This window comes from Rattus norvegicus, chromosome 1 (assembly GCF_036323735.1).
Source record: "Rattus norvegicus strain BN/NHsdMcwi chromosome 1, GRCr8, whole genome shotgun sequence".
Lineage (NCBI taxonomy): Eukaryota > Metazoa > Chordata > Mammalia > Rodentia > Muridae > Rattus > Rattus norvegicus.
This window is the reverse complement of record NC_086019.1, coordinates 80958534-81102712: the sequence shown is the minus strand read 5'-3', so window position 1 is coordinate 81102712 and position 144179 is coordinate 80958534. Positions and strand designations below refer to the sequence as shown.

At 38.9% G+C, this 144179-nt stretch overlaps 1 protein-coding gene and 1 pseudogene across 3 annotated transcripts; both read left to right on the top strand.

The window, feature by feature from the left end:
• The first annotated feature begins 8078 nt into the window (after positions 1–8078).
• Positions 8079–10556, top strand: Rps21-ps8 (ribosomal protein S21, pseudogene 8; annotated as a pseudogene).
• Positions 10557–75884: 65328 nt separating this feature from the next.
• Vom2r78 (vomeronasal 2 receptor, 78) lies at positions 75885–122758 on the top strand. 3 transcript variants are annotated; one of them, NM_001099659.2, is made up of 6 exons: positions 75885–76373; positions 80345–80627; positions 103212–104024; positions 116536–116763; positions 119180–119303; positions 121720–122758. In NM_001099659.2, the coding sequence occupies exons 1-6, from the start codon at positions 76177–76179 to the stop codon at positions 122622–122624; spliced, it is 2550 nt and encodes an 849-aa protein (NP_001093129.2). In that variant the 5' UTR covers positions 75885–76176; the 3' UTR covers positions 122625–122758. The 3 variants fall into 3 exon arrangements, with proteins under 3 accessions (NP_001093129.2, XP_063126091.1, XP_038941769.1); XM_063270021.1 differs by having other exon boundaries at positions 80345–80575; positions 103208–104024; positions 121720–122624; XM_039085841.1 differs by having other exon boundaries at positions 121870–122624.
• The last annotated feature ends 21421 nt before the right edge of the window (positions 122759–144179 follow it).

Here is a 144179-nt window from a genome sequence, read left to right as displayed (position 1 = left end):
TGGGCCACATGTGGGGCAGGCTCTGAATGGGCGCTCCTTCAGCCTCTGTTCTAAACTTTGCCTCCCTATTCCCTCCCAAGGATATTCTTGTTCCCCTTTTATTTTTTTCAGAGTTATTTTTATTTTTGTCTTTGACTGACATTATACCACATGTATTTACATATATATATATATATATATATATATATATATATATATATATATATATATCTCCACAGAGGCAAGAAAGAACTGTTGGAGCCCTTGGAACAGGAAGTACAGGCACTTATAAGCTACTTAACAAGGGTATTGGGAACCGAACTCAGGTCCCCCCAAGAGGAGCAAACTGTTTCAGGCTTAACTGTCTAATCTTTTCCCATATATCTATATCAAGAGTGGGAGGACCTATCATAAGAACACAGAGGATACAGAAAATGTGGTTCAGTTACACAATGAAATACTACTCAGCTATGAGAACAAGAACATCCTGAGTTTTGCGGCAAATGGATGGAACTAGAAAACGTCTTCCTGAGTGAGATAACTCAGACCCAAAAGGACATGAATGGTATGTTCTCACTAATAAGGAGATATTAGCCAAAATAAAAAGTACAGAATACCCAAGATACAGTCCACAGAACCCAAAAAGTTCAACAAGCTGAAAGGCCCATGTCAGGATGCCTCAGTTCCACTTGAGTGGGAGAATAAAGCAACCACAAGGGAGAGGGGGAGGGACAGGGGAGGGAAAGGGAAAGGGAAGGGGGTGTGGGAGAGGGGAACATGATCTGGTTATTGGGTGGGGAAAAAGGATTGAATTGCTGAGGGACAGCAGAAAAAAAAATGGAAACAGGTGACCATGGGAGGCAGGAGATTGGGAGGACCCTCTAGAATGTACCAGCGATCTGGGAAGTAACAGATTCTCAGGACACAAAGGGGGGGGGGGCGTCTAGATGACATGCTCTATAGAGGGGAGAGGAAACTTACTGAGCCCACCTCCAGTAGAGAGAGGGCATCAAGTGAGGGATGGGTGTCCTATCACACAGTCAAAACTCTGTCCCATAATTCTTCCTGTCTGAAAGAAATGCAAGGATGTAAATGGAGAAGAGTCTGAGGAAAAGAAGGTACAGAACAGGACATAGTGGGATCCAGCTCAAGGGGAGGTCCGAAGACCTGACATTACTGAGGCTGTGGGGTGCTCACAAAAGGAAATCTATCACGACTACCCTCCAAAACACCCAAAAGGCGGCTAAAATATTCGGATGCAGATATGTACACCCAACCAATGAGCAGAAGCTGCTTATCCCTCTGCTTAAATTAGGGAAAAGCTGGAGGATGCTGAGGAGGAGAAAAACCCTGCAGGAGGACCAGCAGTTTCAATTCACCTGGACCCTTGATATCTCTCAGACTCTGGATCACCAACCAAGTAGCATGCACCAGCTGAGATGAAGTGTCCAACACATATACATCAGAGGACTCTAGGGTCTGGGTTCAGTCAGAGAAGATGTACCTAACCCTAAAGAGACTGTAGGTCCCAGGGAGTTGGGAGGTTTAGTGGGGTAGGTGGGGTGGAAGGGGTGCAAACATTCTGGTGGAGATGGATCAGTTGCAGGTAGGAGGTATGGGATGTGGAACAGTGGACCAGGAGGGGAATAAATTCTGGAGTGTTAAAATAAATAAATAAATAAATAAATAAATAAATAAATAAATAAACAAACAAACAAACAAACAAACAAACAAAATGTTCAATGGGTACAACTCAATCTTTGAGATCTCCCCATAATTGTGATGAATATTTCCCAAGCCCACGAATACACACACACACACACACACACACACACACACACACACACACAACTTCCATGCTCAAACACATAAAGGAGGGTAGTCTACTTATTCTCCAACCTTACTTCTTTTTTCAGTGAATTTCAAGAGTGTTTCCAGTAAGCACTGCCAGCTGGTTTGTGTCTGATCCTTTGCTCTGCTTCATCTGAGGTTCTGTTTGAATTGCCTTTCTCATAGAGTGCCTAGCTTCAATGAGTCAGTTACAGATGATAATGTGTTTCAGAATGTGATTGTTTCAGATCTACTGTGCCTGGGTAGGAGAGCTTTCCCTATTACTCTTGGCAGGAGAGTCTTCATTTCCAACACAGCTTGGTAGCCTAGGAAGACCAAGGTCAGCCTGCCTTGTACAAACAGATATTGCCCAATTAGAATAGCAAATGTAAGCAAGCAAGGAAAACGAGAAAGACACCTTTTCATGCTGATTGAATTTCCCATGAAAAACTAAATCAGCCCCAGTTCTGTTTCTGTAATGCAATGCTTTCTGCTTCCCTGGAAGGAAAACACATCCTGAGCAAGTATTGAAATTCATTGTAGTGAAAGGGAACAGGAGTACATAGAAAAGAATAGAAGATTAACATTTATCTCCCATGACTCCTGATCCTGTCTTCTCCCAAATGGCTCTTGCCAAATGTGTTGAAATTTTCTGGTTTCCAGAGAGATGTAGCTCATAATTGCTTCAGTAAACACTGTTAAAACCTTTGCAGTGGAATCAGACAGAGGTCAGGGAGCAACAAGGATGTGTTAGGAGCAGTGTACAGAAAAGATAGTTGCTGAAGAAAGCTTATCTCTAGGAGCAATGAGAAGTATATATTTCATTTTCAGAAAACAGGATATGTGATGGACATGTTTTGAGGAATGTAGTACTGAAAGAGCCAGAGTTGGGGTCAATCTAAGGCCAGTGGTAAAATTCTACCACAAACTTCTGAGCACACACCACTCGGGCACACACACACACACACACAAACACACACACACAAATAGAACAAAACAAAACAAAACAAAAAGAAAAACAACAACAACAACAACAACAAAACCCCTCCCTTCCAGGAGGATTAGAGCCAGCTTAGTTACTGGAACAACTGCAAGCCAAGTATCAGAAAAAGCCACCTGTGACTCCCCAACCAACACCTATGAAAAGTCTTGGACAGTCCACTGACCAGGAGTTTGTTTGAAGGATGCTTCACCTTACCAATAGTACCCTCCCTAGTTACCATTGTTCAAATTTTTCCCTTATTGTTTGAAATCTGCTTCAATCAAAGGTATATAACTCCCTGTTTCTTGGAGTTGTCTCTCTCCTGAAGTGTAGCATCCCCATTGCATTGAAACAATAAAGCTTCTCTTGCTTTCGCATCAATCACTTTCTCCATAAATCTCATTAATCAGTTCTGGAAAAGGTTCTATTTGGACTTCACAGTATGGCTAAAAAGTAAGGTGGGCTTCGTTCTCTCTTTTTCTTTACTTACCTTTTATTTGGTGTTTGCTTGTATTAATCAGGGCTCTTTGGAGTTACAGAACTTATAGAATGGCTCTATCTAATAAGGGAATGTATTGTAATGGCTTATAGTTACAGTATGTAGTCCAACTAATCCAACCACAGTTAGATATGAAATTAGAAGTCCAAAAATTTAATAGGCTCTCATTCCAACGAGGCTAGTTATTTCACCTGGTCTTCCACACAAGCAGGAATGCTGACAAAGTAGGTTTCAACAGATGTGCTGGTAAGTAAGTACAAGCAGCCAAAGAACAGTGAGTCTTACTTCTTCCAATGTCCTTATGTAGTCTTTCAGCAGAAAAGTTAATATGAGATGGCTCAGATTAAAGGTGTGTACCACTGTGCCAGGATCTAGAACTTGCATTGTCCCAGGCTGACCTTGAACTCAAAGATCTGCTTACCTCAGAATCCTGGTATTCAAGGTGTGTATGACTTTGTCTGGGCCTAAGATTTTCATGGTCACTATGCCCCAAAATTTCCATGCCAAGATCCAGATCAGTAGCCTGTGTTTGCCAGCTTGAACATCTGGTTCACAGGTATGTCCTCTGTTTCCAGATTATAGCTCATTCAAGTTGAAGTCGAGTTGACAACAAGGACTAGCCATCACATTTGATTTTTCAAATTGCTGTCTTATAACCTAGTCTGCTCACAACCTCACTAATTTGTTCAGAATTATCTTGCACTACAATCCATAGCTTCCAATCCCTCAGTGCTAAGGTCCCAGTGCTGCCATACTACTTCAAGCATCCTTTTTATTTGTCTTTGTCTTTGTTTTTTTTTTTTTTTTTTAATTTTAGGGGGTGGTGAACAATATGTCCTAACCTTGCAGTAAAAGAACCTATATGTGGACCAGGTTGACCTGAAACTCACAGGCATTTACATTTAATTCCTGCATACTGTAAATAAAGATGTTTTTCATTTTGAATGGCTTTCTCCAGGCCTGCTAACTTTTAGATTCAATCATGTCCACATAAAACATGTTCAGCACAAAACACAGAAGCCTAAATGATTTTATCCCAGAAAAGGCTGGAAGATCAGTGATAAAAATTTCTTTAGTCTAAATTCTTCTAAAATAACACCATCAAAACTATTAAATGCTGAAATCTCAAGCTCCAGTTCACCCAGGGGGAATAAAAAATGCCACAGGGTAGGAAAACATTCCAAATTCTTACAATGAATTAGTCAAAAGTTATAACAATGATTAAACTGTCAGTGTAAGAATGGGTGATTTGTCTGCCTAGGCATTCTTTCCATTTAATGATTTTCTGTATTTAATGAAGTTAAATCCCCATTGGTCAGGAAAGTATTAAGATGACAGTAATTGTAAGAAAATAAAAAAAAGTGTCACTATGTCACTATATTCTTTCTTAATGTGAATTTCAAGGTATATAATTCAACATAATAATAAAATGCTTGAAGAATCTCAGCTGACTTTAATCTTTGCTCATGCCTTTATTCATAGGACTCATAAAAGATAGGCAAGTAGACCTCTATGCGTTTGATTCCAGGCTGGACTACAAATTAATTTCCAGGCCATCCAAACTACACAAACAGAAGGTCTCTTTAAATGAATCAATACAAAAAGAATGCTTGAAGTAGTGAAGCTGCCCTGAAACCCAAGCACTGATGATCTAGAAGCCATGGAACTGGAGTACGAAGTCATCCTCAGGTTGTTTGTGAATTTGTGAGGACAGTAGTATACAGAATAAATTGTTGGAAAAACTATAAAAAAAGGAATAAATAAAAATATATTACTAAAGTGTAGAATAAAGAAACAACTGAAAAAGGAAAAAGAAAGATGAAAGAATAGAGAAATATTAATAAATAAATAAATAAATAAATAACAAAAAAGCTCTTTTGGGAATACAATGTTAATAATGTTAATTCCTCCCCGGACCACAGTTTTCACAAGTCTTTTAAATATATTTTCACAAAATAGGATACCAGTTCCTTTCTCTGTCAACAGAGATGATGCCCCCATAGCCTATTCCTTGTCTTTGTTGGTTTTCAAATACCTCCTGGGTTTCCCCTGCTAACAGTTTTATACCATTTCAGGGGTTTGGTTATGTTCACTGCAGAATTTGTTATCCAAATATCTCTGTAAAATAGGAAATTTTTACAACTATGGAATGATCCATACGTGAGACCATAGGATTAGAATTTCAGGAGATAAATGCCAATTCTTAGACTACTCTTCTGTAGTACTCCATCTATGGTAATTGTCACTAATTCCCAGGCCCTGTGTGTCTGCACCTCCACTTCACATTCCATGTTGTTTGCTGACAGGAGTCTTTTTCAACCCAAACATAGATCAACTACATCACTTACATAAAATGAGAGAATGTTTAAAATGAACTTTTACCAATTACGTGCCAGTGCAAATGTTTCTATATATCAAGAGCAAATGCAATGACCAATTAGGAGCAATTAGGAATAAGCCATCTCTGAATTCTCAGTGTCACAAGGAGGGATGCAGAAGGACAATGAACTAATGCTAACAGCAAGAATTTGCTTCATGTCCATGATGAATGAGGGGTGCCTGAGAGCCTTTCCAATATCCAGAGTTTTCTTTAAACTCTGAAGAACAGCTGAATTGAGAGTCATGAAGGACAGAAGTAAATAATCTTTGTCTCCCTTTCTTCAAGCCACATTTTCTAACAAATTATATATTACCATATAGTTGTCCTTCAGTCTTTAAGAACAATATGTATATAGTCCACTTCATATTAGTTTATGAACTAATTTATGCAAGTAGTCAAATTTTATGTCATCATATTTGGGGATATTTTGCTCTAAACTTCTTTTTTTTTATTAACTTGAGTATTTCTTATTTACATTTCGAGTGTTATTCCCTTTCCCGGTTTCCAGGCCAACATCCCCCTCCCCCCTCCCCTTCCTTATGGGTGTTCCCCTCCCCATGCTCCCCCCCATTGCCGCCCTCTCCCCAACAGTCTAGTTCACTGGGGGTTCAGTCTTAGCAGGACCCAGGGCTTCCCCTTCCACTGGTGCTCTTACTAGGCTATTCATTGCTACCTATGAGGTCAGAGTCCAGGGTCAGTCCATGTATAGTCTTTAGGTAGTGGCTTAGTCCCTGGAAGTTCTGGTTGCTTGGCATTGTTGTTCACATGGGGTCTCGACCCCCTTCAAGCTTTCCAGTTCTTTCTCTGTTTCCTTCAACGGGGGTTCTATTCTCAGTTCAGTGGTTTGCTGCTGACATTCACCTCTGTATTTGCTGTATTCTGCCTGTGTCTCTCAGGAGAGATCTACATCTGGCTCCTGTCGGCCTGCACTTCTTTGCTTCATCCATCTTGTCTAATTGGGTGGCTGTATATGTATGGGCCACATGTGGGGCAGGCTCTGAATGGGTGTTCCTTCTGTCTCTGTTTTAATCTTTGCCTCTCTATTCCCTGCCAAGGGTATTCTTGTTCCCCTTTTAGAGAAGGAGTGTAGCATTCACATTTTGATCATCTGTCTTGAGTTTCATGTGTTCTAGGCATCTAGGATAATTCAAGCATTTGGGCTAATATCCACTTATCAATGAGTGCATACCATGTGTGTTTTTCTGTGATTGGGTTACCTCACTCAGCATAATATTTTCCAGTTCCAACTATTTCCCTATGAATTTCATAAAGGCATTGTTTTTGATAGCTGAGTAATATTCCATTGTGTAGATGTGCCACATTTTCTGAATCCCTTCCTCTGTTGAAGGGCATCTGGGTTCTTTCCAGCTTCTGGCTATTATAAATAAGGCTGCTATGAACATAGTGGAGTACGTGTCTTTTTTATGTGTTGGGGCATCTTTTGGGTATATCCCCAAGAAAGGTATAGCTGGATCCTCAGGCAGTTCAATGTCCAATTTTCTGAGGAACCTCCCGACTGATTTCCAGAATGGTTGTACCAGTCTGCAATCCCACCAACAATGGAGGAGTGTTCCTCTTTCTCCACATCCTCGCCAGCATTTGCTGTCACCTGAGTTTTTAATCTTAGCCATTCTCACTGGTGTGAGGTGAAATCTCAGGGTTGTTTTGATTTGCATTTCCCTTATGACTAAAGATCTCTTTACAGATGGTTGTGAGCCACCATGTGGTTGCTGGGAATTGAACTCAGGACCTCTGGACGAGTAGTCGGGTGCTCTTAACCACTGAGGCATCTCTCCAGCCCAGAAAAAACATTTTTAAATACTAATACCTACTTTTTTTATTTTGGAAAAATCCATGAAAGCAATATATTTTAAATATCAAAGTATAAAATTTGAAAGAGACAGACATTGCTAAGTTATTGGAAAATTTTTAGAAAATTATAAAAATAGAAATATTATTGAAGTGAGTTTTAAATAATCAGCATAATGTTATCTTTAGATACTAAGAAAAAGTATTTTCAATTCATGAGTCTCAGTGGTCAAAACTGCTTTTTAGAAAGTAAAAATGTTCAGTAAAATGATAGTAGATAGAGATAGTTCCCCTTTAAGAGCCACGACATCACTAGTCCTGAGAATTTGGATAAGGTGCCAGATCCGATTCCACTCCTGCTGAGCAGACTTTAAGTCCAATTAGACAGCTGTTGGTAACTACCAAAATATTAGTGCCACGATTGCATTCTTAGAGCTGTCCTACCACCCCTGTCTTCACTGTACATTATAGGTGTCCCTGTGAGGTAGAATTACTTGTCACTTCCCTCCTTTGGATGCTTGCATAGAAACTTCAACACAACTATCCCAAAGGTTCAGGGAACATCTCAAGTGAGGAAATCTGCAGAAAGATTGTTTCTCTTAGAAAAGGGAAGCTACACCAATGGTAGCTCAACAGTCTGACTGAGAGCAGGAATGGCCTCAGCATGCAGAATGACACCTGCGAGTTTGTGGACCTGTATGTGCTTCGGAAATGATCCATGAGAAAGTGCATCATTGCTGCCAAGGACAATGCATACATCCAGATAAATGTGGCCGAGGTTGACTGGGGTACAGGGCAATTTAATGGCCAGTTTAAGATCTACAGAACCTGTTGGGCCATTCGCAGGATGGGCGAGTCAGGTGATTGTATTCTCCGATTGGCTAAGGCTGACAGATTTGCCTCAAGATCTTTTGTACAGAAGACATCGGGTATAATTTTTATAAATAAAAGTAATAAATAACTGTGGGAAAAAAACAAAAAACAAAACAACAAAAACAACAGCAGCAGCAACAACAACAACAACAAAAACAACAAAAACGGTGTGAATGACTAAACTAGACCTGAACAAGTACAACACCAATAAGTGTGCTACCCTGGAAAGGTAAAATTTCATAGGGCTCCACTACAATGCAACCTTGAGATCATATAGAAGTAACACTAAACATGTGAACAAATTGTGTTTATATATTTGTTCATATATATGTATAAATAATAAGTAACGAAAAAGCAGGACATGAATCCGAGGGGGGGTGGCAGAGAGAATATGGGAAGGGATATGTTGTAATCAGAGTGTTACCAAAACAAAAACAACAAACATAAAAGGATGTGAAGGTGAGAAAGATTAAAGTATCAGAGACAAAGTTTGGGGAAGTTGCACTTAAGGAATCAGGGTTTGACATTATCAATATGGACTGTGTTAGTTAGTATGGAATTTTCATGAATTTTTAAAAATGATTAGTTTAGGAAACAAAAGGAGAAATGCACTGAAAACTGTAAATGGAGGGGGCAATACTGCTAACTACAATCAAGAATATAATATTCCCTTGACTCTATGTAACATTCAGAGTTAGGGAAATGTGTTTATCCTACTCCTGTTTGTCAGGAATAAAGTTGAAAATTAATATACTGATTTTTGCTTATTATTGATTGTTGATTTTCCATTTTAAAGATGATGCTTTCTTTCCTTTTACTTTTAATTTCGAGACAGGTTTTTTTGTTTTTTGCTTTTCTTTTTCTTTTCTTTTTTAATGTAGCACAGTCTGTCCTGAAATTCAGAACTCAGAGATCCACCTGGCTCTGCTTTCCAAGTGCTAGAATTAAAGATATTATGATGTAGAAATAGGAAAAAGATTTTAACTACTTCAGATCAACAATGAGCATCTCACTGACAAACAATGAAAAGAGAATTAATAAAGTATTCTTCTTTATATGTTTATATACTATAATCATTCACACATGCCTCAGCCTTTGACATGGGGAGAGTCCCAAGGAAATTACTCTAAAACTACTTTATCTCAGCAACGTGCAGATGGATTTGATGACCATAAGGACAGTAGAGATGAAGGAGGGACACATTGAAAGAGGGAAGCAGATCTCCTATTGGTACTTATCTTTAGTCAGAAATTAAAATCAGGACAGCAACATTAAGAACTAGGAAGCTACAACTTTGTACCCTACTACTCTCTTGTGAGTATCCCCAGACTCCTGCCTAGATTCCTTCTCTTCTTTGATTGGTATCATCTATAGGTTCACAGTTAATGACAGTCCCAATCATTTAGTGAGTTGAGGACAGAATAGGGAAGAAGTTTGTAAAAAAGTGCTCCAATGTCTCCTACAAAGGTTTCTGCAGTGCTCTTCCTCACTGTGTGAACATGGAATTCTCTCTTTAGTGAAAATAAATCATCTTCCAGAGAATTTGCAGAATATGTGATGTGCTTTTATCCACATTCCTTCATGGACAGTGTAGAAAGCAACTAATATAAATTATAAATATTGAGGGACAGTGAGCCTGAAGATGGACCTTTTACTTCAACCTTTTAAGGAAGCCAAAACCGTTGATCCTGTTGATAGTGTAACTGACCAAGAGAGTTTAAAAGATTTTACTAAGGTAAAAGAAATGGAGAGAGGATTCAGTTAATGCATGTGATGTTTGATCCCAATTCATCAAATTAAACCTTTATCATTTTGTTGGATCAGGAGAGCATGGACAACAATGTGCAGGTGCACATCATGGCAGAGGCCACAAAGTATACCATATGTCTTCCTCTATTGCTTCTTGCCTCATCAGCTTGAGAAATAGAATCGCCATGAAGAAGAATCTCTACATAGCCTTCTATATTCACCTGACCCCAACCCCAATTCTAAGGTTATAGATATCATACACACACGTCTGGCTTTTTATGTAAGTGCTCGGAATTAATTTTGGGTTCTAATGTTTGAACAGCAGGTTGTCTTATCCAGTGAGTAAGCAGAAGATGAAGTCAACCAGGAGCAGATTGTGGAAAAGAATTGGACTTTTCTAATGGAACAGATGGGTAAACATGTCCTGTCTGTCACCACCTTTGAAAACATTTGCTTCTCAGGTACCTACAATCTATTGATTTCTGGCTAGTTTTTCTGTTTTTATTAAAATACACTTGACTTTCAAAGATCTCAATGATTTCTTATTTCATGTAAAAAAAGAAAATAAAAAGTATTTTTAAAAAAGAGTCAAACATTTCAATCTATTTAGCTTAAGATAAGGATGTAGATAAGAGCCTTGAAGGTACCTACCTGGGTCTGAAACAAAATGCCATTATTAAAGAAAAATGAAAAATCCAAAAATATCTTTCTTTGAAAAACCAAAAGAAAGAAGACACATGCAAAAGAGTATAGACGTGGTGAGAAAAAAAAGATAAAGAAAACAATGCAGAAAAGAAACAAAGAGAGAGGCTAAGTAAAGACAAGAAAGAAGAAAATGAGGTGATATCAATAAGAGAAACTCAGCAGCAGCTTACTGGAGGAACATGGGTCACTCAGCTGAAGGAGGATTTGAAGCAGTCTACTCTGACCTGAGATGGAAATAGGTGTGGTTTCACTCAAAAGTTCATTTAAGTCCCCACTTCCTAAACAGTACCTGAGTGACTTTCCCTTAACCTATATATGTCTTGAGATTTGCTCTCTCCCTCTCTGTCTCCCTTCATCCCTCCCTCTGTCCCTTTTTCCTTTCCTTCCTTAACTCTCCCTTTTTACTTATTTCCTTCATTTCTTCCTTCCATTCTTCATTCCTTCCCTTCTTTTTCTATCTTTTTAAGAATTTCTTTCTTCTTCCCTTCCTACCTCACTCCATCATTCTTGTTTGTAGCATGGTTTTGAAATATATTCTTCGTACCTATTTTAAGTACAACTGAGATTAATAGAGACACTCAGGAAGAAGATAAGAGCACATGCCTGCCTTCTTCAGAGATTATTTTCTAATGTCTTTCATGTTTACTACTCTTGTGCTGTGTTCATTTACCTTAGTGATTGATGACACCATAATTATGCCTGTAACCTTGAGAAGTGAAATTCTCTGCTGAAACCGTGGCGAGGTATCCCTGTCACTTAAAGAGGTAATGTTCTCCTGGTGTTCTTTCCCAGAGGATTGATGATTTTTAACTGGCCCAATTTTGGACCTCTGATGACAGCATCTCCACAAGGATCTTCAGTAACATTTAATCACCTTGCTCTCAGAAAACAATACAAAACTAAACAAACCAAGAAGTGCAAACTACATGAGCTTCTTCTCCAAGGAATCAGTTAGTAATCGGAACAGAAACTTTTTTGTCAATCCTTGGAGCACAAAACTTATAGCAAAATTTCCATGCAGACTGAACTTCAAAGCAAGTAAAGTTTAAGAAAGTTGCATGAACTTTTACCCTATCACCCAGCCTCTTAGGCAGTTTTCACATTAAAAAAGAAAAAGAAAAAAAGTTACATAGACACACAGGGCAAATTGCTAAATGAGGTGCCTATTAACATACCAAAGCAGATGCCAGATGCCATAATCTCAGACACTTGCAAGAACCTCTCCAGAGTCTTGACTCCTGTCTATGTTTCTCACCCCAGCCTTTAAAATGAATCCTATCTAGCCCCTTATCTCCCAGAGACTAAGCCAAAAACCAAAGAGCATATATGGCCTAGTTTGTGGCTTCAGGCACATATGTAGCAAGAGGACTGCTTTGTAGGGCATCAGGGAATTGGGATGCATTTAATCAGGTGTAAAGTCCATGCCCCAAGGAAGAGGGATGCTGGTAGGGTTGAGGTATAGATGGTGGGCACTTGTGTGCCCTCTCAGAGGCAGAGAGTTGCGGGGAGAGGGTATCTATGGGAATGGGGACCAGAAAATGGAGCAATTTTTGGAATGTAAATAAATAGAATAATTTACTAAAAAAGAAATAAAATGGTTCCAAAAATGAAAAAAAGGAAGGAAAAAATCATATCCAGTATTAAATATGGAATTTAGGAAGCCTCTTAATTTGGAGGATGTTCAAGTGTAAATTGTGTTTTGTAAGAAAAAGAATCCTTAACAACACATGAGAAGCTTCTGGTCAGAATAAGTATAGAATGAGTAAAAATTTCTCACATATTTTGGAGCTGGTCATGAAGAGATAATTTCTGTAATATGTAGAGAAAGCTCACAAATACTTTATTAGACAATAGGCTAAATTTAAATCAGAGATGATTTAAAACAGTGTTAAGTTTCATAAAAAGAAAAATAAAGATAATTGTCCTTTTATGAATTGGGCAAATGAAAGTAAAAGAAAATGAGATCTTAAAAGTGTGTATGCAGGTCTAAAAAACAGTTGAAACTTGTGCTCATAGTTTAACAGTTTCACAGAAATTTAGCAAGCAAAATTAAGAATGGTAATCTGGGGTGATGATGGCACATGCCTTTAATCCTGGTACTTTGGAGACAGAGGTAGGTAAACCTCTGTGAGTTCAAAGCTAGCCTAGTCTACAGAATGACTTGCAGGAATATCAGAATACAGAGACAGCCTCTATCTCAAATAAATAAATAAATAAATAAATAAATAAATAAATAAATAAAAATAAAAAATAAAAAGAAATATAAAGAAAGAAAGGAAAACAATGGCTAGTGTACTACAGAGCTATGGTAATAAAAACTGCATGGCATTGACATAAATGCCGAAATGTTGATCAAGGGAATTGGATTAAAGACCAAACATTAAATTCACCATCCTAATGGTGACTGAATTTCTAGGAAGATTCAATAAATACATAATGGGGGGGGTGGCATCTTTAACAAATGTTGCTGTTCTAACTAAATGCCAGTATGTAGAAGATTGCAAATAGGCCTACATTTACAACCCTGGGTAAAACTCAAGTCCAAGTAAATCAAAGGCCCCAATATAAACCAGATATACTGAATCTGGTAGAAGAGATGTGGGGAACAATCTTGAATTATTGGCAATTGAAACATTTTCTTAAACAGAAGACAAAAGGATGGGCACTAATGCCATCAACTAATAAATTGGAGCTCATGGGACCAAAACATCTTTAAGGCAAAGGACACCATCAATAGGAACAAATGGCTGTACATCTAATTAGAAAAGGCTTTTCCCAACCCTACATCTAACAGTGAGCTAATATACAAAACATACAAAGAACTCAAGTAATTACATATGAATAAAACAGATAACCCAATTAAAAAATGGGGTAAAAATTTAAAAAAGAAACTCTTAACAAAGGTATTTCATAAGAACCATTTAAAGAAATGTTCAATATTGTTAGATTCTTAGCCATAGCCACCTGGAAAATGCAAATAACAAGGGCTTTGCAATTTTATCTTACTTCTGTCAGAATGGCTATAATTAAAAACACAATTGATAGCTAATGCTGGCAAGGATATCCCACAATAGAAACATTACTCCCATTTTGGTTATAGTGCATTCCTGTACAGTTACTTGTAAATCAATATGATAACTTCCCAGAAAACTTGGAGTACGTCTACCTCAAGAATCAGCTATAACAGATTTGGACACACACCCAGAATATGCCCTATGACATCAAAAAGCACTTACAAATCTAGGTTAATAGCCACTTAACTCATTATAGAAAGAAACTAGAAACAGCCTAGACGTTCCTCAACAGGAGAACGAAGAATGGATAAAAATATGTGGTTCATTTCTTTCTTTTTGTTTATTGGATATTTATTATTTACATATTAAATGTTATTCCCTTTCCTGGTTTTCCATCCATAAGCCCCCTATCCCATCCCCCTTCCTTTTTTTTCCTCCGTCTAAATTAAATTCGGTATTTCTTACCGAATAACATTTCAATTGTTATTACCATTCCCGATTTCCAGGCAAACATCCCCCTAACCCCTCCAACTCCCCTTCTATATGGGTGTTCCCCTCCCCATCCTCCTCCCATTACCGCCCTCCAACCAAAAATCCCATTCACTGGGGGTTCAGTCTTGACAGGACCAAGGGCTTCCCCTTCCACTACTGCCCTTACTAGGCTATTCATTGCTACCTATGCAGATGCAGCCCAGGGTCAGTCCACATATAGTCTTTGGGTAGTGGCTTAGTCCCTGGAAACTCTGGTTGGTTCGCATTGTTGTTCATATGGGGTCTCAGACCCCTTCAAGCTCTTTCAGTCCTTTCTCTGGTTCCTTCAACGGGGTCCCGTTCTCAGTTCCCTGCTTTGCTGCTGGCGTTTGCCTATGTATTTGGTGGGTTCTGGCTGTGACTCTCAGAAGATATCTACATCCGGTTTCTGTCAGCCTGCACTTCTTTGCTCCATCCATCTTATCTAGTTTGGTGGCTGTATATGTATGGGCCACATGTGGGGCAGGCTCTGAATGGGTGTTCCTTCAGCCTGTGTTCTAAACTTTGGCTCCCTATTCCCTCCCAATGGTATTCTTGTTCCCCTTTAAAAGAAGGACTGAAGCATTTGCATTTTGGTCATCCTTGAGTTTCATGTTCTGTGCATCTAGGGTAATTCGATCATTTGAGCTAATACCCACTTATCAATGAGTGCATACCATGTGTGTTTTTCTGTGATTGGGTTACCTCACTCAGGATCATATTTACCAGTTCAATACATTTGCTTATGAATTTCATAAAGTCATTGGTTTCGATAGCAGAGTAGTATTCCATTGTGTAGATGTACCACATTTTCTGAATCTATTCCTCTATTGAAGGGCATCTGGGTTCTTTCCAGCTTCTGCTATTATAAATAAGGCTGCTATAAACATAGTGGAGCATGTGTCTTTGTTATTTGTTGGAGCATCTTTTGGGTACATGCCCAAGAGAGGTATAACTGGATCCTCAGGTAGTGCAATGTCCAATTTTCTGAGGAACCTCCAGACTAATTTTAAGAATGGTTAAACTAGTCTGCAATTCCACCAACAATGGAGGAGTGTTCCTCTTTCTCCACATCCTCACCAGCATCTGCTGTTGCTGGAGTTTTTGATTTTAGCCATTCTGACTGGTATGAGGTGGAATCTCAGGGTTGTTTTGATTTGCATTTCCCTTATGGCTAAAGATGTTGAACATTTCTTTAGGTGCTTCTCAGCCATTTGGCATTCCACAGCTGTGAATTCTTTATTTAACTCTGAACCCATTTTTTAAATAGGGTTATTTGTCTCTCTGCAGTCTAACTTCATGAGTTCTTTGTACATTTTGGATATGAGCCCTCTATCAGTTGTAGGATTGATAAAGATTTTTTCCCATTCTTTTTTTTATATTTTTTTTATTAACTTGAGTATTTCTTATATACATTTCAAATGTTATTCCCTTTCCCGGTATCCGGGCAAACATCCCCCTCCCCACTCCCCTTCCTTATGGGGGTTCCCCTCCCAACCCTCCCCCCATTGCCGCCCTCCCCCCAACAGTCTAGTTCACTGGGGGTTCAGTCTTAGAAGGACCCAGGGCTTCCCCTTCCACTGGTGCTCTTACTAGGATATGCATTGCTACCTATGAGGTCAGAGTCCAGGGTCAGTCCATGTATAGTCTTTGGGTAGGGGCTTAGTCCCTGGAAGCTCTGGTTGCTTGGCATTGTTGTACATATGGAGTCTCGAGCCCCTTCAAGCTCTTCCAGTTCTTTCTCTGATTCCTTCAACGGGGGTCCTATTCTCAGTTCAGTGGTTTGCTGCTGGCATTCGCCTCTGTATTTGCTGTATTCTGGCTGTGTCTCTTAGGAGCGATCTACATCCGGCTCCTGTCGGTCTGCACTTCTTTGCTTCATCCATCTTGTGTAATTGGGTGGCTATATATGTATGGGCCACATGTGGGGCAGACTCTGAATGGGTGTTCCTTCAGTCTCTGTTTTAATCTTTGCCACTCTCTTCCCTGCCAAGGGTATTCTTGTTCCCCTTTTAAAGAAGGAGTGAAGCATTCACATTTTGATCATCCGTCTTGAGTTTCATTTGCTCTAGGCATCTAGGGTAATTCAAACATTTGGGCTAATAGTCACTTATCAATGAGTGCATACCATGTATGTCTTTCTGTGATTGGGTTAGCTCACTCAGGATGATGTTTTCCAATTCCAACCATTTGCCTACGAATTTCATAAAGTCGTTGTTTTTGATAGCTGAGTAATATTTCATTGTGTAGATGTACCACATTTTCTGTATCCATTCCTCTGTTGAAGGGCATCTGGGTTCTTTCCAGCTTCTGGCTATTATAAATAAGGCTGCAATGAACATAGTGGAGCACGTGTCTTTTTTATATGTTGGGGCATCTTTTGGGTATATGCCCAAGAGAGGTATAGCTGGATCCTCAGGCAGTTCAATGTCCAATTTTCTGAGGATTCTCCAGACTGATTTCCAGAATGGTTGTACCAGTTTGCAATCCCACCAACAATGGAGGAGTGTTCCTCTTCCTCCACATCCTCGCCAGCATCTGTTGTCCCCTGAGTTTTTGATCTTAGCCATTCTCACTGGTGTGAGGTGAAATCTCAGGGTTGTTTTGATTTGCATTTCCCTTATGACTAAAGATGTTGAACATTTCTTTAGGTGTTTCTCAGCCATTCGGCATTCCTCAGCTGTGAATTCTTTGTTTAGCTCTGAACCCCATTTTTTAATAGGGTTATTTGTTTCCCTGCGGTCTAACTTCTTGAGTTCTTTGCATATTTTGGATATAAGGCCTCTATCTGTTGTAGGATTGGTAAAGAACTTTTCCCAATCTGTTGGTTGCCGTTTTGTCCTAACCACCGTGTCCTTTGCCTTACAGAAGCTTTGTAGTTTTATGAGATCCCATTTGTCGATTCTTGATCTTAGAGCGTAAGCCATTGGTGTTTTGTTTAGGAAATTTTTTCCAGTGCCCATGTGTTCCAGATGCTTCCCTAGTTTTTCTTCTATTAGTTTGAGTGTGTCTGGTTTGATGTGGAGGTCCTTGATCCACTTGGACTTAAGGTTTGTACAGGGTGATAAGCATGAATCGATCTGCATTCTTCTACATGTTGACCTCCAGTTGAACCAGCACCATTTGCTGAAAATGCTATCTTTTTTCCATTGGATGGTTTTGGCTCCTTTGTCAAAAATCAAGTGACCATAGGTGTGTGGGTTCATTTCTGCGTCTTCAATTCTATTCCATTGGTCTATCTGTCTGTCTCTGTACAAATACCATGCAGTTTTTATCACTATTGCTCTGTAATACTGCTTGAGTTCAGGGATAGTGATTCCCCCTGAAGTCCTTTTATTGTTGAGGATAGCTTTAGCTATCCTGGGTTTTTTGTTATTCCAGATGTATTTGCAAATTGTTCTGTCTAACTCTTTGAAGAATTGGATTGGTATTTTGATGGGGATTGCATTGAATCTGTAGATTGCTTTTGGTAAAATGGCCATTTTTACTATATTAATCCTGCCAATCCATGAGCATGGGAGATCTTTCCATCTTCTGAGGTCTTCTTCAATTTCCTTCTTCAGTGTCTTGTAGTTCTTATTGTACAGATCTTTTAGTTGCTTGGTTAAAGTCACACCGAGGTACTTTATATTATTTGGGTCTATTATGAAGGGTGTCGTTTCCCTAATTTCTTTCTCGGCTTGTTTCTCTTTTGTGTAGAGGAAGGCTACTGATTTATTTGAGTTAATTTTATACCCAGCCACTTTGCTGAAGTTGTTTATCAGCTTTAGTAGTTCTCTGGTGGAACTTTTGGGATCACTTAAATACACTATCATATCATCTGCAAACAGTGATACTTTGACTTCTTCTTTTCCGATCTGTATCCCCTTGACCTCCTTTTGTTGTCTGATTGCTCTGGCTAGAACTTCAAGAACTATATTGAATAAGTAGGGAGAGAGTGGGCAGCCTTGTCTAGTCCCTGATTTTAGTGGGATTGCTTCGAGTTTCTGTCCATTTAGTTTAATGTTAGCAACTGGTTTGCTGTATATGGCTTTTACTATGTTCAGGTATGGGCCTTGAATTCCTATTCTCTCCAGGACTTTTATCATGAAGGGGTGTTGAATTTTGTCAAATGCTTTCTCAGTGTCTAATGAAATGATCATGTGGTTTTGTTCTTTCAGTTTGTTTATATAATGGATCACGTTGATGGTTTTCCGTATATTAAACCATCCCTGTATGCCTGGGATGAAGCCTACTTGGTCATGGTGGATGATTGTTTTGATGTGCTCTTGGATTCGGTTTGCCAGAATTTTGTTGAGTATTTTTGCATCGATATTCATAAGGGAAATTGGTCTGAAGTTCTCTTTCTTTGTTGTGTCTTTGTGTGGTTTAGGTATAATAGTAATTGTGGCTTCGTAGAAGGTATTCGGTAGTGATCCATCTGTTTCAATTTTGTGGAATAGTTTGGATAATATTGGTATGAGGTCTTCTATGAAGGTTTGGTAGAATTCTGCACTAAACCCGTCTGGACCTGGGCTCTTTTTGGTTGGGAGACCTTTAATGACTGCTTCTATTTCCTTAGGAGTTATGGGGTTGTTTAACTGGTTTATCTGTTCCTGATTTAACTTCGGTACCTGGTATCTGTCTAGGAAATTATCCATTTCCTGAAGATTTTCAAGTTTTGTTGAATATAGGTTTTTATAGTAACATCTGATGATTTTTTGAATTTCCTCTGAATCTGTTGTTATGTCTCCCTTTTCATTTCTGATTTTGTTAATTTGGAGCACTCTCTGTGTCCTCTCGTTAGTCTGGCTAAGGGTTTATCTGTCTTGTTGATTTTCTCAAAGAACCAACGTTTGGTTCTGTTGATTCTTTCTATGGTCCTTTTTGTTTCTACTTGGTTGATTTCCGCTCTGAGTTTGATTATTTCCTGCCTTCTACTCCTCCTGGGTGTATTTGCTTCTTTTTGTTCTAGAGATTTTAGGTGTGCTGTCAAGCTGCTGACATATGCTCTTTCCTGTTTCTTTCTGCAGGCACTCAGCGCTATGAGTTTTCCTCTTAGCACAGCTTTCATTGTGTCCCATAAGTTTGGGTATGTTGTACCTTCATTTTCATTAAATTCTAAAAAGTTTTTAATTTCTTTCTTTATTTCTTCCTTGACCAGGTTATCATTGAGTAGAGCATTGTTCAATTTCCAAGTATATGTGGGCATTCTTCCTTGATTGTTATTGAAGACCAGTTTTAGGCCGTGGTGGTCCGATAGCACGCATGGGATTATTTCTATCTTTCTGTACCTGTTGAGACCCGTTTTTTGACCAATTATATGGTCAATTTTGGAGAAAGTACCATGAGGATCTGAGAAGAAGGTATATCCTTTTGCTTTAGGATAGAATGTTCTATAAATATCCGTTAAGTCCATTTTGCTCATGACTTCTCTTAGTCTGTCTACATCTCTGTTCAATTTCTGTTTCCATGATCTGTCCATTGATGAGAGTGGGGTGTTGAAATCTCCCCCTATTATTGTGTGAGGTGCAATGTGTGTTTTGAGCTTTAGTAAGGTTTCTTTTATGTATTTAGGTGCCCTTGTATTTGGGGCATAGATATTTAGGATTGAGAGTTCATCTTGGTGGATTTTTCCTTTGATGAATATGAAGTGTCCTTCCTTATCTTTTTATGACTTTTAATTGAAAATTGATTTTATTTGATATTAGAATGGCTACTCCAGCTTGCTTCTTCTGACCATTTGCTTGTAAAATTGTTTTCCAGCCTTTCACTCTGAGGTAATGTCTGTCTTTGTCTCTGAGGTGTGTTTCCTGTAGGCAGCAGAATGCAGGGTCCTCGTTGCGTATCCAGTTTGCTAATCTATGTCTTTTTATTGGGGAGCTGAGGCCATTGATGTTGAGAGATATTAAGGAATAGTGATTATTGCTTCCCGTTACATTCATATTTGGATGTGAGGTTATGTTTGTGTGCTTTCATTCTCTTTGTTTTGTTGCCAAGACGATTAGTTTCTTGCTTCTTCTAGGTTATAGCTTGCCTCCTTATGTTGGGCTTTACCATTTATTATCCTTTGTAGTGCTGGATTTGTAGAAAGATATTGTGTAAATTTGGTTTTGTCATGGAATATCTTGGTTTCTCCATTATGTTAATTGAGAGTTTTGCAGGATACAGTAACCTGGGCTGGCATTTGTGTTCTCTTAGGGTCTGTATGACATCAGTCCAGGATCTTCTGGCCTTCATAGTTTCTGGCGAGAAGTCGGGTGTGATTCTGATAGGTCTGCCTTTATATGTTACTTGACCTTTTTCCCTTACTGCTTTTAATATTCTTTCTTTATTTTGTGCGTTTGGTGTTTTGACTATTATGTGACGGGAGGTGTTTCTTTTCTGGTCCAATCTATTTGGAGTTCTGTAGGCTTCTTGTCTGCCTATGAGTATCTCTTTTTTTAGATTAGGGAAGTTTTCTTCTATGATTTTGTTGAAGATATTTACTGGTCCTTTGAGCTGGGAGTCTTCACTCTCTTCTATACCTATTATCCTTAGGTTTGCTCTTCTCATTGAGTCCTGGATTTCCTGTATGTTTTGGACCAGTAGCTTTTTCCGCTTTACATTATCTTTGACAGTTGAGTCAATGATTTTTATGGAATCTTCTGTTCCTGATATTCTCTCTTCCATCTCTTGTATTCTGTTGGTGAAGCTCGTATCTACAGCTCCTTGTCTCTTCTTTTGGTTTTCTATATCCAGGGTTGTTTCCATGTGTTCTTTCTTGATTGCTTCTAGTTCCATTTTTAATTCCTTCAACTGTTTGATTGTGTTTTCCTGGAATTCTTTCAGGGATTTTTGCGATTCCTCTCTGTAGGCTTCTACTTGTTTATTAATGTTTTCCTGTGTTTCCCTAAGTGAGTTCTTCACATCTTTCTTGAAGTCCTCCAGCATCATGATCAAATATGATTTCGAAACTAGATCTTGCTTTTCTGGTGTGTTTGGATATGCCATGTTTGTTTTGGTGGGAGAATTGGGCTCCAATGATGCCAAGTAGTCTTGGTTTCTGTTGCTTGGGTTCCTGCGCTTGCCTCTCGCCATCAGATTATCTCTAGTGTTACTTTGTTCTGCTATTTCTGACAGTGGCTAGACTGTCCTATAAGCCTGTGTGTCAGGAGTGCTGTAGACCTGTTTTCCTGTTTTCTTTCAGCCAGTTATGGGAACAGAGTGTTCTGCTTTTGGGTGTGTAGTTTTTCCTCTCTACAGGTCTTCAGCTGTTCCTGTGGGCCTGTGTCTTGAGTTCACCAGGCAGCTTTCTTGCAGCAGAAAAGTTGGTCTTACCTGTGGTCCCGAGGCTCAAGTTCGCTCGTGGGGTGGTGCCTATGGGGTCTCTGCGGCGGCAGCAACCAGGAATACCTGTGCCGCCTCTTCCAGGAGCTTCAGTGCACCAGGGTTCCAGATGGCCTTTGGTGTTTTCCTCTGGCGTCCGAGATGTATGTACAGAGATCAGTCTCCTCTGGTTTCCCAGGCTTGTCTGCCTCTGTGAAGGTTTAGCTCTCCCTCCCACGGGATTTGGGTGCAGAGAACTGTTTATCCGGTCTGTTTCCTTCAGGGTCCGGCGGTGTCTCTGGCAGGGGTCCTGCCGCTCCTGGGCCCTCCCCCACGGGAGCCCAGAGGCCTTATACAGTTTCCTCTTGGGCCAGGGATGTGGGCAGGGGTGAGCAGTGTTGGTGGTCTCTTCCGCTCTGCAGCCTCAGGAGTGCCCACCTGACCAGGCGGTTGGGTCTCTCTCTCACAGGGTCTGGGAGCAGAGAGCTGCTGCGGGCCGGGATCCGAGGGTGTGGGACTTCCGGTAAACACAGAACGTGCCCGGTCCTAGAGGAATTCTGCTTCCGTGTGTCCCAAGCTCACCAGGCAGCTTTCTTGCAGCAGAAAAGTTGGTCTTACCTGTGGTCCTGAGGCTCCAGTTCGCTCGTGGGGTGCTGCCCACGGGCTCTCTGCAGCGGCAGCAACCAGGAAGCTTTTTTTCCCATTCTTTTGGTGGCCATTTTGTCCTAACAACAGTGTCCTTTGCCTTCCAGAAGCTTTGTAGTTTTATGAGGTCCCATTTGTTGATTCTTGATCTTAGAGCATAAGCCATTGGTGTTTTGTTCAGGAAATTTTCTCCAGTGCCCATGTGTTCGAGACTCTTCCCCACTTTCTTCTATTAGTTTGAGTGTGTCTGGTTTGATGAGGAGGTTCATGATCCACTTGGACTTAAACTTTGTATAGAGTGACAAAAACTGATCAATTTGAATTATTCTATACGATAACCTCCAGTTGAACCAGCACCATTTGTTGAAAATGCTATCTTTTTTTTCCATTGGATTTTTTTTAGCTCCTTTGTCAAACATCAAGTGACCAAATGTGTGGTGGATTCATTTCGGGGTCTTCAATTCTATTCCACTGGTCTATGTGCCTGTCTCTGTACCAGTACCATACAGTTTTTACCACTATTGCTCTGTAATACTGCTTAAGTTCAGGGATAGTGATTCCCCTGAATGTCCTTTAATTGTTGAGTATAGTTTAAGCTATCCTGGGTTTTTTGTTATTCTAGATGAACTTGCAAATTGTTCTAACTCTCTGAAGAATTGAATTGGTGTTTTGATAAGGATTGCACTAGACCTGTAGATCGCTTTTGGTAAAATGGCCATTTTTGCTATATTAATCCTGCCAATCCGTGAGCATGGGAGATCTTTCCATCTTCTGAGATTTTCTTCAATTTCTTTCTTCAGAGGCTTGAAGTTCTTATCATACAGATCGTTCACTTGCTTCCTTAAAGTCACACCAAGGTATTTTATATTATTTGGGACTATTATGAAGGGTGTAATTTCCCTAATTTCTATCTTGGCTTGTTTATCTTTTGTGTAGAGGAAGGCTACTGATTTATTTGAGTTATTTTTATATCCAACCGCATTGCTGAAGGTGTTTATCAGGTTTAGTAGTTCTCTGGTGGAACTTTTGGGGTCACTTAAATATACTATCATATCATCTGCAAATAGTGATATTTTGACTTCTTCCTTTCCAATCAGAATCACTTTGATCTCCTTTTGTTGTCTGATTGCTCTGGCTAGGACTTCGAGAACTATATTGAATAAGTTGGGAGAGAGTGGGCAACCGTGTCTAGTCACTGATTTTAGTGAGATGGCTTTAAGTTTCTCTACATTTAGTCTAATATTAGCTAATGGTTGGCTGTACATGGCTTTTTCCATGTTATGTATAGGACTTGAATTCCTGTTCTTTCCAGGATTTTTATCATGAGGGGGTGTTGAATTTTTCAAATGCTTTCTCAATGTCTAATGAAATGATCATGTGGTGTTTATTTTTCATTTTGTTTTTATAATGTATTACATTGATGGTTTTCCATATATTAAACCATCCCTGCATGCCTGGGATGAAGCCTACTTGATCATGATGGATGATTGTTTTGATGTTTTTTTGGATTCGGTTTGCAAGAATTATATTGAGTATTTTTGCATCAATATTCTTAAGGGAAATTGGTCTGAAGTTCTCTTTCTTTGTTGGGTCTTAGTGTGGTTTAGGTATAAGAGTAATTGTGGCTTCGTAGAAGGAATTCTGTAGTGCTCCATCTGTTTCAATTTTGTGGAATATTTTGGATAATATTCGTATGAGGTCTTCTATGAAGGTCAGATAGAATGGCAATTGTTCATTTCCTGTTGATTTTCAAGTTTCGTTGAACATAGACTATTTTAGTAGGATCTGATGATTTTTTAATTTCCTATGATTCTGCCGCTTTGTCTCTCTTTTCATTTCTGATTTTTTTTAATTTGGACACACTCTCTGTATCCTCTGGTTAGTCTGGCTAAGGGTTTATCTATCTTGACAATTTTCTCAAAGAACCAGCTTTTGGTTCTGTTGCTTTTTTGTATAGTCCTTTTTGTTTCTACTTGGTTGATTTCAGCTCTGTGTTTGATTATTTCCTGCCTTGTACTCCTCCTGGGTGTATTTGGTTCTTTTTCTTCTAGAGCTTTTAGGTGTGCTGTCAAGCTGCTGACATATGCTCTCTCTTGTTTCTTTCTGCAGGCACTCAGAGCTACGAGTTTTCCTCTTAGCACAGCTTTCATTTTGTCCCATAAGTTTGGGTATGTTGTACCTTCATTTTCATTAAATTCTAAAAAGTCTTTAGTTTCTTTCTTTATTTCTTCCTTGACCAGGTTATTATTGAGTAGAGCATTGTTCAACTTCCATGTATATGTGGGTGTTCTTTCCTTATTTTTACTGAAGACCAGCTTTAGCCAGTGGTAGTGTGATAGGATGCATGGGATTATTTCTATCTTTCTGTATATTTTAATACCTGTTTTATGACTGATTATATGGTCAATTTTGGAGAAAATACACGAGTTGGTGAGAAGAAGGTATATCCTTTTGTTTTAGGATAAACTGTTTTATAAATATTTGTTAAGTCCATTTGGTTCATGACTTCTGTTAGTGTGTCTACATCTCTTTAATTTCTGTTTCCATGATCTGTCCATTGATGAGAGTGTGGTGTTGAAATCTCCTACTATTATTGTGTGAGGTACAGTATGTGCTTTGAGCTTTAGTAAGGTTTCTTTTATGTATGTAGGTGCCTTTGTATTAGTAGCATAGATATTTTGGATTGAGAGTTAATCTTGGTGGATTTTTCCTTTGATGAATATGAAGTGTCCTTCCTTATCTTTTTTGATGACTTTTAGTTGAAAATCGATTTTATTCCATATTAGAATGGCTACTCCAGCTTCCTTCTTCAGACCATTTGCTTGGAAAGTTGTTTTCCAGCCTTTCACTCTGAGGTAGTGTCTGTCTTTGTCTCTGAGGTGTGTTTCCTGTAGGCAGTAGAATGCAGGGTCCTCATTGCGTGTCCAGTTTGTTAATCTGTGTCTTTTTATTGGGGAATTGAGTCCGTTGATGTTGAGAGTTATTAAAGAATACTGATTGTTGCTCCCTGTTATATGCATATTTGGATGTGATATGTTTGTGTGCTTATCTTCTCTTTGTTTTGTTGCAAAACGATTAGTTTCTTGCCTTTTCTAGGGTGAAGCTTGACTCATTGTGTTCAGCTTTGCCATTTAGTATCTTTGTAGGGCTGGATTTGAAGAAAGATGTTGTCTAAATTTTGTTTTGTCATGCAATATCTTGGTTTCTCCATCTATTTCAATTGAGAATTTTGCTGGATACAGGAGCCTGGGCTGGTATTTGTATTCTCTTAGGGTCTGTATAACATCTGTCCAGGATCTTCTGGCTTTCATAGTCTCTGGTGGGAAGTCTGGTATAATTCTGATAGGTCTGCCTTTATTTGTTACTTGACATTTTTCCCTCACTTCTTTTATTATTCTTTCTTTTTTTCATGCATTTGGTTTTTTTCCCTACTATGTGACTGGGAGGAGTTTCTTTCTGGTCAAATCTATTTCGAGTTCTGTAGGTTTCTTATATGTTTATGCACATGTCTTTTTTTAGGTTAGGGAAGTTTTCTTCTATGATTTTGTTTAAGATATTTACTGGGCATTTGAGTTGGGAGTCTTTACTCTCTTCTATACCTATTATCCTTAGGTTTGATTTTCTCATTGTGTCCTGGATTTCCTTTCCATTTTTCATTATCTTTGACAGTTGTGTCGATGATTTTTATGGAATCTTCTGCTCCTGAGATTCTCTCTTCTATCTCTTGCATTCTGTTGCTGATGCTTGTATGTACGGCTCCTTGTCTCTTCCTTTGGTTTTCTATATCCAGGGTTTTCTCCCTTTGTGCTTTCTTTATTGCTTCTATTTCCATTTTTAATTCCTTCACATGTTTGATTGTGTTTTCCTGTCATTCTTTCTGGGATTTTTGCATTTCCTCTCTATAGGCTTCTACTTGTTTATTGGTGTATTCCTGCATTTCTCTAAGGGAGTTCTTTATGTCTTTCTTGAAGTCCTCCATCATCATGATCAAATGTAATCTTAAATCTAGATCTTGCTTTTCTGGTGTGTTTGGATATTCAGTGTTTGCTTTGGTGGGAGAATTGGGCTCCACTGATGCCATGTAGTCTTGATTTCTTGGGTTCTTATGCTTGCCTCTCACCATCCAGTTGTCTCTGGTGTTACCTTGTTCTGCTATTTCTGACAGTGGCTAGACTGTCCTATAGGCCTGTGTGTCGGGAGTGCTGTAGACCTGTTTTCCTGTTTTCTTTCAGCCAGTTATGGGAACAGAGTGTTCTGCTTTCAGGTGTGTAGTCTTTCCTGTCTACTGGTATTCAGCTGTTACTGTGGGTGTGTGTCCTGAGTCCACCAGGCAGGTCACTTGGAGCAGAAAAGTTGATCTTACCTCTGGTCTCATGTCTGAAGTTGCTCCTCAGATGCTGTGTTTCAGCTCTTTGTGAGGGCAGCAACCAGAAGGTCCTTCTCCTTCTCTTGTGTCCCTGTGCACAGGGGGCCCAGGTGGCACTAGGCGTTTTCCTCTAGAGTCAGAAATGTGAGCAGAGAGTAGTCCCCTCTAGCTTCCCAGGCGTGTATGCCCCTCTGAGGGTTTAGCTCTCCCTCCTATGTGATTTGCAGGAAGCTGTTTGACTGTGTCCCTTCAGGTCTGGGTGCAGTCTGGACTGCAGGGGACTTGCAGCCTGACTGCCCCTATCTTCCTATTCCCAGAGGCCCTATACAATTTCCTCTTTAGCCAGGGATGTGGGCAAGGGTGGGCAGTACTGGTGGTCTCTCCTGCCCTGCAGTCACAGGAGTGCCCACCTGTCTGGGAGATGAGTTCTCTCTCCCATGGGGTTTGGTAGCAGGGAGCTGGGGCTAGGATCAGATAGGTTCGGGCTCCAGCTAGAAACCGGAAATGTCTGGTCTCAGAGGAATTTTGCCTTTGTGTGTGCTGAGTCCAACAGGAAGGTCACTTGGAGCAGAAAAGTTGGTCTTACCTCTGGTCTTGGTCCTGAAGTCACTCTTCAGGGGCAGGTTTCAGCTCTTCATGAGGGCAGCAACCAGAGGGGTCTGCCCCACATCTTCTTGGGTCCCCGTGCACAAGGGGCCCATATGGCGCTAGGCGTTTTCCTCGAGAGTTAGAAATGTTGGCAGAGAGTATTATCCTCTGACTTCCCAGGCATGTCTGCCCCTCTGAAGGTCTAGCTCTCCCTCCCACAGGACTTGGTTGCAGGAAGTTGTTTGACCAGGTCCCTTCAGACCTGTGCCAGTCCAGACTGCAGGGGACCTGCAGCTTGAGGGCCCCTATATTCCTCTTCCCAGAGGAATTCCCTATACAGTTTCTTCTTGGGCCAGGGATGTAAGCAAGTGTGGGCAGTACTGGTGGTCTCTCCTGCCCTGTAGTCTCAGGAGTGCCCACCTGTCTGAGCGATGAGCTCTCTCTCCCATGGGGCTTGTGAGCAGGGAGCTCCCCCTTCCCTTTTATATAAGGCTAATCCCTATCCCAAACAGCTCCTCTTCCTGCCTCTCCATCAAAACATTCCCCTACACTGGACAGTCCAGCCTTGGAAGGACCAAGGGCTTCTCCCATTGGTGCCCAACAGGGCCTTCCTCAGCGATATATGAAGCTGGAGCCATGGGTCTGTCCATTTGTAGTCTTTGGGTAGTGGTTTAGTCCCTGGGAGCTCTGGACGGTTAGTATTGTTGTTCTTATGGGGATGCAAGCCACTTCAGCTCCTTCAGTCCTTTCTCTAATTCCTCCAATGGGGGCCCATTCACAGTTCAATGGTTCACTGCTAGCATTTGCCTATGTATTTTTTACACTCTGGCTGAGCCTCTCAGGAGACAGTTATATCAGGCTCCTGTCAGTATGCACTTCTTGGCTTCATCAATATTGTCTAGTTTTGGTGGATTTGTATAGATGAGCTGTATATCCAGGTGGGGCAAGGTCTGAAATGGCCATTCCTTCAGTCTCTGCTCCAAACTTTATCTCCATATCTCCTCTTATGAAAATTTTTGTTCCCCCTTTTAAGGAGAACTGAAGCATCCACTCTTTGGTGGTCCTTCTTCTTGAACTTCATGTGGTCTGTTTATTGTATCAGCTTTTGGGCTAATATCCACTTATCAATGAGTGCAGACCATGTGTATTTTTTTTTTTTTTTTGTGATTGGGTTACCACATTCAGGATGATATTTTCTTGTTCCATCCATTTGGCTATGAATTTCATGAAGTCATTGTTTATGATAACTGAGTAGTACTCCATTGTTTAGATGTACCACAGTTTCTGTATCAATTCTTCTGTTGAAGGGCATTTGGGTTCTTTCCAGCTTCTGACTATTATAAATAAGGCTTCTATGAACATAGTGGAGCATGTGTCTCTGTTGTATGTTGGAGGATCATTTGGGTATATGCCAGCAGTGGTATAGCTGGATCCTCAGGTAAAGCAATGCTCATTTTTCTGAGGAACCTCCCAACTGATTTCCAGACCGGTTGTACCATCTTGCAATGCCACCAACAATGCAGATGTGTTCCTCTTTCTCCATATCCTCACCAGCATCTGTCTCTTACCTGAGTTTCTGTTCTTAGCCATTCTGACAAGCTTGAGATGTAATCTCAGGGTTGTTTTGATTTGCATTTCCCTGATGACTAAGGATATTCAACATTTCTTTAGGTATTTCTCAGCTGAGATTTCTTTATTTAGCTCTGTAACCCATTTTTAATAGGGTTATGGCTCCCCGGAGTTGACCTTCTTGAGTTTTTGTATATATTGGATATTAGCCCCCTATCCAATATAGGGTTGGTACAGAATTTTACCAGTGTGTTCATTATTGTTTTGTCCTTAAGACATTGTCCTTTGCCTTACAGAAGCTTTGCAGTATTATCAGCTTCCATTTGTCTATTTTTGACCTTAGAGCTTAAGCCATTGGTATTTGGTTCAGGAAATTTTCCCCAGTGCCTATTTGTTCTAAGATCTTCTCCACTTTTTCTTCTATGAGTTTGTATGTATATGGTTTTTGTGGAGGTCCTTGATTCACTTGGACTTATGCTTTGCACAAGTCAATTTGCATTCTTCTACATGCCTAGCTACAGTTGAACCAGCACCACTTGCTGAAAACACTACCTTTTTTCCATTGAATGATTTTAGCTCCTTTGTCAAAGATCAAGTGACTTCTGGTGTGTGGCTTCACTCCTGGGTCTTCCATTTTATTCCATTGCTTTACCTGCCTGTCTCTGTACTAATACTATGCAGTTTTTTATCACTATTGCTTTGTAATACTGCATGAGATCAGGGATGCTAATTCCCCCAGAAGTTCCTTTATTGTTAAGAATATTTTTTTCTATCCTGGGGTTTTTATTATTCCAAATGAATTTCCAAATTGCACTTTCTAACTATATGAAGAATTGAATTAGAATTTTGATGGTGGGCTGCCGCCGCGGAGAGCTCGTAGGCAGCACCCCACAAGCAAACTTGAGCCTGGGACCACAGGTAAGACCAACTTTTCTGCTGCAAGAGACCTGCCTGGTGAACTCAGGACACACAGAGGCAAAATTCCTCTAGGACCGGGCACTTCCAGGGTTTACCTGGACTCCCAAACCCACGGATGCCAGCCCACAGCAGCTCTCTGCTCCCAAACCCTGTGGGAGAGAGACCTCACCACATGGTCAGGTGGGCACTCCTGAGGCTGCAGAGCGGAAGAGACCACCAACAATGTCCACCCCTGCCCACATCTCTGGCCCAAGAGGAAACTGTATACAGCTTCTGGGTACTTGTGGGGGAGGGCCCAGGAGCGGCAGGACCTCCTCGCCTGAGACACCGCTGGAACCTGAAGGGACCGAAGTGATAAACAGTTCTCTGCACCCAAATCCCGTGGGAGGGGGAGCTAAACCTTCAGAGAGGCAGACACGCCTGGGAAACCAGATGAGACTGCACTCTGCACACATCTCTGACGCCAGAGGAAAACACCATCTGGAACCCTGGTGCACGGAGGCTCCCGGAAAGGGCAGTGCAGATCTTCCTGGTTGCTGCCACCACGGAGAGCTCGTAGACAGCACTCCAGGAGCAAACTTGAGCCTCGGGACCACAGGTAAGACCAACTTTTCTGCTGCAAGAGACCTGCCTGGTGAACACCAGACACAGGCCCACAGGAACAGCTGAAGACCTGTAGATAGGAAAAACTACACACCCGAAAGCAGAACACTCTGTCCCCATAACTGGCTGAAAGAAAACAGGAAAACAGGTCTACAACACTCCTGACACACAGGCATATAGGACAGTCTAACCACTGTCAGAAATAGCAGAACAAAGTAACACTAGAGATAATCTGATGGCGAGAGGCAAGCGCAGGAACCCAAGCAACAGAAACCAAGACTACATGGCATCATCGGAGCCCAATTCTCCCACCAAAGTAAACACGGAATATCCAAACACACCAGAAAAGCAAGATCTAGTTTCAAAATCATATTTGATCATGATGCTAGAGGACTTCAAGAAAGACGTGAAGAACTCCCTTAGAGAAAAAAGTAGAAGCCTACAGAGAGGATTCGCAAAAATCCCTGAAAGAATTCCAGGAAATCATAAATAAACAAGTAGAAGCCCATAGAGAGGAGTCACAAAAATCCCTGAAAGAATTCCAGGAAATCATAAATAAACAAGTAGAAGCACATAGAGAGGAGACACAAAAATCCCTGAAAGAATTCCAGGAAAACAGAATCAAACAGTTGAAAGAATTAAAAATGGAAATAGAAGCAATCAAGAAAGAACACATGGAAACAACCCTGGATATAGAAAACCAAAAGAACAGACAAGGAGCTGTAGATATGAGTTTCACCAACAGAATACAAGAGATGGAAGAGAGAATCTCAGGAGCAGAAGATTCCATAGAAATCATTGACTCAACTGTCAAAGATAATGTAAAGCGGAAAAAACTACTGGTCCAAAACATACAGGAAATCCAGGACTCAATGAGAAGAGCAAACCTAAGGATAATAGGTATAGAAGAGAGTGAAGACTCCCAGCTCAAAGGACCAGTAAATATCTTCAACAAAATCATAGAAGAAAACTTCCCTAACCAAAAAAAAGAGATACCCATAGGCATACAAGGAGCCTACAGAACTCCAAATAGATTGGACCAGAAAAGAAACACCTCCCGTCACATAATAGTCAAAACACCAAACGAACAAAATAAAGAAAGAATATTAAAAGCAGTAAGGGAAAAAGGTCAAGTAACATATAAAGTCAGACCTATCAGAATTACACCAGACTTATCACCAGAAACTATGAAAGCCAGAAGATCCTGGACAGATATCATACAGACCCTAAGAGAACACAAATGCCATCCCAGGTTACTGTATCCTGCAGAACTCTCAATTAACATAGATGGAGAAACCAAAATATTCCATTTTTACCAAATTTACACAATATCTTTTTACAAATCCAGCACTACAAAGGATAATAAATGGTAAAGCCCAACATAAGGAGGCAAGCTATATCCTAGAAGAAGCAAGAAACTAATCATCTTGGCAACAAAACAAAGAGAAGAAAAGCACACAAACATAACCTCACATCCAAATATGACTATAACAGGAAGCAATAATCACTATTCCTTAATATCTCTCAACATCAATGGCCTCAACTCCCCAATAAAAAGACATAGATTAACAAACTGGATACGCAACGAGGACCCTGCATTCTGCTGCCTACAGGAAACACACCTCAGAGACAAAGACAGACACTACCTCAGAGTGAAAGGCTGGAAAACAACTTTCCAAGCAAATGGTCAGAAGAAGCAAGCTGGAGTAGCCATTCTAATATGGAATAAAATCAATTTTCAACTAAAAGTCATCGAAAAAGATAAGGAAGGACACTTCATATTCATCAAAGGAAAAATCCACCAAGATGAACTCTCAATCCTAAATATCTATTCCCCAAATACAAGGGCACCTACATACGTAAAAGAAACCTTACTAAAGCTCAAAACACATATTGCACCTCACACAATAATAGTAGGAGACTTCAACACCCCACTCTCATCAATGGACAGATCATGGAAACAGAAATTAAACAGAGACATAGACAGACTAAGAGAAGTCATGAGCCAAATGGTCTTAACGGATATTTATAGAACATTCTATCCTAAAGCAAAAGGATATACCTTCTTCTCAGCTCCTCTTGGTACTTTCTCCAAAACTGACCATATAATTGGTCAAAAAACGGGCCTCAACAGGTACAGAAAGATAGAAATAATCCCATGCGTGCTATCGGACCACCACGGCCTAAAACTGGTCTTCAATAACAATAAGGGAAGAATGCCCACATATACGTGGAAATTGAACAATGCTCTACTCAATGATAACCTGGTCAAGGAAGAAATAAAGAAAGAAATTAAAAACTTTTTAGAATTTAATGAAAATGAAGATACAACATACTCAAACTTATGGGACACAATGAAAGCTGTGCTAAGAGGAAAACTCATAGCGCTGAGTGCCTGCAGAAAGAAACAGGAAAGAGCATATGTCAGCAGCTTGACAGCACACCTAAAATCTCTAGAACAAAAAGAAGCAAATACACCCAGGAGGAGTAGAAGGCAGGAAATAATCAAACTCAGAGCTGAAATCAACCAAGTAGAAACAAAAAGGACCATAGAAAGAATCAACAGAACCAAAAGTTGGTTCTTTGAGAAAATCAACAAGATAGATAAACCCTTAGGCAGACTAACGAGAGGACCCAGAGAGTGTGTCCAAATTAACAAAATCAGAAATGAAAAGGGAGACATAACTACAGATTCAGAGGAAATTCAAAAAATCATCAGATCTTACTATATAAGCATATATTCAACAAAACTTGAAAATCTGCAGGAAATGGACAATTTCCTAGACAGAACCAGGTACCGAAGTTAAATCAGGAACAGATAAACCAGCTAAACAACCCCATAACTCCTAAGGAAATAGAAGTAGTCATTAAAGGTCTCCCAACCAAAAAGAGCCCAGGTCCAGACAGGTTTAGTGCAGAATTCTATCAGACCTTCATAGAAGACCTCGTACCAATATTATCCAAACTATTCCACAAAATTGAAACAGATGGAGCATTACCGAATTCCTTTATGCATGCTAAACTTGAATAGCTGGGTTTCAGGTAGATTGATTCTCAATTTTCTGTGAAAACACCATATTTATTTCAGTTATGGCTGTACTGGTTTGCACTCTCACCAGCAATGGAGCAGTGTTCCCTTACTCAATATTCTCACCAGCATGAACTATCACTCCATTTCAGAGTCCTTATGATTTGCATTTCCTTGATGTCTAAGAATGCTGTACATTTCTTTAAGAGTTTCTTACCCATTTGAAAATTCTGTTTAGATCTGGACTACATTTTAAATTAGATTATTTGTTTTATTGGTTATCTGCTTTCTTGAGTTCTCTATGTATTTTGTTTTTGAGTTCTCTGTTAGATGTGCAGTTAGTGAAGATATTTTTCCCATTTTCTAGGCGGCAGTTTGGCCCTTTGACTGTGTTCTTTACCTTAAAGAAGCATTTCAGTTCTGTGAGGTTCCAATAATTAATAGATTTAATGTCTGTGCTACTGGTTTTTTTTTCAGGAGTTTGTCTTTAATGACAATACGATCAAAGCCATTCATTTCTTTCTCTTCTATAAGGTTTAGTGTATCTGGCTTTATGCTAACATCTTTCATCCGTGTGGACTTGAGTTTTGTGCATTGTAGTTTGTATGTACATCATATTTGCATTCTTTTATAGGGAGACCTCCAGTTAGAACATTACATTTGTTGAAGGCCCTGTTTTTTCCTTTTTCTCTTTCTTTCTTTCTTTCCTTCTTTCTTTCTTTCTTTCTTTCTTTCTTTCTTTCTTTCTTTCTTCCTTCCTTCCTTCCTTTCTCTCTTTCTTTCTCTCTCTTTCTCTTTCTCTCTTTCTCTCTCTCTTTCTTTCTTTCTTTCTTTCTTTCTTTCTTTCTTTCTTTCTTTCTTTCTTTCTTTTACATTAAGTAATTTTGGAATCTTTGTCAAAAAACCACATGTTTCCTTAGGTATATGCATTTACTTCTGGGTGTTATTTTGACCTCATTAATCAATCCCACTATTTTTATGTCAATGCCATCCAGTTTGTATTTACTTTTCTTTAATTTTATTTTCTTGGATATTTTATGTATTTCTATTTAAAATGTTATTCTTTTAACCTCCTCTCCCTTACCTCCTCCCACTTCCCACTGTTTCAATGAGGATGCTCCAACTTCAACAAAACCACTCATAGCTCAACAGCCTGGAAAGGACCTTTCACAGGACTAAGGGATTTTCCTCCCATTGATGCTGGACAATGTCATACTCTGCTACATATGTGGCTGTAGTCATGGGTTCCTCCATGTGTACTAATTGGTTGACAGATTAGTCCCTGGGAGCTCTGGTGGGATCTGTTGGGTTGATACTGTTGTTCTTCCTATAGAGCACCTTTTCAGGTCCTTCAATCTTTTCTCTAAGTCTGCCATTGGCGTCCCCTTGTTCAGTCCAATAGTTAGCTGCAAGCATCATCATCTGTATCAGTAGGACTCTGGCAGAGGCCCTCAGGGGACACCCATATCAGACTCCTGTCAGAAGCACTTCTCAGCATCAGTAGTAGTGACTGGTTTTCTTGGTTGCATATGGGATGGATCCTGAGGTGGGGCAGTCTCTGGATGACCTTTGCTTAAGGCCCTACACTGCTCTTTTTCCCTGTATATCTTCCCATGAATATTTTGTTCTCCTTCCTAAGAAGGAATGAAGCATCCATATTTTGGTCTTTCTTCTTCTTGAGCTTCATATGATCTGTAAATTTTTTTCTTAGGTATTCTAAGATTTGTGTTAATATCCAGCTATCAGAGAGTACATACCATGTGTGTTTTTTTTGTGTCTGAGTTACCTCACTCAGGATGTTATTTGCTAGTTCCAAACATTTGCCTAAGAATTTCATGTGATCACTGAATTTAATAGCTGAGTATTACTCCATTTTGTAAATGTACCACATTTTCTGTATCAATTTTTCTGTTGAAAGACATTTTGTTTTTTGGTTTTTTTTCTATCTTCTGTCTATTATAAATAAGACTGCTATAAACATAGTGGAGCATGTATCCCTGTTATATGTTGTAGCATCTTTTGGGTGTATTTCCAGGAGTATAGTTGGGTCCACATGTAGCAATATGCTCGATTTAATGAGGAACCACCAGACTGATTGGTAGAGTAGTTGTTCCAGTTTGCAATCCCACCAAGAATGGAGGATTATTCCTGTTTCTCCGTACCCTTGCTTGAATCTACTTTCACCTCAGTTTTTGATCTTAGCCATTTTGCTGGAGTGAAATGGAATGTCAGGGTCATTTTGATATGTATTCCCTTGATGACTAAGGATGTTGAAAATTTCTTTAGGTGCTTCTCTGCTAATCCATATTTCTCAGTTAAGAACTCTTTGTCAGCTCCACACCCCATTTTTAATAGTATTATTTGATCCTCTGGATTCTTTTTTTTTTTTTTTTTTTTTTTTTTTTTTTTTTTTTTTGCTTATATTAGATACTAGTCCTCTATAGGACGTAGGGTTGGTAAAGGACTTTTCCAATATGTTAGTTGCCATTTTGCCCTTTGACAGTGTCATTTGCCTTTCAGAAACTTTGCAATTTTATGAGATCCCATTTATCAATTCTTGATCTTAGAGCAAAAGAAATTGGTATTCTGGTCAGGAAAATTTCCCCTGTGCCTATGTGTTCAACATTCTTACCCACTTTTTTTTATATCCAGCCTCTCCATTTGGAGCATAGATATTTGGAGTTGAGAGCTCATTTTGTTCGTTTTTCCTTTAATATATATGAAGTGCACTTTTCTTTCTTGGTAACTTTTGGCCAAAAGTCAATATTATTTGTTATGAGAATGACTACTTCCATATGTTTCTTGGGACCATTTGCTCAGAAAATTTTTTCCAGCCTTGGATTCTGAAAAAGTATCTGTTTTTGTCACTGAGGTGTGTTTGCTGTATGCAGCAAAATGCTGGATCCTGTTTATGTATTCATTCTTTTAATCTATGTCTCTTTATTAGGGGATCAAGTCCATTCATGTTAAGAGATATTAAGGAATAGTGATTGTTTTCTCTTACTTTTGTTGTTAGAGTTGGAATTACGTTTGTGTTGCTTCTTTTTTTGGGTTTGTAGCAGAAAGATTACTTTCTTGCTTTTTCCAATGTTCAGTTTACCTCCTGGTGTTGGAGTTTTCCATCTATTATCCTTCATAGGGCTAGATTTGTGGAAAGATACTGTGTAAATTTGGTTTTGTCATGGGATATCTTGGTTTCTCCATGTACGTTGAGAGTTTTGCTGGATATAGTTGCCTCATCTGGCATTTATGTTCTCTTAGTGTCTGTACGACATTTGTCCAGTATATTCTAGCTTTCATATTCACTACTGAGAAGTCTGGTGTGATTCTCATAGTTCTGCCTTTTCATGTTACTTGACATTTTTCCTTTAATGTGTTTAATATTCTTTTGTTTTGTTTTGTTTTGTTTTGTGCATTTGGTGTTTTGACTATCATATGAAGGGAGGAATTATTTTTCTGGTTGAATCTGTTTAGAGTTCTGTAGGCTTCTTTTATTTTCATGCACATTTCTTTCTTTAGGTTAGAGAAGTTTTCTTCAATAATTTTGTTTAAGATATTTATTGGCCCTTATGTTGGGAAACTTTTTCTCTTCTGTACCTATTATTGTTAGGTTAGTTCTTCTCATGTCCTGAATTTCCTGTTGTTTTTTCTTTTGTGGGGGGAGGTTAGGAGCTTTTTGGTTTTTGCATTTTCTTTGACTACTGTGTCAATGCTTTCTATGGTAGAGCCTCATATTCTCTCTTCAATCTTATATTCTGTTGGTAATGCCAGGGCTGTCTCCCTTTGTGTTTCCTTTAATGTTTCTATTTCCATCTTTAGATTCTGGATGGTTTTCAATTGCTTTGCCTGTTTGATTATGTTCTTCTGTATTTCTTTAAGGTATTTATGTTTCCTCTTTAAGGACTTCTATTTTGTTTGCTTGTGTTCTGTGTTTCTTTCAGGAAATTATTTATGTTTTTGTTAAAGTCCTCTATCATCATCATGGAATGTGAATTTAGGCCTGTATTTTGCTATACAGGTGTGTAAGGCTATTCAGGATTTTCTGTGGTGAGAGAACTGGTATCTGATATTGCTAAGACAAATTGTTTTCTGTTGCTTCTGTTTTTATGCTTGCCTCTTGCCATCTTGTTACCTCTGGTGTTATCTTGCCTCTATGTCTCTGACTGGAGCATGTGATCCTCTATTGCTGGGTGTGTCAGAATCCTTATGGGGTTTAACTGCAATTGGTTTGTGACTTCTCTTCTGAAGACCAAACAGTCTGAAAGCCTCCAGGAAGATTTACTGAAGCCAGAGCAACAAAGCAGCAACTTCTGTCCCCACCGAAGACCCTCAAATTGAAAGGCACAACAAGAGATCTGCTACAGCTAGTGAAGCAGGCCTATGAGGAGACTTGTAGCAACTCAGGGACCAAAGAGGCAGACTCCAGATGGAGTCACACAGACCAGTAAAGACCAGGTACAACCATATGGGAAGAGGCAGGCACAAGGCCATGAGCAACAGAAGACAATATACTTTGCCTTAATGAGAATCCCATTCTACCACCACAGCAAGTTCTGAATACAATAACAAACTTGAAAAGATGGAAGCTGACCTAAAATTCTATCACATAAAGATAATAGAGTCATCTAAGGAGGATATAAATAACTCACTGAAAAAACATAGGAAATGATAGATACCTAGATACCTAGAGAAATACATACATAGCTACAGAGATACAGAGCAAAACATCATCAAATTTACCTTTGAAACTTCTAGTAGAAACTGACAAGGGAAATCTCTTCATGGCAAACAACTGTAGTTCCCATGAAGAGCAAAGAGTATCCTGGCAAGTGATATTGTCAGTTGGAAATAAAATGGTAGGAAGGTTATATTGACAAATCAGGCTCTCATTACATCCAACAGAAACCATATTGGGAAGAAGGAGTTATTTGCAGTTATATAGTTATTTGAATTGAGCTGTCTCTCCATGGTTGATTTTTCCCATTTTTCTAGTGCCTCCTGCTTTTCCCATTGCAGCCATGTTTATATTATGGGGTAATCCATCATAAAATCTACTTGAAATGGTTCATGATTTGTGTGATCTCAAAGGTGTGCAACTTTTATGCTTGAGCTGTTTTAGTCCCTTCCCTTCCTGTTGCAGATTTATGGCTCAGCCTATTCCTCGCCAAGAACACAAGAGGGTACTGGGATCAGACATGCTTGAGTCTAAAATGGGGAAAAATGACAAGCTCATTTTAAGTGCCAGCTTCTGACACGGGACATGAAATTAAACTGTATAACATTCATCACACTCAGAGAAGTGCCAGTGCTCCAGTGCCAGTGAAAATCTTCTCACATTTGTTCTAGGTGCACAGACTTCTAAAAATAGACATCATAAGGAGGGTGAAAAATGATTCTGTGGCTAGGAGCATGTCTCACTTTTGCAAAGAACCTGAGTTAAATTCCCAGCACCCATGTGGGGCTGCTCATGGACAGCTCCAATTCAGTTCTGTATGTATAGAACACCTGTGAGCTGCAGACAAACCCAGAAACACATAATTAAAAAAAATTAAGGGTACTTTCTGTAAATTTAAATAATCAGTTCAGACTATATATGGGTAAATGTTTAACTTACTTCTGATATACTGTGGATCCAGATTCCCTTCAACAGAGTAATGGATACAGAAAATGTGGTACATCTACACAATGGAGTACTACTCATCTATCGAAAACAATGATTTCATGAAATGCATAGGCAAATAGATGGAACTACGAAATATCATCCTCAGTGAGTTAACAAACAATACACATGTTATGCACTCACTGATAAGTGGCCCAAAAGCTCAAATTACCCAAGATACAATTCAGAGACCATATGAAGGTCAAGAAAAAAGAGGAAAGTATGGATGATTCAGTCCTTCTAAAAGGGGGAACAGACATATTCATAGGAGGAGGATGGAGGCAGTTTGGAGCAGAGCCTGAAGGAATGGACATTCAGAGCCTGTGTCACCTAGGAAAAGAGCCCACATATTTACAGCCACTAAAACTAGATAATATGGATTAACCCAAGAATTGCATGCTGACATGATCCTGATATAGCTGTCCCCTGAAAGGTTCAGCGACATCATGTCAAATATAGAGGTGAATGCTAGCAGTAAACCATTGAAGTGAAATTGGGTCCCCATTTGAGGAATTAGAGTTAAGATTGAAGGAGCAGAATGGCTTGCAACCCCATAAGAACAAAAATAGCAACCAACTAGAGCTCCCAGCTACTAAACCACCCTAAGAGTACACTTGGACAGATCCATGGCTCTGGCTGCATATGTAACAGAGGTTGGGCTTGTTGGGCAACACTGGGAGAAGAAGCCGTTGGTCCTGCCAAGGCTGGAGCCCCAGTCTAGGGGATTGTCATGGCAGGAAGTCAGGAATGGGTCAGTCATTTTGTGAGGGAACACCCTCATACAAGAAGGAAGAGGCAGAATAGGATGGGAGCTTTTGGACAGGAAACTGGGAAAGGATAATATCTGAAATATAAAGTAAAAATAGAAAAGAAGGTAGCTAACAGCATGAACATTTAGCTAAACAATAATAGTAGATTTCTTTACAATGCCTATCAAATACCTGCCATAGCTTTTGACAAAATTTTCAATATTTTCTAATTATCCAATTAGTAATCAAATGGTTATCCTTGTCCTACCCCCATCATGCTCAGAGAACAATGAGCAAAAGAACAGCAATCTAAGTGCTAGAGCAGGTGGGGCGCTGTTGAAGACTGGTTTCTAGACATAATTTGGCTATTTTATTCATGAATTAATTGTAGCGGTAGTCACTTGCATTAGACCTAGACAAGATGAGGTGAGTCAAACTTCCAGAAGAGATGTAGGAAGATATCATGAGGCTTCACTTCTAGCTGAGAAGCTATTGCAAGTTTGATGGCTTGTGGGGAATGTTAGGTCATTTTTCTTTGGGGTTGTGGCCACTGTTAGTGGATGGTCCTACACTCATTAACATATGCACAGCACTAATTTGTTTTGGTGTATTTAGATTGTATATATATGTACCAAGTCTAATATATATAAGTACTTGTACTCACTCTGTCTCACACACATAAGAACACACACACTGGAAGACATGAATATGGAAAGATATAATGTTCTCTAATGGGGAGGATGAAAAATAGATATGATCAAAATATATTGAATATGTGTATAAAATACTCAATGAATAAATAAATATACTATAAAACAACTATTAAAATAAAAGAGAAATAAAAGTATTTAAAGTATATTTCCGTACAGTATATTGGCTAAGCAGTTAAATCCATTAACACTAAATATAAACTGAATCCATCTGTAGGACTTTTTAGTAACATCAGATAGCCTAATCCTAGAAGCTGTCTTCTGAGCACCATACATTCTCACACAAAACTTATGTTATAAAATAAAGTATTATGGGAATTATTTATTCTAAAACAGAAAAGAATGAAGCCTTTTAGAACAATGAATACAATAAAATTTTAACAAAAATTGTATTTATTATTTACTTATATGTATTTTTTTCAGTAAAAGTGCTTGTATACCTATACAAGTGAAGATGCAAGTCAGAGGCATCCACTTACCCTGCAGTAAAACATAGAGATTGCTGTGTAACACCTGACGTGGTTAGAGAAATAGATCTCAGATATTCAGCATGGGCAGCACATTCTCTGAACAGTTGATGCAAATACCTAGTCCCATAAAAACAATAATTAAAAATTGTTTCCCATGAATACATTTTATAATCAAAATAAATAAATGAATTCCTGGAAGGACAACAATATCTCTGCATATATTTCAAGATTTAGTACAATTGCAATCACATTTCTTAGACTTGTTAAAGTGCAGATTATATCTAATAAATGGGGTAAGGTTGTTCAACATGAACATTATATTTTACCATTCTCACTTGATAGTTGTTGTTTTTCCTTGACATTATAATTTATCAATAGGATCTTCACTACATGACACTAAAGTGTAGGTCTCTTAGACATGACAATTAAGGAATGAGAAAACCTATCCTAAAGACTACCCTGAAGCCAATAGTATCAGGATGTAGGGATTTCCAAAGATAAAAAGGAACAAAGGTTTCTCCATATATTGGTAGGGTTATTGCTACTTATGAAAAAGACTCAAGAGATTACAGTGATCCTACCAACAGAAGACCCAATTGATGACAAATCATTTTAATTTTTTTAGTTATTAAACATTAATATTATAATTTTACAACACTCACCTCTCACACTTATACAGCCCCAGGACACATATAGAACAGAATAACTCTAACTTATTTTTATATGCACACACACACACACACACACACATACACACACACACTACATATTACCTTTAGTATTGCTTGGAAAGTCACTGTTTGTGTAGGTGAATTTAAGCTATGAAGCACTTTGATGTGTTGCTCCACTAGAAGACAGAGGTTCCATCTCATATAGGGACTGCTTTCATGAAATAGTGAGTAAGACATTGGGAGGCACTGAATCCCTATCAACTATAACCTGAAAATGCACTCAGTTTAAACTTAGCTCCTGTGAATTACCAATATATGTCAATTCACAATAGTTTTGATAATGTACTGAAATCTGTGATTTCTGGAACATAATAAAAAGATATTTGATTCAAAATATAGTGGAGCAGACAAAGAAATGATGGATTCATTTTACTCTCTGTAAAGCTAATGAGCACTATGAAACCAAATCCTTGCTGTGAAACAACATCCTTCTATTACATACTTGGATGACAGATGAGTATCTGTATATATCTATGATATACATATGCATATATGTTAAATATGTATATATATATATATATATATATGAGTGCTTATTCTATAAGGATCAAAATGAGTCTTAACTACCAGGAGAACCCCCAATGAGAAGGGAGAACGAAGTTCAATGCAAATTTAAGAGGTTTATTTTCAGGCCTGTCAGGTCAACCTTCAATCAGTCACCCCTGGTGAGTGATGAGAAAGTGACCTGAATATCTATAACAAGCAGTTTTTATACTTTCTAGGGGTACAGGTTACATCAGCAAAGTTATAGTTTAAAGTTATTGGCTAAGCATATTGACCTTTGAATCTATTGGTTAGCAAGCATATGACATGCGTTCAAACTCTATCTGGGACGACAGGGTCAGTTGTCTATAAGTCAGTACATTCTGCAGTTTTTCAAGAATGTAGCTTCTCTTCCTGAGAACAGTGGGTGTAAATGGAACTTGGCCTAGACTTGATCTGAGGCGGGAAGCTGGTACTTGGCCTAATTTTGACCTGAGGCAGTGGGTGTAAAGCTGGTGAAAGTCCTGAGGGTCCTTCACAGGAACTCCATCCATAACCTAACTACTTTCTACCAGGCCAAGCCTCTTAATAGCTTACAATTCAGTAAGAACTAGGGTGTTTCACTTCAACACACTTAAGGAGCATGTATTGTCTATAAAACTGCTGAACCTGCATGAACAATATGTTCTTTTTCCGTCAGATATGAATTTTTGTGTGAAGTACCCAGGGGATAAGTAAGCTAACATAGAGCATAAATATGCATTCATGAAACTGTGATCATTCTCAATTATGAAGATCCTTTTTGAGAGGGATAAGCTTTGATTGCTTCAGTTTTTCTACATTCACAACATGAGTCTTGAAGCCTTTTTGAGCACTAAAGCAAGGCAGTTGTTAATTTCAGTAACTAAACCTTACTCTATGTCTTCCTCACATAACTAATTTTTTTCTGTGCTCCATGTTCTTAGTTGGAAATGCAGGTCACTGGAACATGCAGTTAATCTAATTTTAGTCATAGTTTCTGTTGTTTCTTATATTGTGCTCATCAAAACTATTACTATGTATATTTCAAATCATAGCTACTGGAAGAAATATGAAGTACACATTGATTTTATTTTTGGTTCTTTTTTTTTGGTTCTTTTTTTTTTTGGAGCTGGGGATCGAACCCAGGGCCTTGCACTTCCTAGGCAAGTGCTCTACCACTGAGCTAAATCCCCAACCCCGATTTTATTAGAGAGGAGACTCAACAGTAATAGAAGATGGACAGAAGTTACAATGGTTATCATGGTAAATCCACAAAGCTCCAGAAATAAAACAAGAAAATTAAGGAAGGGGTATAAACATGACTAAAGACAAGTTACAAGGTGAAATTCAATTAGCTTACTGAAGAGAATGTATATAATATGATAATGTTATTATGAAACATTATCTTGTTGTGGATTAATAGTGTGGGACATGATTGAGAAGGCTGGACAAAATCTACCTCATATATTAAGATAATGCAGGATTTAACATAAGCCTGTACAAACTTTATACAGACATTGGGTTAATTTGTGAATAGAGCCAAATCATACCCTAAAACCAGATAGCCATTGATAGAAACATTGGCATTTGAAAATGCAAACACTGAATGTAAAAGAACAATTAGACCACTGAAAGTAAAATGAGCCCTAATAGATAAAAAGATAAGGAGGAAAACTGGTCTTGGTTCTCAGGAGCATATTGTCAACCTCATAGGTAGAATTATATCTAGAAATTTCAGGAATCAAAATGTCCAAAGCTTTAATTGTGGTGAAAGTTGTCATTACCAAAAGAAATTGTAAGGATATAAATTTAAGAAGCCAAAATAGAAGGTATATTGATTCTAGAGAATATGATGTTCATAGCAAAGTGCAAGCAGGTTCTGGTTCCTATAAGCCAAAAGGGCACAGAGTGTATCTAAAGCTTCTGTGGAAAGGGTCAACACTGGTCTAAAGATAGTCAGTCCAAGAAAAACATACAAGGTTACATCTTGCCATTGGGAAAAAAATAGAGGTTCTTGTCAACTCAAGGCCCAGCCAAAACAGTATGAGCAATTTTCCTTCAGTAAACCAGACAGTCCCATATGTCAAGAAAATACAAACCAAGTATTATTTATTCATGATTCAGTAGGAAACACAGTTTGGATCTGGCAACAGACACTCATTGAACACTATTTCAAAAAGTTTTATGATAAAAATTAATTATTGGTTTTATAGTCTTTTGCCCTCAATGGCAGTGGGAATAGTCTTGGGAAGATGTGGTTCAGCTTCCCAAGAATTTGTTGTGCATGCAGGTATAGTATATGTAGATAGGAAAGAAGAAATAAAAATCATGGTATATGTTTCAAAAGAGATGCAAGAGATATAATTTTTCAACTATTTATGGAGTGCTTTTGGGGATGATTGTCAAGAAGTCTACATTGGACCAGAACAAAACCAGTCTACAGCAGGCAGAAAATTGACATTGGGCCAGGACAGGGAAGTAAGCTCTGAGAAGAATCACATTTTATGCTAAAACAAAGATGTAGGTTTCAGGCAAGATTATGACTTTGGAATAGGACAGGGAAGTAGGCTAAGATATCTTGGTTATGGTGATAAGCCCTTAGAAACAGTTATTATGGGACTTTGTTTATTGCCATGCTGTTTTTTGAGTATTTGTGATTATTGCCTTGCTGGTTCCCTTAACGAGAACTGACTTTATTACTTGCATGTAATTAAAATGGTTTAAAAGCAGACTGGAAAAAAAACACCTCAGCCTCAGAACTGGCTGGGGTCATGCTAGAATGTAGTCCACTTGCCTTTCTTTCTTTCTTTCTTTCTTTCTTTCTTTCTTTCTTTCTTTCTTTCTTTCTTTCTTTCTTCCTATCTACCTTTCTTTCGCTCTCTCTTTCTCTCTCTCTCTCTCACTCTCTCTCTCTCTGTCTCTCTCTGTCTCTGTCTCTGTCTCTCTGTCTCTGTCTCTCTGTCTCTCTCTCTTCCTTCCTTTCTTTCTTTCTCTCTTTCTTCTTTTAAATTCTTGCTCCTGTGATGGAGAATCTCTTGACTGACTGATCTGGCTTGGTCAGCTATTGTTTCCTAACATCAGGAGCAAAGATGCTCCAGTAGAAATAACAGAGGATTTCAGAATTCTGGAAAAATGTGTGTTCTGGCAATTAGTGCTCAATAATCAGAGATCCAAATTAATGGTACAATGTATGGTGTTGACATAAAGGGTTTGTTGACTACAAGAATTGATTCTATTATCTTTTTCATATAATATTGAAATTCATTCTTGGCATTTCAGAATGATTACACACAGTTTATATAAATTAGTAAATTATCAACAATAAGACAAAGTGTCTGATGGATAACATGTGCTGAAATAGATGTCCAAACAGGAAATTTGAGACTCATATGGCTATATACACATAAATATTTTGGAAAGGATTTTTTTACAACAATGGGGAAATCAAATTAATATTCCTACTACTACAGGTACAGAAAAGGAGGAAATTAGTGGTGATAAGGTAGATACTTCTGGGAAAGTATTGATATAGGAGATTGAGTGCAACAACTATATATGCCAGTTGTCTGAAAAGGACATCACAAGGATTGAGTTTCCAAATTTATAAAAGCAGCCATGGCTGAAATACTAATAGCCATCCCACTAAAATGGCTATCAAACAGACATGTGTGGATAAAACAGTGGGTCATAACAAAAGAAAAACTGCAGGCATTTGAGCAACTGGACAAGAGCAGCTAAAGGATAAACATATAGAACAGTCCAACAGCCGATGGAATCCTCCCTTTTGTTGCAAAAAGAAATAAGGAAAATAATGTATTTAAGGCCAGTTAACAAAGTAATTCAACCAATAAGTCCTTAACAGCCAAGACTTACCTTAGCATTTTTACTACTGTGATCATGGCCTATAATAGAATTTGACTTCACAGTTTGCATTTCACAATAATCTACCATGAGCAAGATAGGAAAATGTGTGCTTTCTTTGACCTACTCTCTTTCACAGAGACTGTTAAATTGTCCAACTCTATTTCAATATTTCATCCAGCAACCATTAAAAAACAATTTAAAAGAAATTCTCTATCAATCAGTTATACTGATGACATTTTGTTGGCAGATAATGACAACAATGTTTTAGAGAACATTTTTAAGGCAACCAATTAAAGAATTGGGGTACAAATCTAAACAGAGAATTCTCAATAGAGAAATCTCAAATGGCCATGAAGTACCTACATATATATTCAACATCCGTAGTCATCAGTGACATGCATATCAACATATTCTGAGATTCTACCTTACACTAATCAGAATGCCTAGGATCAAAAATTCTAGTGACAGCAAGTACTGATGTGGATGTGAAGGAAAAGGAAAACTCCTCCATTGCTGGTGTGATAGAATACTTGTACAACCACTTTGGAAACCAAAGTAGTGCTTACTCAAAATACTGGAAATAATGTTACCTGAAGATCCAACTATTCTGCCACTAGGCATGTAACCAGAAGATGCTTTAACATATCACAAGGAAATGTGCTCCACTATGTTCTTAGCAGCTTTATTTGTAAAAGCCTATAGCTGGAAACAAGTCAAATGCCCTAAACCTAAGAATGGACACAGAAAACATTCATTTACAGATTAGAATACTATTCAGCTATTTAAAATTAGGACATCATCAAATATGCAAGTAAATGGATAGAAATAAAAAATAACTGAGTGAGTTACCTCAGACCCAAAAAATGATGTGTATGGTATGAACTCACTAAGAATTTGATATTAGCCAAAATATACAGACTACCCAAGACCCAACCCATATACCGTAAGAAGTTTTATAACAACTAAGACTCAAGTGAGGCTGCCTCAATCACATGTAAAAGAGGGAAGAAAATAATAATGGGAAGCAGAGGGAGAGAGGGGCCTGGGTGGTAGAGGAGAGGGCAACACAAAGAAGAGGCAGGATCAGGTATGGCACCAGACAGGTGCAAAACTGAAAAAGCTTAGAAAAATTAACCAACATATGCAGCTGAATGGGAATGGGATCTGGGGAAACTTCTAGAAAATCCCATAGAACTGGAATGTAAAAGGCTCCTAGGACTCAATAGGGATTACTTATTAGAAATGACCAACAGTGGGGGAATAGAACCTTAAGGGAACACCTGAGTAGAAAGATAGGGCATCAAGTGGAGCGACGGGTTCACCAAGCTACCTTAAATAATTTGGACCCAGAAATGCTGCTGACTAAAAGAAGGCACTAACAGAGTTTGAAGAAAAGCCATTAAGTGACAAGCCCAACGTCACATTTTTTTCTTGGGTGGACACCAATCCCTGATAATTTTACTGATTCCATGTGTTACTTGCAGACAGGAGCCTAGCATGGCTGTCCTCTGAGAAACTCTACCGGTGGCCCACTAAGACCAATGAAAATGAGAACACTTAAAGCCAACCATTGGAATGATATCCAGTACACTATTAGAACAGTTAGGGAAAGGACTGAGGGAAATGATTGGGATTGCAACCACAGAGGAAGACCTACACGATCAAATAGTCTGTACCCCTGGAGGGTCTCAGATACCAAGCCAACTCACAAATAATATACATGAGCTGGTCTGTGGCCTCTGGCATAGTTGTAGCAGAGGACTGCCTTTATCTGGCCTCAGTGGGAAAATTTTTGCCTAATGGTATACAAACTTAATGTCCCAGGGAACAGAGTTGTTCATGGTAGTGAGGTATGTGTAGGTGGGTGGGAGAGCAAACTATCAGAAGCAAAGGGATGGTGGGATGGGGTGAACAACTCAGGAAGGAAAGCAATATTTGGAATGTACATAATTTTAAAACAGCTGTATTATTTCTAAATGCTCTTTTAAAGTCTTCTTCTTGTGGGTTATCTGAGTTAGCATATAAGGGGATGACTCTAATGGAGATTCTGCACTCGACAAGAGTAATGTTGTCCTTTCTGTTTTCAATTGTGTTATTTTGCTTGTGTCTAGAAATAGGTGATTGGAAAGATTACAGTTCTAGATTCTAACATCTGTTTTGTTTTGTATTGAATGTATGTTATGTATCTTGGTTTCTGTTTTTCCCTGATTTTGGAGAGTTTGATGGATGAGTTTTGCTGAACAAAAATTTTCTATTGGTATGATGGTTTTTGATAATGTAACCTCCACTTAAAACATGTTTTGAGGAATTATGATGTAACACTTAGGAATGAGGATAGACTAGGTTTCTGAACTGGGTCCTAGGCAGGGGAAGAGAATCCTATTCCATTAGGATATGCTTATTTTGTTAGTATCTTTGAAAGAAGGGTAGAAAGTAAAGAGAATTCACAAATGAATATCTGTTATTGCAGTAGGTAAAAAAATTGGGAGTGTAGATGTGGAGAATAAGAGGGTGATGCAAAAATCGCCATTCATCCTATCATTTTCACTGTAGTGGCTTTTTTGTAGCAAGATGTAACTGGAATATGGGAGATGAAAAAAAATGAAAAGAGAAAGGAGACTGGTTAGGATGAGAAGAACCCCAGCTTTTTCAGATGTGTTGTAGTCAAGTGTCAGAAAAGGCTGCAGCAGAAATTATTTGTAAATCCTAGGTTATTTGCTATGGTAGCACAAACAAAAACTTGCCATCACATTACCTCATATATTTGCATGAAATTTCTGTGGTTATATCTTAGGTTCACTTTAGAATATGCCTGTACATTGATAATTGTACTGATGAGGTTGGGCATAGGAATCTCCTAGGTTGTTATGGCCTACATAGAGTTTAAGGTAAATACAGACCAATTATGTTGTGTGGGAGCTAATAGATGTTCTTCATTATTGGATTTGAGCCAAAAAGCATTGGTGTTTTTCTCTAATTCTTGTTAATCATTTAAAATAAAATTTTAACATGTTTATGATCACTGATTCTGTGATGAACTGTACTACTTTGTCTAATTATTAGATACATAGGACATAACCAAAGTAATTATTCACAGACCATAGAAAAAATTCTTTTTTAAAGATGGCATTTCAGATTTCCAGTGGTCTTCATTGTACTTGGAACACAGTATTAAAATTTGTTCATCACGATTATGACATTCTGTTGTAGAATATAGTGTAATGAAATTCATCGTACCAATTTCATATACATGCTGTAACGTATTTTACTGGTTCTTGTTTCTTCATTATCCTCTTCTATAGGCCAGAAGTTACTGAGTAGGCCCCTCTATCCCAGTAACCCTCCTCTTTTTATGTTTGTAAGCCATTTTCTTATTCTTCTCTGGGTAAAAAATCCTCTATGTATATGTAAATCATACATACCTCTCTTTTGGAAATCTAAGGTCTAAGGGTCAATTGGTAACATGTTTAATTTTATCTCCAATTTCTATTATTTATGGATTCTTAAAAACTCAATAATGTAAAATTTAATAAAATTGCAGTACACTGTGTCAAGCCCCTAGGGTCAACACAATGAATTGAAATGGGTAACTTTGACAACTGGAATGTAGGGTGACCCCCTAGAATATATCTGAGACCTGGAAGGAGAGAGAATTTCAGGATTCAAAGATAGGGGCCTTTGATAAAATCTTATATGGTGGGGAGAGGGAACTTGAAGGATCTATCCCCAGTAGACAGACAGGGAATCAAGTGGAGGGATGGGGTTGCAATTCCACAGTCAAAATTTCTGATTCAAGATTGTTACTTTCTTTTTTGTTCCCCTCCCAACCCTCCCCCCATTGCCGCCCTCCCCCCACCAGTCTAGTTCACTGGGGGTTCAGTCTTAGCAGGACCCAGGGCTTCCCCTTCCACTGATGCTCTTACTAGGATATTCATTGCTACCTATGAGGTCAGAGTCCAGGGTCAGTCCATGTATAGTCTTTAGTAAGTGGCTTAGTCCCTGGAAGCTCTGGTTGCTTGGCATTGTTGTACATATGGGGTCTCGAGCCCCTTCAAGCTCTTCCAGTTCTTTCTCTGATTCCTTCAACGGGGGTCCTATTCTCAGTTCAGTGGTTTGCTGCTGGCATTCGCCTCTGTATTTTCTGTATTCTGGCTGTGTCTCTCAGGAGCGATCTACATCCGGCTCCTGTCGGTCTGCACTTCTTTGCTTCATCCATCTTGTGTAATTGGGTGGTTGTATATGTATGGGCCACATGTGGGGCTGGCTCTGAATGGGTGTTCCTTCAGTCTCTGTTTTAATCTTTGCCTCTCTCTTCCCTGCCAAGGGTATTCTTGTTCCCCTTTTAGAGAAGGAGTGAAGCATTCACATTTTTTTTTGAAAAATAATACATTTTAATGGAAAGGAACATAAAACAAACTTCACAAAGGTGCCCTTTAAATGCATTCTTAGCTGTTCATTTTGAAAAGGTAAAGTGGACTGTTCATAACATGCAGAAGTAGAAAATGGTAAGAGGGACTATTTTTGGAAACCAGAAAGTGTGGTACTAAATCTTAAAGTCACGGCTACTTAAAATCTTGCCTTCTTCCAATTTTAGTTCCGTGACCTAAAAAACATTAGCAACTCGGCACCCATGAGAAGTCGTCTGACAGATGAAGTCAGTAGCTGCACATTTGGACTTTTTTTTTTTTCCAAGAATAGCAAACATATATGTAAATCACCTCACAGACCAGACCCTCTCCTGGAATTTCCTTTTGCTGAAATTTGAGACTTCTGTACAGATTTCTCTGTATTTCTCTCATCTTCACTGCCCTACCCTTCTCTCTCTCTTTTTTTTTTTTTTATTAACTTGAGTATTTCTTATATACATTTCGAGTGTTACTCCCTTTCCCGGTTTCCGGGCAAACATCCCCCTCCTCCCTCCCCTTCCTTATGGGTGTTCCCCTCCCAACCCTCCCCCCTTGCCGCCCTCCCCCCATAGACTAGTTCACTGGGGGTTCAGTCTTAGCAGGACCCAGGGCTTCCCCTTCCACTGGTGCTCTTACTAGGATATTCATTGCTACCTATGGGGTCAGAGTCCAGGGTCAGTCCATGTATAGTCTTTAGGTAGTGGCTTAGTCCCTGGAAGCTCTGGTTGCTTGGCATTGTTGTACTTTTGGGGTCTCGAGCCCCTTCAAGCTCTTCCAGTTCTTTCTCTGATTCCTTCCACAGGGGACCTATTCTCAGTTCAGTGGTTTGCTGCTGGCATTCGCCTCTGTACTTGCTGTATTCTGGCTGTGTCTCTCAGGAGCGATCTACATCCGGCTCCTGTCGGTCTGCACTTCTTTGCTTCATCCATCTTGTGTAATTGGGTGGCTGTATATGTATGGGCCACATGTGGGGCAGGCTCTGAATGGGTGTTCCTTCAGTCTCTGTTTTAATCTTTGCCTCTCCCTTCCCTGCCAAGGGTATTCTTTTTCCTCATTTAAAGAAGGAGTGAAGCATTCACATTTTGATCATCCGTCTTGAGTTTCATTTGTTCTAGGCATCTAGGGTAATTCAAGCATTTGGGCTAATAGCCACTTATCAATGAGTGCATACCATGTATGTCTTTCTGTGATTGGGTTAGCTCACTCAGGATGATATTTTCCAGTTCCAACCATTTGCCTACGAATTTCATAAACTCGTTGTTTTTGATAGCTGAGTAATATTCCATTGTGTAGATGTACCACATTTTCTGTATCCATTCCTCTGTTGAAGGGCATCTGGGTTCTTTCCAGCTTCTGGCTATTATATATAAGGCTGCGATGAACATAGTGGAGCACGTGTCTCTTTTATATGTTGAGGCATCTTTTGGGTATATGCCCAAGAGAGGTATAGCTGGATCCTCAGGCAGTTCAATGTCCAATTTTCTGAGGAACCTCCAGACTGATTTCCAGAATGGTTTTACCAGTCTGCAATCCCACCAACAATGGAGGAGTGTTCCTCTTTCTCCACATCCTCGCCAGCATCTGCTGTCACCTGAGTTTTTGATCTTAGCCATTCTCCCTGGTGTGAGGTGAAATCTCAGGGTTGTTTTGATTTGCATTTCCCTTATGACTAAAGATGTTGAATATTTCTTTAGGTGTTTCTCAGCCATTCTGCATTCCTCAGCTGTGAATTCTTTGTTTAGCTCTGAACCCCATTTTTTAATAGGGTTATTTGTTTCCCTGCGGTCTAACTTCTTGAGTTCTTTGTATATTTTGGATATAAGGCCTCTATCTGTTGTAGGATTGGTAAAGATCTTTTCCCAATCTGTTGGTTGCCGTTTTGTCCTAACCACCGTGTCCTTTGCCTTACAGAAGCTTTGCAGTTTTATGAGATCCCATTTGTTGATTCTTTTTTTTTTTTTTTTTTTTTTTTTTTTTTTTTTTTTTTTTTTAACTTGAGTATTTCTTATATACATTTCGAGTGTTATTCCCTTTCCCGGTTTCCGGGCAAACATCCCCCTCCCCCCTCCCCTTCCTTATGGGTGTTCCCCTCCAACCCTCCCCCCTTGCCGCCCTCCCCCCATAGACTAGTTCACTGGGGGTTCAGTCTTAGCAGGACACAGGGCTTCCCCTTCCACTGGTGCTCTTACTAGGATATTCATTGCTACCTATGGGGTCAGAGTCCAGGGTCAGTCCATGTATAGTCTTTAGGTAGTGGCTTAGTCCCTGGAAGCTCTGGTTGCTTGGCTTTGTACTTTTGGGGTCTCGAGTCCCTTCAAGCTCTTCCAGTTGTTTCTCTGATTCCTTCAATAGGGGACCTATTCTCAGTTCAGTGGTTTGCTGCTGGCATTCGCCTCTATATTTGCTGTATTCTGGCTGTGTCTCTCAGGAGCGATCTACATCCGGCTCCTGTCGGTCTGCACTTCTTTGCTTCATCCATCTTGTCTAATTAGGTGGCAGTATATGTATGGGCCACATGTGGGGCAGGCTCTGAATGGGTGTTCCTTCAGTCTCTGTTTTAATCTTTGCCTCTCCCTTCCCTGCCAAGGGTATTCTTTTTCCTCATTTAAAGAAGGAGTGAAGCATTCACATTTTGATCATCCGTCTTGAGTTTCGTTTGTTCTAGGGATCTAGGGTAATTCAAGCATTTGGGCTAATAGCCACTTATCAATGAGTGCATACCATGTATGTCTTTCTGTGATTGGGTTAGCTCACTCAGGATGATATTTTCCAGTTCCAACCATTTGCCTACGAATTTCATAAACTCGTTGTTTTTGATAGCTGAGTAATATTCCATTGTGTAGATGTACCACATTTTCTGTATCCATTCCTCTGTTGAAGGGCATCTGGGTTCTTTCCATTTTCTGGCTATTATAAATAAGGCTGCGATGAACATAGTGGAGCACGTGTCTCTTTTATATGTTGAGGCATCTTTTGGGTATATGCCCAAGAGAGGTATAGCTGGATCCTCAGGCAGTTCAATGTCCAATTTTCTGAGGAACCTCCAGACTGATTTCCAGAATGGTTTTACCAGTCTGCAATCCCACCAACAATGGAGGAGTGTTCCTCTTTCTCCACATCCTCGCAAGCATCTGCTGTCACCTGAGTTTTTGATCTTAGCCAATCGCACTGGTGTGAGGTGAAATCTCAGGGTTGTTTTGATTTGCATTTCCCTTATGACTAAAGATGTTGAACATTTCTTTAGGTGTTTCTCCGCCATTCGGCATTCCTCAGCTGTGAATTCTTTGTTTAGCTCTGAACCCCATTTTTTAATAGGGTTATTTGTTTCCCTGCGGTCTAACTTCTTGAGTTCTTTGTATATTTTGGATATAAGGCCTCTATCTGTTGTAGGATTGGTAAAGATCTTTTCCCAATCTGTTGGTTGCCGTTTTGTCCTAACCACAGTGTCCTTTGCCTTACAGAAGCTTTGCAGTTTTATGAGATCCCATTTGTCGATTCTTGATCTTAGAGCATAAGCCATTGGTGTTTTGTTCAGGAAATTTTTTCCAGTGCCCATGTGTTCCAGATGCTTCCCTAGTTTTTCTTCTATTAGTTTGAGTGTGTCTGGTTTGATGTGGAGGTCCTTGATCCACTTGGACTTAAGATTTGTACAGGGTGATAAGCATGGATCGATCTGCATTCTTCTACATGTTGCCCTCCAGTTGAACCAGCACCATTTGCTGAAAATGCTGTCTTTTTTCCATTGGATGGTTTTGGCTCCTTTGTCAAAAATCAAGTGACCATAGGTGTGTGGGTTCATTTCTGGGTCTTCAATTCTATTCCATTGGTCTATCTGTCTGTCTCTGTACCAATACCATGCAGTTTTTATCACTATTGCTCTGTAATACTGCTTGAGTTCAGGGATAGTGATTCCCCCTGAAGTCCTTTTATTGTTGAGGATAGCTTTAGCTAACCTGGGTTTTTTGTTATTCCAGATGTATTTGCAAATTGTTCTGTCTAACTCTTTGAAGAATTGGATTGGTATTTTGATGGGGATTGCATTGAATCTGTAGATTGCTTTTGGTAAAATGGCCATTTTTACTATATTAATCCTGCCAATCCATGAGCATGGGAGATCTTTCCATCTTCTGAGGTCTTCTTCAATTTCTTTCCTCAGTGTCTTGAAGTTCTTATTGTACAGATCTTTTACTTGCTTGGTTAAAGTCACACCGAGAGACTTTATATTATTTGGGTCTATTATGAAGGGTGTCGTTTCCCTAATTTCTTTCTCGGCTTGTTTCTCTTTTGTATAGAGGAAGGAACTGATTTATTTGAGTTAATTTTATACCCAGCCACTTTGCTGAATTTGTTTATCAGCTTTAGTAGTTCTCTGGTGGAACTTTTGGGATCACTTAAATATACTATCATGTCATCTGCAAATAGTGATATTTTGACCTCTTCTTTTCCGATCTGTATCCCCTTGATCTCCTTTTGTTGTCTGATTGCTCTGGCTAGAACTTCAAGAACTATATTGAATAAGTAGGGAGAGAGTGGGCAGCCTTGTCTAGTCCCTGATTTTAGTGGGATTGCTTCAAGTTTCTCTCCATTTAGTTTAATGTTAGCAACTGGTTTGCTGTATATGGCTTTTACTGTGTTTAGGTATGGGCCTTGAATTCCTATTCTTTCCAGGACTTTTATCATGAAGGGGTGTTGAATTTTGGCAAATGCTTTCTCAGCATCTAATGAAATGATCATGTGGTTCTGTTCTTTCAGTTTGTTTATATAATGGATCACGTTGATGGTTTTCCGTATATTAAACCATCCCTGCATGCCTGGGATGAAGCCTACTTGATCATGGTGGATGATTGTTTTGATGTGCTCTTGAATTCGGTTTGCCAGAATTTTATTGAGTATTTTTGCGTCGATATTCATAAGGGAAATTGGTCTGAAGTTCTCTTTCTTTGTTGTGTCTTTGTGTGGTTTAGGTATAAGAGTAATTGTGGCTTCGTAGAAGGAATTCGGTAGGGCTCCATCTGTTTCAATTTTGTGGAATAGTTTGGATAATATTGGTATGAGGTCTTCTATGAAGGTTTGATAGAATTCTGCACTAAACCCGTCTGGACCTGGGCTCTTTTTGGTTGGGAGACCTTTAATGACTGCTTCTATTTCCTTAGGAGTTATGGGGTTGTTTAACTGGTTTATCTGTTCCTGATTTAACTTCGATACCTGGTATCTGTCTAGGAAATTGTCCATTTCCTGAAGATTTTCAAATTTTTTGAATATAGGTTTTTATAGTAAGATCTGATGATTTTTTGAATTTCCTCCGAATCTGTAGTTATGTCTCCCTTTTCATTTCTGATTTTGTTAATTTGGACGCACTCTCTGTGTCCTCTCGTTAGTCTGGCTAAGGGTTTATCTATCTTGTTGATTTTCTCAAAGAACCAACTTTTGGTTCTGTTGATTCTTTCTATGGTCCTTTTTGTTTCTACTTGGTTGATTTCAGCTCTGAGTTTGATTATTTCCTGCCTTCTACTCCTCCTGGGTGTATTTGCTTCTTTTTGTTCTAGAGCTTTTAGGTGTGCTGTCAAGCTGCTGACATATGCTCTTTCCTGTTTCTTTCTGCAGGCACTCAGCGCTATGAGTTTTCCTCTTAGCACAGCTTTCATTGTGTCCCATAAGTTTGAGTATGTTGTATCTTCATTTTCATTAAATTCTAAAAAGTTTTTAATTTCTTTCTTTATTTCTTCCTTGACCAGGTTATCATTGAGTAGAGCATTGTTCAATTTCCACGTATATGTGGGCATTCTTCCCTTATTATTATTGAAGACCAGTTTTAGGCCGTGGTGGTCCGATAACACGCATGGGATTATTTCTATCTTTCTGTACCTGTTGAGGCCCGTTTTTTGACCAATTATATGGTCAATTATGGAGAAAGTACCATGAGGAGCTGAGAAGAAGGTATATCCTTTTGCTTTAGGATAGAATGTTCTATAAATATCCGTTAAGTCCATTTGGCTCATGACTTCTCTTAGTCTGTCTACATCACTGTTTAATTTCTGTTTCCATGATCTGTCCATTGATGAGAGTGGGGTGTTGAAATCTCCCACTATTATTGTGTGAGGTGCAATATGTGTTTTGAGCTTTAGTAAGGTTTCTTTTACGTATGTAGGTGCCCTTGTATTTGGGGCATAGATATTTAGGATTGAGAGTTCATCTTGGTTGATTTTTCCTTTGATGAATATGAAGTGTCCTTCCTTATCTTTTTTGATGACTTTTAGTTGGAAATTGATTTTATTTGATATTATAATGGCTACTCCAGCTTGCTTCTTCTGACCATTTGCTTGGAAAGTTGTTTTCCAGCCTTTCACTCTGAGGTAGTGTCTGTCTTTGTCTCTGAGGTGTGTTTCCTGTAGGCAGCAGAATGCAGGGTCCTCGTTGCGTATCCAGTTTGTTAATCTATGTCTTTTTATTGGGGAGTTGAGGCCATTGATATTGAGAGATATTAAGGAATAGTGATTATTGCTTCCCGTTATATTCATATTTGGATGTGAGGTTATGTTTGTGTGCTTTCATTCTCTTTGTTTTGTTGCCAAGACGATTAGTTTCTTGCTTCTTCTAGGGTATAGCTTGCCTCCTTATGTTGGGCTTTACCATTTATTATCCTTTGTAGTGCTGGATTTGTAGAAAGATATTGTGTAAATTTGGTTTTGTCATGGAATATCTTGGTTTCTCCATCAATGTTAATTGAGAGTTTTGCTGGATACAGTAACCTGGGCTGGCATTTGTGTTCTCTTAGTGTCTGTATGACATCAGTCCAGGATCTTCTGGCCTTCATAGTTTCTGGCGAGAAGTCTGGTGTGATTCTGATAGGTCTGCCTTTATATTTTACTTGACCTTTTTCCCTTACTGCTTTTAATATTCTTTCTTTGTTTTGTGCGTTTGGTGTTTTGACAATTATGTGACGGGAGGTGTTTCTTTTCTGGTCCAATCTATTTGGAGTTCTGTAGGCTTCTTGTATGTCTATGGGTATCTCTTTTATTAGGTTAGGGAAGTTTTCTTCTATGATTTTGTTGAAGATATTTACTGGTCCTTTGAGCTGGGAGTCTTCACTCTCTTCTATACCTATTATCCTTAGGTTTGCTCTTCTCATTGAGTCCTGGATTTCCTGTATATTTTGGACCAGTAGCTTTTTCCACTTTACATTATCTTTGACAGTTGAGTCAATGATTTTTATGGAATCTTCTGCTCCTGAGATCCTCTCTTCCATCTCTTGTATTCTGTTGGTGAAGCTTGTATCTACAGCTCCTTGTCTCTTCTTTTGGTTTTCTATATCCAGGGTTGTTTCCATGTGTTCTTTCTTGATTGCTTCTATTTCCATTTTTAATTCCTTCAACTGTTTGATTGTGTTTTCCTGGAATTCTTTCAGGGATTTTTGCGATTCCTCTCTGTAGGCTTTTACTTGTTTATTAATGTTTTCCTGTGCTTCCCTAAGTGTGTTCATGTCTTTCTTGAAGTCCTCCAGCATCATGATCAAATATGATTTTGAAACTAGATCTTGCTTTTCTGGTGTGTTTGGATATTCCATGTTTGTTTTGGTGGGAGAATTGGGCTCCGATGATGGCATGTAGTCTTGGTTTCTGTTGCTTGGGTTCCTGCGCTTGCCTCTCGCCATCAGATTATCTCTAGTGTTACTTTGTTCTGCTGTTTCTGACAGTGGCTAGACTGTCCTATAAGCCTGTGTGTCAGGAGTGCTGTAGACCTGTTTTCCTTTCTTTCAGTCAGTTATGGGGACAGAGTGTTCTGCTTTCGGGCGTGTAGTTTTTCCTCTCTACAGGTCTTCAGCTGTTCCTGTGGGCCTGTGTCTTGAGGTCACCAGGCAGCTTTCTTGCAGCAGAAAATTTGGTCTTACCTGTGGTCCCGAGGCTCAGGTTTGCTCGTGGGGTGCTGCCCAGGGGCTCTCTGCAGGGGCAGCAACCAGGAAGACCTGTGCCGCCCCTTCCGGGTGCTTCAGTGCACCAGGGTTCCAGATGGTCTTTGGCTTTTTCCTCTGGCGTCCGAGATGTGTGTGCAGGGAGCAGTCTCTTCTGGTTTCCCAGGCTTGTCCGCCTCTCTGAAGGTTTAGCTCTCCCTCCCACGGGATTTGGGTGCAGAGAACTGTTTATCTGGTCTGTTTCCTTCAGGGTCCTGCGGGGTACTGCCGCTCCTGGGCCCTCCCCCACGGGAGCCCAGAGGCCTTATACAGTTTCCTCTTGGGCCAGGGATGTGGGCAGGGGTGAGCAGTGTTGGTGGTCTCTTCCGCTCTGCAGCCTCAGGAGTGCCCACCTGACCAGGCGGTTGGGTTTCTCTCTCACCGGGTCTGGGAGCAGAGAGCTGCTGCGGGCCATTTGTTGATTCTTGATCTTAGAGCATAAGCCATTGGTGTTTTGTTCAGGAAATTTTTTCCAGTGCCTATGTGTTCCAGATGCTTCCCTAGTTTTTCTTTTATTAGTTTGAGTGTGTCTGGTTTGATGTGGAGGTCCTTGATCCACTTGGACTTAAGCTTTGTACAGGGTGATAAGCATGGATCGATCTGCATTCTTCTACATGTTGCCCTCCAGTTGAACCAGCACCATTTGCTGAAAATGCTATCTTTTTTTCCCATTGGATGGTTTTGGCTCCTTTGTCAAAAATCAAGTGACCATAGGTGTGTGGGTTCATTTCTGGGTCTTCAATTCTATTCCATTGGTCTATATGTCTGTCTCTGTACCAATACCATGCAGTTTTTATCACTATTGCTCTGTAATACTGCTTGAGTTCAGGGATAGTGATTCCCCCTGAAGTCCTTTTATTGTTGAGGATAGCTTTAGCTATCCTGGGTTTTTTGTTATTCCAGATGAATTTGCAAATTGTTCTGTCTAACTCTTTGAAGAATTGGATTGGTATTTTGATGGGGATTGCATTGAATCTGTAGATTGCTTTTGGTAAAATGGCCATTTTTACTATATTAATCCTGCCAATCCATGAGCATGGGAGATCTTTCCATCTTCTGAGGTCTTCTTCAATTTCTTTCCTCAGTGTCTTGAAGTTCTTATTGTACAGATCTTTTACTTGCTTGGTTAAAGTCACACCGAGGTACTTTATATTATTTGGGTCTATTATGAAGGGTGTCATTTCCCTAATTTCTTTCTCGGCTTGTTTCTCTTTTGTATAGAGGAAGGCAACTGATTTATTTGAGTTAATTTTATACCCAGCCACTTTGCTGAAGTTGTTTATCAGCTTTAGTAGTTCTCTGGTGGAACTTTTGGGATCACTTAAATATACTATCATGTCATCTGCAAATAGTGATATTTTGACCTCTTCTTTTCCGATCTGTATCCCCTTGATCTCCTTTTGTTGTCTGATTGCTCTGGCTAGAACTTCAAGAACTATATTGAATAAGTAGGGAGAGAGTGGGCAGCCTTGTCTAGTCCCTGATTTTAGTGGGATTGCTTCAAGTTTCTCTCCATTTAGTTTAATGTTAGCAACTGGTTTGCTGTATATGGCTTTTACTATGTTTAGGTATGGGCCTTGAATTCCTATTCTTTCCAGGACTTTTATCATGAAGGGGTGTTGAATTTTGTCAAATGCTTTCTCAGCATCTAATGAAATGATCATGTGGTTCTGTTCTTTCAGTTTGTTTATATAATGGATCACGTTGATGGTTTTCCGTATGTTAAACCATCCCTGCATGCCTGGGATGAAGCCTACTTGATCATGGTGGATGATTGTTTTGATGTGCTCTTGAATTCGGTTTGCCAGAATTTTATTGAGTATTTTTGCGTCGATATTCATAAGGGAAATTGGTCTGAAGTTCTCTTTCTTTGTTGTGTCTTTGTGTGGTTTAGGTATAAGAGTAATTGTGGCTTCGTAGAAGGAATTCGGTAGGGCTCCATCTGTTTCAATTTTGTGGAATAGTTTGGATAATATTGGTATGAGGTCTTCTATGAAGGTTTGATAGAATTCTGCACTAAACCCGTCTGGACCTGGGCTCTTTTTGGTTGGGAGACCTTTAATGACTGCTTCTATTTCCTTAGGAGTTATGGGGTTGTTTAACTGGTTTATCTGTTCCTGATTTAACTTCGATACCTGGTATCTGTCTAGGAAATTGTCCATTTCCTGAAGATTTTCAAATTTTGTTGAATATAGGTTTTTATAGTAAGATCTGATGATTTTTTTAATTTCCTCTGAATCTGTAGTTATGTCTCCCTTTTCATTTCTGATTTTGTTAATTTGGACGCACTCTCTGTGTCCTCTCGTTAGTCTGGCTAAGGGTTTATCTATCTTGTTGATTTTCTCAAAGAACCAACTTTTGGTTCTGTTGATTCTTTCTATGGTCCTTTTTGTTTCTACGTGGTTGATTTCAGCTCTGAGTTTGATTATTTCCTGCCTTCTACTCCTCCTGGGTGTATTTGCTTCTTTTTGTTCTAGAGCTTTTAGGTGTGCTGTCAAGCTGCTGACATATGCTCTTTCCTGTTTCTTTCTGCAGGCACTCAGCGCTATGAGTTTTCCTCTTAGCACAGCTTTCATTGTGTCCCATAAGTTTGGGTATGCTGTACCTTCATTTTCATTAGATTCTAAAAAGTTTTTAATTTCTTTCTTTATTTCTTCCTTGACTGGGTTACCATTGAGTAGAGCATTGTTCAATTTCCACGTATATGTGGGCATTCTTCCCTTATTGTTATTGAAGACCAGTTTTAGGCCCTGGTGGTCCGATAGCACGCATGGGATTATTTCTATCTTTCTGTACCTGTTGAGGCCCGTTTTTTGACCAATTATATGGTCAGTTTTGGAGAAAGTACCATGAGGAGCTGAGAAGAAGGTATATCCTTTTGCTTTAGGATAGAATGTTCTATAAATATGTTAAGTCCATTTGGCTCATGACTTCTCTTAGTCTGTCTACGTCTCTGTTAAATTTCTGTTAAATGTCGACATCACTGTTTAATTTCTGTTTCCATGATCTGTCCATTGATGAGAGTGGGGTGTTGAAATCTCCCACTATTATTGTGTGAGGTGCAATGTGTGTTTTGAGCTTTAGTAAGGTTTGTTTTACGTATGTAGGTGCCCTTGTATTTGGGGCATAGATATTTAGGATTGACAGTTCATCTTGGTGGATTTTTCTTTTGATGAATATGAAGTGTCCTTCCTTATCTTTTCTGATGACTTTTAATTGAAAATTGATTTAATTTGATATTAGAATGGCTACTCCAGCTTGCTTCTTCTGACCATTTGCTTGGAAAGTTGTTTTCCAGCCTTTCACTCTGAGGTAGTGTCTGTCTTTGTCTCTGAGGTGTGTTTCCTGTAGGCAGCAGAATGCAGGGTCCTCGTTGTGTATCCAGTTTGTTAATCTATGTCTTTTTATTGGGGAGTTGAGGCCATTGATGTTGAGAGATATTAAGGAATCGTGATTATTGCTTCCTGTTATATTCATATTTGGATGTGAGGTTATGTTTGTGTGCTTTTCTTCTCTTTGTTTTGTTGCCAAGACGATTAGTTTCTTGCTTCTTCTCGGATATAGCTTGCCTCCTTATGTTGGGCTTTACCCTTTATTATCCTTTGTAGTGCTGGATTTGTAGAAAGATATTGTGTAAATTTGGTTTTGTCATGGAATATCTTGGTTTCTCCATCTATGTTAATTGAGAGTTCTGCAGGATACAGTAACCTGGGCTGGCATTTGTGTTCTCTTAGGGTCTGTATGACATCTGTCCAGGATCTTCTGGCCTTCATAGTTTCTGGCGAAAGTCTGGTGTGATTCTGATAGGTCTGCCTTTATATGTTACTTGTCCTTTTTCCCTTACTGCTTTTAATATTCTTTCTTTATTTTGTGCGTTTGGTGTTTTGACTGTTATGTGACGGGAGGTGTTTCTTTTCTGGTCCAATCTATTTGGAGTTCTGTAGGCTTCTTGTATGCCTATGGGTATCTCTTTTTTTAGGTTAGGGAAGTTTTCTTCTATGATTTTGTTGAAGATATTTACTGGTCCTTTGAGCTGGGAGTCTTCACTCTCTTCTATACCTATTATCCTTAGGTTTGCTCTTCTCATTGAGTCCTGGATTTCCTGTATGTTTTGTACCAGTAGTTTTTTCTGCTTTATATTATCTTTGACAGTTGAGTCGATGATTTCTATGGAATCATCTGCTCCCGAGATTCTCTCTCCCATCTCTTGTATTCTGTTGGTGAAGCTTGTATCTACAGCTCCTTGTCTCTTCTTTTGATTTTCTATATCCAGGGTTGTTTCCATGTGTTCTTTCTTGATTGCTTCTATTTCCATTTTTAATTCCTTCAACTGTTTGATTGTGTTTTCCTGGAATTCTTTCAGGGATTTTTGTGTCTCCTCTCTATGGGTTTCTACTTGTTTATTTATGTTTTCCTGGAATTCTTTCAGGCATTTTTGCGATTCCTCTCTGTAGGCTTCTACTTGTTCTCTAAGGGAGTTCTTCTCATCTTTCTTGAAGTCCTCCAGCATCATGATCAAATATGATTTTGAAACTAGATCTTGCTTTTCTGGTGTGTTTGGATATTCCATGTTTATTTTGGTGGGAGAATGGGGCTCTGATGATGCCATGTAGTCTTGGTTTCTGTTGCTTGGGTTCTTGCGCTTGCCTCTGGCCATCAGATTATCTCTAGTGTTACTTTGTTCTGCTATTTCTGACAGTGGCTAGACTGTCCTATAAGCCTGTGTGTCAGGAGTGTTGTAGACCTGTTTTCCTGTTTTCTTTCAGCCAGTTATGGGGACAGAGTGTTCTGCTTTTGGGCGTGTAGTTTTTCCTCTCTACAGATCTTCAGCTGTTCATGTGGGCCTGTGTCTTGAGTTCACCAGGCAGGTCACTTGTAGCAGAAAAGTTGGTCTTACCTGTGGTCCCGAGGGTCAAGTTTGCTCAAGGGGTGCTGCCTAGGAGCTCTCTGTGGCGGCAGCAACCAGGAAGATATGTGCCGCCCTTTCCGGGAGCTTCCATGCACCAGGGTTCCAGATGGCGTTTGGTGTTTTCCTCTGGCGTCAGAGATGTGTGTGCAGAGTGCAGTCTCTTCTGGTTCCCAGGCGTGTCTGCCTCTCTGAAGGTTTAGCTCTCCCTCCCACGGGATTTGGGTGCAGAGAACTGTTTATCCCGTCTGTTTCCTTCAGGTTCAGGTGGTGTCTCAGGCGCAATGGTCCTGCCGCTCCTGGGCCCTCCCCTACATGAAGGGGATGGGCCAGGGATGTGGGCAGGGGTGGGCAGTGTTGGTGGTCTCCTCTGCTCTGCAGCCTCGGGAGTGCCCACCTGACCAGGCGGTGAGGTCTCTCTCCCACGGGGTTTGGGAGGAGAGAGCTGCCGCGGGCCAGGATGCACGGATGTGGGACTTCCGGTAAACACAGGAAGTGCCCGGTCCTAGAGTAATTTTGCCTCTGTCTGTCCTGAGTTCACCAGGCAGGTTTCTTGCAGCAGAAAAGTTGGTGTTACCTGTGGTTCCGAGGCTCAAGTTTGCTCGTGGGGTACTGCCTAAGTCCTCTCTGCAGCGGCAGCAACCAGGAAGATATGCGCCGCTCTTTCTGGGAGCCTCCGTGCACCAGGGTTCCAGATGGCATTTGGTGTTTTCCTCTGGTGTCTGGATGTGTGCAGGGTGCAGTCTCTTCTGGTTTCCCAGGCATGTCTGCCTCTCTGTAGGTTTAGCTCTCCCTCCCACGGGATTTGGGTGCAGAGAACTGTTTATCCTGTCTGTTTCCTTCAGGTTCCAGCGGTGTCTTAGGCGCAGGGGTCCTGCCGCTCCTGGGCCCTCCCCTATGGGAACGCAGAGGCCTTATACAGTTTCCTCTTGGGCCAGGGATGTGGGCAGGGGTGGGCAGTGTTGGAGGTCTACTCCGCTCTGCAGCCTCAGGAGTGCCCACCTGACCAGGTGGTGAGGTCTCTCTCCCACGGGGTTTGGGAGCAGAGAGCTGGTGCGGGCCGGGATCCCGATTGTTCCTTTCTAAAAGTACTGCGGGGACAAGATCAAGCAGAAACTGAGGGAAATGTGATCCAGTGACCATCTCATATTGCTTCACATCTTAAGGGGAGGTTCTAAGGTCTGATACTATAACTGATGGTAAGGTCTACTTACAGACTGATGCCTTGCATGACTGTCTTCCAAGAGACTCAACAATTACCTGAATGAGTCAGACACACATACTTATATACATCTAATGGATGGAAGTCAGGAATCCCTGTGGGTGAATTAGGAAAAGACTGTAAGTAGGTGAGGTTGAGGGCAACCCCTTATCAAGACCAAAAAACCTGGAACCCAGAGATCTCACAGACACTGAGTTGCCAAGCAGGCACCATGTACCAGCTGGTCTGAAGCCAAGGACCTATATACAGCAGAGGACTGCCTGGTCTGGCCTCTTCGAGAGAAGGTGCACTTCACCCTTGAGAGACTTGAAACCCCAGAAAATAGGGAGACCAGTTAAGGTATGGGGGTATGGGGAGATGAGGATATTCTCTTGCTGATGGGAAAAAAGAATGGGGTGAGGAACTGGTGAAATGCAGAATGGCAGAGAGATAAAAGCCTTATAAAAGAAGATTAAATATAATAATAAAAATAATTTTCATTACATTATTTAGTTAAATAGTTTGTGTACTGTTCTGAGCAGGTAGGTTAGTGGTAAACAACATTGTCTGTTCCTCTAGAAGAATAGGATACTGCTCTCAGGACTTGCAGTACAGCTTATATCATATTGTATCATTATCCCAGGATATGGCAACTTTTTCCAACATCTAAAGTTAATGGATTGAAATATGTGTAGCAAGATTTACACAGACACAGACACACACACACACACACACACACACACACACACACACAGAGTTGACCACATTTTTGTTTTAAATGGTATATTTTTTATTTTTTATTATATATATATTCTTTACTTAAATTTCAAATGTTATTCTCCTTCCCTGTTTTCTTTCTATAAGGACCTATCCCCTCTCTTCCCCGTCCCCCCCTATGGGTATTCCCCCCATATATTCCCTTTATTGACCGCCCCATATGCCCCTGCACTGGGGGCGGGGTCCAACCTTGGCAGGACCCAGGGCTTTCCCTCTACTGGTGCCCCAACAAGGCTATTTATTCTCTACTTCATATGCAGTTGGAGCCCTGGGTCAGTCCATGTATAGTCTTTCTGTAGTGGTTTAGTCCCTGGAAGCTCTGGTTGGTTGGCATTGCTGTTTTTATGAGGTAGCAAGCTCCTTCATCTCTTTCAATACTCCCTCTAATTCCCTTCAAGGGGTCCTGTTCTCAGTTCAGTGGTATGCCGCTAGCATTGACCTCTGTATTGGACAAGCTCTGGATGTGTCTCTCAGGAGAGATCTATATCTGGTCCCTTTCAGCATGCATTATATTTATTTATTTTTTTATTAACTTGAATATTTCTTATTTACATTTCGAGTGTTATTCCCTTTCCCGGTTTCCGGGCAAACATCCCCCTAATCCCTCCCCCTCCCCTTTTTTGTGGGTGTTCCCCTCCCCATCCTTCCCTCATTGCCGCCCTCCCCCAACAATCACATTCACTGGGCGTTCAGTCTTAGCAGGACCAAGGGCTTCCCCTTCCACTGGTGATCTTACTAGGATATTCATTGCTACCTATGAGGTCAGAGTCCAGGGTCAGTCCATGTATAGTCTTTAGGTAGTGGCTTAGTCCCTGGAAGCTCTGGTTGCTTGGCATTGTTGTTCACAAGGGGTTTCGAGCCCCTTCAATCTCTTCCAGTTCTTTCTCTGATTCCTTCAACAGGGGTCCAGTTCTCAGTTCAGTGGTTTGCTGCTAGCATTTGCCTATGTATTTGCTGTATTCTGGCTGTGTATCTCAGGAGAGACCTATATCCGGTTCCTGTCAGCCTGCACTTCTTTGCTTCATCCATGTTGTCTAATAGGGTGGCTGTATATGTATGGGCCACATGTGGGGCTGGCCTTGAATGGGTGTTCCTTCTGTGTCTGTTTTAATCTTTGCTTCTCTATTCCTTGCCAAGGGTATTCTTGTTCCCCTTTCAAAGAAGGAGTGAAGCATTCACATTTTGATCATCTGCCTTGAGTTTCATGTGCTCTATGCATCTAGGGTAATTCAAGCATTTGGGTTAATAGCCACTTATCAATGAGTGCATACCATGTGTGTTTTTCTGTGATTGGGTTACCTCACTCAGGATGATATTTTCCAGTTCCAAACATTTGTCTATGAATTTCATAAAGGAATTGTTTTTGATAGCTGAGTAATATTAAAACAAGAAACAAATGGCCAATTAGATTCTCCTCCCCCTCCTCTTCCACATCCTCTCCCTTTTCCTTTTCTTTTCCTCCTTCTTTGTGCTTCTTTTTCCTTCCTTCCTTCCTTCCTTCCTTCCTTCCTTCCTTCCTTCCTTTCCTTCCATCCTCCCTTCCTTCCTTCCTTTCTTCCTCCCTCCTTTCTTTCTTTCTTTCTTTCTTTCTTTCTCTCTCTCTCTCTCTCTCTTTCTTTCTTTCTTTCCTTCCCTTTTCCCCCTTACTTATTCACTGTACATTCTGCATGCTGCATAGCTTATCATCACCGAAACCACTATCCTTCCATCATTACCAATCTTCTTCTGCTCTGAACAGTTAGGGACAACCTGTTCTACACACATGCACTGCAAATCTCTGCAAATAGGTGTTTCTTCTCCAACTTAGGTCATAGAAGGCAGCCCAGCTATAGAACATTACCCTCATATAAACAACTGTTCTTAGGGACATCCCTTGTTCCAGTGTTCAGCAACCAAGATGCACATCTGTTACATATATGCAGAGAAGCTTAGGTCCAGTCAGTGTATGCTATGTGGTTAGTGGTTCAGTACCTGAGAACCTGAAAAGTCCAGGTTGGTTGATTTTATTGGTATTTCTGTGGAGGTACTATCTTTTTAGGGACAATAATCTTTCCTCATATACCTGTACAAGAATTCCCAAGCTCCACGCACTATTTGGCTGTGAATGTTGTATCTGTGTCAGCTTCTTCATGGAGCTTCTCAGAGGGCAACCACCTTTAATTCCTGTCTACAAGCATAACACAGCATTTCTTATAGTGTCAGGGGTTGGTGATTGCTTATGGAAGACATCTTATATTGTTTTGTTTCCTCTGTCTCTGCTCCATCCTGTTCTATCCACAACTCCAGCATTTATTGTAGTCAGTGTAATTTTGGATAGAAAGTTTTGTGGGAGGTCTATAACACCACTGGAGTTCCTGAATGGCCACATGAAACAGTCTACCTTAGTTTCACGTCCTTGATGCTGTTAGTCAGAGCTAAGGTATCTCCATTGATTCCTAGGCACCTCACATATCCCAAGACTCTATCTCTTCCTGGAGATGCTCCCTATATACCCTTACCCCTTGGCTGCAGGTCTCTATTCATTCTAATGGACATCAAACCATTCATCTTCAAACTTCACATACCTGACAACAATATCTGAGTCCCCACATAATGTCCTCACCCATGCAGTTCCATCCCTCGGCCCTCCATGAACTTTCTATTCCTCTTTCCTAGTGGGGCTTAAGCATTTGTTCTTATGTCCTCCTTCATGTCCAGTCTCCTTTAGTCTGTGGAGTGCAGCATGTGTATCCTCTATTTTATGGCTAATAAGCACTTACAGGTGAATATATACCATGCATGCCTTTTGGGGACTTGGTTCCCTCATTCAGGATTATATTCTCAATATCCACCCATTTGCCTGCAAAACTCATAATGACATAGTTTTTCATGAATATTTCATGGTAGATGTACAGTTCTTACTATGTACAATTGTCTACATAACAATTAATATACAGCCTTCTCTATATATTCTGTTCCTAAAATATAGCTAGGTATGACTTATTGAATAATGAACTTAGGGACATATTAGAGGATATCTAATCCCCCTTATTTGCAGTTTATTCTAGCACAATATGGTGCTATACCTTACATATACTCAAATATTCAAAAGGGAGTCAAATATGTAAATAGTATCAATTCTTTAATCTACTTCAATTACTCTATATTAATCATAATAATTATTTCTCTACATTATTTACAAAAGGAAGAAAAGTTAGATCTCAAATGAGATTTCATCTTATATAAATATGTTTGCAATTTTGATAATGCATTTAAATTAAAATATAATTTTGTAAATATTTTATATTGTATATAATTTATACATGTTAGAGAAAAAGGCCTTTTATTGGACTAAAAGGGGAGAAAATATGAAGGGAATCTCTTGTGCACTGTATGGATGATTCACCTGTCAATAGAAAAGCCCAGGTTCAATGTTTTGAGCCAAGAATAGAAATTGGAATATCTGGCCTAGGGAGAAGATTTTGTGAGATCGGCAAGTTCAGGGGATTAACCCAAACACAGAAGATGAAGGTCACATGACACAAAGGATCAGATAAACAACATAGCTGCATGACTTAAATGGCAATAAAGGGTGATAAAAGTATGAGCTAGTTGGGGAAGAAGAAAAGATTTTGGTCTTCCCATTTATTCATAAAAATATTACATATATACAAAACTTTACTGTTCATTCCTTTCCTGTCTTTGCTGATCCTTTTCAAATACCTCCCTCTCAGCAACTTCTTCCGTGTCCCTTTAAAACTCTTAGCTACTTCTTCACAAATGTTCCATGACAATATCTTTCCCAAATCACACACACACACACACACACACACACACACACACACACACACACACACACACACAAACTCTGCCATGACAATAAATGTTTAAACCTCTGAAGTGTAACACAGCTCCAAACAAATGCAAATAAATATGTATTTAAATGGACAATCATATAAATTTATTCTGCTAAGCCTCTTTTTTGTATTTCTTGTGTATGTATTTTTCCATGGTGACTACTTTCTTTTAAAGAGTCCAATTGGGCAGGGCATCCTTGTGAAAGCTCACTGTTATTATCTCTGTATTTTTCTAGTAACCTGTAATTCTTTGTCCACAAATATGACCATAGAAAATGTTATCAATTAAACTTTATCATGTCTACTAATATTTTCATTGCTCAGATCTTGTTTATTCAGTCATTTTGGGAGAGCAAGCCTCGTGGCAGATTTTCTGATATTCTCACTTTCAATCTTTAAGCTCTGTCTTCTGTAATGATCCCACACAAGTGATGAAGAACTTGTGATATAGATTAATCCATTGGAGTAAGGGTTAGCAAAATTTGTTAACTTCTACATTGTATATAGTTAGGGGTTTTCAGTGGTGTTCCCCATTTCTGATGAAGAATAGCTTCTTTGATTATGGATGTGAGCTAGCTACATTCATCAGTAGGCCTAAAGTTAAAACTCAGTAAGGGTCTATGCTATTCTACCAAATGCCATTCCCTCCTTTGCACTACTTCCTTCATGTAAAGACATTTCCTCTGTTACCTATAATTTAACTTTAATACTGAGAGATAATAGAGACTTACAAACTGCACAGCACACATACACACTGGAATGCAAATTTAGATATTCATTATCTGTAGAATACCAAAATTCTAAATTATGAAAATGCTTTAGGAGTTTTGGACCCAATTCATCTCCTTTCATCTTTATGTTCTGGAAATTTTTAGTAAGAGTAAACATCTGGGTGTTAATTTCTCTGTAGTAGACAGATATATGACAGATTTGTATTTCTCTACACGATTGCAATTTCAGCCACCATCCAAATGACAGAGTTAGCTTTAGGTTCCATATTACTTGTGAATGTTATCAAGTTGATAAATAACAAACATATACAAAAGGTTTTTGTCAACACTTACAAAAACACTAGAGGTTTTAAGAAGGCATTAGTTTTCATCATCTCATAAAAATGACAAGATGTCCTGTGGAAGATGATAGAATCTTTGAGGCAGACTAGTAAGAAAGTGAAGGAAGCTGCAGTGTCTCCCTGATACCACATTTTAATGACTATTTTCTAACAAGAATCACTCAGAACACTTAATACTTAAATATTTCTTAGAATATTTTATATTTGTATATGTTTTACTTGTTGGCCAAATACTAGTAATTTCCCAATCTCTTCCTGATCCCTACCACTATTTCCTCCAAACTTTATGTTTTCATGAAGAAAGAAAAAACATTTGTGCTACGTAGTGAACTGTTATGACTAGAGTTGGGACATAAATTGGCCATCTTGACCAGGAAATGTTCAAATAGTTGAGAACTGTACTGACATCCTCCACTACACTCAGATTTTTCTAGATTGATTTTGGAAAAGTTATTTGCATATTGGTAAAACTAATTGTTGAGGGGAAGTACCCTATTCTATCTGAACAAAACCTGACTTGGAGTCATATGTTACCTCTGTTTTTACATAACTTCTGAATATTCTTCCATGATGATTCCTGACTCTTGAAATGAAAGGCATGATACAGATATTTAATTTTAGCTGAACATACTAACATCCATTATTCTCACTATTTTGAATACTGGTGAGGTGATCTAATAAGTTAATTACCATAAATTTTGAAAATAAAACCACCTCATGAGGATTAAGGTATAGACTCATCCTCGATATAAAATGAAGATTCTGTAGAAATATTATCAATTTTCCATTAAGCTGAATATTGCTGTTAGATCCTTCTCCAGAGTTTATGTAACTCTTTAGCTGCATACTATACTCCCTGATAATAGTGCCAGGCATGGGTACTATCTTGTGAAGTGAACCTACAATTCAACTATGCAGTCATTTGCCACTCCTAGAATGGTCATGACATTGGTTCAACAGGCACAATGTTGTTTACTTCTAAGGACCAACAACTGGGTAATATTTATGATTACTTCTAGGACTATAAAAATACCCAGTATAGATCAAGCTTCCACCTAGATTTCATCTTATTCTTTGACTGAAGCATTGGGTATCTTAAGTAATGGCTACTTACCTTAGGAATACCAGTACTGCTAAACATTACAGGTCACAAGCATAATCCTAGTTTGTCCTCTATTTATTTCTTACTTGGAAATAACTAACCTGTCCCATTTAAGAATTCTCACCAAAGGAACATAGTACTTCATAGCAAAGAGCATTTCTAAAGAATTAGGAGTTAAAGCAAAAATTTGCTTTCACATGAAGCAGTGGAGATCATTAGAACATTTAATATAGTCTAATAAATTGTTTTTTATAATCAAGACAAGAAGTTATTCTTAGAAATATTGTCCTTTTCTAACTTTTTAAATTTTAAGATATATATTACTTTAAAAATTTAAATATAAATGCATCATTCCCCCCTTTTCACTCAACTCTTCAATCCTTCCTATGTATACTCCTTAACACATGTATTCATAATGTCCATTTATGAATTATATAAAAATAGAACCTGCATCATCCATATAACATAACTTGTATGTACAATACTTCAGGGCTGAACTCTTGGTGTTAGATTTTTATCCTGGAAATCTCTGCCCTTAGGTAGACTATTTCCCCAATTTCACCATTCCTTATTTGTGTATAGTTCTCTGCATTTGGTTGAGTCCTCATGAAATTGAACTCATCCTAGTTAGTATGTCTATCAGTATCACCCTTCTTCCATTTTTTTTAGGGATCCGAATTTATGAGACATCATGGAGGCCATTTCTCTACCGTGTGTAGGAGAGAATTCTCACATCAAACTTCCTGTTTCTCTCACTCTTGCAACATTTTCTTCCACTTCTATACCTAAGCTTTATGTGCAATTGTGTTGTAGATGAACCAGATAGGGTTAGGAACCACAAGATCTCTTATTCTCTTTGTTTCAATTTGGCTCTCAGAAATGATACTGATCTGTTTCAATCCACATTTCAATTAGGTATTAGAGCTGTACTGTTTTGTGAGTATAGGAATAAATACTTACAATGTAGTTAGGATTCATGTTGGTTTAATAAAGCAGCTATAGCAGATCCTCTTTTTAGATTCCCTAAATCTCTACTTCTGGAAAGTTGCCTAGTTTCCAACAAAGCTCTCTTTCCTCCACAAAACAGAAAATATTCCTAAATCATTTTGTTCAGCCACTTGTAACATCAAATCAAAACAAGACAAGTGTCCAACAAAATTTAATACATACATGTATTCTAGGACTTGGCTTATATATACTACCTAGAACAAAGTTATTTTTCATGAAGGAAAAATATACACCAAGAAAGAATTGTACTGAGCAATCATACAAGAAGAGTTTCCAGTCTAAAGAGGTGGCCAATCTGTTCACTACAACCTTCTCCATCTTGTGTACAGGACTAGACTGGCATTGCACAAGAAGATGTGGCTGTCTTTGGAACACGAAGGAGCAGAGGGTTATAAAGTGCATTTTTAGAATTTTAACAGTGTAATCCAATGGATATCAATTCTTAAATATAAACACTTAGACTAAAACTCACAAACCAATCTTATAAATATTTATGGAAATAGACTTTATGCAATGCAGAATTGATTGAAAAAATGGGTGTAGTTAAACACAAAATATTTCTGTGTCTACTGTTCTTGTAGTGATATCACAATTTAGATGACAGACATGAAGGCTATACATGCAAATATGAAACTTTTCTAAAACCTTCAAGAATTATATCATCTTGTTAATAAGAAGTAAGGATATATCAAGATGTTATCGTTTTAAACTTAAGGCTGACTGAGGAAATTCAGACTTTTCAGAGTCTGGAAATAACAGTGTGTGTTTTTTAGCTGTGTGCGTGTGTGTGTGTGTGTGTGTGTGTGTGTCTGTGTGTGTCTGTGTGTTTGACTGTTTGTGTTTGTATGCTTGTGGGTGTGTGCACATTTCTTTGCACATCTTTGGACAAGGAAAGTAGTAGAAGAATTTGAAAACTGCATAGGCATGATGTAACTAGGAACGAGTATATCATGTGAAGCTGATAGTAACAAAATATCAATGAAAATATCAATCTTAGATTGAAAATTAAGTATGCATACAATGTCTTGAAGGTAGAAAGACATTGGTTGAACAGAGGAATGATTCAGTAGCAAGATGGGAAAGTGATAATGTTGCTGAAGGTGCAGATACTAGCAGAATATATGCTACATTTTTGTCAGTGTGCCATAATGAAAATAAAAAAATGTGTTCAAAAATTATAAGTCATTAAACACAAAAACATGAATACAAATCTGGATTACTATAAATTTTCCTTGGACTCTTCCTTTTTTTAATTGGTTATTTTATTTACTTAGGTTTCAAAGTTATCTCTCTTCCCAGATCCTCCTTGTGAAACTCTAGGCCATCCCACCTGCTCCCTGATTATATGAGGGTGCTATCCCAACCACTTTGTCATTCTTTCCTCTCTGCACTAGCATTCCCTTATACCTTTTCACAGAATCAAGGACCTCAGCTTCCACTAATGCCAGATCAGGTAATCCTCTGTTACATGCTGCTTGATCCATTGGTCCTTCCAAGTGAATTCTTTGGTAGGTGGTTTAACCAGACTATAGGGTGTCTGGTTGGTTGATACTGTTGTTCTTCCTATGTAGTTGCCAACCCATTTACCTTCTTCAGTCTTCAGTACTTCCCCTACATCCTCCATTAGAATCTGCATGTTCAGACTTGCATGTTTCCTGCAAGAATCTGCATCTGTGTTGGTCAAATTCTGACAGAGTCTTTCAAAGGAAAGTTATATCAGGCTCCTGTCTGCAAGGACCTCTTGGAATCAGGAATAGGGTCTGGTCTTGGTGGCTGCATATGAGATAATTTCCCAGGTTGGGCAGACTTTAGATGACATTTTCTTCAGTCTATGCTCCACTCTTTATTTACGTATTTCCTTCACGCAGGAACAATTCTGAGTTAAAACTTTTGAGAAGTGTGTGTGGCCCCATTCCCCACTCTTGAAATTTCCCACTGTATTTTTATGAAGACTTCTCTATTCACATTCCTGTAGATACAAGTGTCAGCACTGTGGGATGACTTATAACAGAACTAGGAGTCATATATATGAAAAACTTTGACTTTTAAATGTACAGCAATATCCAGTGCGAAACACTAAACTTGTTTGTGTCATTAAAACAGAAAATAGGGCTTATCATTCCACAAAACAATGAGTTCCCTACATGTGTTCTGGTTTCTTTCAGTCCAAGTCCACTTAAAACAGTTCATGAAGCGTACAATTTTCAGTAAACACATGAATGTCATTGTTGATACTAGATTTAAGGTAAAAATAGATGGGTAAAAAGATTTTATGAGAAAAGTTTATGCATTAGAACACAGTGTTGCTTCATAGTCACTAGTTGCTTCTAAGATACTAAGAAGATATTTCTAAACAAAACTTCTTCACAGCCACTACTGCAATGTAAAAATGACCAAAAATAAAAATGTAGGAAAATAAATGCAATGTAGAATAGACTGGTCAGCACAAGTTATTAAATTAAAAAAAAAAAGGAAAACATGAGAATCAGGGTTGAAGATCATGATTTTGAATTCAAATACTAAGATTACATTACTTTTTCATTAGTATTGAATCTTCGGAAGGTGATGACATTTGCATGATTTATGAAGAAACACACAGACGTGGGTCACTCATGTTTCAAGAAATGAATGATAAATCTTTAACTGAGTTCATAAAATATGTGTACCCCAACCACTGAGAGGAAGCACACTGGGGAAACAGAAACTGAAACTAAAGCTGAGATCAAAAGATCTAGCATTCAGAAGTTAGCTAACCCCTGTGGCTGACAGGAAGGCCAGGATGTTAAATTCAAAATAACAAAGACTTTCACTTGCATCAGCAATGCTCCACAGACAGAGTCCAGGAGGGTCAGACAGGAAGGTAGAGCTGTAGGGATTAAACGACCATGCAGAGTACAAATTGGGGTCCCACTGCTCCAGCTGGAATTATAGTAGAGGAGTGACTTCTCTAGTATCATTGGAGGGTGTGTCCCTTGGTCCTGTGGAGGCTCCATGTTGCAGGGTAGGGGAATGCTATGGAGCTGAGTGAGGATTGGGAGGGGTTTATGGTTATGTACCCTCATAGAGGAAAGGAAGGCAGATGGAATAGGGGATAGAGAAGAAACTAGGAATGGGGGTAAAATTTGAAAAGTAAATAATTACAATGAGCAATAAAAAGAAAAAAGAAAGAAACCACAGACCACAAGAATCTCTCTCTGATTTCTTGAACCTTTAATATTCAATCTTTTTCATGTAAATTAACTGTGGATCAGTAAAGAACTGAGTAATTTTGGATAGAGCTAGATTAAATACACTTCTGACTTTTTCTATTTTTTTGATTCTCAAGGAAATCGAAGGAGAGGCATTGTTTTTATAATCTGTTCATGTCACCAGTGTGACATAGTCCATACTGTACATGGTATGTGGATCTTAGTGGCTATAAACATGAGCCTGCCTCTCCTTGAATTGGATCTTGTAATACAATGTCCTGTGTGTCTTCAGTAGCTTTGATTTTACCATTACTGGATTTGTCACTGGTAATTTTCTGATAAAATCTACAGATATCACTTCTAATTGTGTCCATATAATAACCTTGTTAAAAACTTCCAAGACCAAATTAGAACAAAAGTTTTCTTTCTGCCTATTAATAAACATGAGTGATATCATGGAGCCTGAGAAAGAATAATTCTCCAAAGTATTTACCAATCTGTGTTACATGAGCTGTGGTCACCTGTTGCAGAGCCCCAGGGAAGAAAGTGCTTAACCTTCCTCCAGGGCTCAGAAGCAATCTGGAAAAACAAATGAATCATGAATATGCAACCTCTTCTTTATACAGAGTAATAAAAGATCATAGAAATTTGATGTTCTTATATGCATGGTACTTTCCAATTCACACTGCCCAGGTTTAAGGCAGAAAGAATATGTTAATTTTGATGGTAGTATTTTTCCTTCTCCACTATCCACTTCTCATGGCCAATTTCATTGATCCCTGGTGCTTTTGGAGAACAAATTTGAATGAAGTCAAGGAAAAAGACTTGGATATAAATTGTGCCTTCATCCTTGGAGCAGTTCAGTTGCCTATGGAGAAAGATTATTTCAATGAGACTTTGAATGTCCTGTAAGTGCATTTGTATTTTCCATGTAAATGACATCTTTCATATTTCTTGAGTGTTCTGAGGATGAAGATTAGGTAAAACCTTGAGTCTTCTGTCGTGTTTCTAAGTCTGAAAACCACTCACCAAGCTTAATTATTTTACAGATTCAATCCTATTTTCTCCTTTAAATTAATCCAGTGAAGGTTTTGTTTTTCTTCTAGGCGACCTCTGACTTAAAGCTTGGAAGCTGAGGAAAAAATGTATATCTACATGGATCGTTCACATAAAGCCCTCCTAATAACAGTTTTTTTTCCACACTAGACAATGATGATTTATTTCATTTGATCCTGTAACATTTCATTGATTTTATCCCAAGCACTTGCAAATAAATGGTCATAAACTATGCTTACAATTCTTCCATTGAAAGATCCCACGCAGAGATACCCTTACTCAAGTCTTGGGAAATCGTGGACCCCAGACACAGAGAGACCATTTTGGATGTAATAAGGAAAGGCAAGGTTTATTACGGAGACCTATTACAGAGATCTCCGGGCCGACACATATCCCACGCAGGAGACAGAGGTGTCGACCCTGAGAGGCTGGGAGAAAGAGTATTTAAAGGCAGAGGCTGTGAGCACCAGGGGATGGGGGGATGTCAAAGGGGAATGCACCACAAGTTACAGGATTGTTTTATGGCTCTAGGAGATAAGGGGACTCCAAAAGTTTTTATGGCCCCCTGGTGCCTGGAACAGAGCTACTAAATCAGGAGAAAAATTGGGTCTTTAGGTCCTCATTATTTTTAAAAGTTTGTCAAAATTGATGAAGCATCTGTATTTGAAACACCTCTTGTTAGGCTTGGGCTGTCCGGTTTCTTGGAATGCTCTCTGCAGGACACAATGGCTGAAAAGCACAAGTAGGGCTTATCAGGGTCTGGAGGACATCTGGTTAAAGTATGACTCTGAGTAAGCTGGGGGGATGTGTTTGGATGGTTTATGGGTTAGTCCTTGATAGCCTGAGCTGGTTTTTGTATTCCTTTTCTTTATCTTTATGGCCTGCTATTCCTGGTGGCAGGGCTTAGCCCTGAGTCTGTGGCTTTTGGGGCTTACTCTTTTAATTTTATATTTTTAAACCTTAAATTCGTATAATTTTCCTTTCACCGTCAGTGTCTTTCTCCTAGAGCATATGCTGGTTCCAGTAATATTCATGGTGCCTACACTTATCAAAAACTTTACATATATGCGGACTTAGTCTCTCAAATTCATTGCATGTGGTCACTTCTTGCCTTCTAATGCTTCATCAAGTTTGTAAAAAGAAGATTCTTACACTCAGAAACACATACTTCATATGAATGGTTGGATGTATATGTTTGTATGTAATGAGCAAGGAATACTTAGGTCATTAGAGGGCAAGACATCCAATTGTTTTAAAAAATTAAAAACCTGAAAGGCCTGTCGCTGTGTGCTTCAAGTTGTTCATATATAACCACTGACTTTTGTCTTTTATAAAGTTCAGTTTGGCATTCTCTCTTTAAAGTAAAATATATTTGAAATAAATGGAATTAAATGATATGTTTAGCCTCTTGGAATAGTGAGGCTATCAATAACAGTGGTGACTGCCTATGTCTTTTGTCACTGGCATAGGTTACAGTTGTGGTGTGGGACAGTTGTAGCATTTGAGAACTGAAATACAGGAATTTTCCATAAGATTTTTGCCATTGTTTTAGAAACATGTCCACTCTTTGCATGTCTAAGTTTGTTAATATCTGACCCCTTTATGATATTTATATGTTAGGAGACTTTTTGCAGTAATTTTAGAAAATATAGGGGCACATGTTTCCAATATCTTGTCACTACTCATTTTAGTGAGTTTCTGATAGTTGTTTTAAAACAGAGCCCTTTAGACTGCTAGGCTACCCAGACAGCATATTTCATAAAGTTTCACTGGAGAAAATAGTTGAGTACTGAACAAGGTTTATTCTTAAATTACTTTTGTATATTAGTAAAAATTTTAATGGAAAATTAAAAACTTTACATACATGCAAATTTACTCTCTCAAATTCATTGCTTGTGGTGTGTGGTAATAGAAAATATCATAAAATTACCAATTTTATAGAGTATAGAATGAAAACACCACAGGGATACAGTTTTGGCGAAAATCTAATTGTACTTATCTCAAATTTAATCATTAAATATATAGGCATTTGTTTATTGTTTACTGATCAGATTATATTAAGTGACAAGGTTGATACTGGAGATAGTATTCTTTACACAAACATAAAAACAATATGGTATTATTCCATTCCCACTGTCTTATAGCCCACTTTTCTTACAAAAATGGTCATATCACATCGAAATTTCTTCTATATTATAAACATATAATACTGGCACATAAAAATATCAATGCAAGTTATTTATTTCCCCAGTTCTTAGTGTGATGCTAGCATTATTTTACTATAACTGGAAAAGTTGTCAAAGGCGTTTACTAGAAATTAAGGTATAATGATCAGAAGTACTCAGAGTGTATATATCCCATTCATTTGTAAATAGAAAGTAGGTGAATGATACTTTGGTGGTAGGGCAAGCCCTTAATCTCTGCACTAAGTACTTGGCACAAGTGTATACCTACACATTTGAAGTGAGTATAGTCTGCAGCAAAGTGTCTTATCAAATACTCAGAAAAGATTAATGAAGCTAAAAAGTGCATGCTGACAGGAGACTGATATAGCTGTCTCCTTAGAGGCATCACCAGAGCATGTCAAATACAGAGGGGAATGCTAGCAGCAAACTATTAAACTGAGAATAGGATCCCTGTTAGAGGATTAGAGAAAGGATTGAAAGTGCTGAAGGGGCTTGCAACCCCATAAGAGCAACAATGCCAACCAACCAAAGCTCCCAGGGACTAAACCACCATCCAAAGGCTATACAAAGACTGACCCATGGCTCCAGCTGCATATTTAGAAGAGGATGGCCTTGTTAGGCAGCAATGGAAGGAGAAGCCTTTGGTCCTGCCAAGGCTGGTCCCCCCAGTGTAGGGGAATGAAGGAAGAAGTAAGGGTAGTGGATGGGGAGGGGACACCCTTATAAAAGAAGGGGAAGGAGATTGGGTAAGGGCCTTATTTCTGGGAAACTGGGAAAGGGAATAATATTTGAAATGTAAATAAAAAATAACCAAAAAAAGAAAAAATAAATTAAATTTGTTAGAGTGGGATAAAGTTTGATGTGAGAAATAGAATAAGAATTTATGTTCAAAGATATAAAAACAACTGGAAAAATAATAAAATATAACACTCAGATATATTGCCTTCTTAGGTCCTAAGTAGTCGACGCTCAAATACATATAAATATATGCATAGTCATGCATGATTTACCAAATATATGTTTGATATTTAAATTTATATATTTAGTTAAGACTTTTTTTTCACCAAAAGACTGAAAGAAACAATAAACAAGATGAGGGTAGATATGAGGGGGAGATGTTAAGAATATTGGCCACTAATTATAAGTGATTGTAAGTACAGGAAACAAATGTTTCTGCAGAAAGGCATTTATGCACTGATAAATAAATCATGTTTCAAGCTCCTGACCAATTCAGCTAATTGAACAAGAAAATATCATGAACTCAATATCTCTCATGACACACATATTTTTATATTGCTTATTAATTTGATAATAAAGATATGATCAGAATTACTGTTTTGTCCATTTCTTTTGTTTTCTCTTTACTTTCTGGTCAAGCACTCAAAAGCAGAGATGGAAATCCTCTCTGTAAAAGAGGTAAAGAACATATCTTATTTATGGGAGACACACTGACATGAACTTTTAAAGTGTTTGCTATTTTCTAGGTTATCATGTCAACCCAATCTCAGAACAGAAGCCAGATGTTTGCATCTTTAAAGATCAGATGCAGAAGCTTTGTGTACAGAATAGTGCTTTTATTGAGTATAGTTGATCATGTATAAACATCTGTCCATAATAAAAACTATGCTTTTTTACAGAGAAAAAACTAAAACCAACAAATATGCCTTGGCATTAGCCTTTTCAATGGAGGAAATCAACAGGAACCCTGATCTTTTACCAAACATGTCTTTGGTTATAAAACATACTTTGAGCTATTGTGATGGAAATACTGCACTCCACATATTTAAAGAAAAATTTTATAGGCCTTTACCTAATTATGTCTGTAATGAAGAGACTATGTGTTCATTTATGCTTACAGGACTGAATTGGATATCATCTATAAAACTTTTTAGAAATTTGGAAATCTTCTCATTTCCACGTGTGAGTTATCATAGGCAAGGAATTTCTTACATTATTTCTCTTTGGCAGACTTTGATAGACATTAAGAAAATTAATGGATGAGATTGTACTTGTGCTTATATCAATCTATTAAGTTCCACAGTACTTACTAATCAGTGACATGATAGCCCTTCTGCTAGGTGTGACATCCAGAAATTGACAGATTCCTGAAAGGAAAAATAGAGGAGGCCAGGAAGAATTGAGTCTGGCATGGTGGCAGAGAGACTTGCAGCATTGATTGATTAGCAGTCAGAGTGTTTACTTATACAAATCTCATTAAGCAGAGATTAATTCATATTGTTCCTACACCTAGAAAATATTATTTCTGTTCCTAGATATGTGTTATCTTCATCTTGGTTTAGGTATAGACTATCATTGTTAAAATTTCAAATACCACATTTATCACTTACCATCATAATAGTGTTATATAAGTTTAGTTATCAGTGATAAACTATAATTGAACAGAATTTATTTCACAAACATTTTCTCTTTAACCCAAATTTAATTATCTGGAATACGTTTTCACAAAGGCATGGTGACAAACCATTTTTAGCCTGGCAGCTCATGACATTTCAGTATCACTAAACAGGATGAAAACCTCCAATCCACTCTGTGAAGTTAACCATTTTACTAGCAGCGAGTGTTTGACCAACCACTAAGGGTCCTAGTATCCACTATCATTAGATCCTCTGTCAAAAATTTCATCAACATACTGCTATAGTTAGTATAAATCATTTTCTTTAATAATGTAATGATTCAGTCATATCTTTGTGGAATTTATTGCTCTGTTTTATCTTGTTTTTCATTTGTTTCCTGCTCATAAAATATAAGAGTGGAAATTCATAAGTGAATTTTCTAAGAAAGAGGGGTTATGGGGTTCTGATACCTCATTCTTTCATATCTTTCCACATGATTGTTTTTCCATCATTATAAGATACTTTGTATGTTAGAGATAATTTGATTCAATCTAACTTTGTTTCAGGCTAATTGTCTCAAAAAATACAACTTATGAGTCTGAAAAACTTAGCAGCAAAATTGCTTGGGTAATTATTAGGTGGGTTTTTTTTTTCATTTCATTTATTTTTATTTTTTTAGGATGAGGTTTTTTTTTTTTTTTTTTATTAACTTGAGTATTTCTTATATACATTTCGAGTGTTATTCCCTTTCCCGGTTTCCGGGCAAACATCCCCCTCCCCCCTCCCCTTCCTTATGGGTGTTCCCCTCCCAACCCTCCCCCCATTGCGGCCCTCCCCCCATAGATTAGTTCACTGGGGGTTCAGTCTTAGCAGGACCCAGGGCTTCCCCTTCCACTGGTGCTCTTACTAGGATATTCATTGCTACCTATGAGGTCAGAGTCCAGGGTCAGTCCATGTATAGTCTTTAGGTAGTGGCTTAGTCCCTGGAAGCTCTGGTTGCTTGGCATTGTTGTACTTTTGGGGTCTCGAGCCCCTTCAAGCTCTTCCAGTTCTTTCTCTGATTCCTTCAATAGAGGACCTATTCTCAGTTCAGTGGTTTGCTGCTGGCATTCGCCTCTGTATTTGCTGTATTCTGGCTGTGTCTCTCAGGAGCGATCTACATCCGGCTCCTGTCGGTCTGCACTTCTTTGCTTCATCCATTTTGTCTAATTGGGTGGCTGTATATGTATGGGCCACATGTGGGGCAGGCTCTGAATGGGTGTTCCTTCAGTCTCTGTTTTAATCTTTGCCTCTCCCTTCCCTGCCAAGGGTATTCTTTTTCCTCATTTAAAGAAGGAGTGAAGCATTCACATTTTGATCATCCGTCTTGAGTTTCGTTTGTTCTAGGGATCTAGGGTAATTCAAGCATTTGGGCTAATAGCCACTTATCAATGAGTGCATACCATGTATGTCTTTCTGTGATTGGGTTAGCTCACTCAGGATGATATTTTCCAGTTCCAACCATTTGCCTACGAATTTCATAAACTCGTTGTTTTTGATAGCTGAGTAATATTCCATTGTGTAGATGTACCACATTTTCTGTATCCATTCCTCTGTTGAAGGGCATCTGGGTTCTTTCCAGCTTCTGGCTATTATAAATAAGGCTGCGATGAACATAGTGGAGCACGTGTCTCTTTTATATGTTGAGGCATCTTTTGGGTATATGCCCAAGAGAGGTATAGCTGGATCCTCAGGCAGTTCAATGTCCAATTTTCTGAGGAACCTCCAGACTGATTTCCAGAATGGTTTTACCAGTCTGCAATCCCACCAACAATGGAGGAGTGTTCCTCTTTCTCCACATCCTCGCCAGCATCTGCTGTCACCTGAGTTTTTGATCTTAGGCAATCGCACTGGTGTGAGGTGAAATCTCAGGGTTGTTTTGATTTGCATTTCCCTTATGACTAAAGATGTTGAACATTTCTTTACGTGTTTCTCAGCCATTCGGCATTCCTCAGCTGTGAATTCTTTGTTTAGCTCTGAACCCCATTTTTTAATAGGGTTATTTGTTTCCCTGCGGTCTAACTTCTTGAGCTCTTTGTATATTTTGGATATAAGGCCTCTATCTGTTGTAGGATTGGTAAAGATCTTTTCCCAATCTGTTGGTTGCCATTTTGTCCTAACCACAGTGTCCTTTGCCTTACAGAAGCTTTGCAGTTTTATGAGATCCCATTTGTCGATTCTTGATCTTAGAGCATAAGCCATTGGTGTTTTGTTCAGGAAATTTTTTCCAGTGCCCATGTGTTCCAGATGTTTCCCTAGTTTTTCTTCTATTAGTTTGAGTGTGTCTGGTTTGATGTGGAGGTCCTTGATCCACTTGGACTTAAGCTTTGGACAGGGTGATAAGCATGGATCGATCTGCATTCTTCTACATGTTGCTCTCCAGTTGAACCAGGACCATTTGCTGAAAATGCTATCTTTTTTCCATTGGATGGTTTTGGCTCCTTTGTCAAAAATCAAGTGACCATAGGTGTGTGGGTTCATTTCTGGGTCTTCAATTCTATTCCATTGGTCTATCTGTCTGTCTCTGTACCAATACCATGCAGTTTTTATCACTATTGCTCTGTAATACTGCTTCAGTTCAGGGATAGTGATTCCCCCTGAAGTCCTTTTATTGTTGAGGATAGCTTTAGCTATCCTGGGTTTTTTGTTATTCCAGATGAATTTGCAAATTGTTCTGTCTAACTCTGTGAAGAATTGGATTGGTATTTTGATGGGGATTGCATTGAATCTGTAGATTGCTTTTGGTAAAATGGCCATTTTTACTATATTAATCCTGCCAATCCATGAGCATGGGAGATCTTTCCATCTTCTGAGGTCTTCTTCAATTTCTTTCCTCAGTGTCTTGAAGTTCTTATTGTACAGATCTTTTACTTGCTTGGTTAAAGTCACACCGAGGTACTTTATATTATTTGGGTCTATTATGAAGGGTGTCATTTCCCTAATTTCTTTCTCGGCTTGTTTCTCTTTTGTATAGAGGAAGGCAACTGATTTATTTGAGTTAATTTTATACCCAGCCACTTTGCTGAAGTTGTTTATCAGCTTTAGTAGTTCTCTGGTGGAACTTTTGGGATCACTTAAATATACTATCATGTCATCTGCAAATAGTGATATTTTGACCTCTTCTTTTCCGATCTGTATCCCTTTGATCTCCTTTTGTTGTCTGATTGCTCTGGCTAGAACTTCAAGAACTATATTGAATAAGTAGGGAGAGAGTGGGCAGCCTTGTCTAGTCCCTGATTTTAGTGGGATTGCTTCAAGTTTCTCTCCATTTAGTTTAATGTTAGCAACTGGTTTGCTGTATATGGCTTTTACTATGTTTAGGTATGGGCCTTGAATTCCTATTCTTTCCAGGACTTTTATCATGAAGGGGTGTTGAATTTTGTCAAATGCTTTCTCAGCATCTAATGAAATGATCATGTGGTTCTGTTCTTTCAGTTTGTTTATATAATGGATCACGTTGATGGTTTTCCGTATATTAAACCATCCCTGCATGCCTGGGATGAAGCCTACTTGATCATGGTGGATGATTGTTTTGATGTGCTCTTGAATTCGGTTTGCCAGAATTTTATTGAGTATTTTTGCGTCGATATTCATAAGGGAAATTGGTCTGAAGTTCTCTTTCTTTGTTGTGTCTTTGTGTGGTTTAGGTATAAGAGTAATTGTGGCTTCGTAGAAGGAATTCGGTAGGGCTCCATCTGTTTCAATTTTGTGGAATAGTTTGGATAATATTGGTATGAGGTCTTCTATGAAGGTTTGATAGAATTCTGCACTAAACCCGTCTGGACCTGGGCTCTTTTTGGTTGGGAGACCTTTAATGACTGCTTCTATTTCCTTAGGAGTTATGGGGTTGTTTAACTGGTTTATCTGTTCCTGATTTAACTTCGATACCTGGTATCTGTCTAGGAAATTGTCCATTTCCTGAAGATTTTCAAATTTTGTTGAATATAGGTTTTTATAGTAAGATCTGATGATTTTTTTAATTTCCTCTGAATCTGTAGTTATGTCTCCCTTTTCATTTCTGATTTTGTTAATTTGGATGCACTCTCTGTGTCCTCTCGTTAGTCTGGCTAAGGGTTTATCTATCTTGTTGATTTTCTCAAAGAACCAACTTTTGGTTCTGTTGATTCTTTCTATGGTCCTTTTTGTTTCTACGTGGTTGATTTCAGCTCTGAGTTTGATTATTTCCTGCCTTCTACTCCTCCTGGGTGTATTTGCTTCTTTTTGTTCTAGAGCTTTTAGGTGTGCTGTCAAGCTGCTGACATATGCTCTTTCCTGTTTCTTTCTGCAGGCACTCAGCGCTATGAGTTTTCCTCTTAGCACAGCTTTCATTGTGTCCCATAAGTTTGGGTATGCTGTACCTTCATTTTCATTAGATTCTAAAAAGTTTTTAATTTCTTTCTTTATTTCTTCCTTGACTGGGTTACCATTGAGTAGAGCATTGTTCAATTTCCACGTATATGTGGGCATTCTTCCCTTATTGTTATTGAAGACCAGTTTTAGGCCCTGGTGGTCCGATAGCACGCATGGGATTATTTCTATCTTTCTGTACCTGTTGAGGCCCGTTTTTTGACCAATTATATGGTCAGTTTTGGAGAAAGTACCATGAGGAGCTGAGAAGAAGGTATATCCTTTTGCTTTAGGATAGAATGTTCTATAAATATGTTAAGTCCATTTGGCTCATGACTTCTCTTAGTCTGTCGACATCACTGTTTAATTTCTGTTTCCATGATCTGTCCATTGATGAGAGTGGGGTGTTAAAATCTCCCACCATTATTGTGTGAGGTGCAATGTGTGTTTTGAGCTTTAGTAAGGTTTCTTTTACGTATGTAGGTGCCCTTGTATTTGGGGCATAGATATTTAGGATTGAGGGTTCATCTTGGTGGATTTTTCCTTTGATGAATATGAAGTGTCCTTCCTTATCTTTTTTGATGACTTTTAGTTGGAAATTGATTTTATTTGATATTAGAATGGCTACTCCAGCTTGCTTCTTCTGACCATTTGCTTGGAAAGTTGTTTTCCAGCCTTTCACTCTGAGGTAGTGTCTGTCTTTGTCTCTGAGGTGTGTTTCCTGTAGGCAGCAGAATGCAGGGTCCTCGTTGCGTATCCAGTTTGTTAATCTATGTCTTTTTATTGGGGAGTTGAGGCCATTGATGTTGAGAGATATTAAGGAATAGTGATTATTGCTTCCTGTTATAGTCATATTTGGATGTGAGGTTATGTTTGTGTGCTTTTCTTCTCTTTGTTTTGTTGCCAAGATGATTAGTTTCTTGCTTCTTCTAGGATATAGCTTGCCTCCTTATGTTGGGCTTTACCATTTATTATCCTTTGTAGTGCTGGATTTGTAAAACGATATTGTGTAAATTTGGTAAAAATGGAATATTTTGGTTTCTCCATCTATGTTAATTGAGAGTTCTGCAGGATACAGTAACCTGGGATGGCATTTGTGTTCTCTTAGGGTCTGTATGATATCTGTCCAGGATCTTCTGGCTTTCATAGTTTCTGGTGATAAGTCTGGTGTAATTCTGATAGGTCTGCCTTTATATGTTACTTGACCTTTTTCCCTTACTGCTTTTAATATTCTTTCTTTATTTTGTGCGTTTGGTGTTTTGACTATTATGTGACGGGAGGTGTTTCTTTTCTGGTCCAATCTATTTGGAGTTCTGTAGGCTCCTTGTATGCCTATGGGTATCTCTTTTTTTAGGTTAGGGAAGTTTTCTTCTATGATTTTGTTGAAGATATTTACTGGTCCTTTGAGCTGGGAGTCTTCACTCTCTTCTATACCTATTATCCTTAGGTTTGATCTTCTCATTGAGTCCTGGATTTCCTCTATGTTTTGGACCAGTAGCTTTTTCCGCTTTACATTATCTTTGACAGTTGAGTCAATGATTTCTATGGAATCTTCTGCTCCTGAGATTCTCTCTTCCATCTCTTGTATTCTGTTGTTGAAACTCATATCTACAGCTCCTTGTCTGTTCTTTTGGTTTTCTATATCCAGGGTTGTTTCCATGTGTTCTTTCTTGATTGCTTCTATTTCCATTTTTAATTCTTTCAACTGTTTGATTCTGTTTTCCTGGAATTCTTTCAGGGATTTTTGTGTCTCCTCTCTATGGGCTTCTACTTGTTTATTTATGATTTCCTGGAATTCTTTCAGGGATTTTTGTGACTCCTCTCTATGGGCTTCTACTTGTTTATTTATGATTTCCTGGAATTCTTTCAGGGATTTTTGCGAATCCTCTCTGTAGGCTTCTACTTGTTCTCTAAGGGAGTTCTTCACGTCTTTCTTGAAGTCCTCTAGCATCATGATCAAATATGATTTTGAAACTAGATCTCGCTTTTCTGGTGTGTTTGGATATTCCGTGTTTACTTTGGTGGGAGAATTGGGCTCCGATGATGCCATGTAGTCTTGGTTTCTGTTGCTTGGGTTCCTGCGCTTGCCTCTCGCCATCAGATTATCTCTAGTGTTACTTTGTTCTGCTATTTCTGACAGTGGTTAGACTGTCCTATATGCCTGTGTGTCAGGAGTGTTGTAGACCTGTTTTCCTGTTTTCTTTCAGCCAGTTATGGGGACAGAGTGTTCTGCTTTCGGGTGTGTAGTTTTTCCTATCTACATGTCTTCAGCTGTTCCTGTGGGCCTGTGTCTGGTGTTCACCAGGCAGGTCTCTTGCAGCAGAAAAGTTGGTCTTACCTGTGGTCCCGAGGCTCAAGTTTGCTCCTGGAGTGCTGTCTACGAGCTCTCCGTGGTGGCAGCAACCAGGAAGATCTGCACTGCCCTTTCCGGGAGCCTCCGTGCACCAGGGTTCCAGATGGTGTTTTCCTCTGGCGTCAGAGATGTGTGCAGTGTGCAGTCTCATCTGGTTTCCCAGGCGTGTCTGCCTCTCTGAAGGTTTAGCTCCCCCTCCCACGGGATTTGGGTGCAGAGAACTGTTTATCACTTCGGTCCCTTCAGGTTCCAGCGGTGTCTCAGGCGAGGAGGTCCTGCCGCTCCTGGGCCCTCCCCCACAAGTACCCAGAAGCTGTATACAGTTTCCTCTTGGGCCAGAGATGTGGGCAGGGGTGGGCATTGTTGGTGGTCTCTTCCGCTCTGCAGCCTCAGGAGTGCCCACCTGACCATGTGGTGAGGTCTCTCTCCCACAGGGTTTGGGAGCAGAGAGCTGCTGTGGGCTGGCATCCGTGGGTTTGGGAGTCCAGGTAAACCCTGGAAGTGCCCGGTCCTAGAGGAATTTTGCCTCTGTGTGTCCTGAGTTCACCAGGCAGGTCTCTTGCAGCAGAAAAGTTGGTCTTACCTGTGGTCCCGAGGCTCAAGTTTGCTTGTGGGGTGCTGCCTACGAGCTCTCCGCGGCGGCAGCCCACCATCAAAATTCTAATTCAATTCTTCATATAGTTAGAAAGTGCAATTTGGAAATTCATTTGGAATAATAAAAACCCCAGGATAGAAAAAAATATTCTTAACAATAAAGGAACTTCTGGGGGAATTAGCATCCCTGATCTCATGCAGTATTACAAAGCAATAGTGATAAAAAACTGCATAGTATTAGTACAGAGACAGGCAGGTAAAGCAATGGAATAAAATGGAAGACCCAGGAGTGAAGCCACACACCAGAAGTCACTTGATCTTTGACAAAGGAGCTAAAATCATTCAATGGAAAAAAGGTAGTGTTTTCAGCAAGTGGTGCTGGTTCAACTGTAGCTAGGCATGTAGAAGAATGCAAATTGACTTGTGCAAAGCATAAGTCCAAGTGAATCAAGGACCTCCACAAAAACCATATACATACAAACTCATAGAAGAAAAAGTGGAGAAGATCTTAGAACAAATAGGCACTGGGGAAAATTTCCTGAACCAAATACCAATGGCTTAAGCTCTAAGGTCAAAAATAGACAAATGGAAGCTGATAATACTGCAAAGCTTCTGTAAGGCAAAGGACAATGTCTTAAGGACAAAACAATAATGAACACACTGGTAAAATTCTGTACCAACCCTATATTGGATAGGGGGCTAATATCCAATATATACAAAAACTCAAGAAGGTCAACTCCGGGGAGCCATAACCCTATTAAAAATGGGTTACAGAGCTAAATAAAGAAATCTCAGCTGAGAAATACCTAAAGAAATGTTGAATATCCTTAGTCATCAGGGAAATGCAAATCAAAACAACCCTGAGATTACATCTCAAGCTTGTCAGAATGGCTAAGAACAGAAACTCAGGTAAGAGACAGATGCTGGTGAGGATATGGAGAAAGAGGAACACATCTGCATTGTTGGTGGCATTGCAAGATGGTACAACCGGTCTGGAAATCAGTTGGGAGGTTCCTCAGAAAAATGAGCATTGCTTTACCTGAGGATCCAGCTATACCACTGCTGGCATATACCCAAATGATCCTCCAACATACAACAGAGACACATGCTCCACTATGTTCATAGAAGCCTTATTTATAATAGTCAGAAGCTGGAAAGAACCCAAATGCCCTTCAACAGAAGAATTGATACAGAAACTGTGGTACATCTAAACAATGGAGTACTACTCAGTTATCATAAACAATGACTTCATGAAATTCATAGCCAAATGGATGGAACAAGAAAATATCATCCTGAATGTGGTAACCCAATCACAAAAAAAAAAAAAAAATACACATGGTCTGCACTCATTGATAAGTGGATATTAGCCCAAAAGCTGATACAATAAACAGACCACATGAAGTTCAAGAAGAAGGACCACCAAAGAGTGGATGCTTCAGTTCTCCTTAAAAGGGGGAACAAAAATTTTCATAAGAGGAGATATGGAGATAAAGTTTGGAGCAGAGACTGAAGGAATGGCCATTTCAGACCTTGCCCCACCTGGATATACAGCTCATCTATACAAATCCACCAAAACTAGACAATATTGATGAAGCCAAGAAGTGCATACTGACAGGAGCCTGATATAACTGTCTCCTGAGAGGCTCAGCCAGAGTGTAAAAAATACATAGGCAAATGCTAGCAGTGAACCATTGAACTGTGAATGGGCCCCCATTGGAGGAATTAGAGAAAGGACTGAAGGAGCTGAAGTGGCTTGCATCCCCATAAGAACAACAATACTAACCGTCCAGAGCTCCCAGGGACTAAACCACTACCCAAAGACTACAAATGGACAGACCCATGGCTCCAGCTTCATATATCGCTGAGGAAGGCCCTGTTGGGCACCAATGGGAGAAGCCCTTGGTCCTTCCAAGGCTGGACTGTCCAGTGTAGGGGAATGTTTTGATGGAGAGGCAGGAAGAGGAGCTGTTTGGGATAGGGATTAGCCTTATATAAAAGGGAAGGGGGAGCTCCCTGCTCACAAGCCCCATGGGAGAGAGAGCTCATCGCTCAGACAGGTGGGCACTCCTGAGACTACAGGGCAGGAGAGACCACCAGTACTGCCCACACTTGCTTACATCCCTGGCCCAAGAAGAAACTGTATAGGGAATTCCTCTGGGAAGAGGAATATAGGGGCCCTCAAGCTGCAGGTCCCCTGCAGTCTGGACTGGCACAGGTCTGAAGGGACCTGGTCAAACAACTTCCTGCAACCAAGTCCTGTGGGAGGGAGAGCTAGACCTTCAGAGGGGCAGACACGCCTGGGAAGTCAGAGGATAATACTCTCTGCCAACATTTCTAACTCTCGAGGAAAACGCCTAGCGCCATATGGGCCCCTTGTGCACGGGGACCCAAGAAGATGTGGGGCAGACCCCTCTGGTTGCTGCCCTCATGAAGAGCTGAAACCTGCCCCTGAAGAGTGACTTCAGGACCAAGACCAGAGGTAAGACCAACTTTTCTGCTCCAAGTGACCTTCCTGTTGGACTCAGCACACACAAAGGCAAAATTCCTCTGAGACCAGACATTTCCGGTTTCTAGCTGGAGCCCAAACCTATCTGATCCTAGCCCCAGCTCCCTGCTACCAAACCCCATGGGAGAGAGAACTCATCTCCCAGACAGGTGGGCACTCCTGTGACTGCAGGGCAGGAGAGACCACCAGTACTGCCCACCCTTGCCCACATCCCTGGCTAAAGAGGAAATTGTATAGGGCCTCTGGGAATAGGAAGATAGGGGCAGTCAGGCTGCAAGTCCCCTGCAGTCCAGACTGCACCCAGACCTGAAGGGACACAGTCAAACAGCTTCCTGCAAATCACATAGGAGGGAGAGCTAAACCCTCAGAGGGGCATACACGCCTGGGAAGCTAGAGGGGACTACTCTCTGCTCACATTTCTGACTCTAGAGGAAAACGCCTAGTGCCACCTGGGCCCCCTGTGCACAGGGACACAAGAGAAGGAGAAGGACCTTCTGGTTGCTGCCCTCACAAAGAGCTGAAACACAGCATCTGAGGAGCAACTTCAGACATGAGACCAGAGGTAAGATCAACTTTTCTGCTCCAAGTGACCTGCCTGGTGGACTCAGGACACACACCCACAGTAACAGCTGAATACCAGTAGACAGGAAAGACTACACACCTGAAAGCAGAACACTCTGTTCCCATAACTGGCTGAAAGAAAACAGGAAAACAGGTCTACAGCACTCCCGACACACAGGCCTATAGGACAGTCTAGCCACTGTCAGAAATAGCAGAACAAGGTAACACCAGAGACAACTGGATGGTGAGAGGCAAGCATAAGAACCCAAGAAATCAAGACTACATGGCATCAGTGGAGCCCAATTCTCCCACCAAAGCAAACACTGAATATCCAAACACACCAGAAAAGCAAGATCTAGATTTAAGATTACATTTGATCATGATGATGGAGGACTTCAAGAAAGACATAAAGAACTCCCTTAGAGAAATGCAGGAATACACCAATAAACAAGTAGAAGCCTATAGAGAGGAAATGCAAAAATCCCAGAAAGAATGACAGGAAAACACAATCAAACATGTGAAGGAATTAAAAATGGAAATAGAAGCAATAAAGAAAGCACAAAGGGAGAAAACCCTGGATATAGAAAACCAAAGGAAGAGACAAGGAGCCGTACATACAAGCATCAGCAACAGAATGCAAGAGATAGAAGAGAGAATCTCAGGAGCAGAAGATTCCATAAAAATCATCGACACAACTGTCAAAGATAATGAAAAATGGAAAGGAAATCCAGGACACAATGAGAAAATCAAACCTAAGGATAATAGGTATAGAAGAGAGTAAAGACTCCCAACTCAAAGGCCCAGTAAATATCTTAAACAAAATCATAGAAGAAAACTTCCCTAACCTAAAAAAAGACATGTGCATAAACATATAAGAAACCTACAGAACTCGAAATAGATTTGACCAGAAAGAAACTCCTCCCAGTCACATAGTAGGGAAAAAAACCAAATGCATGAAAAAAGAAAGAATAATAAAAGAAGTGAGGGAAAAATGTCAAGTAACAAATAAAGGCAGACCTATCAGAATTATACCAGACTTCCCACCAGAGACTATGAAAGCCAGAAGATCCTGGACAGATGTTATACAGACCCTAAGAGAATACAAATACCAGCCCAGGCTCCTGTATCCAGCAAAATTCTCAATTGAAATAGATGGAGAAACCAAGATATTGCATGACAAAACAAAATTTAGACAACATCTTTCTTCAAATCCAGCCCTACAAAGATACTAAATGGCAAAGCTGAACACAATGAGTCAAGCTTCACCCTAGAAAAGGCAAGAAACTAATCGTTTTGCAACAAAACAAAGAGAAGATAAGCACACAAACATATCACATCCAAATATGCATATAACAGGGAGCAACAATCAGTATTCTTTAATAACTCTCAACATCAACGGACTCAATTCCCCAATAAAAAGACACAGATTAACAAACTGGACACGCAATGAGGACCCTGCATTCTACTGCCTACAGGAAACACACCTCAGAGACAAAGACAGACACTACCTCAGAGTGAAAGGCTGGAAAACAACTTTCCAAGCAAATGGTCTGAAGAAGGAAGCTGGAGTAGCCATTCTAATATGGAATAAAATCGATTTTCAACTAAAAGTCATCAAAAAAGATAAGGAAGGACACTTCATATTCATCAAAGGAAAAATCCACCAAGATTAACTCTCAATCCAAAATATCTATGCTACTAATACAAAGGCACCTACATACATAAAAGAAACCTTACTAAAGCTCAAAGCACATACTGTACCTCACACAATAATAGTAGGAGATTTCAACACCACACTCTCATCAATGGACAGATCATGGAAACAGAAATTAAAGAGATGTAGACACACTAACAGAAGTCATGAACCAAATGGACTTAACAAATATTTATAAAACAGTTTATCCTAAAACAAAAGGATATACCTTCTTCTCACCAACTCGTGTATTTTCTCCAAAATTGACCTTATAATCAGTCATAAAACAGGTATTAAAATATACAGAAAGATAGAAATAATCCCATGCATCCTATCACACTACCACTGGCTAAAGCTGGTCTTCAGTAAAAATAAGGAAAGAACACCCACATATACATGGAAGTTGAACAATGCTCTACTCAATGATAACCTGGTCAAGGAAGAAATAAAGAAAGAAACTAAAGACTTTTTAGAATTTAATGAAAATGAAGGTACAACATACCCAAACTTATGGGACAAAATGAAAGCTGTGCTAAGAGGAAAACTCGTAGCTCTGAGTGCCTGCAGAAAGAAACAAGAGAGAGCATATGTCAGCAGCTTGACAGCACACCTAAAAGCTCTAGAAGAAAAAGAACCAAATACACCCAGGAGGAGTACAAGGCAGGAAATAATCAAACACAGAGCTGAAATCAACCAAGTAGAAACAAAAAGGACTATACAAAAAAGCAACAGAACCAAAAGCTGGTTCTTTGAGAAAATTGTCAAGATAGATAAACCCTTAGCCAGATTAACCAGAGGATACAGAGAGTGTGTCCAAATTAAAAAAAAATCAGAAATGAAAAGAGAGACAAAGCGGCAGACTCATAGGAAATTAAAAAATCATCAGATCCTACTAAAATAGTCTATGTTCAACGAAACTTGAAAATCAACAGGAAATGAACAATTGCCATTCTATCTGACCTTCATAGAAGACCTCATACGAATATTATCCAAAATATTCCACAAAATTGAAACAGATGGAGCACTACAGAATTCCTTCTACGAAGCCACAATTACTCTTATACCTAAACCACACTAAGACCCAACAAAGAAAGAGAACTTCAGACCAATTTCCCTTAAGAATATTGATGCAAAAATACTCAATATAATTCTTGCAAACCGAATCCAAAAAAACATCAAAACAATCATCCATCATGATCAAGTAGGCTTCATCCCAGGCATGCAGGGATGGTTTAATATATGGAAAACCATCAATGTAATACATTATAAAAACAAAATGAAAAATAAATACCACATGATCATTTCATTAGACATTGAGAAAGCATTTGAAAAATTCAACACCCCCTCATGATAAAAATCCTGGAAAGAACAGGAATTCAAGTCCTATACATAACATGGAAAAAGCCATGTACAGCCAACCATTAGCTAATATTAGACTAAATGTAGAGAAACTTAAAGCCATCTCACTAAAATCAGTGACTAGACACGGTTGCCCACTCTCTCCCAACTTATTCAATATAGTTCTCGAAGTCCTAGCCAGAGCAATCAGACAACAAAAGGAGATCAAAGTGATTCTGATTGGAAAGGAAGAAGTCAAAATATCACTATTTGCAGATGATATGATAGTATATTTAAGTGACCCCAAAAGTTCCACCAGAGAACTACTAAACCTGATAAACACCTTCAGCAATGCGGTTGGATATAAAAATAACTCAAATAAATCAGTAGCCTTCCTCTACACAAAAGATAAACAAGCCAAGATAGAAATTAGGGAAATTACACCCTTCATAATAGTCCCAAATAATATAAAATACCTTGGTGTGACTTTAAGGAAGCAAGTGAACGATCTGTATGATAAGAACTTCAAGCCTCTGAAGAAAGAAATTGAAGAAAATCTCAGAAGTTGGAAAGATCTCCCATGCTCACGGATTGGCAGGATTAATATAGCAAAAATGGCCATTTTACCAAAAGCGATCTACAGGTCTAGTGCAATCCTTATCAAAACACCAATTCAATTCTTCAGAGAGTTAGAACAATTTGCAAGTTCATCTAGAATAACAAAAAACCCAGGATAGCTTAAACTATACTCAACAATTAAAGGACATTCAGGGGAATCACTATCCCTGAACTTAAGCAGTATTACAGAGCAATAGTGGTAAAAACTGTATGGTACTGGTACAGAGACAGGCACATAGACCAGTGGAATAGAATTGAAGACCCCGAAATGAATCCACCACACATTTGGTCACTTGATGTTTGACAAAGGAGCTAAAAAAAATCCAATGGAAAAAAAAGATAGCATTTTCAACAAATGGTGCTGGTTCAACTGGAGGTTATCGTATAGAATAATTCAAATTGATCAGTTTTTGTCACTCTATACAAAGTTTAAGTCCAAGTGGATCATGAACCTCCTCATCAAACCAGACACACTCAAACTAATAGAAGAAAGTGGGGAAGAGTCTCGAACACATGGGCACTGGAGAAAATTTCCTGAACAAAACACCAATGGCTTATGCTCTAAGATCAAGAATCAACAAATGGGACCTCATAAAACTACAAAGCTTCTGGAAGGCAAAGGACACTGTTGTTAGGACAAAATGGCCACCAAAAGAATGGGAAAAAAAGCTTCCTGGTTGCTGCCGCTGCAGAGAGCCCGTGGGCAGCACCCCACGAGCGAACTGGAGCCTCAGGACCACAGGTAAGACCAACTTTTCTGCTGCAAGAAAGCTGCCTGGTGAGCTTGGGACACACGGAAGCAGAATTCCTCTAGGACCGGGCACGTTCTGTGTTTACCGGAAGTCCCACACCCTCAGATCCCGGCCCGCAGCAGCTCTCTGCTCCCAGACCCTGTGAGAGAGAGACCCAACCGCCTGGTCAGGTGGGCACTCCTGAGGCTGCAGAGCGGAAGAGACCACCAACACTGCTCACCCCTGCCCACATCCCTGGCCCAAGAGGAAACTGTATAAGGCCTCTGGGCTCCCGTGGGGGAGGGCCCAGGAGCGGCAGGACCCCTGTGCCTGAGACACCGCCGGAACCTGAAGGAAACAGACCGGATAAACAGTTCTCTGCACCCAAATCCCGTGGGAGGGAGAGCTAAACCTTCACAGAGGCAGACAAGCCTGGGAAACCAGAAGAGACTGATCTCTGTACATACATCTCGGACGCCAGAGGAAAACACCAAAGGCCATCTGGAACCCTGGTGCACTGAAGCTCCTGGAAGAGGCCGCACAGGTCTTCCTGGTTGCTGCCGCCGCAGAGAGCCCATAGGCACCACCCCACGAGCGAACTTGAGCCTCGGGACCACAGGTAAGACCAACTTTTCGGCTGCAAGAAAGCTGCCTGGTGAACTCAAGACACAGGCCCACAGGAACAGCTGAAGACCTGTAGAGAGGAAAAACTACACACCCGAAAGCAGAACACTCTGTTCCCATAACTGGCTGAAAGAAAACAGGAAAACAGGTCTACAGCACTCCTGACACACAGGCTTATAGGACAGTCTAGCCACTGTCAGAAACAGCAGAACAAAGTAACACTAGAGATAATCTGATGGCGAGAGGCAAGCGCAGGAACCCAAGCAACAGAAACCAAGACTACTTGGCATCATCGGAGCCCAATTCTCCCACCAAAACAAACATGGAATATCCAAACACACCAGAAAAGCAAGATCTAGTTTCAAAATCATTTTTGATCATGATGCTGGAGGACTTCAAGAAAGATGTGAAGAACTCACTTAGGGAAACACAGGAAAACATTAATAAACAAGTAGAAGCCTACAGAGAGGAATCGCAAAAATCCCTGAAAGAATTCCAGGAAAACACAATCAAACAGTTGAAGGAATTAAAAATGGAACTAGAAAAAATCAAGAAAGAACACATGGAAACAACCCTGGATATAGAAAACCAAAAGAAGAGACAAGGAGCTGTAGATACGAGCTTCACCAACAGAATACAAGAGATGGAAGAGAGAATATCAGGAGCAGAAGATTCCATAAAAATCATTGACTCAACTGTCAAAGATAATGTAAAGCGGAAAAAGCTACTGGTCCAAAACATACAGGAAATCCAGGACTCAATGAGAAGATCAAACCTAAGGATAATAGGTATAGAAGAGAGTGAAGACTCCCAGCTCAATGGACCAGTAAATATCTTCAACAAAATCATAGAAGAAAACTTCCCTAATCTAAAAAAAAGAGATACCCATAGATATACAAGAAGCCTACAGAACTCCAAATAGATTGGACCAGAAAAGAAACACCTCCCGTCACATAATAGTCAAAACACCAAACGCACAAAATAAAGAAAGAATATTAAAAGCAGTAAGGGAAAAAGGTCAAGTAACATATAAAGGCAGACCTATCAGAATCACACCCGACTTCTCGCCAGAAACTATGAAGGCCAGAAGATCCTGGACTGATGTCATACAGACCCTAAGAGAACACAAATGCCAGCCCAGGTTACTGTATCCTGCAAAACTCTCAATTAACATAGATGGAGAAACCAAGATATTCCATGACAAAACCAAATTTACACAATATCTTTCTACAAATCCAGCACTACAAAGGATAATAAATGGTAAAGCCCAACATAAGGAGGCAAGCTATAACCTAGAAGAAGCAAGAAACTAATCGTCTGGGCAACAAAACAAAGAGAATGAAAGCACACAAACATAACCTCACATCCAAATATGAATGTAACGGGAAGCAATAATCACTATTCCTTAATATCTCTCAACATCAATGGCCTCAGCTCCCCAATAAAAAGACATAGATTAGCAAACTGGATACACAACGAGGACCCTGCATTCTGCTGCCTACAGGAAAGACACCTCAGAGACAAAGACAGAGATTACCTCAGAGTGAAAGGCTGGAAAACAATTTTCCAAGCAAATGGTCAGAAGAAGCAAGCTGGAGTAGCCATTCTAATATCAAATAAAATCAATTTTCAATTAAAAGTCATCAAAAAAGATAAGGAAGGACACTTCATATTCATCAAAGGAAAAATCCACCAAGATGAACTCTCAATCCTAAATATCTATGCCCCAAATACAAGGGCACCTACATACATAAAAGAAACCTTACTAAAGCTCAAAACACACATTGCACCTCACACAATAATAGGGGGAGATTTCAACACCCCACCCTCATCAATGGACAGATCATGGAAACAGAAATTGAACAGAGATGTAGACAGACTAAGAGAAGTCATGAGCAAAATGGACTTAACGGATATTTATAGAACATTCTATCCTAAAGCAAAAGGATATACCTTCTTCTCAGCTCCTCATGGTACTTTCTCCAAAATTGACCATATAATTGGTCAAAAAACGGGTCTCAACAGGTACAGAAAGATAGAAATAATCCCATGCGTGCTATCGGACCACCACGGCCTAAAACTGGTCTTCAATAACAATCAAGGAAGAATGCCCACATATACTTGGAAATTGAACAATGCTCTACTCAATGATAACCTGGTCAAGGAAGAAATAAAGAAAGAAATTAAAAACTTTTTAGAATTTAATGAAAATGAAGGTACAACATACCCGAACTTATGGGACATAATGAAAGCTGTGCTAAGAGGAAAACTCATAGCGCTGAGTGCCTGCAGAAAGAAACAGGAAAGAGCATATGTCAGCAGCTTGACAGCACACCTAAAAGCTCTAGAACAAAAAGAAGCAAATACACCCAGGAGGAGTAGAAGGCAGGAAATAATCAAACTCAGAGTGGAAATCAACCAAGTAGAAACAAAAAGGACCATAGAAAGAATCAAGAGAACCAAAAGTTGGTTCTTTGAGAAAATCAACAAGATAGATAAACCCTTAGGCAGACTAACGAGAGGACACAGAGAGTGCGTCCAAATTAACAAAATCAGAAATGAAAAGGGAGACATAACAACAGATTCAGAGGAAATTCAAAAAATCATCAGATTTTACTATAAAAACCTATATTCAACAAAACTTGAAAATCTTCAGGAAATGGATAATTTCCTAGACAGATACCAGGTACCGAAGTTAAATCAGGAACAGATAAACCAGTTAAACAACCCCATAACTCCTAAGGAAATAGAAGCAGTCATTAAAGGTCTCCCAACCAAAAAGAGCCCAGGTCCAGACGGGTTTAGTGCAGAATTCTACCAAACCTTCATAGAAGACCTCATACCAATATTATCCAAACTATTCCACAAAATTGAAACAGATGGATCACTACCGAATACCTTCTACGAAGCCACAATTACTATTATACCTAAACCACACAAAGACACAACAAAGAAAGAGAACTTCAGACCAATTTCCCTTATGAATATCGATGCAAAAATACTCAACAAAATTCTGGCAAACCGAATCCAAGAGCACATCAAAACAATCATCCACCATGACCAAGTAGGCTTCATCCCACGCATGCAGGGATGGTTTAATATACGGAAAACCATCAACGTGATCCATTATATAAACAAACTGAAAGAACAAAACCACATGATCATTTCATTACACGCTGAGAAAGCATTTGACAAAATTCAACACCCCTTCATGATAAAAGTCCTGGAGAGAATAGGAATTCAAGGCCCATACCTGAACATAGTAAAAGCCATATACAGCAAACCAGTTGCTAACATTAAACTAAATGGAGAGAAACTCGAAGCAATCCCACTAAAATCAGGGACTAGACAAGGCTGCCCACTCTCTCCCTACTTATTCAATATAGTTCTTGAAGTTCTAGCCAGAGCAATCAGACAACAAAAGGAGGTCAAGGGGATACAGATCGGAAAAGAAGAAGTCAAAGTATCACTGTTTGCAGATGATATGATAGTGTATTTAAGTGATCCCAAAAGTTCCACCAGAGAACTACTAAAGCTGATAAACAACTTCAGCAAAGTGGCTGGGTATAAAATTAACTCAAATAAATCAGTAGCCTTCCTCTACACAAAAGAGAAACAAGCCGAGAAAGAAATTAGGGAAACGACACCCTTCATAATAGACCCAAATAATATAAAGTACCTCGGTGTGACTTTAACCAAGCAACTAAAAGATCTGTACAATAAGAACTACAAGACACTGAAGAAGGAAATTGAAGAAGACCTCAGAAGATGGAAAGATCTCCCATGCTCATGGATTGGCAGGATTAATATAGTAAAAATGGCCATTTTACCAAAAGCAATCTACAGATTCAATGCAATCCCCATCAAAATACCAATCCAATTCTTCAAAGAGTTAGACAGAATAATTTGCAAATACATCTGGAATAACAAAAAACCCAGGATAGCTAAAGCTATCCTCAACAATAAAATGACTTCAGGGGGAATCACTATCCCTGAACTCAAGCAGTATTACAGAGGAATAGTGATAAAAACTGCAAGGTATTGGTACAGAGAAAGACAGATAGACCAATGGAATAGAATTGAAGACGCAGAAATGAACCCACACACCTATGGTCACTTGATTTTTGACAAAGGAGCCAAAACCATCTAGGGTATAGCTTGCCTCCTTATGTTGGGCTTTACCATTTATTATCCTTTGTAGTGCTGGATTTGTAGAAAGATATTGTGTAAATTTGGTTTTGTCATGGAATATCTTGGTTTCTCCATCTATGTTAATTGAGAGTTTTGCAGGATACAGTAACCTGGGCTGGCATTTGTGTTCTCTTAGGGTCTGTATGACATCAGTCCAGGATCTTCTGGCCTTCATAGTTTCTGGCGAGAAGTCGGGTGTGATTCTGATAGGTCTGCCTTTATATGTTACTTGACCTTTTTCCCTTACTGCTTTTAATATTCTTTCTTTATTTTGTGCGTTTGGTGTTTTGACTATTATGTGACGGGAGGTGTTTCTTTTCTGGTCCAATCTATTTGGAGTTCTGTAGGCTTCTTGTCTGCCTATGGGTATCTCTTTTTTTAGATTAGGGAAGTTTTCTTCTATGATTTTGTTGAAGATATTTACTGGTCCTTTGAGCTGGGAGTCTTCACTCTCTTCTATACCTATTATCCTTAGGTTTGATCTTCACATTGAGTCCTGGATTTCCTGTATGTTTTGGACCAGTAGCTTTTTCCGCTTTACATTATCTTTGACAGTTGAGTCAATGATTTTTATGGAATCTTCTGCTCCTGATATTCTCTCTTCCATCTCTTGTATTCTGTTGGTGAAGCTCGTATCTACAGCTCCTTGTCTCTTCTTTTGGTTTTCTATATCCAGGGTTGTTTCCATGTGTTCTTTCTTGATTTTTTCTAGTTCCATTTTTAATTCCTTCAACTGTTTGATTGTGTTTTCCTGGAATTCTTTCAGGGATTTTTGCGATTCCTCTCTGTAGGCTTCTACTTGTTTATTAATGTTTTCCTGTGTTTCCCTAAGTGTGTTCATGTCTTTCTTGAAGTCCTCCAGCATCATGATCAAAAATGATTTTGAAACTAGATCTTGCTTTTCTGGTGTGTTTGGATATTCCATGTTTGTTTTGGTGGGAGAATTGGGCTCCGATGATGGCATGTAGTCTTGGTTTCTGTTGCTTGGGTTCCTGCGCTTGCCTCTCGCCATCAGATTATCTCTAGTGTTACTTTGTTCTGCTGTTTCTGACAGTGGCTAGACTTTCCTATAAGCCTGTGTGTCAGGAGTGCTGTAGACCTGTTTTCCTCTCTTTCAGTCAGTTATGGGGACAGAGTGTTCTGCTTTCAGGCGTGTAGTTTTTCCTCTCTACAGGTCTTCAGCTGTTCCTGTGGGCCTGTGTCTTGAGTTCACCAGGCAGCTTTCTTGCAGCAGAAAAGTTGGTCTTACCTGTGGTCCCGAGGCTCAAGTTCGCTCGTGGGGTGCTGCCCAGGGGCTCTCTGCAGCGGCAGCAACCAGGAAGACCTGTGCCGCCCCTTCCGGGAGCTTCAGTGCACCAGGGTTCCAGATGGTCTTTGGCTTTTTCCTCTGGCGTCTGAGATGTGTGTGCAGGGAGCAGTCTCTTCTGGTTTCCCAGGCTTGTCTGCCTCTCTGAAGGTTTAGCTCTCCCTCCCACGGGATTTGGGTGCAGAGAACTGTTTATCCGGTCTGTCTTTCAGGTTCCGGCGGTGTCTCAGGCAGGGGTCCTGCCGCTCCTGGGCCCTCCCCCACGGGAGCCCAGAGGCCTTATACAGTTTCCTCTTGGGCCAGGGATGTGGGCAGGGGTGAGCAGTGTTGGTGGTCTCTTCCGCTCTGCAGCCTCAGGAGTGCCCACCTGACCAGGCGGTTGGGTCTTTCTCTCACCGGGTCTGGGAGCAGAGAGCTGCTGCGGGCCGGGATCTGAGGGTGTGGGACTTCCGGTAAACACAGAACGTGCCGGGTCCTAGAGAAATTCTGCTTCCGTGTGTCCCAAGCTCACCAGGCAGCTTTCTTGCAGCAGAAAATTTGGTCTTACCTGTGGTCCCGAGGCTCAGGTTCGCTCGTGGGGTGCTGCCCAGGGGCTCTCTGCAGCGGCAGCAGCCAGGAAGACCTAGGATGAGGTTTTTAATATGATATGCTGCTTACACTTTTATGCAGCCAAATGTTGTTTACATTTTTAAATTTACTTTGTTCTGATTATCTGTTTCCTGAGGAGGACAGAGGCAGATATCCACAGAGTATTTTGGAGCCTTATCCTGAAGGAGATCTATAGTATCTTTATGTGAGTCACAACCTCTAGTGTACAAGGAATGCCTACATGTAGGGCAAGACAAGAAAAGATGTTCCTAAAAGCTAATCAGTTATGCATCAGGCTTTCCTGTTAAATAGTAGACAAATATTTCTGGATTAAGGCGTAAATGACTTTTAAAAAACAATTAGGCAAATATCCCCAATTTGTAAATATATTAAAATCTCTCCAAACATTGAATACACAGATATCAAGACAAAAGCTGAATGACAGAATGGAAGTTATTGTAACATGCAAATGTGTTTTATTATATCTTTGTGAAACAGTTATGTTTGCTGTTCCCCTTAGAAGTGGATGTACCAGGCTTCCACATTTGCTCATTTGAATTAGTGATGAGAGGAAAAGTCATAGGTAAACAACTGTTTGTAGTTAAATATGAGTACAAGTTTTTTAAGTGCACTCCACCTCATGCTGCTCCCTGTATTGCAGTTCCTTCAGATTTCCTATGGACCTTTCCATTCCATCTTCAGTGATAATGAACAATTTCCATATCTCTATCAGATGACCCCAAAGGACACATCACTAGCATTGGCAATCATCTCCTTCTTACTTTACTTCAACTGGAACTGGGTTGGGCTTGTCATCTCTGATAATGACGAAGGCAATCAATTTCTCTCAGAGTTGAAAAAAGAGACCCAAAACAAGGAAATTTGCTTTGCCTTTGTTAACATGATGTCAATCCATGAGCGTTCATTCTGTCAAAAAACTGAAATGTACTACAACCAAATTGTGATGTCATCCACAAATATTATTATCATTTATGGGAAGACATACAGTATCATTGAATTGAGCGTCAGAATGTGGGAATCTCCAGTTATACAGAGGATTTGGGTCACGAAATCAGAGTTGGATATCCCGACAAGTAAGAGAGACTTAACTCTTGGCACATTCTATGGGACTCTGACATTTCTACACCACCATGGTGAGATACCTGGATTTACAAATTTTGTCGAGACATGGGACCATCTCAGAAGCAGAGATTTAAATCTATTAATACCAGAGTGGAAGTACTTTAGCTATGATGCCTCAGGATCTAACTGTAAAATATTGAGAAACTATTCATCCAATGTCTCATTGGAATGGATAACAGAACAGAAGTTTCACATGGCCTTTAATGATTATAGTCATAGCATATATAATGCTGTGTATGCCATGGCCCATGCCCTCCATGAGAATAATCTGCAAGAGGTTGATAATAAGGAAATAAGAAATGGGAAAGGAGCAAGTACTCACTGCTTGAAGGTAGAGTTTCTTTATTTTTTCTATTTTTATTGGATATTTTCTATTTTTATATTTCAAATGTTACCCCCTTTCCTTTACTTCCAACCCTCTTCCCCCTACTTATATGAAAATGCTCCAACTCACCCCCACCCACTCACAAAATCCTGTCATTGCTCTACATTTTCCATCTCGTGCAGAATTACAAGTTTTGTTCAGTATAGGCTTCTACAATAGGATGTGATGATTTTTTAAAAATTCTTCAGTTTGTCGTATGTTTCCCTTTTAATTTCTGATTCTGTTAATTTGGACACAGTTGCTGTGCTCGCTGGTTAGTGCGGCTAAGTGTTTAGGTATATCTTCTTGATTTTTCTCAAAGTTATAGCTCCTGGTTTTGTTAAATCCTTGTATAGTTCCTTTTGTTTCTACTTGCTTGATTTCAGCCCTGAGTTTGATTTTTTTTTCCTTCTGTCTACTCCTCTTGAGTGTATTTACTTTTTTTTGTTCTTGAGCTTTCAGGTGTGCTATAAACCCCTGTCAACCTGATAGTGTATGCATGCTCCAGTTTTTTCTTTGTTTGTTTGTTTTGTTTTTGTTTTTTTTGTTGTTGTTTTTGTTCTTTTTTGTTTTGTTTTGTTTTTTGTTGTTGGGGGGGTGTGGAGGCTCTCAAGCTATGAGTTCTCCTCTTAGCACTATGTTCTTTTTGTCCAAAATGTTTTGTCATGCTGTGTTTTCCTTTTCATTACATTTTTAAAAGCTTTCAATTTCTTTATTTCTTCCGTGACCAAGTTATGATTGAGTAGAGTGTTGTTCAACTTCCATCTGTATATGGGCTTCCTGTTGTTTTTGAAGTCCAGCATTAATCCATGGTGATCTCATAGGATGCATGGGAATATTTTTATTTTCTTGTAACTGTTGAGGCCTGTTTTATGAACGAGTATATGGTTAGTTTTGGAGATGTTCCATGAGATCCTGAGAAGAAGGTATATTCTTTCTGTTTTAGGATGACATGTTTTAAGGTATCTTTTTTTTCCCATTTGGTTCATATCTTCTGTTAGTTTAAATGTGTCTCTGATTAGTTTCTGAAGTTTCCATGTACTGTTCATTGATGAGAGGGAGGTGTTAAATCTCCGACTATTATTGTGTGTAATACAAGGAATGATTTAGCCTTAATAAATCTATTTGTGATCATGGGTTCCATTGCATTTGGGGTGGAAATGTTCAGAATTGAGAGTTCATGTTGGTAAATTTTTCCTTTGATGCATATGAAATGGTCTTCCTTTTTTTTTTTTTTAATAAATTTTGGTTGAAAGTTGGTTGTATTCAATATTAGAATGGGTACTCCAGGTTGTTTCCGGTGAATATTTGCTTGGAATTTTTTTCCAGATTTTCATTCTTAGGTACTTGCTCTCTTTGTCACTTAGGAGTGTTTCCTCTATGCAGTAAAATGCTGAGTCCTGTTTATATGTCCACTCTATTAGTCTATATCTTTTTACTGGGAAATTGAGTACATTGATGATAAGAGATATTAGGAAGCAAGAATTGTTGTTTTCTGTCATTTATGTTGTTAGAGGTAGAATTATGTTTTAGTGGCTATCTTTTTTTTTGGATATATCAAAAGAAGATTACTTTCTTGCTTTTCCTAGCATAGAGATTCCTGACTTGTGTTGGAGTTTTCCATCTATTTTCTTTGTAAGGCTGAATTTGTAGAAAGATATTGTGTAAATTTGGTTTTGTTGTAGAATATAATGATTTTGCCATCTTTTTTAACTGAGATTGTTTCCTGGGTATAGGATATTGGATGGTGTTTCTCTTTTCTTAGGGTCTGTATGGATTCTGCCCAATCTTTTCTATCATTTATCTTTCTTTGGGAAGAGTGATATAATTCTGATAGGTCTGCATTTATATGTTACTTGACCTTTTTTCCTTACTGCTTTTAATAATCTGTCTCTGTCTTGTGGAATTGGTGTTTTAACTATTATGTGACAGGAGAAATTTTTTTTCTGATCCAAACAATTTGGAGTTCTGCAGGCTTCTTTTATGTTCCTTAGACATCTCTTTTTTTTTAGGTAAGGAAAGTTTTCTTCTAGAATTTTGTTTGAAGATATTTACTGGCCCTTTAATTTGGGAATATTTGCTGTCTTCTTTATGTATTATACTTAGGTTTGGTTTTCTCATGGATTATTGGATTTCATGAATTTTCTGGGTTAGTGCCTTTTTATATTTTGCATTGTTTTGACGATTGTGTCAATGTTTTCTATAGTATCTTCTGCCCCTGGGATTCTTGTTTCTTGTTCTTGTATTCCATTAGTGAATCATGCATCTATGACTCCAGATCACTTTCCTAGGTTTTCTATCTCATGTGTTGTCTCCCTTTGTGATTTCTTTATTTTTTCTATTTCCATTTTTAAATCCTGGATGGTTTTGTTCAATTACTTCACTTTATTTGTTGTGTTTCCCAGTAACTCTTAAGGGAATTTTTATGTTTCCTCTAATAGAGCTTATATTTGTTTTAATGTGTTCTTCTGTATTTCTTTTTTTTTTTTTTTGGTTCTTTTTTTTTCGGAGCTGGGGACCGAACCCAGGGCCTTGCGCTTCCTAGGCAAGCGCTCTACCACTGAGCTAAATCCCCAACCCCTTCTGTATTTCTTAAAAGGAGTTATTTACATCCTTCTTAAAATCTTCTATCATCACCATGAAATGTGTTTTTAAATATTAATCTTGCTCTTCTTGTGTACTGGTGTATCTAAAACTTGCAGGCCAGAAGGATCTTTCCAAGGTTCCTCCATGGATCGTGTGCCCTATGTGCTTCTCGTGGGTCCCTCTTTGTACAGTTAGTGTAGCATAACTGGGCACTTACCTGTGGACTTAGGAGTGAGAGCACTCCTGAGAGACCAGCTCTCTCTGGGCTGGTTTTCGGTCTGGAAGCTGTAGAAGAGCCTTAGCTCTGGTGCAGTTGGAACTATAGAGTTTCTTCTAATGGATGATGATGGTTGTCTTTTAACTGCATTGCCATTTAGAATCTCTCAGTTGCACACACTTAATGAAATAGTAAATATTTTCCAAAATAGATTGGTTTCTAAACTTTTTTAAAGAAAAATAAATCTAGTGACTGTTATAAATATGAATGGAAAATTAAGGCATAGTTTATCAATTAAAATTTGTAGTTTCATAGGGAGCACTTGAATATCTATCAGCATACCCCTTCTAATCTGAGTTGGTCATCAGTTCCATCTACAAAAATATGTTTATAGGTGTGACTGTATCTTTCACACTGAATATATGTATATTTTTTTACTTTCTGTGTATCTGTGTTTATATTTGTTTGCTTTGAACGTATATGTTTATGTATCCATGTGACTGTGGATGTGAGCAAAAGTTTTTGTATGTATGAATTTCTTTCTATAAGTGTGTTTGTATATGTGTGTATGTTTCTTAGTGTGATTGTGAGAGTATGTGTCTTTGTGTAACACTGTATATATTTTGTGAGTGTTTGTACGTGCTTATGTGCTTTCATATCTGCTTTACACTGTAAGTGTCTGCATATTTCTTTGTGCTTGTCTTGGTCTTTACCTGAATTTTGGTCATTATGTGTGAGTATAAATTTCTCTGGGTGTCTATATCATTCAGGACCTGTGTTTAATTTTCTACCTCTCCCTGTGTGTTGTTGTCAGTCTGTGTATGTTTGTGTTTCTGTTTTTGTGTGCCTGTGTGTGTGTGTATGTGTGGGGGTTGACAGTGTATGTATTTATGTATTTTGTGTAATTTCATATCTGTGCATATATATATATGTATATATATATATATATCACTTTCGTGCCTAAACATTTAAATCTGTGTGTCAACATATATGTATATTTGTGTGTAAATAAGTGTATAGCTCTATTATATGTGTTACTCAGAAAAGATTTGAGCGTCACTATATATTAATGTGTTTGTGTGTATATGTATGTGTGATTTTCATATCTGTTTGGTTCTGCATTTTTGTCAGTTTGTTTTTGGTAGTCTTGTCTGGGAGAACTGAAATTCTTAGAATATTATGACAATTTCATTTTTAGAATATTTTTTCTTGTATTGGATCTTTTAAATTTACATTTAAATGTTATGCCCATTCCCAGTTTCCCGTCCTGAAATCCGCTATCCAATCCACACTCTGCCAGGTTCTATGAAGGTGCTCTCTCACCCAACCAACCACTACCTCCCACCTCCCTGACCTGACAGTCCTGTACACTAGGGCATCAAGACTTGGCAGGACCAAAGGTCTCTCCTTCTGTTGATGCCAGACAAAGCTATCCTCTGTTACATTTGCAGCTGAAGCCTTTGGTCCATCCATATGTACTCTTGGGAGGGTGATTTCATCCCTGGGACCCTGGGAGCTCTGGGGTTTCTGGTCTCTTGATATTGTTGTTTTTTTATGGGGTTGCAAATTCCTTCAATTCCTTCAGTCCTTCCTCTAACTCCTCTATTGTTGACCCTGTTCTCAGTTCAATGGTTGGGGGCAAGCATTCGTCTCTGTATATGTCAGGCTCTTCTTGCAGAGCCTCTCAAGAGACAGTATCAAGCTCCTGTCAGTGAGTAATTACTGACCTCCACAATATTTTCTGGGATGGTGTCTGTGCATGGGATGGATCCCCCAGGAGTAGCAGTCTCTGGATGGCCTTTCCTTTGGACTATGCTTTACAATTTGTCACACTATTTCCTCCTGTGAGCATTTCTGTTCCCCCATCTAAGAAGGTCTAAAGTAGCCACACTTTGTTCTTCCTTTTTCTTGAGCTTCAGGTGGTCTGTGAATTGTTTTTTGGTTATTCTGTGCTTTTGGGCTAAGAAGGATTTATAGGTGAGTGCATACCTTGCATATTCTTTTGTGATTTTGTTACCTCACACAGGATGATATTTTCCAGATCCATCCATTGACTTAAGTATTTCATGAAGACAATGATTCTAATAGCTGAGTAGTATTCAATTGTGAAAATGTACCATATTTTCTGTATCCACTCCTCTGTTGAAGGACATTTGGATTTTTTTTTCAGGTTCTGGTTATTATGACTAAGGCTGCTTTAAACATAGTGGAGCATGCTTCCTTGTTATATGTTGAAGCAACCATCAGGTATATGTCTAGGAGTGATATAACTTGGGCCTCAGATAGTACTGAGCCCAATTTTCTGAGGAACCACCAGAGTGATTTCCAGATTTCCAGTGGTTGAACCAGCTGACAATCCCACCACCAATGGAGGAGTGTTTCTCCTCTGCACATCCTTGCCAGCATGTACTGTCACGTGAATTTTTGATCTTAGCCATTCTGACCAGTGTGAGGTGGAATATTAGAGTTGTTTTATTTGCATTTACCTGATGACTAAGAATGCTGAACACTTCTTTAGGTGCTTCTTGTCTATTTGATATTTTTCAGTAGAGAATTCTTTGTTTAGCTCAGTAGCACATTTTGAAAGGGGTTTTTGATTCACTGGAGCCTAACTTCCTGAAGACTTTGTATATACATTGGATATTAACCCTCTATTGGATGTAGACTTGGTAAAAATCTTTTCCCAATGGGTCGGTTGCTGTTTTATTCTATTGACAGTGTACTTTGACCTATGGAAATTTTGCAATTTTATGAGGTACCATTTGTTTAATCGTGACCTTAAAGCATAAATCATTAGTGTTCTGTTAAGGAAATTTTCCCCAGTGCCCATGTGTTTGAGGCTTTTCACCACTTTTCTTTTCTATTAATTTCAGTGTATCTGGTTTAATGTGGAAGATCTTGATCCACTTGGCCCACTCTCTCCCTATCTGTTCAATATAGTACTTGAACTACTAGCCAGAGCAATTAGGCAACAAAAAGAAGTCAAAGGGATACAAATTAAAAGGAAGAAGTCAAAATTTCACTATTTGAAAATGATATGATAGTATACTTAAGTGACCACAAAATTCCACTAGAAAAACTCCTACAGCTCATAACCAACTTCAACAAATTGGTTGGATATAAAATTAACACAAACAAATCAGTAGACTTCCTCTACTCAAAGAGTAAACAAGCAGAGAAAGAAATTAAGGAAAAGGCACCCTTCACAATAGTCACAATTAATATGAAATACCTCAGTGTAACTCTAACCAAGCAAGTGAATGATCTATATGACAAGAGGTACAAATCTCTAAAGAAAGAAATTGAAGAATATCTCATATGATGGAATGATCCCCCATGCTCATGGATTGGCTGGATTGATATAGTAAAAATGGACAACTTGCTTAAAGCAATATACAGATTCAATGCAATACCCATGAAAATAAAAGTCAATTTTTTAAGAGTTAGAAAGAGAAAATTGCAAATTCATTAGGAATAACAAATAGTCCCAGTATAGCAAAAATTATTCTCAAAAATTAAAGAACGTCTGTGGGAATCACCATCCCTAAAGTCCAGGTGTATTACAGAGAAATAGTAATAAAATATGTATGGTATTAGTACCAAGTCAGGCATGTAGATCAATGGAATAGAATTGACTACCCAGAAATGAACCCACTAAACTATGGTCACTTGATCTTTGACAAAGGAACTAAAACCATCCATTAGAAAAAGAAAGCATTTTCACCAATGTCCTGGTTCAACTGGAGGTCAGCATGTAGAAGAATGGGGAAATTGAGAGATAGCTGATCACCCAGAAGTATAGGCAATCCTGAGACTGCAGGGCAGGAGAGACCACCACTTCTGCCCACCTTTGTCGACATCCCTGGCACAAGAATAAACTTCCTGTGCATCTGGGCACAGAAAGATAGGGGCAATCAAGTTGCAAGAGCCCTATGGTACAGACTGTGCACAGATCTGAACAAACCCTGTCAAACAACTCCCTACACCTAAGTCCTGTGGGAGGGAGAGCTAGACCTTTAGAGGGGCAGACATGCCTGGGAACCCAAAGGAGGCTATTCTCTGTCCTCATTTCTGACTCTAGAGGAAAATGCCTAGCGCCATCTGGGTCCCCTGTGTACAGGGACCCAGGAGAAGTAGGGGGGCCCTTCTGGTTACAGCCCTCACAGAGAGCTGAAACCTATCACTGAGGAGAGACTTCAGGCCCGAGACCAGAGGTAAGACCAACTTTTCTGCTCAAAGTGACCTGCCTGGTGGACTCAGGACACACAAAGGCAAATTTCTCTGGGATCAGACACTTCCAGTTTCTTGCTGGTGCAAAAACCTCGCTGATCTCAGCACACAGCTGCCTGCTCCCAAACACCGTGGGAGAGAGAGGTGATTGCCTAGAAGTGTGGGCAATCCTGAGACTGTAGAGCAGAAGAGACTTTCACTTCTGCTCATCTTTGCCCACATCCCTGTCCCAAGAGGAAACTGTATAATGTATCTGGGCACAGGAAGATGGGGGACTCTAGCTGTAGGAGCCCTCTGGTCCAGACTGTGCCCGCATCTGAACAGACCCAGTCAAACAGCTCCCCACATCCAAATCCCATGGGGGAGGTGAGCTAGATCTTCAGAGTCTCAGACATGCCTGAGAAACCAGAGGAGACTACTCTCTGCCCACATTTCTGACTCTAAAGGAAAACTCCTAGCAACATCAAGGCCCCCTCTGCATAGAGGCCCAGGAGAAGGAGGGGCAGGCCATTCTGGTTCCCGCCCACAGGAACAGCTGAAAGATAGTGGACAGGAACGAATACACACCTGAGAGCAGAACACTCTGTTCCCATAACTGGCTGAAAGTAAACAGGAAAACAGGCCTACAGTACTCCTGACACACAGGCCTATATGACAGTCAAGTTACTCTCAGAAACAGCAAAGCAAGGTAACACCAGAGACAACCTGATGTCAAGAGGAAAATGTCGGAACCCAAGCAACAGAAACCAAGACAACCTGGCATCATCAGACCCCAATTTTCCCACCAAAGCAAACACTGAATATCCAAACACAACCGAAAAGCAAGATCCAGATTTAAAATCACATTTGATCATGATGATGGAGGACTTTAAGAAGGTCATAAATAACTCCCTTAAGGAAATATAGGACAGCACAAGTAAACAAGTAGAAGCCCTAAAAGAGAAATCACAAAAATTCCTTAAAGAACTACTGGAGAAAAAAAAAAAGCAGGAGAAAGAAAGGAACAAAACCACCCAGGAGTTAAAAATCGAAATAGAAACAATAAAGAAAGCACAAAGGGAGACAATCTTGGAGATAGGAAATCTAGGGAAGAGATCAGGAGACACAGATGCGAGCATAACCAACAGAATAGAAAAGATAGAAGAGAGAATCTCAGGATCAGAAGATTCCATAGAAATCATCGACACAATGGTCAAAGATAATGTAAAATGGAAAAAGCTACGAGCCTAAAACATACAGGAAATTCAGGACACAATGAGAAGATCAAACTTAAGGATAATATGTATAGAAGAGAGTGAAGACTCCCAGCTCAAAGGACCAGTAAATATCGTCAACAAAATCATAGAAGAAAACTTCCATAACCTAAAGAAAGAGGTGCCGATAAACATACAGGAAGGCTACATAACTCCACATAGATTGGATGAGAAAAGAAAGACCTCCTGTCACATAATAGTCAAAACACCAAATGCACAAAACAAAGAAAGAATATTAAAAGCAGTCAGGGGAAAATGTTAAGTAACGTAGAAAGGCAGACCTATCAGAATTACACTAGACTTCTCACCAGAGACTATAAAAGCCAGAAGATCCTGGACAAATGTCATTCAGACTCTAAGAGAACATAAATGCCAGCAAAGGTTACTGTATCTGGCAAAACTCTCAATTAACATCGATGTAGAAACCAAGATATTCCATGACAAAACCAAATTTACACAATACCTTTCTACAAAGCCAGCCCTACAAAGGATAATAAATGGTAAAGCACAATTAAAGGAGGCAAGCTACACCCTAGAAAAAGCAAGAAACTAATCGTTTTGCAACAAAACAAAGAGAAGACAAACACACAAACAGGATCTCACCTCCAAATACAAAGATAACAGGAAGCAACAATCACTATTCCTTAATATCTCTCAACATTAATGGACTCAATTCCCCCAAGAAAAAGGCACAAATTAACAAATTGGATATGTAATGAATACCCAGCATTTGTTGCCTACAGGAAAAATACCTAAGAGGAAAAAACAGTCATTACCTCAGAGTTAAAGCCCTAAAAACAACTTTCCAAGCAAATGGTGTGAAGAAACAAGCTGCAGTAGATACTCTAATATAGAATAAAATCGATTTTCAGCCAAAAGTCATTATAAAAATAAAGAAGGACTCTTCATATTCATCAAAGGAAAAATACACCAAGATGAACTCTCAATCCAAAATATCTATGCTCCAAATTAAAGGGCAGCTACATGCATAAAAGAAACATTACTAAAGCTCAAGGCACACATTGCACCTCACAAAATAATAGTAGGAGATTTCAACACCCCACTGTCATCAATGGACAGACCATGGAATCAGAAATTTAACAGAGATATAGACAGACTAATAGAAGTTATGAACCAAGTGGACGTAACAGATATTTATGAACGTTCTATCCTAAAACAAAATAATACACTTTCTTCTCACCACCTCATGGTACTTTCCCCAAAAATGACCACATAATCAGGCATTAAAGAGGCCTCAACAGATACAGAAAGACAGAAATAATCCCATGTGTCGTATCAGACAAGCATGGGCTAAAGCTGGTCTTCAATAACAATAAGGAAAGAATGCCCACGTATACATGGAAGTTAAACAATGTTCTACTCAATGATAAACTGATCAAGGAAGAAATAAAGAGAGAAATTAAAGACTTCTTAGAATGTAATGAAAGTGAAAGTGAAAGTACAATATACCCAAACTTATGCTACACAATGAAAGCTGTGCTAAGAGGAAAACTCATAGCTCTGAGTGCCTGCAGAAAGAAACAGGAGAGTATGTATCAGCAGCTTGACAGCACACCTAAAAGCTCTACAACAAAAAGAAGCAAATACACCCAGGAGGAGTAGAAGTCAGAAAATAAACAAATTCAGAGCTGAAATCAACCAAGTAGAAACAAAGGACTATACAAAGAACCAACAAAATGAAAAGCTGGTTCTTTGAGAAAATCAACAAGATAGATTAACCCTTAGCCAGATTAACCAGAGGACACAGAGACTGTCTCCAAATTAACAAAAGAAGAAATGAAAAAAAGAGACATAACAACAGAATCAGAAGAAATAAAAAAAAATCAGATCCTACTACAAAAGCCTGTATTCAACCAATGTTGAAAATCTTGAGGAAATGGACAAGTTCTTAGACAGATACCAGGTACCAATGTTAAATCAGGAACAGATAAACCATTTAAAAAACCCCATATCTCCTAAAGAAATAGAAGCAGTCATTGAAAGTCTCCCAACCAAAAAGAACCCAGGGCCAGATGGGTTCCGTGCAGATTTCTATCAGATCTACATAGAAGAGCTCATACCAATACTGTCTAAACTATTCCACCAAATTAAAACACACTGAGTACTACCGAATTCCTTCTATGAAGCCACAATTACTCTTGTACCTAAACCCCACAAAGACCCAAGAAAGAACAAAAAGTTCAGACCAATTTTTCTTATTAAAATTGACACAATAATACTCAGCAAAATTCTTGCCAACTGAATCCAAGAACACATCAAAACAATCATCCATCATGATCAAGTAGGCTTCATGCCAGGTATGCAAGGATCGTTTAGTATACGGAAAACCATCAATGTAATCCACTATATTAACAAATTGAAATATAAACCCTACATGTTCATTTCATTCGGTACTGAGAAAGCATTTGACATAATTCAACACCCCTTCATGATAAAAGCCCTGGAAAAAACAGGAAGTCAAGGCCCTTACTAAACATTATAAAAACCATATACAGCAAACCAGTAGCTAACATTAAACTAAATGTAGAGAAACTTGAAGCAATCCCACTAAAATCAGGGACTAGACTAGGCTGCCCACTCTCTCCCTACTTATTCAATATAGTTCTCAAAGTCCTAGCCAGTGCAATCTGAAAACAAAAGGAGATCAAAGGATATAGATTGGAAAGGCAGAAGTCAAAGAATCACTGTTTGCAGATCATATAATAGTACCTTTAAGTGACCCCAAAAGTTCTAACAGAGAACTACTAAACCTGATAAACACCTTCAGCAAAGTGGCTGGGTATAAAATTAACTCAAATAAATCAGTAGCCTTCCTCTATACAAAAGAGAAACAAGCTGAGAAAGAAATTAGGGAAACGACACCCTTCATAATAGACCCAAATAATATAAAATACCTCGGTGTGACTTTAACTGAGCAAGTGAATGATCGGTATGATAAGAACTTCAAGTCTCTGAAGAAAGAAATTGAAGAAAATCTCAGAAGATGGAAAGATCTCCCATGCTCACGGATTCGTAGAATTAATATAGTAAAAATGGCCATTGTACGAAAAGCAATCCAAGAATTAATACAATCCCCCATCAAAATTCCAACCCAATTCTTCATAGATTTAGACTGAACAATTTGCAAATTCATCTGGAATATCAAAAATCCCAGGATAGCTAAAACTATCCTCATCTTTAAAAGGACTTCTGGGGGAATCACTATCCCTGACCTCAAGCAGTATTACAGCTCAATAGTGATTAAAAACTCTATGGTTTTGGTACAGTGACAGGCAGATAGACCAGTGGCATAGAATTGAAGACTGAAAAATGAACCCACACACCTATGGTCACTTGATTTTTGACAAAGGAGCCAAAACCATCCAATGGAAGAAAGATAGCATTTTCAGCAAATGGTTCTGGTTCAACTGGAGGTCAGCATGTAGAAGAATACAGATCAATCCTTTCTATCACCCTATACAAAGCTTAAGTCCAACTCAATCAAGGACCTCCATATCAAACCAGATGCACTGAAACTAATAGAAGAAAAAAATGGGGAAGAATCTTGAACACATAGGCAGTGGATAAAATCTCCTGAACAAAACACCAATAGGTTTTGCTTTAAGATCAAGAATTGCCAAATGGGATCTCAGAAAACTACAAAATTTATGTAATGCTAAGGACACAGTTGTTAGAACAAAACAGCTACCAACATATTGGGTAAAGATCTTTACCAATCCTACAACTGATAGAGGGCTTATATTCAAAATATACAAAGAACTCACAAAGTTAGACTGCAAGGAGAGAAATAACCCTATTAAAAATGGGGTTCATAGCTAAACCAAGAAATTACACCTGAGGAATATTTAATGGCTGAGAAACACCTAAAGAAATGTTCAACATCTTTAGTCATAAGGGAAATGCAAGTCAAAACAACCCTGAGATTCATCCTCACACCAGTGAGAATGGCTAAGATCGAAAACTCTGGTGACAGCAGATGCTGGCAAGGATTTGGAGAAAGAGGAACATTGTTGATGGGATTGCAGTCCGGTACAACCATTCTGGAAATCAGTCTGGAGGTTCCTCAGAAAATTGGACATTGCACTACCTGGAGCCTTAAATATGAAATTATAATACAGTTTATGGCTTGAAGGAATGGCATGTACATTGTTCTGCAATGCTTTCCTTTTAGGTAAACTCATTTCTCAAAAAGACCCACTTTACTAATTCTCATGGAGACAGAGTGATTATGAAACACAGAGAGAGAGTACAGGAAGACTATGACATTGTTCACATTCAGAATTTCTCACAACACCTTCGGATTAAGATGAAGATAGGAAAGTTCAGCCCATATTTTGCACATGGTGGACTCTTTCACTTATATGAAGACATGATTCAGTTGGTCACAGGAAGTAGAAAGGTAGGTGTGTAGTAACTTTTTGATTTATACTTCACAGCAGTAATACTGCAATATATTGAAATGAAATATTTTGTCACATCAGGACCCAAATTCTAGGCTCCTGTTTTATGTTTCTTTTTTTTTCATTTTTAACATATTTTTACTAATTCTCTGAAGATTTCATGCATGCATAAGTTACAGCTTTGTCATATAAGAAATATATCTGATATGATATATCTTATATATTATAAGACGTTATCTGAAATATAATGACTATTAAACTGTTCTTCACCACTGGTATTCTTTCTTTAAAGTGATCAATATTCATTTCACATCATTGTTGGTATTACACAGTAATCTCCTCCCTTAACTTACACCTCTGGAACCCATGTTGATACAAGTGAGATTAATGTTATAGTTATGAAACACTAAGATACATAATTCTAACACTTGTCATTATACTAAAAAATGTTTTCCCATATAATAGAAGGACATATAGCAGGTTCACTAATAAATACATTTTCAAAAATTCATATTCACAGAATCATCAATTTTTAATAAACTTGAAGAATCCCCCTTCACACTTTCAAGTTAGATGATAGATATTTCAAAGAAATATGTAGACAGAATTATTATAACAGACAAATAAATAGCTATTAAAACCCATCAAATACAGCAATAAGAGCAAAAGAAAAAATGTTTCCATTATAGTTGAATATTTTTGGTAACATTCTTTAAAGGAAATCAATGACAAGAACTCTTTTTTATATTTTAAGATAGTCCCTCTTCATTTCAGAAGATGTGAATACTCATTCACATAAAACAGGAGAACTTTTCCTTATAAAATTGTAGGAAAACATTAAAATGTGTAATAAGAGGGAAAAGAGAAATTAGATAACCATATTTTGATTAATATGTGTGGAATAGTTCTTGACTAAAATACCTACCAAAGAAAAATAACACAACAGAAAGATCATACCGTGAGAACAGAAAGAATCAAATCCACAGATGCTAGCATGGTTTCACATATGCAAATTCTTTGAGTGTAATACAGCACACAATATAGAATTACACTTTTTTCCATAAATGTTCAGAAAGGCTGTTAACCCAGCCCAAAATTCATTCAGAGTAAAAGAGATCAAACAAGTGATAGAAAGCAAGGAACATAATATCATATTGATATGACATTTTCTTTCACAAACCTCTTGACAATACATGGAGAGAAAATTGTTATCCATTGAAATCAGAAATAATGACAAGTAGTTTTATTGGTTCATGTCTTTATTCAAGCGCTTTGGAGACAGTAGTCTGAAAATAATTGTTTCTTGCCAGAAACAATTTTATTGTGTGTTTAAATCTGCCATGTGTGATATAGAAATACTACCTTAAAGTAAAATAGTGTGAAGTATATAAGTATGAATTTTTTAGTACTCTAACTCAAAATAATATTTAATATATTACAGTGTTAACATAAATTTAAAGAAAATGATGGGGTAAAAAAGAAAAAATGTACTCTGATATATATTGTGAGAACTAATCTAGGGATACTTCATGGTGAGACAATTTGAAAATCATAGGATAACCCTTCAAATCTTCAATTAACTTTAAACAATCTAATTTTTATACAGCCTTTTCGAGTATTTGTAGCCATTGTGGAACATTTTAACCTTATGAAACACTCCATATTTTACATCACTACACATCACTTTATCATTTCCAACCTTATTAAAACAGTGTCTGCATATTCCATTGTTTTTTATATACAATTTCTCATGCTTTGAAATGGTAATTTATTCAAGATCATATTTGTTATCAGTGATTAAAAGACATACTGTTCCTCTTACAAGTGTCTTCAAATACTAATATGCTTCTCTGTTGCTTTCATTTAACTTGATCATTAAGGAACATGAAAAAGGAGGTGTGATTTGATGTATGGCTTATAGTCAAAAGAATACAAGTGTGGATATCTGGAGACTGGAACTAAGGCATATACCACAAAAGCGTACTATTTACTGGCTATACTGCCAACAGTGAGATGGGAAAACTTATATCAATTACCAAATAAGAAAATACTTGAAAGTTTTGAGAGCAGTCTAGTGTTGGCTGAGAAAATATTCCAGTTAAAATTCCCTCTGTCTGTTCACAGTACTTAGTGCTAAATTGAAAATAATTAACTAAAAAAGCATCAGGTTGCAATCTCTAGATTTAACACACAGCTCACCATCAGCTCTTTTCTTGGATTAACTGGACATTGATAAATTATCCACCATTTCTCCAATATATTTCCAATATGCTTATCTGGTCATTAAAAATGGATAGAGTAAAATGTCAATCAGTTGGGGTACATAAAACAAGCTCACTGTATCGTAATATACTATAATAAAACATAAAAAATAATGAAAACTAATTAGTAGTATGTTTCTAATTTTTTGCTCAGATGCCATCCTCTGTGTGCAGTGCAGATTGTAGTCCTGGATTCAGAAAAACCTGGAAGGAGGGAATGGCAGCCTGCTGTTTTATTTGTAGCCTGTGCCCTGAAAATGAAATTTCTAATGAGACAAGTGAGTGTTTGCTGCTTTTATAAATCCTGCAACTATATATTACTCTTGGGCCCTCTGGGATTGTGAAGTCAACTAAAAGGCAACTTCAAGTATAAAATATATCATTTTTCTCATTTACTAGTTGTAGATATAAAAATACTTAATAAAATCATGCCAAAAATAAATAAACAAACAAACAAACACATACACCTTGTGCCTTGAACCACATATTGACCCACTGAAAATTCATGCCAGATTACATTTTCTGAAAAAATATTTTAGGAAATAAAACTACAATATGAGGGAATTCTCCACAAGATTTTTCCCAAAAAAATAATTTATTATACAAGAACATGTGCATTAGATTTTAGTCACAATTTTTAAAAGAATTAAATTAGTTAAATTTCATCAATATATTTATCCTATATATGATTATGCACACCATGTACATATAAGAGCCCATGAAGTATCTAATGTAAAAGAAAATCTATTGGACTAGATTTTGTGACTGTCAGGTACAAAAATCCATGTTCTCTGTAAAATTAATATAGAAGACAAAAGTATTTGAAAATTTATGAGAAACTTCTCTGTATGTAAAATTCTGAGGATCATGTTCAAAGCCAAATGTGATAAGAATCAAGAAAGAATGGAATAATGGTAAACCCATGATTTGGAATATATGATAAGAGTCATATTTAGAATATTACAAACTACACACATTATTAAAATTATTATTTAGGATTGGCAACATGCATAAAGTTTATAGTTAGTTTTTCATTTCATTTCCTTTTCAATTTATATAGTGATTAAAGTTATTAAAAGACGTATAATGCCTGTGAGATGGTATGGCAGTTAATTCATTTACAATCTGACTTAATTCCCATGATGCATGGAGTATAACTAAGCAATGTTCTCAGAATATCTCTTTTGAAGTTATGCATACCAACATTACACTATGCTCAAAAATAATTTCTAAAAGTATATTGAAATTGTTTTAGTTTTAAAAACAAAAAATAAATAATATTTACATCAGTGAATTCCAAGAAAGTCCATAAAACATTTCATTATATTAATTGTTATGTGTCTGGGATTGGTAATGCATGTATAGGTACACATAAGAGGATATAATACTCCTGTAGTTACATTTACATGCACTCATGAGACACCAGTGCTGGGATTTGAACTGAGGTTCTCTGCTAGAGTAAAATACTCTATGTATAGCTAAACCAACTTCTTAGGCTTTTAGGAAACGTATCAAATAATTGCTTTCCACAAAGGCGTTATTCTAGATAAGAATTCTGGAAACCAAACAAGCACATCAACATTCTCTGAATTGACATGAAAATTAATTTCAAATACAACCACATTTAAAGTTGTAGCCAGGTTCTGAATTATAACTTAGAAATGGAATCCTATTGCTTAAGAAAAATCATCTGGGTTACTACACTTGCTCAAGGATTCCACTGTTATTTTCCTGATTTTCTTTCTCAATAGTGATTTTATCCTTGAGTACATTCACAGATACTAAGCCACATAGGAATGGGGATGAGGCAAGGATGAAAGTGGTCAGCATTGCAAAGGAAGAAGGGATCAAAGTGAAGTATTTCCTAGTGCCAAGAATTAACAGACGATTTTTTTGTTGTTGTTGTTGTTGATTTTGTTTTTTGTTTTTTGCTTTTTTTTTCAGTGCTAATATTAGTGCATCTCAGGGACAATAACCAAAACATTTGTTTACTTATTGCCAGATGAATATAAAAGTTTATTTCTTTAATGTTTTCTACTTTTCAAACATCAATATTATATCTCCTCTCATTCTCCACCTTTTTATCATTTATGTAAGGAATCACCTAAATTCAATAATGCAATTTTTATATTTACACGAACATATACATATAAATATGTACACATGCACACAGCCTACCTGTTCAATTTAGTGTTTTTTCTATGTCAAAGACTTTGAGATAGTGAATTTTCAAGTATCTATTACAGGTACTTTTGCAGTAAAGTCAGAGTCATAGTATGTGATAAATTCATAAAGCAGTCAATTATCACAAGAAACAGTGAGTGCATGGTTTTGTATTTATAAAATATACCCAATAACATGGTGGAATATGATGGTATCTTCTCTCAGTTTAATATACAATTTGTCGTCAACATAGAACAAAAAAATGTTTTTGGAAATCTTTTATTTCTGATAACATTGAATACAATAAAATAAAAAAGTTAAATAGACAAAGAAATAATTTCTTGTTATTATTTTTCCTTATGTCTTTATGAACATTATGAACTGAAAGCAGTGCTGTGCAGCAATGTCCTTGAAACTACATTGTTAGCATCAAAGGCAGCATTGCCATAATCCTTTCAACACCCTTACTTGAAATACCTTATCAATAAAGTTTCTAAGGCAGCACTAACTAAACTTTTCTTTGGACATCAGATATGGATCAATGTGTGAACTGTCCAGAATACCAGTATGCCAACACAGAAAAAAACAAATGCATTCAGAAAGACGTGATTTTTCTAAGCTATGAAGACCTCTTGGGAATGGCTCTTGCCTTAATTGCCTTCTGTTTGTCTGCATTCACAGCTGTGGTACTTTGGGTCTTTGTGAAGCACCATGACACTCCTATTGTGAAGGCCAATAACAGAATCCTCAGCTACATATTAATCATGTCACTAATGTTCTGTTTTCTCTGCTCCTTTTTCTTCATTGGCCATCCTAACAGAGGTACCTGTATCTTACAGCAAATCACATTTGGTATTGTATTCACTGTGGCTGTTTCCACAGTTCTGGCCAAAACAATCACTGTCATTCTTGCTTTCAAACTCAGAGACCCAGGGAGAAGTTTAAGAAACTTCCTGGTATCTGGTGCACCCAACTACATTATTCCCATATGTTCCTTATTGCAATGTATTCTGTGTGCAATTTGGCTAGCAGTTTCTCCTCCCTTTGTTGATATTGATGAACATTCTGAACATGGACACATAATGATTGTGTGCAACAAGGGCTCCATTATGGCATTCTACTGTGTCCTAGGATACTTGGCCTGCCTGACCCTTGGAAGCTTCACTACGGCTTTCTTGGCAAAGAATCTGCCAGACACATTCAACGAAGCCAAGTTCTTGACCTTCAGCATGCTAGTGTTCTGCAGTGTCTGGGTCACCTTTCTCCCTGTGTACCATAGCACCAGGGGCAGGGTTATGGTTGCTGTTGAGATCTTCTCCATCTTGGCATCCAGTGCAGGAATGCTTGGAAGCATCTTTGCACCCAAAATCTACATCATTTTAATGAAACCAGAGAGAAATTGTATCCAAAAGTTCAGGGAGAAATCATATTTCTAAACAAATATTTCAGGATTCAGTCAAACATTAAGTTGATATATACCCACCAAATATTTGGTTATAGTGCATGTATACAGTTTTAGAATCAGTCTTACTGGTTCCTCTATTGACGTCTAGAAGTATCATATCTACCACTCTTGCATACATTGTCCATAAAACCTTGTACTCATTCACTTCTTTAGTTTCCTTGGGAAAACTAAAATTCTCAAATTACTATTAAAATTTAATTCAACGTTATGCTTTCATGGATATTTCCACCTGGTTACATCAGATAAATTTGATAAGACAGCTGAATCTGTAACCTTATGTAGAATATGCCTTACAGGACAGATAGGAATTACACTTAGAAATCATCTATCAAATAAACAATCAATCATACTAAGAAACAAACTAAATGATCACCAAGATAAAAAGCAGAATACATTTTCTGTTTTCCAGTCGGAGCATATACATGACAGAATTCTGTCTGTGTTTACAGTTTCTCTTCCAGCTATTGGTCAATAGTCTAAGGTGCAAATATTTTTTTTTCTGTTCTCAAAAACAAAAATATTATAGCCAACCATTGAAAGAATTCAGTGACCACTGTGTTTGAATTAGTTTGAGGATCCTGAGAAGGAGGGTAACCCATTGGAAGACCAGCAGTTTTAGCTAACCTGGATAACAAAGAATTCTCAGACACTGAGCCAAACCAGGCAGCATACACCAGCTGATATGAAGCCCCCAACATATATGCAACATAGGATGTCCTGATCTGGCCTCGGTGAGAGAAGACACACCTAACCCCCAAGACACATGAGGCTCAAGGGATTGGGAAGGATTGGGAGTTGGGAAGGTGGGGATTTCCTCTTGGTGCTGGGAAAGGAAGTATGGGATGAGGAAGAGTCAGGGCTCAGACTGGGAAAGGGATAATGAGTTCACGGTAAAAAAAATGTTAAAGAATAAAAATCTAAAACAAAATTAAATTAAATAGACTTGTTTATATATTAACATGCTGTTATACTGTAGTTATGGAAGGGAGAGGTAAAACTTCTGATATTGGTATGTACTTAAATTTTCTCAGAGTCTGCTCTAGGTTTCCATTTCTGATTGAGGTCCAGGTGTCATAAAATTCTGGAAGAATGGATTGGGAAGCAGATGCTTTGATTATGCGGCTTCCTAAAAAATGAATTTTACAAAAAAGACATTTGAGTGCCTGCAGCTGCACTAAATCTTCACATTTGTGAATATTTCCCCAACAATGGGATATTGCATGGGTCTCAAATGCATCAGCATTAACCAAAAAATTTACTTCCCTACGTTAGTCTTCATAGATCATTAACAATGTCTTTTTTTTTTTTTTATTAACTTGAGTATCTCTTATATACATTTCGAGTGTTATTCCCTTTCCCGGTTTCCGGGCAAACATCCCCCTCCCCCTCCCCTTCCTTATGGGTGTCCCCCTCCCAACCCTCCCCCCATTGCCGCCCTCCCCCATAGACTAGTTCACTGGGGGTTCAGTCTTATCAGGACCCAGGGCTTCCCCTTCCACTGGTGCTCTTACCAGGATATTCATTGCTACCTATGGGGTCAGAGTCCAGGGTCAGTCCATGTATAGTCTTTAAGTAGTGGCTTAGTCCCTGGAAGCTCTGGTTGCTTGGCATTGTTGTACTTTTGGGGTCTCGAGCCCCTTCAAGCTCTTCCAGTTCTTTCTCTGATTCCTTCAATAGGGGACCTATTCTCAGTTCAGTGGTTTGCTGCTGGCATTCGCCTCTGTATTTGCTGTATTCTGGCTGTGTCTCTCAGGAGCGATCTACATCCGGCTCCTGTCGGTCTGCACGTCTTTGCTTCATCCATCTTGTCTAATTGGGTGGTTGTATATGTATGGGCCACATGTGGGGCAGGCTCTGAATGGGTGTTCCTTCAGTCTCTGTTTTAATCTTTGCCTCTCCCTTCCCTGCCAAGGGTATTCTTTTTCCTCATTTAAAGAAGGAGTGAAGCATTCACATTTTGATCATCCGTCTTGAGTTTCGTTTAACAATGTCTTCTTAAGGAACACATTGTTTAATAACATCCACATTCTCTCACTGAAAATTTGTGAAAGATGTCATTTTAGCAAAAAAATGATTTGATATTTAAATTGTGATTTAAGGGATTTCTACTAAATTTATTATACTAACTGATCTCTAAAATTACATTTGTATTATATTCACATCTTGAATTTTAATAATATTTACTTATTATTTTTGACATTTAAGCATGAGTCCCTATATATTTTCTGGTCACCGTGTAAGTGCAGGTGACTGTGGAGAATAGAAAATGTCAAAATGTCAACTGGACTGTACCTGTTGGATGCTGGAAATCAATATTTAAGACCTCTGTTAGATTAATGAAGAGGATAAATGATTAATTGTAAGATTTAAAAACTGCTAAGGAAGAGACTGAAGAATTTATTCATAACTAGACACCCCCTTGTCTTAGTCATGGTTCCTATTCCTGCACAAGCATCATGATTGAGAATCAAGTTGGGGAGGAAAGGGTTTATTCAGCTTACTTACATGTTGTTCATCACCAAAGGAAGTCAGGACTGGAACTCAAGCAAGTCAAGAATCAGGAGCTGATGCAGAGGCCACAGAGAGGGGTTTCTTACTAGCTTGCTTCCCCTGGCTTGTTCAGCTTGATTTCTTACAGTACTCAAGACCACCAGCTCAGGAACTGCTCCACCCATTATGGGCTGGGTCCTCCACTCTCAATCACTTATTGAGAAAATGCCTTACATCTGGATCTCATGAAAGCATTTCCCCAACTGATGCTCCGTTTTCTGTGATAACACTAGTTTTTGTCAAGTTGACACACAAAACTGGCCAGTACAGACATTTTTAAAAAATTCACATGATTTGATATCTACAAATTTGTAGCAACCTTTTAATCCACTGTGTATAGATTATGAGAAATATTATTTTTGATAATTTATACACATGCAGTTTATTGTGCTGCAGTATAATGGATTAAAGTTTCAGAGCTAGTCACAATTATTCAAACTATATTGTCATTTATAGAACCATCATTATTCAAAAGATTATTTGTTTAGTGTTAGTTAAATATAAATTGGAAACTTGTATATTTTTTTAATGATTTTTTTATTTATTTTTTAACTTGAGTATTTCTTATTTCCATTTCGAGTGTTATTCCCTTTCCCGGTTTCCGGGCCAACCTCCCCCTAATCCCTCCCCCTCCCCTTCTTTATGGGTGTTCCCCTCCCCATCCTCCCCCCATTGCCACCCTCCCCTCAACAATCACGTTCAGTCTTAGCAGGACCCAGGGCTTCCCCTTACACTGATGATCTTACTAGGATATTCAATGCTACCTATGAGGTCAGAGTCCAGGGTCAGTCCATGTATAGTCTTTAGGTAGTGGCTTAGTCCCTGGAAGCTCTAGTTGCTTGGCATTGTTGTACATATGGGGTCTCAAGCCCCTTCAAGCTCTTCCAGTTCTTTCTCTGATTCCTTCAACGGGGGTCCTGTTCTCAGTTCAGTGGTTTGCAGCTGACATTCACCTCTGTATTTGCTGTATTCTGGCTGTGTCTCTCAGGAGAGATCTACATCCGGCTCCTGTCGGTCTGCACTTCTTTGCTTCATCCATCTTGTCTAATTGGATGGCTGTATATGTATGGGCCACATGTGGGGCAGGCTTTGAATGGGTGTTCCTTCTGTCTCTGTTTTAATCTTTGCCTCTCTATTCCCTGCCAAGGGTATTCTTGTTCCCCTTTTAAGAAGGAGTGAAGCATTCACATTTTGATCATCCGTCTTGAGTTTCATGTGTTCTAGGCATCTAGGGTAATTCAAGCATTTGGGCTAATAGCCACTTATCAATGAGTGCATACCATGTGTGTAAACTTGTATATTTAGTCTGTAATCACTTCTATGGATATCAATATCTTTAAAGGACATTTGTGGCCAGTATGATGGCAAAGCAATTAAATCCCTTAACACTCAATATGATGAACTGAGTCTACTTCAGGACTATTTAATAAAATGAGGATGGTGTCTTCTGTAAACCATATATTCTTACATAATATATACTCAAAATTATTACACAAAGTGATATAAAATCATTTCTAATAAAACAGACAATAATCAACATTATTCAGAAAAATACACCAAAATTTTCACAAAAATTGTTATTATCTTATTTATATGTATGTGTGCACTGTATGTACAAAAGAGCTTGTATGTGTCTACAAATACAGCTGCAAGTGAGAGTCATACAGTGATTCTGGAGGTAGATAGAGAGACAGCTGTGAAAAACCTAACATGGGTATAGAAATACAGATCAGATGTTCAGCATGGGCAATGTATTCTCTGCACAGTTGACCCAAATGATCAGACCGATAAAAATATTGATAATTTCTTTCCATTATTGAATTTTGACAGATTAACCTAAATAAAACCCTGGAAGCACATTATCCTTCTCAAGGAGGATGTCCGCACCCCACCCCCACCTTGCACCTCACCAGACCTCCCTATTCCCTGAGGCTTTAACTCTCTAGAGGTTTAGGTTCATCAGCTCGGACTGCATCAGACCCAGCAGTCCTCTGCTCTAAATGGCCTCTTCTCAGCTTGTTATGCTTTATAATTGGTGGTCCTGCGTCTTAGTGGTCTCGAGATCCAGGTAAATTGAGACTGCTGATTCTCCTACAGGATTGCCCTCCTCTACTCAGCTTCCTTCATTTTTTCACTAACTAATACAACCACAGGTTTCAGTAGCTTTTGTCCATTGGTTGGATATAAATATGTGCATTTGACTGCGTGTTGTGTCTTTCAGAGTGCAGCCGTGATAGACTACTTTTAGTGAGAACACCATAACCTCAGTAATACAGTAAGGCCTTGGGGTCTCCCATTTAACTGGATCTTAACTTGGGCCTGTGACTGGACCTAGTTTTCCTCAGGATCCTCTCCATTTTTATCACTGCAATTCTTTCAGACAAGAATAATTATTGGTCATAGTTTTTGAATGTGGAATGACAACCCTACCACTCACTGCATTTCTGCTGGAAGTGGTGTCTACAATATTCCTCTCTCTACTAGAAGGCATTGGATCTAAATAGCTTTATTCTTTTTCATAAGTTGGATTGACACATGATAACTTGCAAACTTTGGTTTGTTACCTTTTTTTTGAGTTCTGTGGACTTTATCCTGTGTTTTCTGTACTGTTTTCGCTAATATCCAAATATCGGTAACTATATATCATCCTTGTACTTTTGGTTCCGAGTTGCCTCACTCATAATGATAATTTCTAGTTCCATCCAGTTGCCTGAACACTCAGAATATCCTCGTTCTTAATAGCTGAATTGTTTTCAATTGTATAAATGAACCTTATTTTCTCTTTCCATTATTATGTTGTGGGACATCTGGGTGGTTTCCACTTTCTGGTTATCACAAAAAGAGCACTATGAATATAGTGCCACGTGTATGCTTGTGGTATTTTGGGACATGTTTTGGGTATATACCCAAGAGTAGTGTAGCTGGACCTTCAGTAAGTTCTACTTCCAATTTTCTGAGGAATCTCCGGATTGATTTCTAAAGTGGTTGTACCCACTTGTAATTCCACCAGGAATGGAGGAGTGTTCCTCTTTTCCACATTCTTAACAACATGGGCTGGCCCCTGAAGTTTTGATATTAACCATTCTGATTTGTGTGAGGTGGAATCTCAGGGATGTTTTGATTTAATTCCCTAATCACTTTGCATTTTGAACATTTCCTTAAGTGATTCTCATCCATTCTCAATTCCTCAGATGTCAATTCTTTGCCTAGTTCTATACATTTTTTTTGATTGGGTTTTTGGTTTCTTGGTGGTTAGCTCTTAAAATCCTTTACATATTTTGGATATTATCACTGTATTGAATATGGGGATCATGAAGATTTTTTCCAATCTTTAGTTTGCAGATTTCTCTTATTGACTATGTCAGTTGTCTAATACAAATTTTCCAGTTTCCTGAGGTTCCATTTGTCAATTTTAGTCTTAGAGTCTAAGCCATTGGACTTCTGTTTAAGAAATTTTATGAATTCCCCTTGAGCCAATAAAATCAAAATATTTTGCCAATTTTTCTCCTATTAGATTCAGTGTATATAGTTTTATGTTGAAGTGCTTGATCCACTTGGGATTGAGCTTTATGCAAGGTGACAGATATGGATCTATTTTCATTTTGCTACATTGTGACTACCAGTTAGACCAGTACCATATATATAGATGCTTTCTATTTTCCATTTTGTCAAAGGTCTACTGTCTCTAAGTATGTGATATCATTTCTGGGTCTTCAAATCTATTCCATTGGCCACTGAGTCCATCTTTCTACCAATTCTATGCATTTTTATAACTATTGCTTTGTACTATAGTTTGAGGTCAGGCATTGTGATTCCGCCAGCAGTTCTTTTATCTTAAAGAATTGTTTTCAGTGTTCTGGGTTTTTTGCATTTCCAGATGAAATTGCTTTTCCATGTCTTTGAAGAATTTTGTTTGGATTTTGACAGAGATTGCAATGATATGTACATTGCTTTTGGTAGGAAGATCCTTTGAACTATGTTAATTCTGCTGATCAATGAGCATGGGAGATCACCCCATTTTCTGAGACCTTCTTCAATGTCTTTATTGAGAGACTTGAAGTTTTTATCATATAGATCATTCACTTGTTTATTTAGAGTTACCAAAAATACTTTATATTATTTGTGGCTTTTAAACAGGGTCTTGTTTCCCTAATTTCTTTCTCAGCATCTCTCTTTTTTTTTTAATCTAAATAAAGGAAGGCTATTGATTTATCTGTATTAATTTTGTATCCAGCTGCTTTCTGAGGATTTTTATCCGCTGCACAAGTTCTCTGGGAGAATTTAAGGTTGCTTTTGTATGCTTTCATATCATCTGCAAGTACTGATAATTACTTGATCTTAAGAGAACTCCTGAATCTTATTTTTTTGAACAGATATGGGGAGAGTAGCCATTTTTGACCTGTCAACAATTTTTGTGGAATTGCTTCGAGTATTTCTCCAATTGATTTGATATTGGCTGTTCAATTGCAGTAACATGCTTTTGTTATGCTTAGCTACTGGCCTTGAATTCCTGATCTCTCCAATACATTAAACATGAAGGGCTGTTGTATTTTGTCAATTTTTTTTCTGTATCTTAGCAGATTAACATGAGATTTTTTTCCTTTGAGTTTGTTTATATAGTGGATTATGTTCATTGATTTTTGTATATTAATACATATGTATTGTACAAAATAAGGAAAGGAGTCCAAAAGAAGTCATAAAATCCAGAGATTCATGTGCTCAAAACTTACAAATATCATTAAAATATTTAACTTGTACAAAATAATACATATGCAAAGAACTTTAAATTAAAAATAGATAGAAGGTCATTTATTTTTCATCAAAGATATGGGGGGATAGATCTTCGTGGCAATAGCTTAGAAGTGGGGGAAATTGATAGAATTTAAAGTGAATAGGTAAAAAAAGTAAAATTTTAAGAACATAGAAATTGTTACTCTGTTAAGGATGGGACAAGTGTCTAACTCTACTTTCAGATCTTGGTCTCCAAGTGTAACAAACGCATGAACTTTTTCCCTCTTGCCTTGATCTCTGTCTGTCTCTGTCTCTCTCTCCTTCTCTCTCTGTCTCTGTCTGTCTGTCTGTTTCTGTCTCTCTCTGTCTCTCTCTGTCTCTGTCTGTCTGTTTGTTTCTGTCTCTCTCTGTCTCTGTCTGTCTGTTTCTGTTTCTCTGTCTTTCTCTGTCTCTGTCTCTGTCTCTCTCTCACTCTCTCTGTATGATATTTCTATTTATTTAGAAAGTCATGCTTTCTTGGTGTCCTTGATCAACTCTAGTTCTCATATTTTTTTCTATTTCCTCTTCTATGGTGTTTCCTGAAGCCAGAAGATAGAGATATTTGAATGTGACATCCACTTTAGTCCTCCTGTTCAGACTCTGAGCATAAATTCAGTGTGCTATTCTCATGATTTCTTCCATCTGTAATGAAAGAGGATTCTCTGTTGATGAGTGAAGAAGACATGGATTGAAAAGTATGACACAATAACATCACAAGTCATTTTAATGCCATTTAATTTTTAATAGCAATATTTACTTCTGTAGATATAGGCACTATCTAGTTGCTGATTCTTGGTACTCTAAATAATATCTTGGTATGTTCAGTCCCATGTATATTTGCTCACATAAATCAGATATCTTTGCTTCTCTCCCTACAAAATTTGTGCCACAAATGCCATAACTATCTTGTAATCAAAGCATCATTTTTGGTCATGATTTTGTTAAGGAGCACAGTAACTTACTGTACTATACACTAGAAAATTATAAATACTCTGTGATGGAACCAGCTCAAAATCTGTCATAGGTTTCATGTGTAGACCACACTGACAACAGAACTTCACACTTCTCACTAAATCTTTCCTGAATTCTACTTTGAAAGCAATTCAACTGAATGCACATCCATTTTCTTCAATGTTATCCTATACCCTTATTTGTCTCAGTAAAGGAGTAAAGAAAAGAAAAGATAATGGTAAACCCAATGTGTGCAAAATTTATTTCAACTTATGCTTTCATAATTTAAATAACTGAGGAGTTTGCAGTGTTTTTATATTTTATTAGATTTTTTACGGATATACATTTCAAATGTTATCCCCATTCCCCATCTCCCATCTCCGTTCCTCATGTTTCTTTGAAGGTTCTCCAACTACCACTTACCCAATCTCACAACAACTGTGTGGCTTTCCCCTATACTGGGGAAATGAGCATTCACAAGACCAAGGGCTTCTCCTCCTATTGAGGTCACACAGTACCATCCTCTGCTACATATTTGGCTAGAGCCGTGGATCCATCAATGTGTACTCTTTGGTTGATGGTTTAGATGCTGAGAACTCCAGGGTATCTGGTTGGTTGATATTATTGTTCTTCCTATCAGATTGCAAGTCCCTTCAGCTCTGTCAGTTCTTTTTTCACTCCTGCATTAAGGTCCCCATGCTCAGTCCAAAAGGTTGGCTGAGAGCATCCTACTCCATATTTGTCAGGCTCTGGCAGAGCATCTCAGGAGACATCTATATCAGGCTCCTCTCAGCATGCACCTTTTGGCATTAGCAATAGTGATTGGTTTTGGTGGCTGTACAAGGGATGGATCTCCAGGTGGAGCAGTCTCGGAATGGCCTTTCCTTCAGTGTCTGCTTCACTCTTTGTTGCTGTATTTCCTTCTGTGAGTATTTGCTTTCCCCTTTTAAGAGTGACTGAAGCAGATGTAGAGAAGGAAGAACACTCCTCCATTGTTGGTGGGATTTCAAACTGGTAAAACCACTCTGGAAATCAGTCTGGAGGTTCCTCAGAAAATTGGACATTCCACTATCTGAGGACCCAACTATACCTCTCCTGGGCATATACCCCAAAGATGCTCTAACATACAACGAACACACATGTTCCACTATGTTCATAGCAACCATATTTATAAGACAGAATCTGGAAAGAACACAGATGCCCTTCAACAGAGTAATGAATTAAAAAAATGTGGTACATGCACAAAATGGAGTAGTACTCAGCTATCAAAAACAATGACTTCATGAAATTCATAGGCAAATGGAATGAACTAGAAAATATCATCCTGAGTGAAGTAACCCAATCACAGAAAAACACACATGGTATGCACTCATTGATAAATGAATATTAGCCCAAAAGGTCGAATTACCCAAGATGGAATCCACAAACCACAGGAAGTTCAAGAAGGATAACCAAAATTCGGACGCTCCCACTCCTTTTTTTTTCTCTTATTTATCTTTTTCTTTTTTTCTTTTTAGTTGGATTTTTTATTTACATTTCAAATGTTATCCCATTTCCTGGTTACCCCATCCATAAATATCCTATCCCACCCTCCCTTCTTCTATGATGGTGTTCCCCCAACCATCCACTCACTCCTTCCCAACCGCCTGCCCTGATATTCCCCTACACTGGGGCATCTAGTCTTGGCAGGACCAAGGGCTTCTCCTCCCATTGGTGCACAACAAAGCCATCCTTTGCTACATATGTAGCTAAAGCCATGGGTCTGTCCGTGTATACACTTTGGATGGTGGTTTAGTCCCTGGGAGCTCTGGTGTGTTGGTATTGCTGTTCATATGGGGTTGCAAACCCCTTCAGCTCCTACAATCGTTTCTCTAACTCCTCCAACAGAGACCATATTCTCAGTTCGATGGTTTGCTGCTAGCATTCATCTCTGTATTTGTCATGTTCTGGCAGAGCCTCTCAGGAGTCAGCTATATCAGGCTTCTTTCAGCATGCATTTCTTAGCATCAGCAATATTGTCTGGGTTTGTTGGCTGTATATGGGCTGGATCTCTCAGTGGTGCAGTTTCTGGATGACCATTCCTTCAGTCTCTGTTCCAAACTTTGTCTCTATATGTCCTTTTATGAACGTTTTGTTCCCCCATCTAAGAAGGATTGAAGCATCCACACTTTCGTTGTATTTCTTCTTGAGGTTTATGGACTCTGTGAATTTTTTTTTTTCTTTCTTAACTTGAGTATTTCTTATTTTCATTTCGATTGTTATTCCCCTTCTCGGTTTCTGGACCAACATCCCCCAACCCTCCCCCTCCCCTTCCTTATGGATGTTCCCCTCCCCATCCTCCATGCATTAACACCCTACTCCCCACAATCGTGTTCACTAGGTATTCAGTCTTGGCAGGACCAAGGGCTTCCCCTTCAACTGGTGCTCTTACTAGGCTATACATTGCTACCTATGAGGTTGGAGCCGAGGGTCAGTCCATGTATATAGTCTTTGGGTAGTGACTTAGTCCTTGGAGGCTCTGATTGGTTGGCATTGTGGTTCCTGTGGGGTCTCCAGGCCCTTCAAGCTCTTCCAGACCTTTCTCTGATTCCTGCAACAGGGTCACGTTCTCAGTTCAGTGGTTTGCTGCTGGCATTCGCCTATGTATTTGCTCTATTCTGGCTGTGTCTCTCAGGAGAGATCAACATCCGGTTCCTGTCAGCCTGCACTTCTTTGCTTCATCCATCTTATCTAATTGGGTGGTTGAATATGTATGGGCCACATGTGGGGCAGACTCTGAATGGGTTTTCCTTTTGCCACTGTTCTAAACATTGCCTCCCTATTCCCTGCCAAGGGAATTCTTGTTCTCTTTTTAAAGAAGGAGTGAAGGATTTGCATTTTGGTCATCCTTCTTGAGTTTGATGTGTTCTGGGCATCCAGGATAATTCAAGCATTTGGGCTAATATCCACTTATCAATGAGTGCATACCATGTGTGTTTTTCTGTAATTGGATTAGCTCACTCAGGATGATATTTTCCAGTTCCATCCATTTGCCTATGAATTTCATAAAGTCATTGTTTTTGATAGCTGAGTAATATTCCATTGTGTCGATATACCACTTTTTCTGTATCCATTCCTCTGTTGAAGGGCATCTGGGTTCTTTCCAGCTTCTGGCTATTATAAATAAGGCTGCTATGAACATAGTGGACCATGTGTCTTTGTTACATGTTGGGGCATCTTTTGGGTATATGCCCAAGAGAGGTATAGCTGGATCCTCAGGTACTTCAATGTCCACATTGCTGAGGAACCTCCAGACTGATTTCCAGAATGGTTGTACCAGTCTGCACTCCCACCAACAATGAGGGAGTGTTCCTCTTTCTCCACATCCTCGCCAGCATCTGCTGTCACCTGAGTTTTTGATCTTAGCCATTCTCACTGGTGTGAGGTGAAATCTCAGGATTGTTTTGATTTGCATTTCCCTTATGACTAAAGATGTTGAACATTTCTTTAGGTGTTTCTCAGCCATTTAGCATTCCTCAGCTATGAATTCTTTGCTTAGCTCTGAACCCCATTTTTTTCTTCATTAACTTGAGTATTTCTTATTTACATTTCGATTGTAATTCCCTTTACAGGTTTCTGGGCCAACATTCCCCTAACCCCTCCCATCCCCTTCCATATGCCTATTCCCCTCCACATCCTCTCCCCATTACCGCCCTCCCCCCAAGAATTCCGTTCACTGGGTTTACAGTCTTAGCACTAAACCCCATTTTTTAATAGGATTATTTGTCTTCCTGCTGTCTAACTTCTTGAGTTCTTTGTATATTTTGGATATAAGCCCTCTATCTGTTGTAGGATTGGTAAAGAACTTTCCCCAATTTGTTGGTTGCCATTTTGTCCTAACAACAGTGTCCTTTGCCTTACAGAAGCTTTGCAGTTTTATGAGATCCCATTTGTTGATTCTTGACCTTAGAGCATAAGTCACTGGTGTTTTGTTCAGGAAATTTTCTCCAGTGCCCATGTGTTTGAGATGCTTCCCCATTTTTTCTTCTATTAGTTTGAGTGTATATGGTTTGATGTGGATGTCCTTGGTCCACTTGGACTTAAGCTTTGTACAGGGTAATAAGCATGGATCAATCTGCATTCTTCTACCTGTTGACCTCCAGTTGTACCAGCACCATTTGCTGAAAATGCTATCTTTTTTTCCATTGGAAGGTTTTGGCTCCTTTGTCAAAATCAAGTGACCATAGGTGTGTGGGTTCATTTCTGGGTTTTCAGTTCTATTCCACTGGTCTATCTGTCTGTTTCTGTATGAATACCATTCAGTTTTTATGACTATTGCCCTGTAATACTGCTTGAGTTCAGGGATAGTGATTCCCCCAGAAGTACTTTTATTGTTGAGGATAGTTTTAGCTATTATCCTGGGTTTTTTGTTATACCAGATGAATTTGCAAATTGTTCTGTCTAACTTAGTGAAGAATTGGATTGGTATTTTGATGGGGATTGCATTGATTCTGTAGATTGCTTTTGGTAAAATGGCCATTTTTACTATGTTAATCCTGCCAATCCATGAGCATGGGAGATCTTTCCATCTTCTGAGGTCTTCTTCAAGTTATTTCTTCAGGGGCTTGAAGTTCTTATCATACAGACAGAACTTTTACTTGCTTGGTTAAAGTCACACTGAGGTATTTTATATTATTTGAGACTATTTTGAAGGGTGTCGTTTCCCTAATTTCTTTCTCGGCTTGTTTCTCTTTTGTGTAGAGGAAGGCTACTGATTTATTTGAGTTAATTTTATACTCAGCCACTTTGCTGAAGTTGTTTATCAGCTTTAGTAGCTCTGTGGTGGAACTTTTGTGATAATGTAAATATACTATCATATCATCTGCAAATAGTGATATTTCGACTTCTTCTTTTCCGATCTGTATCCCCATGATCTCCTTTTGTTGTCTGATTGTTCTGGCTAGAACTTCAAGAAATATATTGAATAAGTAGGGAGAGAGTGGGAAGCCTTGTCTAGAAGTCCCTGATTTTCTTGGGCTTGCTTCAAGTCTCTCTCCATTTAGTTTAATGTTAGTGACTGGTTTGCTGTATATGTTTTTTATTATGTTTAGTTATGGGCCTTGAATTCCTACTCTTTCCAGGACTTTTGTCATGAAGGGGTGTTGAATTTTGTCAAATGCTTTCACAGCATCTAATGAAATGATTATGTGGTTTTGTTCTTTCAGTTTGTTTATATAATAGATCATGTTGATGGTTTTCCGTATATTAAACCATCCCTGCATGCCTGGGATGAAGCCTACTTGATCATGTTGGATGATTGTTTTGATGTGCTCTTGGATTCGGTTGGCCAGAATTTTATTGAGTATTTTTGTGTCAATATTCATAAGGGAAATTGTCCTGAAGTTCTCTTTCTTTGTTGTGTCTTTGTGTGGTTTAGGTATAAGAGTAATTGTGGCTTCATAGAAGGCATTCTGAAGTGCTCCATCTGTTTCAATCTTGTGGTATAGTTTGGGTAGTATTGGTATGAGGTCTTCTATGAAGGTCTGACAGCATTCTTCCCTAAACCCGTCTGGACCTGGGGGTTTTTTGTTTGGGAGACCTTTAATGACTGCTTCTATTTCGCTAGGAGTTCTGGGGTTGTTTTACTGTTTTATCTTTTCCTGATTTAACTTCGTTACCTGGTATCTGTCTAGGAAATTGTCCATTTTCTGCAGATTTTCAAGTTTTGTTGAATATAGGCTTTCGTAGTAGGATCTGCTGACTTTTTGAATTTCCTCTGTTTCTGTAGTTTTGTCTCCCTTTTCATTTTGTCTTTTGTTAATTTGTACACATTCTCTGTGTCCTCTCGTTAGTCTGGCTGAGGGTTTATCTATCTTGTTGTTTTTATCAAGGAACCGACTTTTGGTTCTGTTTATTCTTCTATGGTCCTTTTTGTTTCTACTTGGTAGATTTCAGCTCTGAGTTTGATTTTTTCCTGCCTCTTCTCCTCCTGGGTGTATTTGATTCTTTTTGTTCTAGAGCTTTTAGGTGTGCTGTCAAGTTCGTGACATATGCTCTCTCCTGTTCCTTTCTGCAGGCATTCAGAGCTACGAGTTTTCCTCTTAGCACAGTTTTCATTGCGTGCCATAAGTTTGGGTGTGATGTACCTTCATTTTCATTAAATTCTAAGATGTCTTTAATTTCTTTCTTCATTTCTTCCTTGACCAGGTTATAATTGAGTAGAGCATTGTTCAACTTCCATGTATATGGGGGCGTTCTTCCCTTATTATTATTGAAGACCATCTTTATCCTGTGGTGTTCTGATAGGACGCATGGGATTATTTCTATCTTTCTGTATCTGTTGAGGCCTGTTTTATAACCAATTATATGGTCAATTTTGGACAAAGTACCATGAGGTGCTGAGAAGAATGCACATCCTTGTGCTTTAGGATAGAATGTTCTATAAATATCTGTTAAGTCCATTTGATTCAAGACCTCTCTTAGTCTGTCTATGTCTTTGTTTAATTTCTGTTTCCATGATCTGTCCATTGATGAGAGTGGGGTGGTGAAATCTCCTACTATTATTGTGTGAGGTGCAATGTGTGCTTTGAGCTCTAGTAAGGTTTCTATTATGTATGTAGGTGCCCTTGTATTTGGAGCATAGTTATGTAGGATTGAGAGTTCATCTTGGTGTATTTTTCCTTTGATGAATATGAAGTATCCTTCCTTATCTTTTTTGATGACTTTTAGTTGAATATCGATTTTATTCGATATTAGAATGGCTACTCCAGCTTGCTTCTTCAGACCATTTGCTTGGAAATTTGTTTTCCAGCTTTTCAATCTGAGATAGTGTCTGTCTTTTTCTCTGAGCCGTGTTTCCTGTAGGCAGCAATGGGTCCTCATTGCGTATCCAGTTTGTTAGTCTATGGCTTTTTATTGGGGAGTTTCGACCATTGTCGTTGAGATATATTAAGGAACAGTTATTATTGCTTCCTGTTATATTCATATTTGGTTGTGATTATGTTTGTGTGCTTTTCTTCTCTTTGTTATGTTGCCAAGACGATTAGTTTCTTGCTTTTTCTAGGGTGTAGCTTGCCTCCTTATGTTGGGCTGTACCATTTATTATCCTCTGTAGTGCTGGGTTTGTAGAAAGATAGTGTGTAAATTTGGTTTTGTCATGGGATATCTTGGTTTCTCCATCTATGTTAATTGAGAATTTTTCAGGATACAGTAACCTGGGATGACATTTGTGTTCTCTTAGGGTCTGTATGACATTTGTCCAGGATCTTCTGGCTTTCATAGTGTCTGGCGCGAAGTCTGGTGTGATTCTGATAGGTCCGCCTTTATATGTTAATTGATCTTTTTCCCTTACTGCTTTTAATATTCTCTTTTATTTTGTGCATTTGTTGTTTTGACTATTATGTGACGGGAGGAGTTTCTTTTCTCGTCCAGTATATTTGGAATTCTATAGGCTTCTTGTATGTTTATGGGCATCTCTTTCTTTAGGTTAGGGACGTTTTCTTCTATGATTTTGTTGAAGATATTTATTGGTCCTTTGAGCTGGGTGTCTTTATACCTATTATCCTTAGGTTTTTATCTTCTCATTGAGTCCTGGATTTCCTGTATGTTTTGGACCAGTAGCTTTTTCCGTTTTACATATCTTTGATAGTTCTGTCGATGATTTCTATGGAATCTTCTGCTCCTGAGATTCTCCCTTCTACCTCTTGTATTCTGTTGGTGATGCTTGTATCTACGGCTCCTTGTCTCTTCCTTTGGTTCTCTATATCCAGGGTTGTTTCCCTGTGTTCTTTCTTCATTGCTTCCATTTCCATTTTTAATTTCTTCAACTGTTTGATTCTGTTTTCCTGGAGTTCTTTCAGGGATTTTTTGTGATTCCTTTCTATATGCTTCTACTTGTTTATTTATGTTTTCCTGTGTTTCTCTAAGAGAGTTCTTCATGTCTTCCTTGAACTCCTCCAGCATCATGATCAAATATGATTTTGAATCTAGATCTTGCTTTTCTGGTGTGTTTGGACATTCAGTGTTTACTTTGGTGAGAGAATTGGGCTCTGATGTTGACATGTAGTCTAGGTTTCTGTTGCTCTGTTAAGTACGCTTGCCTCTTGCCATCAGATTGTCTCTGGTGCTACTTTGTTCTGCTATTTCTGATAGTGCCTATACCGTCCTATATGCCTGTGTGTCAGGAGTGCTGAAGACCTTATTTCCTATTTTCTTTCAGCCAGTTATGGAAACAGAGTATTCAGCTTTCGGGCGTGTAGTCTTTCCTGTCTACTGGTCTTCAGCTGTTCCCTTGGGCCTGTGTCTTGATTCTACCAGGTAAGTTGCATGGAACAGAAAAGTTGGTATTACCTGTGGTCCCATGGCTCAAGTTGCTCATGGGGGGTTGCTTTTGAGCTCTCCGTGAGGGCAGCAATGAGGAGGGCCTGCCCAATCTTTTCTGGGAGCCACCATGCACCGGGGTCCCAGATGACGTTAGGTGTTTTCCTCTGGAGTCAGAAATGTGGGCAGAGTGTAATCTCTTCTGGCTTCCCAGGCTTGTCTGCCCCTCTGAAGGTTTAGCTCTCCCTCCCACAGGATTTGGGTGCAGAAAACTCTTGATCTGGTCCCTTCAGGTCTGGGCGGCGTCTCTCCAATTTCTTCTTAAAAGGGGAAAAATATCCATAAGAGGGGATATGAAAGCAAAGTTTAGAGCAGCGTCTGAAGGAATGGCCATTCAGAGCCACATGTGGTATATATATATTTTTTTTTCCACCAAAACTAGATAAGATTAATAAAGTTAGAAAAATGTATGTGAAAAGGGACCAGATATAGATCTTTCCTGAGAGACACAGTGAGATCATATCCAATACATAGCTCAATAGTAGCATCAAACCACTGAAATCAGTTGGACCTCTTGGGGGGAATTAGAGGAAGGATTGAAAGAGTAGAAGGTACTTGCAACCATAAGAAAAACAGTCCCAAAAAACAAGAACTTCCAGGGAGTAAACCACTACCAAAAAAAATATACATGCACCCAGGGTTCCAACTGAATATGGAGCAGAGAATAGCCTTGTTGGGACATCAGTGGAAGGAGAAGACCTTGATCCTGCCAAGTTGGGACCCCCAGTGCAGGGTAATATGAGGGGGGCGGTAAGGGGGATGGATGGGAGGAATAACCGTATGGGGGAGGGCGAGGGGATGGGGCTTACAGCTAGGAAACCGCGAAAGGGAAAAACATTTGAAATGTAAATAAAGAAATTTATCTAATTTATAAAAAAATGACTGAAGCATCCACATTTTGTTTTTCCTTTTTCCCGAGCTTCATACAGTTTGTTAATTGTTTCTTGGGTATTCTTAGCTTTTAGGCTACTAGTCTCTTATCAGTGAGAGCATAACATGTGTGTTATTTTGTGACTGGGTTACATAACTCAGGAAGATATCGTCAAGTTCCATGCATTTGTCTACACAATGGAGTACTACTCAGCTATCAAAAACAATGACTTCATGAAATGCATAAGCAAATGTAATGAACTAGAAAATATCCTGAGTCAAATAACCCAATAACAGAAAAACACACATGGTATACACTCAACGATAAGTGGAAAATTGCCCAAAAGTTCGAATTACCCAAGAAACATCCACAGACCACATGAAACTCAGGAAAAAGCATGACCAAAATGCAGATTCTTCCATTCCTTCTTAAAAGGGGGAACAAAATTATTCCTAGGAGGTGATATGGACGCAAAGATTGTAGCAGAGACTGAAGGAATGCCCATTCAGAGCCTGCCCCACATGAGGCCAATATATATACAGCCACTAAAACTAGATAAGATTGCTGAACGTAAGGTGCGCATGCTGACAGGAACCGGATATAGATCTCTCCTGAGAGACACAACCAGAACATTTCAAATACAGATATGAATGCTAGCAGCAAACCACTGAACTGAGAACAGGACCACTTTGGAGGAATTAGAGAAAGGATTGAAATAGGAGAAAGGAATTGGCAACTCCATAAGAGCAACAATGCCAACCAACCAGATATTCCAGGGATTACACCACTATCCAAAGACTATACATGGACTGACCCAGGGCTCCAACTGCATATGTAGCAGAGAATAGCCTTTCTGGGTACCAGTGGAAAGGAAATCCCTTGGTCCTGCCAGAGTAGGACCTCTGGTGCAGGGGAATGTCAGGAGGATGGTAAAGGGAGGTGGATGGGAGGGAACACCCTTATGGGGGAGGGGGAGGGAATAAGGGGCTTATGGACAGGAAAATGGGAAAGGGAATAACATTTGAAATGTAAATAAAGAAATATATCAAATAAAAAAAGAAAATCAAACCCTGGAGGGGGCAATAAAAATATCATTTTATCCCCCCCCCAAACATTTTACCACCATTGTTCTAAGTTATTTTGGAGGTAAGACAACTTTATCTTGGCAAAGAAAGAGACAAGTCAATCAATGAAATAAAATTGAAGACCAAGACATAAAAATACATTCCTACGAACACTTTATTTTTTAAAAACTATTCAAAATTATACAGTGGAAAAAAATGAAAACACCTTCTATGTATGGTACCAATCTAACCATTAATATCAATGTAAAAGAATGAAAATAAATCCACATTAATCACCTTCTAAACAGGACCTCAAGGTGAAACAATTTAGCAGAATCTAATGGAAGATAAAATGGGAGATAACCTTGAATGAATTGGCACAGGGGACATTTCCTGAACAGAACAACAATGGCTCAAGCTTTATGATAAAAAGTTGACAAGTAGGACAAACTGAAAATCCTTGGTAAAGCAGAGGAAACAGATAATGGGACAGAACAGCAAATTATAGATTCGGAAATGATCTTCTCTATCCATAAATGTGATACAGGAACAATATCTAAAATATACAAAGAAATCAAGAAGTTAAACTCCAAAAAAAAATTAAATGATCCAATTTAAAAGGAGATAATTTCTAACAGAGGAATCTCCAATGTCCTAGAAGAACTTAGCTGCAGTAGATGCCAAGAAGTGAATGCTGACAAGAGTCTGATATAGCAGTCTCCTGAGAGCCTGTGACAGAGCCTAACAATTACAAAAGCACATTCTTCCAGGCAAACAATGGACTGTGTACAAGTCCCCAGTGGAGCATTTAGAGAATGGACTGAGGGACATAAGGGGTTTGCAACACCATAGGAAGAACAACAATATCAACCAGCCAGTCCCCTCAGAGTTTCCACAAACTAAACAGTACACATGGGGGACCCGTGGTTCCTCCTGCATATAGAGCAGAGCATGGCCTTGTTGGAATTCAATGGGAGAAGAAATCCCTGGTTCTTTGAAGGTTTGATGCCCCAGTATAGGGGAATGCCAGAGTGTGGAGGTGGGAATAGGTAGGTACCAGGGGGGCACCCTCATAAGCAGAGGAAATGATAAGACTCGGGGTATCCAGAGAGGAATCATGGAAAGAGGAAATCATTTGAAATGTAAATAACTAAAATATAAAGTGAAAAAGAAATGTCAAACATTATTATACATCAGGGAAGGACAAATCAAAATGGCGACATCAGGTTTTACCTTTCATTAATACAAAGGACTAATATCAAAAACACATGTGACAGTACATGCTGGTGAGAATTTTGAGAAAGAGGAACATTGCTCCATTGCTGAAGGGACTGCAAGATGGTATAACCACTCTAGAAATCATTCTGCTACTTCCTCAGAAATTTGTAAGTAGTTCTACCTTAATAACCTATGTACATATACCACTAAATCACTCCTGGACATATACTCAAACGTTGCTGCACTATAGCACAAGTACATATCCTCAATATTCTTAGCAGCCCTATTTGTGAAATTCAGAACCTGGAAACATCCAAATGTAAATTGATTAATGGACAAAAAATGTTGTTTACTGACAAAATGGACAATATTCAACTTTTAAATATTATGACATCATGAATATTTCAGTCAAATTATATGAAACCAGAAAATATCACAATGAGTGTTTTAACACATGCCAAAAAGTACATTCTTGGTGTGTGCTCACAGAGAAGTGGGTTTTAGCAAAAGTTACAGAACATGCATTATTCAACACTAGAACATTTGAAGCTTAAGAAGAAGGAAGGTCAAAGTATGGAGACTTCAAAAATCCTTACAAGGAGAGACAAAATAATCATGGGAAGGAGAGGGAAAGAAGGACCTGGGTGGGAGAGGGACAGGGGCAGGATCAAATCTGGAAAGAAAAAAAAAAAACCTTAGAAAGCCAGAAAACTGAATGGAAATCTGCAGCACTGTGGGTTAGAGTGTAGGCGGCATCCCTATTGTTAGAAGCTCCCAGGACCCAATGAAGATGACCTTCACAGAAATATCCAACTGTGCAGATGGAATGTGAAGAGACTACTTCCGGGAGAGAGACATGGCTCCCAGTTGATGCACGGGGCTCCTCAGTCATCTTCTAAATTTTTGACCAAGAAATGATTCAGTATAAAGGAAATGCAGTAACAAAAATGGTACAAAAATTGAAGGAAAGGTCATTTGGTGACCATCCCTACTTGGGATCCACCACATGAGCACCAAAGCCTCATGCTATCACTGCACTGATGTCAAGTAGTGCTTGGAGAAAGGAACCTAGTGAGGCTGTCTGTTGAGAGGTTCTACCAGCAGCTCACTTGGACAGATGCAGATTCTTAGAGTTGAGCATAGGACTTACATCAGGAACCCCTATGGGAGAGTTATGTCAGAAGGAGTTGAAGATTATTGTCACCTCAGAGGCAAAGCCACAGTATCAACTAACCAGTAACCTTGGGAGTTCCCAGAGACTAAGACTCCAACAAGGAAGTATATTTGCACTGGACTATGGACCCTGGCACATTTGAATCAGAGCATTGCCTTATCTTGACTCAGTAGGAAAGAATTTGCCTAATCCTGAAGAAACTTTGTCTCCCACCAAAGGTAGATGCTTGTGGATGTGAGGTGAGTGGTTGGTTTGGGGAGCTTCTCCAAATACAGGTAAAGATGGTGGGTTGAAATCTTATGAAAGGGAGTGAGATTTAGAATGTAAGTATGTTAAATAATTTTTAAACGCATCTATTTTATTCTTAAATGCTTTTAAAGGATCACTTTCTTGTGTTTTAAGAATGTCTGAATATATGGGGATAGCTGTGGTAGAGTTTCTGGACTCTACAAGAGACATTTGGTCCTTCCTCTTTTTTATTTAATTTTAATGCTTGTGTCTAGACATAGAGGATTAGAATGACTACAATTATAGTTGTTTACATCTGTTTCCTTCAGCATTGAATGGATG

What these genes read in the sequence shown, in the direction of transcription:
- Vom2r78 (NM_001099659.2), top strand. Translation starts at nt 76,177, where the DNA reads ATGTTAATTTTGATGGTAGTATTTTTCCTTCTCCACTATCCACTTCTC. An exon ending in AATGAGACTTTGAATGTCCT is followed by an intron (nt 76,374 to 80,344) that starts GTAAGTGCATTT and finishes GCTTTTTTACAG; the next exon opens with AGAAAAAACTAAAACCAACA. An exon ending in AAATCTTCTCATTTCCACGT is followed by an intron (nt 80,628 to 103,211) that starts GTGAGTTATCAT and finishes CCTGTATTGCAG; the next exon opens with TTCCTTCAGATTTCCTATGG.